The sequence below is a fragment of the Heteronotia binoei genome, chromosome 4 (genome assembly GCF_032191835.1).
Source record: "Heteronotia binoei isolate CCM8104 ecotype False Entrance Well chromosome 4, APGP_CSIRO_Hbin_v1, whole genome shotgun sequence".
NCBI lineage: Eukaryota > Metazoa > Chordata > Lepidosauria > Squamata > Gekkonidae > Heteronotia > Heteronotia binoei.
In genome coordinates this window covers 60,100,136-60,207,364 of record NC_083226.1, presented here as the reverse complement: position 1 = coordinate 60,207,364, position 107,229 = coordinate 60,100,136, and the positions used below count along the sequence as shown (strand labels likewise).

Genomic DNA, 107,229 nt, shown 5'->3' with positions numbered 1-107,229 from the left:
TTGAAAACTATTTAACACTTTGAATGTTTTTTCATATACTTTTGAAGCAGTTTCACATTTGTTTGCCAAGTCATAAGGATGCTGCCGTTTATTGATATGAACTCCCCACTCCATTAGAAGGGGTTACAACAAGTTACATAGACCCAGGCTTTTTGGTTGAAACCATGATGATTTAACATAGTGTAAACATATCTTAAGGAAGTAGTACGCTACTCGTGTTCTACATTTTTGCTGATGAATGTCACGAAATGTAATTATACAGGGTAGAGGAGGAAGAGGTTAATGGCCTCCTTTCACTGGAAGATTGTACCGGTTCCAGTACGTCAGTGCACAATGCTCTTGTAGAGCATATTTGTTTCCTTGGGTTATGTTGTGTCTAATTCAGAATAGGATCTGCCTGTAAACTGATGGGAAACGTTCCCAGCAACATTGGGAAGCAGAGGCAGTTCAAATTAATATAAAATCCTTTCAATCCGAATATATAAAATCGTTTATAACCTAAAATTCAAACAGATCATACAAAACCTACATTTTCTTGTTTCTTAGTATGGAACTTCACAAGGTAATGGCAGAATTTAGCTATCTGTCTAGAGATAGATGGACTTGCATCCACCAAAAGTTTCTCCAAACACTCCCAGTCCGCATCTGCTATTGGTTTGACTACAAACGGGGAAACAAACCTGTCCCTATATGCTTGGTGGAATGGGCATTGAAAAAACATATGAATCATCGACTCCACCTCTCCCATAGCACAAGAACAGCGTCGATCTTTGTACGGAACTTTTCTATATTTCCCTTCTAACACTTTTGAGGGCATGGCTGCGCATCGAGCCAACCAATGTAAAGGCTCTTCTGTGAGCTGATACCTCCAAATAAGAAAAGTACTTGGCCATCCTCATAACATATTTGGTCTCGGTAGACACCAAGAAAGAAGGGGCCTGTTCTAGATCCCTTTGTCTCTCTATATCACAGATTCGTTGTTTGATAATACTTTTTGCTTTGGCATTACTCTGCATCAAGAGGTTTTCAAGTGAGAATCCTATACTTTCCAAATTGCTTTCAACCAATTGCAGCCACCTTGGCCTATAGAGGTCTTGAATTATAAGAGGAAAGAGGCCTTTTTTGTTTGTATAGATTCTTAGCCATTGGTATGCCGAAGACAACATAATTCTGGCCTCAATTCTCATTTGCCCAGTTTCTAGTCGCGAAAGGGCATTTGGCACACCTGGCGGGAGCTGCAAGATGTTACGGAGAAATTTAGATTGCACTTTCTCAAGAGCCTGTAATTTTTTAGCTGAGATGCCCAGGTTAATACCATAGAGCAGTTGTGTTAAAACTTTATATTGGAACAGTTTCAGTGCTGCCGGAACATAAAAGCCCTCCTTAGAACAAAAAAATCTCAGGATACATACATTGTTTTCTCAGCTTTCTCCACCCTCATATTACAATGTTCAGTATAGGCGCCTGTATCCTGAATTACCATTCCCAAATAAGTAAATGTTGTTACTTGTTCTATTTTCTCCCCTTTCATAGTCCAATACCTCTTCTTGGCTTTTTTACCAAATGCCATCACTTTTGTTTTTTCAAAATTTATTACCAAACGTTCATTTTCACAATACTTAACAAAGCTGTCTAATGCCCTCTGCAACCCAATAGGTGTTCTAGATAACAGTACCACGTCATCTGCATATAGCAGTACTGAAAGGTGGCAAAGAGCCAGCTTTGGGGGGTGTAATTTAATATCAGTCATATGTTCCACATATCACTGATGTAATAATTAAATAAGATGGGGGCCAAAAGACAACCCTGCCTTACACCCTTCTTGATTTTTATTGGTTCTGTGAGTACTCCTTGCGTATTGCATCTCACCCTAAGAAATGATTCTTCATGGAGACCACGAATAAGAAATAGGAGCCTTTTATCAATCTTGAAGCCGCTAGTTTTTGCCACAATCGTTGCCTTGAGATGGAATCAAATGCTGCCTTTAAATCAATAAAAGCTGCATATAGAGCAGTTGTACCTTTGCCAGAGTACTTCTCAATTAGCTGTTGCAATTTCAGGCAATGCTCAGTTGTCGACCTTTCTTTCCTAAATCCAGCCTGTTCCAAGGGGATAATTTCTTCTTGTTCCATCCATATTTCTAATTTTTCTAAAAGATGTCTTGTATAAAACTTACTTATAATATTTAAAAGACTTACGGGCCTATAATTGGCAGGATTATTTCAATTGCCCTTCTTAAAAATAGGGACAACTATAGCTGTTCCCCACTGCTTTGGAATTCGACCTGTTTGATCAACAAAAGTAAAAAAAGATGCCAGAAACTGTGCCCACCAATTTGCATTCTCTTTAAGCACCTCAGCTGGTATGCCGTCTATACCGGGGGCTTTCCTATTTTCCAGTCGCATTATATGGGCTTTTATTTCTTGTGTACTAACTGGTGGCCACTGAGGGAGGTTCTCTATGTTACCTGAAAAAGGGGGTTGAACATTGTCATCATATAAATTCTGAAAGAAAGCAGTCCATGTTTCCACCGGGATATACATGTCCAGGGGAAAGGTTGTCTTAAATCCCCCAATCTTTGTTAGTTTCCAAAAAAGCATGGAGTTTTTTAGTTTAACAGCCTGTATAAGTTCCTCCCATAGTTTCCTAGTATGTTCTTTCTTCTTCTTTTGAATAATGTCTTTATAGGGGGTTTTATGGCTCACTAAGGCATTTTGTGTCTCTACCCTTTTTTCTATGCTACTTCTCATCTCAAGGTAATACAAACAATTTAGTTCTTTTTTTGCTTGAACACATTCAGAATCAAACCAAGATTTGGTTTTCCTATGATGCTGATGTAATCTATTCCCTATTGGTACAGTAATAATAGAGTAAATCTCCTGAATTATATCTTGGTAAACTATTAGCGGGTCTTGGTTTTTCTCTAAAGCTGTAAACACTGACACGTGCTTCAGCAAATTTTCTGGAGTTAAGATTTCTTTCACTTTTTTATCCAGTTCCCCACCCCACCATACTCTTCTCCCCCTAATTCCTATCCTTGTTGTATAACGTGCCTCTTTTTGGTTAGTATTTAATGGGAGCGCTATCTGCAGACATAGAGGTAAATGGTCACCCTCCAAGTATGGGAATACTTGGAAATTTTTAATCAGAGGTAATAGAGAATTGCATACCTCGGCTTTCTTTCTCGGCTTGGCTTCGCGAACGAAGATTTAAGAAGGGTGCAATAGTCCACGTTTGCTGCAGGCTCGCTGGTGGCTGACAAGACCAATGTGGGACAGGCAGGTCCGGCCACAGCGGCTGCAGGGAAAAGTCTGATTTAGGGTTGGTCCTGTAGCAGTGCGATTCTTCCTCAATCTCCTTTTGTCCTCAAGACCAGCTATGCGTGTGTTCTCAAAGGAAGAGACAGCCTGGTGGATGGTGTGCCTCCATGCTTTGCGATCTGAGGCTAGGTCAGACCACTGGTGATGGTTGATGTGACAGGTGCTAATACCAGCATATAATCAATAGTGCTCATTCTATTCCCAGACATAAAAGTGTATTCGCCTGGATAATCGCCATAGAATGCCCCATTTAAAATATGGAGCTCTCTTCTACCTGCTAATTTAGCTAAACATAGGCCAGCAAAGTTTGCCTTACAATCTTTAGAATCTCATGTGAAGGGGAGTCCATTCTGGCCTTGCTCCTGCTCATCTAGTAGGGAATTATATTTGTTTAGTAAAAAGGCATCATTCATTCCCATACGGGCATTAAAATCCCCTGCCACTAAAATTTGAGCTTCCGGATGTTCCAGGGCAAGATTTATTATAAATTGGTCTAGTAATGCCCAATTTTCTTCTATAGATGACTGTTTTATTAGAGGAGGGATGTATACATTTATGATAATCAGGCTTCCCCTGTCCCATCTCATCAATAGAGCCATAGCTAAATGGGACAGTGAGGGTTTCAACATGCATTGAACCTTAAGGGCATTAGAAATGAAGATACCCAGGCCTCCCCTTAACCTCCCTGGGCCCTTTCCTGGAACTGCCGATAAATTATAGGAGGAATAACCATCCAACCAAAGAGTTTCTGCCATCCACGTTTCCTGCAATATAATAATATCAAAATCTCTCTGAAAAAAAGGAACCACTATGTACGAATGGATACATCTTAGCCATCCCGCCACATTCCATGACAAAATTTCAATAGGTTTGTTAGTGATCCCCATTGAGGACAGTCATGAGCATTTTCCTCCATCCGTAGCATGGGTGACATCCCTTATTTCGCATATTTCAGGATCGTCAGCTGCAACAATCAGGTTGGAATTATGCTTTCCTTTGTTAATTATTACAGTTGGTTCCAGTGGGAAATCATGGGCCTCCTCTGCAGAGTGGATCCCTTCACCTTCACTCTTCCTCAGCTCACAGGCCTTAGTACTTCCCTCAATTTCCATTTCCCTGCAATCCGTAGAACCTCTGAGGCCCTTCAGGGTAGATGTTAGTTGTTCAAAATGGTCTATCAAGGACTCTTGCTTAGTCTTGTAACAACATAAATTTTGTAAGCAGCTGTTTCTTGAGTTCTTCCTCTGGCCAACTGGCATCCAGATTTTCCTGACCGATCCCAATATCTCCTGATGGGGGTACCTCTTTGTCTAAGTTAGTTGGGGCAATAATGGGCTTCAGCGCAGATTCCATCAATGGAGGGGATAAATTGGAAGGAGTTGGTTGATCTAAGATTAATACAGAGTTGGTAGGTTTCAGTTCTGCCACCAGCGACGGCTTTTTATGGTACTTCTTAGCGCCAACATCTTTTGTTTTTGAAACTATTTTTCAAGTTGTAGAATTATTAAAATGTCTTTGTAGTCTGATTCCTAGCGCCACATATCTGTTGGCATGAGCAAACAAGTACGAGGGAATTTTGTTTGTATTAAAATGAAGTAAAAAGCGTTCAAAGCCTATGGGACCTGGCAGTCTTTCCATTTGTACAAGGTCAACCAAAGGGGGAGCTATCCCAAGTAAGTTGGCTAGATGTCCTTTTGCCTTCCATTTGGGGCTCCAATCGATGAATCTCCCATGCAATGGGAAAATATTTATAACAATGCTTTTTGGGTTGTATACCAGTGAAAATAAGTTTTCTTTAACATCCTTTGGTTTCTTTAATGTCATAGTAGCTTTAGTCCCAGTACCTATTAGACCTCTTAGACCTCCTTTCTTAGCAGCATCTGCTTTATTCCCCTCCTGTGCCTGTTCTTTATTTTCTTTTGCATATTCTCCACCCTTCTCCTTTAATAAGGATACCATTTCTCGTAAGTAAGTAAAGATTGTCTGCAAGGCTTCTGCCACCAGAATTGTTTGTTGTGCTAGCAACTCCAACCCCTCTGCATGCCTATTTAATTGTTTCTCACTTAGTTGGCAAGGTACATTATCATTCTGGGCTTCATTAAAGTTACAAGAGGGCTGGCTCATATTATCATTCTGGGCTTCATTGAGGTTACAAGAGGGCTGGCTCACAGGGAAAGCTTCTCCTCCCTCTTCCTCTCCCAGTACTTTCAGAACTTCAAATCTATTTTGTAATTTAATTGGTGCAAAAAAGTCCTCCAACTTGAATTGCTTAGGTTGCTTGTGTGTTGGAGATACATTCTCTCCTTCAAAAGGGTATGGTCTTTTCTTCTGCCCCATTTATTACCCAAAGAGAATTGAAGCTCCTCTAATTTCCTTGCAAATCTTCCACATTCACTTCTGCCACTTTAAATCCTGCACTTGTCCTGTAGTTTCTATAGTATGTGCTTTTAGTAGAATAGCTTATAATGTTCTTTTGACACACCCCATACAACTTCAAATGCTGTCCAGGAATTAGAAACTTTTTTATCTCCGTGCCTTGTTGATTCAGCAGACCCCTGCTAATGATTACCGACTCAAGCAGGCTCCGGCAGACTCTGTTATTATAACTGCCCTGAAGATTGTGATGGCTAACAGTAATCTTAGCATGAAGACTATCTAACTGACTTATACAGACTGGATTTGATTTGCATTTACCCTTCTCTGTGTGTGTTGTTGTGGTGGAACCACAAGAAGTTTAAGGATTGGCAGGCGTATTGGGTTGAGAAGATTAGTTGCTGTATAGCCTTGGATCTAAAATAGCAATGATTTGAGGATACAAATTTTGAATAAAACTTTGCTGGTCTTAAAATTATAAAAAGATTTCCACAGCTGTACTGTAGGGAAGGCATTTATTCTGACCAAAGCTTGACTGTTCTCAATTATATATATGTGGAGTTATTTGGTGCCCTCAGTGGATTATAAAAATAGCAACTGGGCTGACTTTAAGAAGATCAAGTGTGAAGTTTCCAAATCTTTAAATAGATTACAAAAATATTTGATGGTCTATATGGTTTTTAGCATTTTTTTCTGTTTTTTAAACTTTTTAATGGATTATAAAGGCTGGTTGATTGAAGGGGATTCTTGCATCGTTCTCTATTTTTCTTTTGGGGGGGATTTCTGGTGTGTATTTTTTTTCTTTGGTATGGGGACTTTTTTCTTTTTTTCCCTTGCTTTTTCTTTAATATTATTTTTAGTTTTTGCATCTGGACACTATTTGAACTGGGTATCCAGCCCTGGATTAGAACATAAGAGAAGCCATGTTAGATCAGACCAATGGCCCATCCAGTCCAACATTCTGTGTCACACAGCGGCCAAATATATATATATATATATATATATATATATACACACACACACACACACACACACACACACACACACACACTGTGGCTAATAGCCACTGATGGACCTCTGCTCCATATTTTTATCTAACCCCTTCTTGAAGGTGGCTATGCTTGTGGACGCCACCACCTCCTGTGGCAGTGAATTCCACATGTTAATCACCCTTTGGGTGAAGAAGTACTTCCTTTTACCCGTTTTAACCTGTCTGCTCAGCAATTTCATCGAATGCCCACGAGTTCTTGTATTGTGAGAAAGGGAGAAAAGTACTTCTTTCTCTACTTTCTCCATCCCATGCATTATCTTGTAAACTTCTATCATGTCACCCCTCAGTCGACGTTTCTCCAAGCTAAAGAGCCCTAAGCGTTTCAACCTTTCTTCATAGGGAAGGTGTTCCAGCCCTTTAATCATTTTAGTTGCCCTTTTCTGAACTCTCTCCAATGCTATAATATCCTTTTTGAGGTGCGGCGACCAGAACTGCACACAGTACTCCAAATGAGACCGCACCATCGATTTATACAGAGGCATTATGATACTGGCTGATTTGTTTTCAATTCCCTTCCTAATAATTCCCAGCATGGCGTTGGCCTTTTTTATTGCAAACGCACACTGTCTTGACATTTTCAGTGAATTATCTACCATGACCCCAAGATCTCTCTCTTGGTCTGTCTCTGCCAGTTCACACCCCATCAACTTGTATTTGTAGCTGGGATTCTTGGCCCCAATGTGCATTACTTTGCACTTGGCCACATTGAACCACATCTGCCACGTTGACGCCCACTCACCCAGCCTCAACAGATCCCTTTGGAGTTCCTCACAATCCTCTCTGGTTCTCACCACCCTGAACAATTTAGTGTCATCCGCAAATTTGGCCACTTCACTGCTCACTCCCAACTCTAAATCATTTATGAACAAGTTAAAGAGGATGGGACCCAGTACCGAGCCCTGCGGCACCCCACTGCTTACCGTCCTCCACTGCGAAGACTGCCCATTTATACTCACTCTCTGCTTCCTATTACTCAGCCAGTTTTTGATCCACAAGAGGACCTGTCCTTTTACTCCATGACTCTCAAGCTTTCTAAGGAGCCTTTGATGAGGAACTTTATCAAAAGCTTTCTGGAAGTCAAGGTAAACAACATCTAGCCCTGGATTACAGTTGTCAGAACTTTCACACCTCTTCACATTTGAATGGATTCCTGAAGGACTAATCGGGTTCGACTTCTTTATGTAGAGAACGCCTTTTAGTGAACTTATTGTGAGCTAGACTGCTTGGTGTTTGAGACATTGAAGGGTTGGTTTTGGTAAAAAGGTTTTGTTTAATAAACTGCTCAGTATTGTTTGGGGTTGGTTAAATTCTTGCTTTAAGTGAGAAGGCTGTGTTCCTAAACAAACTACTACTCTCTCATAACACTGGAATTTTTTGTGGATCTTTGGGTTTGTTGATACAAAAAGGAACATTCTGTTCCAAAACAGGTTGGCTAAGTGAAAATATCCAAAGTGGTTTAGGTGTAAGGACAAATATATTATAGGAGATGGACAATAAAGCATCCATTGGGTTCAAGGAGCCACAAAGGAAAAGAGAGAAGAAAAAGGTAGACCTCTGACCCCTTCACCCAGCTTTTCATCTGGCCCAGGAAAGTTCATGCCTGCAGCTATGCAGGGTGACATGAAAGAAATGCAAACCACTCTTTTAACTGCCATAGCACAACTGATTGGTAAGGTAGATAATATAGGCGAACAGATAGCAAAGATTAAACAAGAACTTCAAGAGAAAAAAAATGGCAGAGACTAATAAAGCTTTGAAGATTTTAGATGCATAAGTGTCTGATAATACTCAAAAGGTGGAACAACTGGAAAAAGAGCAGAAAGTATATGATAGATGTCTTCAATTGGAAATGGATAGAGCAGCGTATATGCTGCGGTTCCAAAACGTACCAGAAGAAAATTCTGAAGACTTACAGAAAATATTAAGCAAAGCTCTTTCAGAAATCTTATAAGTGACACCTGATAAAATGGAAGAAGAGTTTGACCAGGTTAGGCAGGTACCATCAAGCTTCACAAGAAGAAATAAACTACCCAGTGAAATACATTTGGAGCTGACAAGAAAAGTGACCAGAGATAATATTTTGAAACAAATGAGAGACAAGCCAGTGACAATAGCAGGAAACATGGTGAAGATTTTGAGAGAGATACCATGGCCAGTTAGACAGAAGAGGAGAGAATATCAAGACTTGACAAACTTTTTGAGAGGAAGAGAAATACCGTATGCATGGCTAATGCCAGAAGGCCTTCTTTTTACATATGAAGAGAACAGGTACAGGATAAATTCTACCTTTAAAGCTAAAAACTTTTTAGAGAAAATTGAGAAGAAAGAAGGGAAGAAGAAGAAGGAAAATGAAGAGGAAGAGGAAATCTCAGATGAAGAAAATCCAAGTGGAACAAGGAAATATCCAACAAGACTTCAGACTAAAAAAGATAGTGATAAGAAAAACCCATAATGGTTTCAATAGTTTCTATCAATTTAAATAAACTTAACTCTCCTATAAAAAGGAGGAAAACTTATAAATATTTGACAAAATTGGGGATGGATATAATTTGTTTACAAGAAACTCACATTTTGACAAAAGATCAACATCTATTGAGAAATAAGAAACTGGGCAATCTATTTACAGCAACAGATTCAAATTTTTTAAAAGGGGGTTGGCAATTTATATAAAGGACAAATTTCATCCACAGTTACAGTATGCTTCAGAGGACGGAAGAATTTTATTAGTAGAAATTACTGTGGACAGTAAAAAAATCCTACTGGCAAAAATCTATGCACCGAATGAACATCAGGAAAAAAAAATTAAAGACCTGCATCTTAAGCTAGTAGACCTGGAATACACAGAATACTGTTTAGTTGGAGATTTCAACGCAGTCTGTGATAGACAATTGGATAAAAAAACATACACTTACTAAAGCCAAAGGATTTCAATTGCCATCAAATTTTTGGAAACTTGCTGAGGAACTGGATTTAGTGGATGCATGGAGAACAAGATATCCAAAATCCAGAGACTTTAAATACTATTCTGCTAGCCACCAGTCATGGTCAAGAATTTATATGTGTTGGCTGTCTACAGACCTGGTCAAAGATCTAGTGGAGACTGAAATTCAACCAAGAGTTATATCAGCCCATAATCCTGTAATGATAAAACTTAAGGGATCGCACCTCAATCCTGAAAGATAAAGATTTCTTACAAGAACTAAGACAGAAATGCAATCTTTTTTTCAAACAAAATACAACTCAAGATGTAAAGATACAAGTGGTTTGGGACACAACCAAAGCATACTTTAGGGGGCTTGCAATCAGATTTAGCACCAAGAAAAAGGAAAGAACTGAAAACTTCCAAAAACTAACGCTGAAGGCTGAGAAAGCTGAAAAAAGCTTAAAAGCACAACCTACAAAACAGGAGTTACAAAATAAGATTTAAAAAGTACAACATCAACCTACTCATGGAGGAAGTGGAGAAAAAAATAAGATTTGCCAGACAGAACTATTTTGAACATGCCAATAAGTCGGGAAGATGGTTAGTTTATAGACTGAGAAAAGAGAGCACAAAAAGAATAATTACGGTATTGAAAATAATAAAGAGAAATTCCAAAGACAGGAGATATGCCAAATTGTGGAGCAATTCTACAAAAGACTATATGAAGCTAAACAAGTCCAAAAAGAAGTTCTAGAAGAATACATTAAACAGAACAACCTTAATAAATTTACAGAGGAGCAACTGAGAACTTTATATGAGCCAATAACGATAAGGAAACTCTGAGAGGCAATTGCATCCCAAAAGAATGGTAAATCCCCAGGACCAGATGGTTTACCTGCAGAGTTCTATAAAGCTTTTGAAGATTGTTTGTTGGTACCATTTAAATTTCTCATTGGAAAGATTCAAATTGAAGCCCAAATTCTAGCCTCATGACAAGAAGCCACAATATCTTTAATTCCTAAATAGGGTACAAACTTTAAAGAAATAAAGAATTGTCAACCAATTTCTCTTCTAAATATAGATTATAATTTTTTTCCCTCGATACTGGCACAACGCCTAAAGAAAGTCTTACTGAGCACGATTCGTCAAGACCAGGCAGGATTTCTTCCCAGAAGATATCTGAAAGACAATGTCAGAACAATTTGTAATATATTGGAATACTATGAGAACCAGCCAGAGAAACAATTGGCATTAATCTGTTTGGATGAAGAGAAGGCCTTTGACAATGTTTGTTGGCAATTTATGTTATAACAACTGAAGGGTATGGAGTGTGGTGAGAACTTTTTGAGATCGATACAATCAATATATTCCTCACAAAGGGCAAAGGTGAATGGTGAATTAACAGAAGCAATTGCTATTCAAAAGGGTACAAGACAAGGCTGTCCACTGTCACCACTTTTGTTTATTTTGTGCTTAGAGATAGTGAATAATCAAATAAGAGAGGATCCAAGTATTAAGGGAGCATTGATCAAGGGTGAACAATACAAACTGAGGGCCTTTGCAGATGACTTGGTTTTCATACTAAAGCAACCAATAGATTCTATTGACCATTTGCTGAGCAAGATTAACCAATTTGGTCACTGGGCAGGATTGAAGATAAAATATCATAAAACAAAATTTCTAACTGAGAACATGACGACAGAACAAACTCTACTCCTCCAACAAAGATCAGGATTCTCTTGTGAGAAAAGAGTTAAATATCTGGGCATTCATATTACAAATAAATGCAGTAATTTAAAGGCAGACAATTATGATAAATTGCTTAAAGAGATTAAAAAAGACCTTGGGAAGTGGCAAGATTTGAACCTATCCTTAATGGAAAGAATAGCTTCCGTAAAAATGAATATTTTGCCAAGACTGCTATTCCTCTTTCAAACTATACCAGTGCTCTTAACTAATGTATTTTTTCAGGAATTGAACAGAATGGTCTCTGAATTCATTTGGCGAAAGAAAAAACCAAGAATTAAACTGAAGACATTACAAGATTCTAAAACAAGAGCGGGCTTGGGTCTTCTCGACTGGCAATTGTATTATAGAGCTGCAGTACTGACTTGGGTAAGAGACTGGGCCCTATTGAACGATAGTAGACAGCTGATGTTAGAGGGCCATAATCTTACTTTGGGTTGGCATGCATACCTATGGTTCCAAAGACTAGAAGGACACGCGTATTTTAAAAATCATTGGTTCCGGAAATCCCTGTACCAAACATGGACTTGGTTAACACCAAAAATTTATCAGAGAATTCCAAGATGGGTCTCTCCTGTGGAAGTATTTACACCTCCAAATCTTATAAAACCAAACCAGAGTTATAGATATGAAGAATTGCTGAAAAAAGACAATCAACTGAAAACTAAAGAAGAATTAGAAAACATGGATATTAAAATGAGTTGGTGGTTGAGAACACAAGTAGAATCCAGGTATGCCAAAGATAAGACAATATATTTTAATAGGGAACAATACCCATTTGATAAAATTTTCTTGGGCCCTCAAGAAAAGTTAATTTCCAATCTATATTTGTATTTACTACAGATGACGATGCAAAATGAGACTGTAAAAGAGTGTATGGTCCAATGGGCTAAGAATGTGGATCGTAATATTATGCTAGAGGAATGGGAGAAGTTATGGAAACTTAATATTAAATTAACTATCAGTAGCTTTTAAAGAAAATCTGTATAAGATGTTTTACAGATGGTATGCAACTCCACAAAAACTTTCTAAAATGTACGCTAATATGTCAAATAAGTGTTGGAAATGTATTAAGCATGTTGGGTCTTTTTACAATATGTGATGGACTTGCGAGGTGGTGAAAGACTATTGGAAGATGGTGCATAAGTTATTACAGAAAATCTTGAAGACACAGATTCAATTTAAACCAGAACTATTTTTATTGAATGTATATCCCAGTGACTATACGAAAGAAATGAGACATTTATTGGCGCATATTAATACAGCAGCCAGAATTCTTTTGGCGCAGAAATGGAAACTCCAAGAAATGCCCACGAAATCAGACTTGATGGAGAAAATATTGGAAACGGCTGAGACGGACTATTTATCCCAGTTGCTTGCCGGGAAATCTAAGGAAGAAGCAAGAAAACTTTGGGTGAAGCTATATGTGTAGTTAGATACTTAAGATCTTTTATTTATTTATTTATTTATTTATTTATATTGGGATTTATACCCCGCCCTTCGCACCGAAGTGTCTCAGGGCGGCTTACAACATGATAATACAAATACTACAATTTAAAACACTTACAAGTAAAATTAAAACCATAAATTAATAAAAGCAAGATAGATAAAAACCGGCGGTCTACAGATGCATTTTGTTCCATCCAAAAGATTTCCTTGTCAGTCAGTATTATAGGCCTGCCGGAAGAGGGCTGTCTTACAGGCCCTGCGGAACTGCCCTAGGTCCCGCAGGGCCCGCACCTCCTCCGGCAGCTGGTTCCACCAATAAGGTGCCGTTACTGAGAAGGCCCGATCCCTGGTGGATTTTAGACGGGCCTCCTTTGGCCCGGGGACTATCAGCAGGTTTTGTGAACCCGAGCGTAGTACTCTCTGGGGAACGTGTGGGGAAAGACGGTCCCTAAGGTAGACAGGTCCTAGGCCATATAGGGCTTTAAAGGTAATAACCAACACCTTGTACCGGACTCGGAATATTACTGGCAGCCAGTGCAGATCCCGGAGCCCCGGCCGAATGTGCTCCCGTCTTGGGAGCCCTAATAACAGCCGGGCAGCAGCGTTCTGCACCAACTGCAGTTTCCGGGTCCGGCACAAGGGTAGCCCCATGTAGAGGGCATTACAGTAGTCTAACCTCGAGGTGACCGTAGCATGAATCACTGTTGCCAGGTCGTCACGTTCCAGGAAGGGGGCCAACTGCTTCGCCCGCCGAAGGTGAAAAAACGCGGACTTGGCAGTGGCTGCTATCTGGGCCTCCATTGTCAGTGAAGGCTCCAACAGCACCCCCAGGCTCTTAACCCTGCCCGACGCTGTTAGTGGCGCGCCGTCAAAAACTGGCAGGGGGATTTCCCTTCCCGGGCCGCAGCGACCAAGGCACAGGACCTCTGTCTTTTGGTGTTAACTTTTACCTTCTTCTCCTATATTGTACATTATAAGGATACATATATTTGAAATGTGAAGCTAATTAGATAACTTAGCCAATGGCTTACAATCATTAAAATATTTTATTAAGAACATGATATCATAGAGAAAATGTGATATTAACATTTGATAAGAAGTGATCTTAAGGAAGTATTTCCATACAGTCTAAACTATATTGGCATTGATGTTTATTTCTAATTTTCTATTTCCCCTTTTCCCGTTCCCCTTATTTTCCTGGAAAACTAATAAAAAATTAAAACTGATAAATCTATGGTGTGGCTTTTGGCATACTGAGTACATTTCTAGGTCTCCGTACCTCAAAGATTATAACATTGGAAAAGATGCAGAAAAGGACAAGTAAAATGATTAAGTGGATGCATACCTTCCCTATGAAGAAAGGTTAAAGAAGTCTGAGCTTTAGTTTGAAGAAATAATGACTGTGGGGTGACATAACAAAGGCTTACAAAATCATGAATGGCACAGAGAAGGCAGAGAAATAAGTACTTTTTACCCTTTCTCACAATACAAGAACTTGTGGGCACTCAATGAAATTAATAAGCAGTAGGCTTAAAACAGATAAAAGGAAGTAAATTTAAAGAGTAATTAATTGCAAAGAATAGTTAACATGTGGAATTCACTGCCACAGGAACCAGTAGGCAGCTACAAGAATAGATAGCTGCAAGAGGAGACTGGATAAACATATGCAGCAAAGGTCCATCAGTAGGTGTTAGCCACAAGATCTAGATGGAACACTATATCTGGGGCAGTGATGCTCTGTATTGGTGCTTGGGGGGCAACAGTGGGAAGACTTTGTTGGTTAAAGAATCTATCTTGACCCAGGTTGACAGCTCTGTAATGACAGCTGGTGATCTAGCCGGCATGCTAGGTCACAGTGACCTTATCAACAGGCTGGTTTGAGCCGGCTGAAGACAAGAGAAGGAACCTGCTGAGTCAGCATGACGATGCACTGCCAGGATTGGCTGACTGGACTATAAGTAGACTGTGTCTGCAATGCACAGGTCTCTTTCTGAGAATTGACTTGCTGGCGGAGCATTCTGTTCCTGTGATCAATATATTGGACTGCACTAGTGAGCACGTATTGTATATTCTGTAAATACACTACTTTGGCACTAGCTGCAGGTGTCTGGCTGATTTCTTTCCTGGAGCTCTGTGTCGGGCTCATCACATCGCTCCCTCTGCTAGCGTCCGCACCGACAGACTTCTGGAGTTCTGGCTCTGCTGATGGACCTCCTAATGGCACCAGGGTTTTGGCCACCATCTGACACAGAGTGTTGGACAGGATGGGCCATTGGCCTGATCCAACATGACTTCTCTTATGTCCTAATCAAGGGAGACATACACTGCCTTCAGGCTTACAAACAAAAAAAGGAGAGGACACACAAGGGAAGGGGAGGAAACAGAAACAGCAAAGGAAGGAGACCAGTATGACAGTGGCAGAACAAAGGCAGAATTATATCTATCTGGGACCTGGCTGACCTCCTCTCACTTGTGGTTCTTATTGTGGTTGGGGTTCAACCATCCAGATGCCTTCTGGCCATACCAGAGACTAAAGGCTCTTTTTCTTAATTTCTACAGTCCCCAGGCAGACCACAGAGCAAATTAAGTTTTCTGCAGATACTTATTCTTGGATGCACAGCAGAAGGGGTAGGTTGCTCCTCCCCTTGAGACAGTCTTCTTCCTAAAAGGAATGCGCTGCAATCTCCTGTTAGTTTTCTAGATGCCATCCTTCCCCTCACACACATTGCAAAGGGCTCCATGTATGATGCATGCAATAATAGCATTGAAAAAAGTTGAATCAGAAATGCCTGATTCAGAATCAGAAGCACCCTCACTTAAGAGTAACCTAGATGAAACAGCATACTTAAAATTCTCAGATGATACAATACCTTTACTTTGTCAGAACTGGCAACGTTTCTACTGATAGAAATTCTGTTGGGTTTTTTTCTTTTGCTGCTGTGTGGTAAGCAACGATTCAACAGGGACAGTTGTCCCCCTCCCTCTTCCACAGAATAGCCTTTTGTGATATTTCAGTCCATTATGCAGCAGTAAAAGGCACAGATTCTCTATAAGAAAGAGACAGCCCTCTTTCTTTCTTCTATTTATTGAATGTGGCTCTTCAAAGAAGATTCCACAGAATCATAACTTACCAGAACGCACAAGAAACCAGATTTAATTGTGAACATACAAAGCTACCTTCTCATTCAACAGTCTGTCCTGATGAGCAGTGACTCTCCAGGGAGATGCTTTGGGTTGAAGCTGGGATTTTCTGTCTCAAAATCATACACTATCCTCCCTATCTGTCCTATGTGCATGCTGTCATGCAGTGCAAGGAATCCTCCTGCAAATAATTAGACCTGTATTCAGATTTTTATTTATTTTTCCTGCCCTTCCTCCATGGCTCACCTACCCTTCATTTTATCCTCACAACTATGTAGACCCTGTTTTTGCAGTTTTTATAAAGAAGGTTACATTGTGGTACATTCTGGTATCTGTCTGAGCATCCTGTCTATTTCACCCCTACATCTAATTGCCAAACTCCAGGGTTCTCCTTGAGGGCTATAAATATTTCCACATGATGGCGGCTGTATTGTTTATACACAGATGAGAAGGGGGAAAACCCTTGGTGAGCCTGTGCTGCCACTTTGGAATTTTCAGAAAAGGTACTGGGAATCATCACAAAATGGCTACTATGGTCAGTGGGGTAAATTATAAACTGGCTGTCATTAAAGTGTAGCCAGTCACAGAAAGTTGAGAGATTCAAAAAAATGATTCAGGGGTTCTGTTCCAAGGTAAAATTGTGATACCTCCTGAGCTTTTCTGAAACATCTCCTGCATTGCCAACCCAGTAAAAAGTCAGGATTGGCAACATACTGGCAACAGTTAACCTAGAGGATTTCTGGGCTAGACACTATACTATGACACAGTGTTGAAATACAAAAAGTAACTGCAACAAAAGCTCTGAAAATTCTGTACTTTGCAATTTAATCGTAACATATCCCCTCAGTAGGCCTTTAATTTTTGAAGCTGGGAATCTTCTTAACACACGAGAGACATTTTGATGGCATGCAGAATAACTCCCCCAGTTATTAGTAACTCCATTCTTTTCAAAACCCCTTCAGCTAAGCACGACCATAAGTCACTGATGGGGGGGGGACCTTATTGGCAAGAAAATTCCAATAAGTTTTTCAAAGAAAATACTTTCAGCAGCCAAAGCCCAAGGATGTATATGCATCAACATTATTATTGCTTCAATACTTAATAAACTGAGATGTCTGCATTCTGTAGAAAACATATAAATCAGTCATTTAATCAAGCACCCTTTTTTAGCACAACCACAAAACATTGAGATCAGTTTTCACACCAGTTTGGATATAACATCACACAAAAATAAATTCATCCATGAGTCTGTCTGGAATGGAGATTTGGCACCAGTAGGTCTTCTGTATTCCAAAGGTACTGCATTATCTCTGCAAAGCTGTTATATTACCTGTGAGCAAAACAATGGACAAAGTATTACAGTAAAATCATGCACTTAAACAATTTATTAGTTCTAATATGGGGGAGTGATGTTCTTGAAAGAGTACTTGCTGAACATTCAACCCATTATCTTCTAAAAAGATTTTTTTTTTCTGCAGCAGACTGCAAGCTCTGCTTTTCTGCTTTTATTTAAACATTCATATCTAACTCAGTTGGAGCCTGCCACCATATGTGTAAATGACAAAGGATTTGGAGACATGTCCAAGGGGAGTGGCTGTGGCTCAGTGGAAAGTCTCTGCTTTGCATGCAGAAGAACACAGGTTCAGTCTGTCGCAACTCCAGTTAAAAAGGACCAGGCAGTAATTGATATGAAAAATACAGTCTGAGTAGACAATGCTGACCTTGATGGACCACTGGTCTGATTCACTGTAAGGCAGCTTCATGTGTGTTCAAGGATGCCCCCTGCAGTTTGTGCTGGATGTTGGCCTTTTGGGTGTAGCTTCATACCCTAAAATGCCCCAGCTTGCCTCTCCAGCCACCTATGACTGCACTTTGGAAGAAAAGGTAGGCAGAGAGAAGCTTGTCTGCTGGTATCGATCTCCCCTCTGATGAACATCTGGGTTTCCTAGAACAGCCTGAAGGTCAGGGTTCTAGACAGTATAGAAAATTATCTATAGCAACAATTTTGATCTATTAGTGGGAGTCTTGTCATTAACTTCAAAAGGAATAGGATTAGGGTTGCCAATCCCCAGGTGGGGGCAGGGGATCCCCCGGTTTGGAGACCTTCCCCCCGCTTCAGGGTCATCAGAAAGCGGGGGGAGGGGAGGGAAATGTCTGCTGGGAACTCTATTATTCCCTATGGAGATTTATTCCCATAGAAAATCATGGATAATTGATCTGCAGGTATCTAGGGCTCTGGGGGGGCTGTTTTGGGGGGTAGAGGCACCAAATTTTCAGTATAGCATCTAGTGCCTCTCCCCAAAATACCCCCCAAGTTTCAAAAGGATTGGACCAGGGGATCCAATTCTATGAGCCCCCCAAAAAGGTGCCCCTATCCTTCATTATTTCCTATGGAAGGAATTGAAAAGGTGTGCCATCCCTTTAAATGTGATAGCCCGAACTCCCTTTGGAGTTCAATTATGCTTGTCACAGTCTTGATCTTGGCTCCACCCCTAATGTCTCCTGGCTCCACCCACAAAGTCTCCTGGCTCCACCCCCAAAGTCCCCAGATATTTCTTTAATTGGACTTGGCAACCCTAAATTGGATTAAACCATGCATATATAATGTTGCTGGGTAGTTTTCCTTTTTGGGAATCCCACAGTTAAGTAGATGCCCTTATACTTGCTCCATCATAATGGAAAGTCCAACAAACGAAAAAATATGCAAATTATTACTGCCATGCAGCAAATGGTATGAGATCAACAAATGGTATGAGATCTGAGAAATTCAAGAAGAAAACTCCTCTTTATATCTCCTGTGAAGAGTACATACGCCTGAAATACAATAGGGTTGTTTTGCACTCAATAAATTGTCTTTCTACTTGCTACTTAACCATCTATCACTTGCATAAAATGGGTTTATCCCCTTATTTCCTTATGAATTAAAATTAAATTCCAAGAATACATTTCAATATACATTTCAGTACCAAAAATATGGTCCCAAGTTGAGAAAATATCTTTGAAATAACCATTTCAAAGCTTAGCACCTGAAGAAAATGATCTATGTTCTTCCTGTATAAGTAGGGTTACTAGCTCTAGGTTGGAAAATTCCTGGAGATTTGGGGAAGGAGCCGAGGGAAGGGATGGAGAAGTGCAGCCAAGAGGTGATGTCACAGAGTCCACCCTCTGAACCTGCCATTTTCTGTAAGAGATCTGATCCCTATTGTCCAGAAATCAGAAATAATCTCAGGAGAACAAGGAATATTTTAGATATAGAAGTACTATGGGCATAATTCAGAAGTAATAACAAACAACAGTAATTATGAATAAGAAACCAAAACCATAGTGAATGAGATATTCAAAGGAAATCCTTTGACACAAGTACTCCCTCCTCAGTCTCTCCTGTTTTTGCACACGGCTGGATAAGTAAAAGCTTCTGCTTGTGTAGCAAACCAGTTTAGCAATGCATCCAAACAATAAATTATAGTTTGTTGTGTTCACTGCATACCAAGATTATACCAGAACTTGGAATCCTGGTTTGTGGGGAAGTGCACAGATCATACTAAAAAATGATTTACTGCAAAAGCAAAATTATTTCACGACTGAGCTGCATGAAAAGAGAGGAGGGAGGGAGGAGAGTGTCAGCCTGAGCACTGACCCCTGGCTCATGCACATAAAAACAAACCTGGGCCTGTTACACCTGGGTTGTGCTGCAGAGTGAGTCCATCTATGGCAGCAAATATTCATGAGGTTCTTGTTGCCACTAAAATGCGGAGGCATTTGCAGGTACAGTGCAGAACCCACACAGCAGTCCTCCCCCCCTTTCTTAACTCAGCCCCCTGTGGTCTCCAGTCCCTCCCTCCATGTGCACTGGAGGCCATTTTGCATGCTTTAAAAAAATGGAAATCACTATATTTTGTCATAGTGTTATGCTACAGTAATACAGAAATTAGTATGTTTTTTCAAAGCCCTCCAGTAGTGCATGTGGTGGGTGGTGTTGGCCATGGATATAAGAAAAATGGAGTCAGTATGGGCAGACCTTGCAAAAATGCCCACCTTCTTGTCCACATAGTATGCAAACATGTTTTGGCTATACTCTTTCCAAAACTACCATTAAACCAGGTTTGGGAAAGACTTGTAAAACCTGAATGGGATGATTAGGGGATATTATATGAATCCTCCCAAAATATCTGTTCCTATTTAGATACCAGATCAGAGTAAAACTTCTGTGCAGAAGCAACCTATGCAGAATCTTCATGGTGCTATGTCAGTTTTCAAAGGAATCCTCAGAACCTGCCTTGAGCAGCAGTTCTTCACTTTCTCTATTCCTTGTTTAGCTGGATCTGTATTGGTACCTCTCCCTCCACACATGCCTCTTTAAAAATCTCTGCTGTCAGCTGCCTATGAGCGCAGCTCTTTCTCTTTTTCCTTTCTTCTCTTGTTGAGAAAGAGGATGGAGAAGGGGTGGGTGGTAGGTTACATTGAGTTTGTTATTATATTTACTATTCTAAGAGCAGAAACAATTTAGAAACAAGAGAGTTCATTTAGCTCTTATGAATCCCGAAGTATTTCACTATGAGCTTTGCCAGGGGATCTTCTACAGAGATTTCTCAGCTCCCACTTGAGCATCTGAGCAGAATAAACTCTCTTCCTTACACCTCGTTTGTCTTTCCTGCCCCCTAGTGTGGCCATCATTTCCCAGAAAGAATTTACAAATTTAATAACAAAGAATTGAAGAACAAAATTATTTATGTACACAAATGGAGGGAGCATCTTTCTGCCCACAGGTATTCAAGGCATCACACAATAAAACTGCACATCTTATTGGTCAAATACACAGCTGCACCTCTGCATCCAGACAATGACTTGCAGAAGAAGACCATAGCTTTATACCTCACCCTTCTCTCTGAATCAGAGGGTGTTTTCGCACTGACCTTACTCCGGAGCGACGTCCCTCTTCACCGCGCAGCGTCTGCACGGATTTTGCACCAATTGCTCCACAGAACCCGGAAGAGCCACAAAGTCCCGCGGCTTTTGCGTCGCAAATGTAAACTGGTTTTTGGCGGTTTACATTTGCGATGCAAAAGCCGCGGGACTTTGCAGCTCTTCCGGGTTCTGCAGAGCAATTGGTGCGAAATCCGCGCAGACGCTGCGCGGTGAAGAGGGACATCGCTCCAGAGTAAGGTCAGTGCGAAAACGCCCAGAGTGTCAGAGTAGCAAGCACTAGTCGTTTCTGACTCTGGGATGACATCACATCATGACGTTTTCATGGCAGACTTTTTATGAGGTGATTTGCCATTGCCTTCCCCAGCCATCTACATTTTACCCCCAGCAAGCCTACAATCTCCTTTATCTTCTTCCCCCACAACAGACACCCTGTGACGTGGGTGGGGCTGAGAGTTCTCACAGAAGCTGCTCTTTCTAGGACAACTCTACCAGACCTATGGCAGACCCAAGGCCATTCTAGCAGCTGCAAGTAGAGGAGTGGGGAATCAAACCCAGTACTTGCTTTAAGGCTTTAGGGTGAGGCAGAAGCTTTGCAGGTCCAGTTTCCCCTGTTATTATACTACAGGACTAACATTAATCCTATTTGTTTGGAGTGAACTCAGTAGAACTTAATTGCTTGGAACAGCAACATACTTATTCAATAACCCAAGTTTGCCCTCTTACCCACCAAACTCAACTTGGACCTTTAAGATTCTATGCTGAAGTCCCAGAATTCAATCTGATATAATACTTAATCCTGTGCTTTCCAGGGATGAAAGCACCATAACAATCTAAAAAAAGCATCACTTGAATACTTTAATAATCCATAAAATCACCATCAACTGACTCTGAACCTTAGCTTGACCTTGAAGCATAAACATTCAAGAAATATGGCTGCCTAGAATATTTTTGTAACAGTTTCTCTTACAGGCATGTACTCAGATGTTTGTATCCTTCTTGGGCCTTTTTTTATTGTTACCTTCCTTTTTAATACCTTCCCTTACATTAAAAAAAAGGCTGTTAAAGCTGCATACCTTGCATATGACAGCTCTGAAGAGTATCTTTGTCCTAGTGAGTCACACAGTGGGGAAGACCTCAAAGAGACAGACCTTCTTTCAAGGACATCATCAATCTCAGAACTGGTGGCTCCCTGCAAAATACTTGTCCTGTTAGCTTGCTTGTTCATCGTCATCAGCACTGAAAAATGTGCTTAACTAAAAACAAATGCATCCAGTGTTCTAGGCTAATTAAAACAGCTTATCGCTACATGTTCAAGAAGAGCTGATGTATGATACTTCCTCTGTCCTTCGCAGCTTTGTCGGTCACAGCACACTTCTATTAAGGTTCATTAGAAGAATATCATTTTAGAGGGACAACAGCAAGTAGTGTCAGTTGGGTTAAGTCACATAGATCTGTGTCTCCTAGAATGTTCGAGTGAGTGAAAGAGGTTCTGATTCAAACAAAGCACAAAACTGACATTATAGAGGCAAACATAAAATTATCACAGGAATTTATGAGCAGAAAAAGGGTTCTTCAGGAGAGTTTAAGAGTTAGAAACAAAAAGCAAGCAGTGCACTCAGAAGCAAGGAAGAATTGCTTTCATGCAGTAAAAACCATCAGGTCCACAGTTTCTTAAAAGGGGCTATTCTCTTCACAATATATTGTCACATTATTTAAAAAAGTAAAGGTAGCCCCCTGTGCAAGCACCAGTCATTTCCGACTCTGGGTTGACATTGCATCACAACCTTTTCATGGCAGACCATTATTGCCTGTACTGAAATAACTTTTACTTATTTTTAATCAAGGAAATGGTACTTTAACATCTTTTTAATCTTTCTTATCAAAATTTTCCTCTAGCTGCTTTCTTTTCCACATGGTAAAAGATACAGTGAGGGATAAAAGCAGATGGAAATAACCTGAAAGAAAAGGATAGAACAGCTTGAAAGAAAAGGATAAAAGCATCTCCCCCGCCCCATGCTATGACCAAATTCACAGCCTCTGTGATTACTTTTTTGGGGTGAGGGGAATATGCTGTCAAGAATTCTAGACCTTATCCTGTATTCAAAATCTTCTCTTTACTCTGCAGGTTACCTGCTAAGGGAGGCAAGATACATCAGGGGCCAGTGGGAAGTAAGTGTAAGAAAGGTAGCTGCTAAAACTTAAGCAGCAACAGCAGCAATTCTTCTGAAAGTACATCATACTCACAAGGAACAGTCTTTGCTTGGCCCCCTCTGAGGTTAAAAGATTCCTCACTCTCTCATTAATCTCCTCCCAGGTGGGACTGGGGCTGGAGTACAACCTGGAAAATGTTAGACAATTGGCACTTTCACACATACTAAATGTGCTTTCAATGCATTTGACAACTAGATTTTGCTGCGTAAAATAGTAAAGTCCACTTGCAAACAGTTACTGAAGTGGATTGAAACGGCATTATTTAGCATGTGCGAAAGCGCCCAATGAGTCAAGACATGTTTTTAATTACCTTACAGATAGTCCCATAACCAGAGCTTTTTTGGTAGAAAGAGCCCAGCAGGAACTCAATTGCATATTAGGCCACACCCCCTGACATCACCATTGTTTCAACAAGAACGCATTTGCATATTAGGCCACACCCCCATCACCAAGCCATCCAGAACTGCTAAAAAAAAAGCTCTGCCCATAACATGACTCAAGTAATGTCAAGCACAGAAAAGAGTCTAGTAGCATCTTAAAGACTAACAAAATTTTTGTTTGGTTATGAGCTTTCACTTCTTCAGATATCAACATACCTAATAGTGTCAAGCACAGTTATTTAATCAGGTGTTGTAAACCTTTGCATTATAGGCAGAAAGGCAGAAACTGGTTTAAACCTCAATTATCAAATGAACATGAGATACATGGTAAGAACTGTGCTGAATGAAGGCCTTGTGTTACACTCAGATTCTGTTTATATTCTCAAAAAGACATACAGAAATACAAATGAACAGGCCAGGATCCAAACAGCATCGTGAATCTACCCAAGACCTACACACTACACATTCTCTCTTCCAGGGCTTTTTTGTAGCAAGAATCCTTTGCATATTAGACCACACCCCCTTGATGTAGCCAATCCTCCAAGAGCTTACAGGGCTTTTATAACAGAGCCTACTGTAAGCTCTTAGAGGATTGGCTACATCAGAGGGGTTTGGCCTAATATGAAAAGGAGTTCCTGCTACAAAAAAGGCCCCACTCTCTTCTATTTAGTAGATTCTTGTCTCCTCCTAAGGGTCTCATGACTAGGGATAGGCAAGGACTGGTCCACAGACCTAATTTCATCACAGACCAGGGGCGAATTCATTATCTGTTTACCTGGTCTGGGCATTCACAGTTTAGATGGACTGCCTGTGGTCTGCATTTTTTTTAGGCAGTCAGTTTGGTCCGTGGGAGGAATCCACGGGCCAGAAATGCTGGCATGCAGGGAACCATTTAAAACCGTGCTGCCCCTGCCTCTTGAAGTCTTTAAATGCCTCCTGAACTCACTTGTGTAATACAACAGTGGCATGACCCAGAAAGAGGCTCAGAAAACATTTAAATGCCTCCTGAGCTCATGTGTCACACTGCAGTGGCTGCGTGACCTGGTAGTGGGCTCAGAAGGCATTTAAATGCATCATGAGCCCACTTCTAGGTTGCACAGCTACTGCAGTGTGACACAGGTGGGTTCAGGAGGTATTTAAATGCCTCCTGAGCCTGCTTCTGAGTCACACCACATCATGGACCTCATAAACCACAAACTGGTTCATATACCAGGAAAGCCCATGGAAGTTCATGGTTAGTGAAATCATGAACTATGAACCTCCATGGAGCTCCATTCTTCCAGTCCATGCCCATCGCTACTCATTACCTTCTGAAGTGAACTCAGGGAGAGAGAAGGTGTTTGTGACTGCTATAGTAAAGAAGGTTCATGAGCTCAAGCACTCCCTTTTCTGCAGGAGTCTCATGTTTCTTTCTTTCCCCTGAAGCTTCTGGTCAAGAGCAATCCTTCATGTTTCACAAGAAGTAACAGAAGGGAGAGGAAATCTGTAGTGTTAGAACAATCCTGGCAGAAGCTCAGAGTCACAGAAAAAAAACTTCATTTCTAAATATTCAGACCCTACCTGCATTTGCTTGCCATTTGGCTGAGGCAAAATGAGCAACTTCAATATTTTCCTCTCCAAAATGCCAGAATGATGCCATTTTTTGTGAGACTGGATGATTCAAATCCTGTACACTATGTTAACTGTGGTGTGGATAAAGTGGCTGCTTATAAGAATCCTTCAGCAACAGCTCCTTGAAAGCCAGAAAGGTAATAGCCAAAAAGCTGTTTCATCCTCTGCCCTCTATGCTGTACAGTGTAGGACCAGGAGAAAACAACAAAATTACTCTTCCTGCAACAATGGACAACAAATGGCACCATTCTGCTCAAAAGGTCAACTTTTGCCAAAGTGCTGACCATGCATCTCAAACTGCCTCTTCTGCAAGACAATGACAAAGGGATTCAAATGTATGGAATTCTTTCTGATCTGTTGGGCTATTTATATCACAAGGTTAGAATTGTTTATGGGACCTGCCTAGATCTCAGCTCATCTGTGTAGTTATTTTTCTTAATCTCCCTCGATCAGCATCATTGCATTGCATCCAGTCAGCACAGGACAGAAGGAACAAGAGGAATTGTGGCTAGGAAGGAACTCTCAAAATTAGCAGTTCTCCACAGAGTCCCATCAAGCCTCACATAAAGTGATTTATGAGACAAATCTGCATCATCTGCAGAGTACCTGGCCCTCATATGTATGTATGCTACAGCCACAGCAGCTACCATTGCATTTCCTTGCCCACATCACCCCTCCCCAGAACCCATAATAAGTTTCTCTACTGGATGCTCCCTCATGTCCTTCAGGAGGAATGCACTGGTCTAGCTGCTCTAGAACTGGGCAGGTTTTCCTTCCATACAGACAGACAAGGCTATAGCAAAGAAGCACAGTCATCGTATAGCAGTGGGGAGGAAACCATCAGCCTGGATGTTGTAGCAACAGGATGGCACTTCCTCAACATGGCCAGATTCAGTGAAGCTGCAGTCTCTGGTCTCATTGGTGGGATAACAAGAGAATGCTGCTGTTGGCTCAAGTGAGGCAGCAGGTGGTCATCAGTTTGCTTCAGCCCATGGCAGTATGAAGCAACCATCCATTGTCCTGGCAACAGGTTCATCTGGCAACAGTGAGAGGATATCTGCCTGCTTCCAAAGAAATCAGGCCAGTGGTTTCCTCACTACTCTTGTACAGTGAGCACCACTTCCATCTTAGGTCAGCCTGCTCAATCTTCTCCATTTCCCCATGGGACCATTTGTCAATTCTGGTAATAATGAGGATGAGGAGCAGTAACAGCAGCAACCAGCAGCCATTTTGATGGGCCCCTCTTCACTACGGGTCACCTGCTGGTGTCAGCCAAGTACCAGCCAAGCCCTCCACTTAATGATCTACTAGAGATAACCTGTGTTGGGAGGATTCCCATCTCGCATTGGGACTTAGTGACCGATGATGGTTTGGGGATCTAAATAATGCTTTGTGATCAAATGTGGAACTTCTGCTTTCATAATTGAGAGGTCCCTCTGTTTCAAGAGATGATGAAACATGATTGGAACAACTGTAGTCATCCGGCTCTCTGATAACCTATGAAACAAGGAAGAATTTTCCACTAGTTAGAACGATGACACTGGAAGAATGGAACATGTCAGATGTAAGCTTCAAGTTTCCCAGAACAAGTTCTTCAGTCAGGCTACGTCTATAATACCCATTTGTATAAATATCCCTACTCTCAGACATCAGCAACCAGTGGCCCAACACTTATTTCAAATTCCTAGGCACTTTCAAAATCAGATGTGTGATAGGAGCTCCATGTTTGAAGCTCACAGTGAAAATACAGTGGAACTGACAAACTATTTAACATATCTGGAAGTAAAAGGATTTAAAAGAGCCTTCACTCTGGCAAAGTGCTCTGCCCTCCCTTCTGCTGTATTTGAAGGGAAATATAAGAATATTCCTTTCACAGAAAAGCTCTCTGCCTGCCCTTTAAGGGAGGGAGACTACAGAGCATGTATTTTTCTTATGCCTGTATTATAAAGTGGCATGTAATGAGATCATCAACCCACTCACAGAAAAAAATTCAGGCCTGCCAGAAAAAGCTAAATTTGAGTTCCTTCTACCTGATACCCCAAGATTACCTACCAAGCAGCCAGCTTCTTAATGCAATGCTCAGGTTACAGAAATTGCATGGTAGTTAGATAGTAGGTGGTTAGGGTAACTAGATATTAATTTTAAACTGTTTTTAATGTTTTTTAAGTATTTTAAAATCTTGGAATCTTGTATATTTGTACTTTTTTTCTGTGTAACCGGTCTAAGGACCACTATAATAATTGATGTCATGAAGCTCCCAATGATTCTCGAAACTTAATTCTCAGGCATGTTGAGGCTTGATTCAGATCAGGCCTGTGGTGTGAAGAGGGGCTTAATTCCTCCCCAACTCTGAGTTGTTGTCCCAACCTGTCACAGCCTCAGAAAGCTGCAATTTGCTTTGCTGAAAAAAGTGTATTTGTACCAACAGAACACAGAACTCTGCATATATGATTTTGACAGGTCCCAAGGCAAACCCAGGAACTCTGTAATGTGGGCCCTGAGTGCACAAAGATGGACCTCAAGAGGAAGAAAATATTTTCTAAGACAAGCTGAACCAGAGCCATTCAGGACTTTAAAGACAAAGCTTAATATAGCTCTTGAGAACTACTTGGGAGCTGCTTCAAATCTCTCAGCAAGTTTCTGTGCTCCTCACTTCTGCATTTTCTACTAATCAAAGTTTCCAAATATTCTTCTAAGGCAGAGCCCCATAGACAGTAGCCTAGCCTAAAGATTATTCCCTCCCCCTGCCATGCCGTTTCCGCAAAATGTAACAGCCCTAGGAAGACACAGCAAAGCAGGCATTGTATGAAGTCAATCACCTTTTTTTAGAGGAGATGGCAGCTGCCAAACCAATCCACCTTATTCAGAAAAAGGAACTCCTGGCCATAACTGCTACCAGAGCTAGAAGAGTGATTCCAGAAGAACACCAAAGCTCTGTGTTTGTCCATCTACAGAACAGACTTCCCAACATTAAAATCCCCATCTTGCTAAATTTCAGAAGCAGTAGGGATGGATTAAACCTTGTGGAGGCTCCTAGGCAGTCAAAATCTCAAGGGCCCCTCGCAAATTATCTTAGAGTTGGAGCAACTGCACGCTGCCTGTGGCTCCTGCTGCAGCCTGCAGGCACCTTCTCAAAAGTCCCTTTGACAAAGCTGTGGGGGAGAGGCAGAGGGAGAGAACTTGGCTATGATGCATCAGCTGCACCAGGCAAGTCAGGTAAAGAGCAGCTCAGTTGCTGGCTTTGCATGTAGGCTGGGAGGGCTGCAAGCAGGGGGGAAACCGGGGGGGGAGCCAGTCCAGGGCCCCTAAAGGGATGGGGGCCCATAGGCCAGTGTCTACTTGGCCTAATTGTTAATCCAACCCTGAGAAGCAGCCAGAAGCACGCATGAGGAATCTGAGTGCAGGAATGTCAACATAATTCCAAATGTTCTTTACAGCCAAGTCAGCAGAGAGATAAATTTACTGACCTAGATCTGGACCAATTATGTATATTTGTAATTGAACAATAAAGGGTCTTTTTCTGGAAAATTATGCAAACTGCATCCCTCTATCATTCACTTCCGAAGTTCTCATTCTTCTGTGTTCATTTGCTAACTTCATTCAGTATCATGACAGGCAACCAGTATCAGCCACTGCCCTACTGAAGAATTGCATGGATTTGAGCAATTTACTTACAAGCTATGATTTTACAGGTGCAGCTTCTTACATTACCTTAGCTGCAGGACATGATGCTTTCCAGCTATCAAAAGATAATGCTGAAAAAAATAAAATTCATATTAAAGTATTATAAATTTATTTTATAAATACAATATAAATGTATACATATACAGATGCAGACATATACAAATTTAGGATTATAAATGTGTGACAACAGATTATTTTGTGAGGATTACAGTTTTAATCTACAGAGTATTTTTCTAATGTGTTGTTTCACAAGATGGACAGAAATTAAAGTGATTAACTGAACCACTGTCCAATATCCTGAACACGCCATAGTGGACATTAACTGTTAAACTGAAGGATAACAGAATTAAATTCACAGATTATAAATAGAGATATGCATTTGGTATTTTTGTTGTTGTTCAGTTGCACAGTCGAGTCCAACTCTTTGCGACCCCAGGGACAAAGTCACACCAGGCCCTCCTGTCTTCCACCATCCTCCAAAGTCTGCTCAATTTCGTGTTTGTTACATTAGTAACTCTGTCCAGCATTTGGTATAAACTGAACCAAATAAATAGAGAATCTGATTCAGCTCCCAATATGACTGAACTCGAATAAAAGCCAAACAAATGGCTTTTATTTGGGCTCAGCTATACCTAATGGCTGGTGGGTTCCTCTTGCAACTTGTTACAAGAGGAACCAGCCCTAGCTGAGGCAGTGTGGAGCTCTCAGGTCCCACCACCCCAGCTGATCCTCTCAGGTATGCATGTGGTAGCAAGAGACATCCCCTCTGCACGCAGATCCTGGGAACAGCTTCTCCTGACCTCTTCAGAGTTGACTCACATATGGCATGGCTTGCAACAGCCATTTAAAGGGACTGCATTATCTTTAAATGGCTTTTCTCCCTCCATTGTAAATAATGCAGAATGGGGGCACCTTCTTTTGGAGCTCAAAGAATTGGACCCCCTGGTCCAAACTTTTTGAAACTTTGTGCTGCAAATTTGGTGTCTCTACCTCAAAACATGTCCCCCATGAAGCCTCAGGTACTCCCAGATCAATTCTCCATCATACCTTATGGATAATCTCCATATGATATAATGGAGCCAAATAAATCCAGGTTTTCCAAATATTTACTGAACACCAATACTATACCAATGTTGGAATTTGGGAATATCAGGGACTACTGATATTTTGGGAGTCCAATAGACCTGAGTAAAAACAAAAAACAAAAAAAACCCCACCTTTTTGTTGCACACCCCTAATTGTAAGAGGCAACAGAGTCCTGTGCTATCATCAGTACATTTCAGTCATCTTATTATTATCAGTAAATTTTAGTCATTTTATTATCAGTACATTTTAGGCATGTCTAGTAGATCATGAGATACCTCGTTTCAACTGCAATTTGTGAGAACTCCTTGTTAGACTCATGTTTTGTCTCGCATTTCGATATGATATTCGTGATGGAGTTTGTTCAGCAAATGATTTAGAAGGGTCTACCTGAAAGTTAAGAAATAATATAAAGGTAGAATCTTGACTGCAATAGAAATTACATTTGAATGAGAACCAGGGGCAAAATGGGGAGAGAATAGGCCCTGGAAATAGAGCCACACCTCAAATCCATCCTGTCACCACTCCCCAAAGGAGAGAAGAAGCACCTGCCCATCCCATCCCTTCCTGGATCAGGTGTGGCTGTACATGCCTGTCCTATTCCTTCGCTGGCTGGGCAGTTGTGTCCCATCTCTCACCATGGTATGGCTGGGCTAGGCAGGTGCATCCCTTTTTTCACCATGGTGAGGGTGGACTGGGAGGTGTGTGCCTTGTCATAGGGAGCCCTCCTTCCCTGTGCCTCTGGCTCATACCCACTAATTTCTTTAGACTGGAGCGTGGTCCTCAGGTTCCGATGGTCCCAGCAAGAAGGGGGCAGGCCTTTGGCCCACCAGCATGAAAACATCATATTTGTTATTTGTATTTTTTTATTTAAATTTTTCTTTGGCTTTTCTGCATTCCCTAATGTGTTTTCTTTGCCAGATTAGCAAAGATTAGCAATTTTGCTGCATCCTCACTGTATTGGGTGTCATTCCTGATACAGAGACACCACAGAACTATCTGTTCTTTGAGGCCACCTCTTGTATTTCTGCTATAGTCACTGCTCTGGGTTTACCTCCTTTCAACCAGGATGCCAGCACAAAACAAGGACTCAGTCAGGAATACACGAGCTTAATCTTATTCATTCTAAACCTTTTCTAGTGTGTGCTTTGAATTAAAATTCAATGAAGAAATGCAGATCAGGAAGCACTGTATTATGGAACTCAAATAAAGTCTAATAGTGGTTTATATCTTTCCATTTAAACAAGCAAGACAGAATAATGATGACTAATGTTTCAGTGGCCAAATATCCCATCTTCAAACAGTGAGTGCTGCACATGTTGAAATAGTGCCATATCCTCTGGCCATTTTATCTACTGATATGTCCTTTATGTGAGGAATATTAGCTTATTGTGATGTCTCATTCTATACCAAGTATAAGTCAAAACAGGTTCCAAGCATGGGTATGTGGAAGGGCATACAATGGCCCAGAAATCCTGGAGTCCTGGCTGTAACCCCAATACCATGAGGAAAGACTGAGGCTAGATAATTATTGAGGATACTTATGGAAAATTATTTATTTCCATGTGAGGGCTACCAGGTCAGTGAAGCAAATCAAGCCATTCCCCAGGCTATAGAAAATGCTGTGGAAAGAAGAAGCTGCACCAATTAGATAAACCAAAAGGCTGAGAGAACACACACACACACAAGTATAATGCAATATACAAATAATGACTTATTCGATTGTATGCACAAATCATTACACAAATAATTCAATGCAATAATGATGCAAACAGAATACAGACATCCATATGCAGTGAGTCAAAGCAAAGTGCCATACATACTTCAGTCTTCATCGGTGCCTTGCAGTAAAAGAAGAAGAAGCCGATTATATTGAATTTATATACTGCCCTCTGAATCTCAAAGTCTCAGAAAAGTTTGCAATCACCTTTACCTTCCTCCCCCACAACAGACACCCTGGGAGGTAGGTAGGGGTGAGAGAGCTTTCCCCAAAAGCTGCCCTTTCAAGGACAAGCTCTGCAAGAGCTAAGGCTAACCCATGGCCTATTAGCACAATCACATCCCACTCACACAGTGAAAAGTAAACCCCACAACAAAATGCCAATGAAGTATATAAAAACATATGGAAATGCACATTCAGACACCAATCAATTTCCTCACTCAAACCTTGGATGTTGTACTTTCAGAGCTTGGCAATCACTCATGGAGGGGGCCTTGTTTAACTGTTACTTCCAGGCATGAGCAATGCAATCTGAGACATGGTGTATGCATTTATCTTGTGGAACATATGATGTATTTCAACTATTTGCTATTGGTTTGGTCACAAATGTGTATTAGTACTGCTGTTTTGATAAGGTGAGATGGGACATATGGTTCCACATACTTTTTGGTTTTGCGTTTTTATGTCTTTTGGATAATATATGATACACAAATGTGAATGATAGTATTGAAGCCAGGTGTCTTTTTAAAATAAGGAGTTCATAATATATCCATGTATAAGTAATTTTAAAAATAAATTATGATTGTTATTTATTTGTTTATTGGTTTTAAAGTCCTTTTCTTTTTCGCAAGTTTTTAATTTGGCCATCTATCTGGTCTTTGCGGCTTATTATGATTTTTCACTGTGAATGGGATGTGATTGTAATGATTATGCTTACGTCTTCTTTGTGCACACAAGTTAGCTGGTCATTATTTGAATATTGCATCATACATTGAGTTTGTGTTTTCTCTGCCTTTTGGTTCATTGCATTTTCTTTGGGTTTTTTTTTCTTTTTTTCCCCTTACACCAATTTGGCCTATGCAGATAGGAAAAGAGAGATGGCACATTAAAATGTTTGGATACTCAGAAGGTTGAGTATAACAAACTTTAAAAATTAACAATTTATTAATTACACAGTTGAACAATTAACAATTAAAAACAAGATAGATACACAGAAATAATAAAATTCATCAAAACTGCACATCAACTGAACATGGATCATGTAACAGCATATCTCATAAAAAGCCACTAGACCAAGTGCATTTTGGCTCTGAGAGCCTTCTTCAGTGGCCGAAAACCAAATAGCACACATTTAAAACAAATTGCAAAAATTAAGGGCCTGGCAGTTTTGTATTATTTAAATATGAGGCAGGGCTCCATGTAAAAATCAGGCCTGTATATAATTCTGAGTCAACCCACACAGTGTCTCTGTCCGATTAGTCTGTTTCTGGACAAGCATCCATCATCTCTGTGTGTGCTAGCATCAAGAAAAAAGGTGAAAGGAAGCCACAGAAGTTGTTCCTCAATTCAAGGTAAATATTTTAAGGTTAGACCATCACAAGTGCCAACAAAGAAGTGAATACAGATTCCCAGTTTGTGCTGTCACTGTACCACAATGTAACTTTGGCCATTTCTTGTGCTATGATTACAAACTTGATAAAGCATTTTAAGTGCATATGTGAACATATGAAGCTGCCTTATACTGAATCAGACCTTTGGTCCATCAAAGTCAGTATTGTCTTCTCAGACTGGCAGCGGCTCTCCAGGGTCTCAAGCTGAGGTTTTTCACACCTATTTGCCTGGACCCTTTTTGGGGATGCCAGGGATTGAACCTGGGACCTTCTGCTTCCCAAGCAGATGCTCTACCACTGAGCCACCATCCCTCCCCAATGTGTTTCCTTTTGCTTCATGTGTACTGCAGAAATCTGCAGAGAGCTGGGACAACTCCCTTCAGAAATTTTACACAATGCACATGCTCACAAAAAGATACACATATACTTAAAATGTTGAAATACAGACACTATGTGGGTCTGTAGTATGAATTCATTAAAACTGTATTTTTAAAGGTACAAATAATGTCATTCTCAAGCTACTTATAAGAACTAGAACTGCATGCCAAAGCATTGTTCATAACAGTCATGGAACAATCTTTAAAAAAAAAATAGTACAGATCCTGCAGAGTGCCAGGGCCTGGAAACCTCTAAGCAGGCTGTGGCCTAAAAAGTAGCAATTGGTCCCTCCCCAGTACACAGAGAAGGAATACTTCTCAGTTCATGGAGCTATATTCCTCATGATACCAAAAGGCCTATACATATATGGTTGTATCCAGAGCCTCTGAGAAAGATTCAGTTTGTATGACTGGGATCTACCCTAGGGTTGCCAGCCAAGGACATAAGGTTTACAAGGATCTTGTAAACCTTCCAAGGCTGGCAACCTCCAGGAGCTTTGGGGGATGGGGATAGGGTTAGTTGTTACAAAGCATCACACAATGCTGCAATGTCACTTCTAGCAACATGTAACTGTGATGATCTAGCAATAACCCAAATGATTTGGGGGGGGGGGTATTTTGCTAAAGTCATGGCAATGTGTGATGTCACTTATGGTTAGCGACTGGAAATGGCATTGCAGCACTGCAGCTGCCCTCCCCCCACTCTCATTCTACTCTCATTCCTACACCAGGCAGCAGTTGAGGACCAGATGCCAGGAGCAGGAGATCTCCCACTACAGTGATACCCTGGATTCCCTACATCACATTGTTCCACCAAGATATTCCAATCACCTCTACTAGAAGAAAAAAATGTTGTATGCACAGTTTATTTTTCTGAATGATTCCTTTAAGTTTCTGTTACTCTCAGGACTTACATGTCTAACTACAAAAGGTGGCCTGGGATCTGATTCTGCTTTGAACTTCACAGACCTCAAGTTCAAAGGAGAGAGTTGCTGCTGAATATCTCTGCCAAACTCCTGGAAGTGTTTTGCTGGGCTTGGAGATGGAGAACAGGATCCTAAGGATCTTGCAAACCTCTTACAGATGCTATTCCTCTTTGTTGTTCTACATCGTATTGGTGAGATGCTCCTTCGCTGAGGTGATGCAGAGGTAACCCTTTGTAACTTGTTACTTCTGTCCTGGAAAATACAGTAATATTGACAATTGCCATTTGGAGACTTAGCTATGGAAGGCAACACAGATGCCTGAATAAATAAGTTGTACTTGAGCTCCACAACTCACACTTGAAAGAATGAGAAATATTTATTTCATTTTAAAGGTTTTCAGCATGCCTTACCACCAAAATATCTAAAGTGGCTAGCAATCATGAAATATAATACAGTAAAAATACAATGAATTCCCCTTATAAATATAAATTTATAAATATAAATATTTCATCTTGTAACATCTTCAGTGAGTGGCAACCTTATCTCAACAGATTGAAGCCAACTGTACAAACTGTATATCCCACAATTCTCCCTGTTAATCAATTGAACATAGTTGTGACTAGCACTGGCTAAAGCTTGTTCAAATGTCAACAAGTAGAGCATGATCATCAGAGCCTTTTAAAAACATTCCTACAGATGTGTCCACAGGATCAAACTTCTGGGGCCTTCATATACAACTGAGAACATTTTTTTTCTACAGGCAACCTTCACTTTAAATTGGGGAAACATTTGTTTGTATAAAAGAGAGACTGTATCCCAGAAGGAAATAAATAGAAAACCATTTCTCTCCTTTTGTACCCATTTTATTAAACATTGATAATCCCAATTCCTTGGCATTGTTCTCTATTCTTGAAAGTGGATTTAAATGAGCTAATTTTCCATGGAAGTTAAAAGCAAGAAATCTCCATGAAAGACACTCAGCAAACTGTAAGACTCCCAGGAGAAAGGTAATGAGGTCTGAATGCCCATGTTAGGACACCTACACTCCTCCTGAAATAGAAGTCTCTGAACTACAGACTATCATCAGAAGCTTATGTGTATCATCCTAAGAAGGATGCTATGTAAGAAACTACTTATTTTGGCCAGTTCTTTTAATGCAGATATATATTTGGAAAGTGTCAAATTTTCCAGACAGGTACAATGTTGAGATGATTCCTTACAATAAACAAATGCTACCACTCATAGTTAAGCCATGTTTAATTTCTATTCACACTTCAATGATTGACTCAGGGATAAAAGGGATTAATTAATCAGCTGACAATTCTAATAATTTTTGCCTCAGTCCAGAAAATGAGATTTGTGTCCATAAACTGTCCTTCTCACAGCTGTCTGTATTTGCATCATAATTCTCATCCAAGTCCTTAAACTGGTTGGATGCATGTTTGTTAAAACTGTATGATAAAACAATAAAGCTTTATGATAAAACAATAACGCTGTGAAACACAAAAAAACTGATTTAGGATACAAGCATCCCCTCAATGGAGCAGCACTCGTGCTTTTACAGGTGAGGAAAATGGTGTGGGGAAGACACTGAAGCTCCCCCCCGACCTGTGTCAAGGTCCTGATCCTAATCAGGTCCCATTGTTCTTGGAAATTTCACTCCCAGCACTGTCACTTGATTGCAAAGAGTATGTGAGTTGGCCAGAGGAACCCAGACTTTATTTCATAGAGATATGTCATGTCAAGTTGGCCCTTACAAACAAGGACAAAGGGGAATCAACCTTTTCATGTAAAAAGGCACACACATCTCTGCAGCCAGTTACTATGAATAATGTACTTGTCAACAGCTGGACTGGAGCCTTTGACTACATCAGTACAGATATGTGAAAACGTGGCTACTGGATCCTGGGGGGGCTGAATAATTTCAATTTAATTTTTTAATTTTTAGATTTATATTTCACCCTTTCCTGCAAGCAGGTTCATAATTAATAATTATTGTATGGCGATGTGTGTAGTATAGCCAAGAGATCCTAAGATTGACTGGGAGCCAGAAGTTCTAGCTCTTTTAGTACCACTAGGTGGCGAGCTAGACTTGTTTTTAAGGCAAGAGATGTTTCAGAGGTGGTTTCCATTGCCTGCCTCTGTGTCATGCCTCTGGCCTGAATGATGGATAGATGACTTCATGTTATTTCAGATAAATCTGGGAAAATGGCAGAACTGTATAGGAAAACTGCTAAACCAAATGCATGTAATACAGAACACTCATCAGAACAATACAAAAATCCTGGAAACCAAAACTCTTTTCTCATCAGATCTTTTTCTAAAGGTGCTAAATGTATGATAGTTTTTCTGATACGGAATTCTATTGGCGGTAGTTAATAAGCTGAGCAACATTTAACAAATCTGCCTGGATATTAGTATGAATGCTGTGATATACTAACTACACTGGTTTCATGAGGTACCGAGAGATTTGGATTTGGTCAAACACAGTTTCCCTTCATATCTGTGTCAAATAAGAAATACTTACACGGTACCACCTTCTGGGCTGAAGTGGAAGTTCAGTAATGGTTGTCCTTGTGGAAAATTCTAATTTTGGTGCAATGCCCTTAAAGATTACAAAAGAAGTAGAAATTAGTCAAAATACAGTGGAGATTAAAACCTACTAAATGAATTACACTGCAGTCTTAAACAGATAGGGTTGCCCAGGGCTTTTTTTGTAGAAAAAGCCCAGCAGGAACTCATTGCATATTAGGCCACACCCTCTGACACCAAGCCAGCCAGAACTGTGTTTCTGCTCAAAAAAAGCCCTGGGGTTCCAGGTCCAATTTAAGAAATATCTAGGGACTTTGGGGTGCAGCCAGGAGACATTGGGGGTAGAGCCAGGAGCAAGGTTGTGATAAGCACAAGTGAACTCCAAAGGGAGTTCTGGCTATCACATTTAAAGGGATCGCACACCTTTTAAATGCCTTCCCTCTATTATAAATAATGAAGGATAGGGCACCTTCTTTTGGGGCTTATAGAATAAGACCCCCTGGTCCAATCCTTTTGAATTTTGGAGGGTGTTTTGAGGAGGGGCATCGGATGCTATGCTGCAAATTTGGTGCCTCTATCTCAAAAAACAGCCCCCCTCCCGAGCCCCAGATACCTGTGGATTAATTCTCCATTATACCTATGGGAATCAGTCTCCATAATGGAGTACCCGGCATTTCCCTCCAAACTAGAAGATCTCTGGCCCCTAACTGGGGATTGGCAATCCTATAAACAGATGTATGTGTACCCCTCTGCCCACTGAAGTCAATAGGCTTAGAAGGCTTGTAATGTACTGGGAGACGAGACGTGGTAAAGGCATTGGTCTTTAATCGCTGGTACATTACAGAACTGGGGAACACGCGGCCGGGTCCGCTAATATATACATGCACCCCGGATCAACCCCCCTGCTGGCCAGCCCAATCCTGGCCAGTTAAACTTCCCGCGCTTGGTCTTGATTGGCGGTGACTTTTCCCGCGCTGCGCCAGGTAACCCGAGGACGTCCCGGCTTGCGCGGCGCGGGTGCAGAGTCCGATACTCAACACTCCTCCCCCCTTAGTTTAAACCACATAGTCCCGGAGGTACGCCGGTGCTCTCCGTTCCCGTGTCGATCTCCTCGGGGTCGCTCTTGGTGCGGAGGCTGGTTCCGTTGTGGGCGATGCTGCTTCTGGCTGCGGGATGTTGGGGTCTGTTTCAGGCTCCGGCTCTGGTTCGGTGTCTCTGGGGGCGTCATAAGTGGGTAGTTCCTGTATTGGCGAGCGCCCTTCCGGACCTTCGGTTGCCCGCGGATCCCTATTCCCTACCTCCTCTGTTTCTTCGGGTAGGGTGCGGCGGCGCAGCTGATCTATGTGCCGCCTTAGTACCTGGCCCCCCTCGGTGGTCACCTCGTATGACCTGGAACCTGTCACCCTAAGGACTCTGGAATATCCCCGGAGCCACACTGACCCCGAACTGCAGCCGTTTAACCCTGAACGCGCCCCTGTGGGTCACGATCGTCTGCGCCTCCGCTGTCTTAGCGTCGACCGGCAGTTGCTGGTATGCTTGTGCTAAGTCCAGCTTCCCAAAAACCTTCGCCCCGGCTAGCGCTGCTAGGACGTGGCTGACCACCGGGACTGGGTAGGGGTTGTCTTGTAGCGCCTTATTGATCGTGCACTTGTAGTCAGCGCAGATCCTCACCTCCCCATTGGGTTTGACGGGCGTTACTATGGGGGTTTCCCATTCCGCGTATGTTACCGGTTCTAGGACGCCCTGGGCCGTTAGGCGGTCCAGTTCTGCCTCTATTTTCGGCTTAAGGGCGAACGGGACGCGCCTCGCTTTAAGCCTTATGGGCCTGACCATTGGGTCAATCGGTAGGGTGATGGGCGGACCCTTATAGCTCCCCAAAGACCCATCAAAGACCTCGGGGAACTCTCGGCAGACCCCGTCGAAATTGCTTGCCTGCAAGTGGTCCACCCCCACCAGCTGGATCCCCAGGGGATTGAACCAAGCCAACCCTAGAAGTGTGGTCAGTTGGCGCTTGACCACTAGGATGTCCAGGGGCCCTCTGAAACCCCTTCTTTCCACATGCACCCGGGCCCACCCCACGATGTGTACTGGGTTCTTCTGAAAGTCCCTCAGTACGAAGTCCGCTGGCCTCGTTTGAAGGCGGCGGTGGGGGCATAGTTTCTTGAGGGTTTCCTCCGAAATGATGGAGATGGAGGAACCCGAGTCCACTTCCATGGTGCAGGGGGCGCCCTCGATTAGGACCGACATTTTGACCTTGTCTGGGGCCGATAGGGGCAAGTTCAATACCTGCAGAGTGGTGGATGCCGTCGTGTGGGTGTCCAGGGAGTCGTGATGCGCTGATGGTTGTCGGCGGCTGTTCTTGGCCCGGCAAGCCCGAGCGATGTGGCCCGTCTTTCCGCAGCTGCGGCAGTCCAGGTTGCGGTACGGGCAGTCCCGGCGCTCGTGGGGGTCGCCGCAGCTGGCGCACCTGGGACCGGTGGTGGCGGTGGCCCTCTCCGTCGCTCGCTGTCTAGTGGGGGCCCTTGTGTCCGTTCTTTGGGGCCGCCGGAGTTGAAACGCTTCTTCCTCTGTTCGGTCTTCTGGCTCCGTTTCCCCTTGGTGGACTGCTTCACCTCGTGGCTGGCCGAACGCCTTGGTGGCCCTCTCGAAGGCCGTTGCCTCGTTGAAGGCTTGTTGTAGCGTTAGCTCCTCCTTCGCGAAGAGCTTCTGCTGCAATCGCTCGTCGCGGAGGCCCCAGACGAAACGGTCCCGCAGGGCTTCGTCCCTTTTGTCAAAGTTGCAATTTCCGGCGATCTGCCGAAGGGCCGCCAGGTAGACCGCCGCTGTCTCCCCCGACTTTTGGTCCCTCTTGTGGAAGAGGAATCGGCGGGCGACGATGGACGGTTGGGGTGAAAAGTGGCCCGTGAGGAGCCTCACGACTTCCCGGTAGGTCCTCTCCGTCAGCTTAGCTGGAGCGGAGAGACCTCGTGCGATCTCGAAGGTCTCTTCGCCACAGACGCTCAGCAGGACGTCTCTCTTTCTCTCGTCATCGTCGATCAGGTTCGCCCGCAGGTAGCACTCGACCCTTTCGGTGTAGGTCTCCCATCTCTCGGGGTGCTCCGGGTTGAATTCCGCAAGATGGCCCGTCGTTACGCTCGAGTTCGCCATGGTGGCGGCGGGCTGCCCGATCCTGCGGTCTCTCGCCTTCCTCGTCTCCGGCCGGACCTATCTAGATCCCACCTTCGTCGCCAGTGTAATGTACTGGGAGACGAGACGTGGTAAAGGCATTGGTCTTTAATCGCTGGTACATTACAGAACTGGGGAACACGCGGCCGGGTCCGCTAATATATACATGCACCCCGGATCAACCCCCCTGCTGGCCAGCCCAATCCTGGCCAGTTAAACTTCCCGCGCTTGGTCTTGATTGGCGGTGACTTTTCCCGCGCTGCGCCAGGTAACCCGAGGACGTCCCGGCTTGCGCGGCGCGGGTGCAGAGTCCGATACTCAACAAGGCTATAACTCTGCTTAGGATAGCACTTACAGGCTGGTTCCACACCACCGGCTTAGGGCAGTAGTATGCTGACCCAGAAGTGAGCCAGTAGAAACTGGAATGCCCCAGACAGAACAGGGATGGGCCGCAGGTACACTGGGAGAGAGTCCAGAGTGCTCATGTGCCCTGTCCGCCACTCAGCGGACCACGGGTGCTTCACAGCTATTCAGACAGCTGGGGAGGTGCCTTGGAGATGCGCCAGTGATTAGGTACCACTTTGTAAATGGTACCTCTTTGGGCCAGCCCTATTGCAGTAGGGACGTGTTGAGGGCAGGAGTGGGATCGCAGGCAGATGTGCGCATTTGGATGCACTTTTTTTGTCCACTTGCCTGTCATTCCTGGGGCAGCTTAAACCACCAATCTGGCACTAGTCATAGATACCTCCAATTGAAAAATATTCATGCAATGGCTACACCACAGTAGGCATCCAAGCTATCATATCATTCCAACATCATAACAGGAAATGTGTACCTAATGAGTAAACATTTCAGTCATGTTAATCTAAGAAACTAAAAAACTATTTTAATTTTAGCAAACATGAGAATGCTTAACTAACACAGCAATGCTATGTAGAATTACTCCAGGCTAAGCTCATTGGCTTGCCAAGTAAAATGCATAGGATTGTACTGATAATGTACCACAAATAATTCTCTCAATTTAAATGTTTGCTATTTTGTGAGGAAGGGGCAACAAATATATTTTCCGTGCACATACAGGTTTGATACATGCAAATGAAAAACCAAATTTGTGAGGGAACATATTCACACATACAGAAGCTATACAAGCATACAATATATGCTTTGCACCTTCATACAAAATGACAACTGCACATACAGGTAACCTTATGTGTAGCTGGAGTGGTTACACATGGTAGGAATGCCAAAACTGAACATCTGAAAATGGCTATTATGTCTTGTGCTAGCCAGCAATTTTTCTGTGCATGTTTACTTGGTTTTCTGTAATTGGTCTGCTGCTGTTTTCTAGATTAATGTTATAGTTTTAATGGCCAGACTGCTTTTATTGTACATTTTAGCAATTTTTATATGCAAACAAGCAATTTTAATTAAAAATCAAAAAAAAAACCTTTAATGGCATAAAAGAGTGAAATAAAAGTACAGACAGGATCAGAATGGGAATTTTAATCTGAATACAGAAAAATTAAAAGACAAATGTTGATGTCTAAATATTAGCAATAGCTCTACCATGAATAAGAAAGACCAGGTCACCAAGACAACCTTGCAGTCTTGAAAACTGGAATGGCATTCTGCAACAACTTACTGGGAAAGTTGGATGTGTTTTCATCAGTAACTCCCTATCCACACCAGGATACACAGGAGTCAGCTTGGGTTCTGGAAACAGAAAATTTCGAGTATTCACTTCATAAAACGCTAGCTCTTCTTCCTCTAAAAGAAAAAAGGATGCAAGCTCTTTATATTTTCATATAAAAGAAAAGTTTAGGAGGATTAAACTTTTGTCCTCCAAGAAATAGTCTGTCAAACAGTGTACACCCTTGTTTAATCTTGTGATAACTAACATTAACCATCTTGGCATTCTTTGTCATAGAGGTGCACTTCAAGAAATTTGAACAGAGTTAGTGCATCATTATGCAAAAAGCTTTGTGGCACCTTAAGTTTTAAGGGCCATAAACTGCTCACAGTGATGAGTCTCAGTCCCATTTTGACCTGCTTTTGGTAAAAGGCAGCTTTGAATGGGAAGTAACAAAACTGAGCTAGCAAAATTCATCACAGCACTCATTCAAAGAATAAGGCTGAAAATGTGTCCTACCCACTTATATAGCATCCTGTGGGCCACAGGAACTTTAAGGACTAGTTCAAATGTGCCAGTGTGGTGCGGTGGTTAGGGGTGTGTAATATTTTTTTAATCAGTATTCTTCTGTTTCAGTCTATTGGACCCAGAAAAAAAGTGGGATTTCCAAAGAATCCTGCATCCCAATACCAGTATAATATTCAGATCTGGGATTTTTTGGAAATCCCAATTTTTTTCTGGTCCAATAGACCCAAGAAGAAAAATATCAATTAAAAAGGGGCTGGGTTGGCTTCTCCAACAGCCTCATTTAAACTGTGCTGGTAACAAACTTGCAAGATTCTGCTGTGCTGGTGAGTAGCAGACTGTTCCCGTCAGCTCAGCTTGGGAATTGGCTTTTCATGAAGCCCAGTTTAAGCTAAACTGCAGGAGAAATCAGCACAGCACATCTGTAGCACAGCAGATCCTGGAGCAGGCTTCTTCTGCAGCCTAGTTTAAACTGGGCTGCATACAAAGCCAACTCAACAGCACAGCTGATTCTTGGACTGTCTTCTGTTTAAGTTTAAAGGGACTGCGGTAGAAGCATAACAGACAGGTGAGAGGCAGGCGCAATCTGCTCTTGCCTCTCCTCTGTTTTTGGTTCTACCTAGTAATTCCCAAATATATCTGGGATTTTTTTCAGGAATTGTTTCGGTTTCCCAAATAAAACACAGATACATTTGAGATGATGAAATCTACCTGGAAAATACCAGAAAGGTATTTTTTTTTCAGGTAGATTTTCAGTTTGAGTAGATCCAAATATGCACTCCTAGTTAGAGTGTCAGACTAGGATTGGGATACTCAGATAATCCTACTCTGCTATGGATGCTGGCTGGGTGACCTTGGGCCAGCCACAGACATTATATGCCTGGACTATCAAGATAATTTTGACAAGGTACCTCACCAAAGACTCCTGAGTAAATGTAGCAGTCATGGGATAAGGGTACGGGTTCTCTTATGGATTCAAAACTGGTTAAATGAAAATAAACACAGAGCAGAAATAAATGGACAGTTCTCACAATGGAGGGAAGTAAGCAGTGGGATCTCACAAGGATTAGTATTGGGACTGCTACTGTTTAATTTATTCATAAATGATCTGGAACTAGGGGAGAGTAGTGCAATGGCCAAGTTTGCAGATGACACAAAATAATTCAGGATGGTGAAAGCCAAGGCTGACTGTGAAGAGTTCCTAAAAGACCTCCACAAACTGGGTGAGTGGGCAACAATGTGGCAAATGAAGGTCAGTGTTGGTATTTGCAAGGTGATGCGCACTAAGACAAAAAAAAAATCCCATCTTGAAGTATAGGCTAATGGGGTCTGAACTTGCTGAGACTGAAAGGAGAAAAGATCTTGGGATTGTAATGGTGAAAGTATCGACCCAATGTACTGCAGTGGTAAAAAGGGCAAACACTAAATTAGGGATTATTAGGAAATAGATTAAATGGCTAATATTGTAGTCCCGTTTAAATCTATGCTCATGCCTCATTCAGAATACTGAGTAGAGTTCTGATCACCATATCTCAAAAAGGACATTGCAGAGCTGGAAAAAGTACAGAGGAAGACAACCAAGGTGATTATGGGAGCACCTTCCCTATGAGGAAAGGCTGAAGTGTCTGGGACTTTTCAATTTAGAAAAGAGACAACTAAGAGGGGCATGATAGAGACTTATAAAATCATGCATGGGGTGGAATGAGTTGACAAAGAGAATTTTTTTCTCCCTTTCTCCAAATATTAGAATTCAAGGGCATCCAATGAAACTGATGGGCAGTGGGTTCAGGACAGGCAAAAGGAAATACTACTTTACACAGAGTGTGCTTAAAATGTGCAATTTGCTGCCAGAGGATGTAATGATGGCCACTAGAATAAACAGCTTTAAAGGGGGGTTAGACAGATTCAAGGAGAACTCTACCAATGGCTACCAGTCATGGTGGCTATCAGGAACCTCCCAGAGTCAGGGGGCAACATCAGGGGAAGGCCTTAGCCTCCATACCCTGTTATTGGCCATCCAGAGGAAATGGCTGGCCACTGTGTGAAACAGGACGCTGGACTAGATGAACTACAGGTCTAAATGAGAAGGGTTCTTCTTATGTTCGCAACTTTCAGTCTAACTTACCTCACAACATTGCTGTGAGGATAAAACAGAGGAGAGAAGAATGTTGTAAGCTGCTTTTGGTCCCCAAGGTGTGAAAGAAAGGGTATAAATGAAGTAAAATAAAACATAAATAATTTGTATAAATTATAGCTCCCTTGGTGGCCCCTGTAAAGGCAGAAAGGGAGGATACAAATGCTGTAAATAAATAAAATAACTGAAAGTAATGGAGACCACTGAGATCTCTAGGTAGCTTTATCTCATTCCCCAGGCACAGGATCATGCTTCAGATGTAGTAAGGAATGTCACTGCATTCACTAATGTAATTGAATGCAACCCTTGGGAAAAGATGGAGAAATAGGGTTGCCACGTCCAATTTAAGAAATATCTGGGGACTTTGGGGGGGGCTGTTTTTTGAGGTAGAGGCACCAAATTTTCAGTACAGCATCTAGTGCCTCTTCCCAAAATATCCCCCAAGTTTCAAAACGATTGGACCAGGGGGTCCAATTCTATGAGCCCCAAAAGAAGGTGCCCCTATCCTTCATTATTTCCTATGGAAGGAAGGCATTGAAAAGGTGTGCCGTCCCTTTAAATGTGATGGCCAGAACTCCCTTTGGAGTTCAATTATGCTTGTCACAGCCTTGATCTTGGCTCCACCCCTAATATCTCCTGGCCCCACCCCCAAAGTCTCCTGGCTCCACCCCCAAAGTCCCCAGATATTTCTTAAATTGGACTTGGCAACCCTATCAGCAGTCTTGAAAAATAACCACAGACAATTTGAAATGTGGGTGTGAAGGAAGTGGAACTAGGAGGATGAGCACTTGTGCCCTTACTAAAGGAGAGCTGCAATCAATGAGTTTAGAAGGATCTAACTTCTTAGGGCTATACTGCAAGTCCTAATCTGCAGCAATTATATCCCAGTCCTGGACATCTGTTAGTTAGTTCAACACTGTCCCAATACATAGGGACAGGTGCCTAGGGATAGGGACATAACTCTCCTTTCTATGGTTCAACATGAGAAAAACTCAAGAAAGAGATCCTCTACTTTGGTTTCTTTCACTGGTTTTATTGAGAAACAGAACACATGAAGAACTTCTAAACATGGAGCACCTAACTAAATCAAGCTCTGAAATAAACATCCCATAAAAATATTGATAATTACGGAGAGTCCACTTATTATGTGTTCCTTCCAGAATTTACCAGAAAGACTCCAGAACGGTCATTCTTATCCAGGATCAAAAGCCTAGAAAATGCCATGTAAACATGTGACTTGCTAAGCTTGTACCCATGGCTGCTGTAGTAGTGATTAATGTCTGCAATTTAAAAAGAGACATGAAGTAGAGCCCATTTATGTTTTCTTCAGCAGTAGAACACTTGATTTAGCATAGCAAAACTGGAACATGTTTCCATCTTTAGTTCTCAGTCAGTCCCCCATTCTATTTTGAGATAGGACTGACTCTAAAAGAATCAGTGCCAAATTGCCCAGCTGATTTGTGGGGAATTCCAAATTACGTGGCATCAGGGGATATGTAAGAGTAGCACCACATTTATCATTATAATAATCAGTTTATTCTCTGTTTCTTGAGAACAGTTTATGGGAACAAGATGTGTTGCCAGCACTATGAATGTCAAAGACTATATGCGTAGATGATACAGGGTTCCTTACTAAAAATTACATAAATTTCATAAACTGGAATCATTTTTATATTGATCTCCAACAAAACAATAATGCTTTAATCCCCTAATCCTGAAACAACCATCCAGACTCTTCTAGGTTAGACACCCTTCACAAAATCAATTGCATACTTTCAATCTGGGTACAGACAGGCAGCTTTGTGTACACTGGAGATGTCCCAAACTGTGCCTCCAAAATGGGGCAGCCAAATCCTGATCAGATGCTCTTGCACAATATGCCTGTATATCGGGAAGCAATTTGGAGCTTTCACACATTGCACAGTTTGGATTTCTTTTTCCCTCTTATATTTTTATTAGCATGCACTCATGTGCTCTGAGCAGTAATTTTTTAAAAAAAGAATACCAGTGAGTACCTAGAGTGGATTGGTGGGTTTACACCGCCAATCCACCTCGCTGCGTACTTCCGTGTTCAGATGCCTGGAAAGATGGATGGAGTGCACCAAAAGAATTTGCTACCACTTCCCAAGTGGTAACTATTTAATCAGTCTCAAAGATGTTGGAGGACGGGATGAGTGCAAGAGTGGGACAGGCGGCAGCTGTGCCTGTCTGACCTCAGTTTTTTAATCTGTTTGGGGGTCATGCCTAAATCGTCTCAAATTGGCAATCTGAATTTAGCCACAGATTTCTTAATATATCCATTAGGGATAAAAACACATTCTTTATTTTTAAAGAGCTACTTAGATGTTTGAGAAGAACTCCCTAGCAGGCCTGGTGCTAGCAGTTCTGCCCCTCCCAGCAGACTCCTGTGCCGCGTCCCCCCAGAAGCTCCCTTAATAATATTTGTTTCATGTGCACACAGCACGATTTCATTACTAGTGACATCATCATGCAGGGCAGCAAGTGGGGGGAGAGAGCAACGGGCAGTGCACAAGAGTGCTGACACACCACCGCTTTCTCCCTGCACCCCCCAGTCACTTTCAAGCTGAAAGTGGCCACCGCATGCTTCGGAGGCTTCCTTGGAAGCCACCAAATAGTGTTGTGTTTTAGCACGCCTGGTCACTTTTGGCTTGAAAATGGCTGAGTGGCACTTTCCTAGGCGCCGCTAAAACACCGCACTATTCGGAAGCTTCCAAGGAAGCCTCCGAAGTGCGTGGTGGCCACTTTCGGCTTGAAAGCGGCCGGGCAGCGCTAAAACACTGTGCTTTTAGAAGAGCGCAGTGGCCGAGTGGCACCTTCCTAGGAAGGAGCAAGGGGAGTAAGGGGGTGCCTCATGGCACCCCCAGGCAGGGTAGCGCCCTAGGCAGCTGCCTACCCCACCTACTCCCATGCACCGGCCCTGCTCCCTAGCTGGATTTCAGAAAGGCAAATTCTATGCTTTAAAGTACAACTCTAAACAAGTATCTCTGTACCCCCATTTATACCGATGATATCTGCATTAGCCAAACATCACTGTCCTACTACTAGATCAATTAATAGTTTGGAAACTTTAATAATCTTATGAGACATCATCAAGCAGACTAGCATCTAAATCAGAAGCACCTACCATGGAGCAAGGTAGCAATGCAAATTAATAAGAATATATTTGAATTTGACCTAGTTCAGTGAATTAAAAAAAAAATAACAGGGGAATTAAGACTGTTTACAATTAAGACTGACAAGAATCACAGAAGAGCTATTTTCCAGTTACCTGAAAGCTACTACTAACTGCAAATTCCTCTTGCACAGGCACTCTACAACTTTCCTAAGCAACTTTCTATTTCTGAACCGTTCTTAATATTTGGAATATTCTGTTCATTATTTTATATCTACCTATATTTAAGCCTGATTGATAAGGAGCCCAGCATACCAGTGCAGCGCAGGGAATAGAATACTGGACTTTGACCAACGAAACCCAGGTTCAAATCCCCACTCACCCATGAAACTCACTGGATGATTTCAGGTCTACCTAATTCACAGGACTGTTGTGAAAATAAAATGTGTGTGAGGGACACCTGATGAACACTGATGAGATACTAGCAGAAAGGCATAGTAAAAATGTATGCCTTGAAAAATCTGTGCCTTATATAGAATTCTGGTAAATGTTTTTGGCATACAAAGACATTTCACACAGACATTCACCCATGCCACATCATTCCTTTGAATGAATTATGAATACAGTGTGCACACTAGGACATACCAATAGCAATGGGCACAGACTGGGAAAATATGGTTTAGTTTGGTTTGTGGTGTGCTTGGTTTGCAAACCATGAACCATCACAAACTTTTAGGTGCTAAAAAAAAACAGTGCAGTTCATGAGGTTCAGGACATGGTAGTGTTAGGGATTTCTGTTTGAAATTCTATTTCTTTATCTCAAACAGTGCGATGGATCACTGGATCAAATAATCATTGAGAGGCATTTAACATGACAAAGCAAAAAAAACCATTTATTTCTACAGGAAAGGGTACTGGGAGGTGAAACAACAAACACTATAGAACAGGGGTGGCCAATGGTAGCTCTCCAGATGTTTTTTGCCTTCAACTCCCATCAGCCCCAGCCATTGGTCCTGCTATAGAACTACATGCTTACACTAGAAGATCATGTGCTTAATGGAGGCTACTTCCTCCTTTTTCTTGACCTCTCTGCCTGAACAAAGGAAGTCACCTGACTGACCAAACAAACAAAACAGGTTTTCCCGCTTCTAGACCTTGATTGACAGCAGTCAGTATCTTCTTCCTAGGTCATGCAGACAATAGGGAATCAGGTTAATGACTGGAACTTTAGAACATTGCAAAGGACATACAGAACAGATACATATTTCCAACACCCCTTCTCAATGCCTAATGTGCAAGTCATTATACATTCCATAGTCATTACTCATTATTCACTGTAACATTCACATCAACTAGATTCATCACTTCACGTAAACATTCAAATCTAGCACAAGGTAATGGCTTTGTAAGTATAGCAGCTACCATAGCTTCTGTACAACAATATTCTATTTTTATCAGTCCCTTCTGGTGTAGATCTTTCACTAGCTCACATTTAATAACAATAGATCTATTTCTAGCTGTTCTACTTTCTCCTTTACGTATAGCAATACAAACTTGATTATCTTCAAACATTACAATAGGTACAGGTTCTTTTCAGCAGATGAAAAATCCACTCAAATTCACTGCTGCTGACACACACTCAGCTTCTGCTGTAAATTGTGTCACTATTTTTGTTTTCTGCTAGTCCATTCTACAAGTCCATTTCCATAGAAGAACAAGTATCCGCTGGTTGATCTGTAATTGCACGATTCTTTGGCATAGTTGGCATCCATGTATCCAACTAGTCTGGGATTCTCTAAAGGTTCAATGATCAGTCTTAACTCCATAGTCCCTTTTAAGTATCTGGCAAGTTTCTTTATCACTGCATTCCAATCATGGTGATTAGGTGAACTTACTTTTCTGCTCAATATTCCAACAGCAGCTGTAATATCAGGTCTGGAAGTTTTACTCAGGTACAGGAGTTTTCCTATAGCTTCTCTGTACTCTCCAATGTCTTTGAGTGGTTGATCACCCTGAGCTCTCAGGTATGCAGGTTCAAGAGGTATCTTAGATTCTTTACAGTTTCTCATGCCAAGAAATTCTATAAAGTCCATAATCTTTCATCTTTGGCACAGTTGAAAGGTTCCATCCTCAAGTCCCTCAATCTGTATTCCTAGATAGTGTTTAATATCTCCAAGTCTTTTGACTTCAACCTCTTTGTTCAGCTTTTCAACAATGTCTTTAATGTCCTTTTTGTTCTTGCAGCTCACAACCAAATCGGCAACATAAACCAGAATGTATTGATATTCTCCATCTTTAAGTCTGGTGTACATGCAGAGTTCAGCTTTCCCTTGCTCAAATCCTCGTTGCAGTAGTCAGTTATTTTGTCATACCAGCTTTTTGCAGGCTGTTTCAAACCATACAGTCCTTTGTTGAGTTTGAAAACATAGTTCTCTTTGCCAGGGACTTGAAAACCTTCAGGTATTTCCATATAGATTTCCTCTGATAGCTCACCATTAAGAAACACTGTCTTAATGTCTAGGTGCTCTACGAGCATATTTCTAGATGATGCCACACTCAGTAGCATTTTAAGTGTAGCACTATCGATAACCGGTGCAAAAGTCTCTGAATAATCAGTTCCAAATTCTTGTGCATAGCCTTTGGCTACTAGCCTTGCTTTGTACAAGTCTATAGTTCCATCATGTTTGTATTTTATTTTGTAGACCCATTTGTATCCAACAGGCTTTCTTCCTGCAGGTAGCTTTGTAAGAGTCCATACGTCTTTTTCATAAATGAATAGTATCTCTTGTTCCATTGTTTGAATCCATTTCCCCTTTTCTTCATTTGGTAGATCACACACTTGTTTCCAGTTCTTGGGTTCCTCTTTAGGTTTCACAGTCTCTATGAATCTCACAGTATCACAGTATCCATATTTCTGTAGAGGTTGCCCTTTTGTGCTTCTTTCTGATTGTCTTAAAATGAATGGAGGTTCTGTTGCTTCCTGCGGTGCGGTCCCCATTTTCCCTTCTGGTTCAGTAGAATCTTCAGAAGGTAGACCTGCCGGTTCACCGGTGGTCACTAGAGGTAACCAGTTACACCAGTCTTCAGAAGCATCATCATTAACCTCAGGATCAGATTCAGGTACACAGGGTGCTCTAAGCAAATTACTGTCATTCACAAACACAACATTACAATGTTTGGTCTTATTCAGCTTTGTATCATAGACTCTCTAGCCTTTTCCCACTGAGGGATATCCTACTATGAACCCAATCTCAGTCCTTGCATCAAGCTTCCCTCTGTTTTTTCTATGAACATATGCATAGGCTTTCGCTTCAAAAGTTTTAGTATGCTTAAGTCCTGACTTCTTGCCAAACCAAGCCTGGAACGGAGTAATTCCTGTTACTTTTGAAGGTATTCTATTGTGAATATACACTGCTGTATTTACAGCTTCGGCCCACAGGCCTTTAGGTAATCCAGAATGCATGAGCATTGCTCTGGTCATTTCCTGTAACACATGATTAAGTCTGTCTGCACTCCCATTCTGCTGTGGAGTGTATGGGACAGTTACTTTGTGTTCAATCCCTTCTGCTTTCAGAAACTTCTTAAACTCAGTATTGCAATATTCACCACCTCCATCTGTCAGCAAACTTTGAGGTGCACACCCAAATCTGCTTTTAACCATGGCAACATATTCTTTAAATTTATCAAGAGTCTCATCTTTTGATTTAGATAGATAGATAGATAGATAGATAGATAGATAGATAGATAGATAGATAGATAGATAGATAGATAGATTTATTGTCATTGTTCTCAACAAAAAGAGAGCAACGAAATGAGGTGCTCTTCCACAAAACATACCAACACATCAAACACACATATTCATATTCATACCATTTAAATACATCTAAAACCATTTAAACCATTTAAACCATTTAAATACATCTAAAACAGATAAACATTCATAAAACCATTTAAACCATTTAAATATATCTAAAACAGATAATCCTTCATAACCCTGCATTTAGCCTAACCACAGCACTTGGATAGAAACTGTCCTTAAATCTGTTTGTCCTAGCCTTCAACACTCTATATCGTCTACCTGACGGTAAGATCTCAAATAGCAAATGGCCCAGATGTGAAGGGTCCCTTAGGATCATTTGTATCTTCCTTTTACATCTCATATTATACAGATCCACCAATGAGGGGAGAGAACATCCACAAATCTTTTGTGCTCTTCTCGTCACTCTTTGGAGCACCCTTCTCTCTGCTTCCGTGCAGCTCCCAAACCACGCGCAGAGGCAATAAGATAAAATGCTCTCAATGGAACTACGATAAAAGGCAACCAGCAGACTCCCTGACAGTTGTAGTGATCTTAAGAGTCTTAAGTAGTATAGTTGTTGCTGGGCCTTTTTCTCTAGAGCTAAAGTATTTGCCCCCCATGTTAGATCCTGTTTTATGGTAATTCCCAGAAACTTCCATTCTGTCACCTGTTCTACCATAACACCATCAATAAACAACGGCTGGATGTCCAAACTATTCTTCCTGTAATCCACTATAATTTCCTTTGTCTTATTTATATTAAAAATAAGATTATTTACTTTACACCAAAGGGACAGCTGTTGAACTTCCCTCCTATATGCCGACTCATCATCCTCAGAGATGAGCCCTACCAACGTTGTATCATCTGCATACTTAATGATTTTGTTACTCAGACTGCTAGAAACACAATCAGACGTGTAAATAGTGAAAAGAAGTGGACTCAAGACACATCCCTGAGGGGTGCCAGTATTTAAGATCTTCACGGAGGAAATATATCCATCCATTTTAACCCTTTGTGAACGACCTGACAAAAAATTCAAAATCCACTCACATATAGAGTCCGACAGCTTCAAATCTTTAAGCTTAAACAACAATCTATGGGGTGATATTGTATTAAAAGCAGAACTAAAATCTACAAACAACATTCTAACATACGTCCCCTTTTTATCCAAATGCGATAAAGCAGTATAAAGAACAGTATTAACAGCATCCTCGGTAGATCTATTTTTCCTGTAAGCAAACTGATATTCATCAAAAATAACAGGAAGGCAGGAAATGATATATTTTCGAACTAATTGTTCAAAACACTTCATTATAACAGAAGTCAAGGCCACTGGCCTATAGTCATTTAAAACCTTTGCTGGTGTCCTCTTTGGTATTGGGACAATAAGGGAAGCCTTCAAACAAGTGGGAACAATGGATTGTGACAAAGAACGATTGAAAATCTCAGTCCACACCCCGGCTAACTGCCCTGCACATTCCTTTACTACACAACCAGGGATATTATCGGGACCTGCAGCCTTTCTAGAATTTACTGCCTTCATTATACACCTAACATCGTGCTCCCTCACAACGAAAGGAGCACCTCGCTTGGTCCCCAACGATGATGTTACTGGTAATTCTGCTTTCTTTTGATCCACTTCAAACCGGGCATAAAAAGTATTTAACTCCTCTGCCAGCTCCTGCTTTCCATTCGTACTAGCCTTTAGCGCCTTGAAATTAGTTAACTGCTAAATCCCCTGCCAGGCTTGTCTCAAATTATTCTGAGAAAGCCATTCTTCTATCCTGCCCTTATATGCAACTTTGGCCTGTTTAATACCCCGCATTTGAGCATATAGACAGTATTTTATTTTGTCTTTGCTTCTGCGGATACCGAAAAATATTTATTTTTCCCAATCAAGGCTGTTTTAGGTCCAACAATATCAACTGAATATTGTTTCCAAAAACCTTTCATTGTGCACACTGCTTTCTCCACTGAAGCAAGGTGCGGTTCCATTTGCTCCCAGACAAACATCATATCTTTCCTTGGATTTATCACAATGCACAACATCAAGTCCACAATTCTTTAGCAACTTCTCAACAATCTGCATGCTTCTGTGTGCCAACTTTACATGCCAAGCATAAACACATCTTCTATGGTCACACTTTCTGCCTTCAGTCTGGCAAACAGTCTTTTCCAAAACATCAACAGCATCTGACCTTTCACTTAAGTCCATAATATAATGAGCTCCATTTCTTTCATCTAGTTTAAAACTAATTCCAGAATTCTTCTGAATAATTTCACCATCATCTCCTTCATCAAGATATACAGCATAATTATTTCTTATAAGCACTTGGCTTGAAAGTAAATTCTCAATTGATTCAGGTGCATAAGCTACATTTTCCAGTCTTACTGGCATTAAATCTCCATCAATGGTAAGCATTGATTTTATTTTGATCTCACTCACATCACAAACTTGTAAGGGTTTCTGGTTGGCACCTATCATTTCAGGTCTCTGACTTTCATCCAACTCTGAAAAAGTGCCTTTATATCAACAAATATGCATAGAAGATCCACTATCAATCAAAAATCTTCCTCTTTCACCAATAAAATTCACATTATTAACAAAAATGGTGCTTTCTCTGTTCCTTTCTTTGTTCCCACCTGGGCCACGTGGCTTGGAAAATTTCTGCTTTAAAAATTTCTGGCTGCTATTATTTCTATGGCCACGAGATGGCGCCCGTGTTCCCTCGTTTGAAACATGTGCTTTAAAATTGCTATTCCTTTGTTCAGTGTCCTTGTCCCCAGATCTGGAGGCTGCTTCCTCCTCGATAGCATTTAACAGGCCTTCCAGACTCAAATCTTTTTGCAGTCTCAAAATCATCTTAATTGACTTGTAAGTACTCGGTAGAGCTTTCAATATAGTTGAGATTAAGTCTCATTCTACAATAGCCTCACCATGCTCCTGTAGTCTGGATTGCATGCACATAAGTTCCTTCAGTTGTTTAGTCACTCTCCCCTTCTTGTACTTGAAAACCAAATATTTTGCCCTTTAAATCATGAATAGTGCTTATGGGAGATTTGTTATATTTATTTTTAAGGCATTTAAGCATTTCTTTTGCAGTTTTAAGATTATGCAATTCAGGAATTTCGTATGGCTCAATAGATTCTAAAATGAGAGTTTTTGCAAAACCATCTAGCCGTTTAAAATTTGATTTTTCTTGGTCATTGTCAGGGGGATTTTCAGACAAAACTCGTTCAGCTCCATAAACCTCAAGTCTTTGCGTTAGGAGCGAGAGCCAGAATGAGAAATTATTCTTAGTTAACATCAGGGTATTAAATCCTATCACTGGTAGGTTACTCATGGTACCAAAACCGAGATTTGTAGTGGCTGTTCCTGAAGATGTGGACAACAGAAGGTCCAGCGGCTTCTCTCTCTGAGTTTTTCACAGCAATCAGGCAGGGCAGGGTTAAAGATTCTTCCTTCCTCACTGGAGAGAAAAGGCGGCTGAATGTGAGCACACGGTTGCAGCAAAGCTCTTCCAAGGTCTCTGACGTAATCCACAGAAAAAGGGTTAAAAAGCTCCAAAAATTCTCTTTCTAGCACACCTGAGGCTTTTAAACAAAAGTAGCAGCATTTCCAGATCAAGACAATCTGAATTCAAAGCTAATTTAAGTCAGAACGCTCTCAGTAATGGCAAGAGAAAAAAAAGGCGTTGTTTTAAAATTGAGGCTTGTCTGCACAGCATAGCAGCTTTTTGTCTATTGCTTTCTAAATGCTCTCAAAGGCGATCCAGATTTTAAATAATCGTTTAGAGTTCAAAAAACAACCCATGCTATAAGCTACCAGCTTGATGGCAAAAACCAAGAATCATGTGCTCTGCTATCAATTTTGTTAGGGATTTCTGTTTGAAATTCTATTTCTTTCTCAAACAGTGCAATGGATCACTGGATCAAATAATCATTGAGTGGCATTTAACATGAAAAAGCAAAAACGTATTTATTTCTACCTGCAGAGGGTCTCCAGCTGACTCTACTCTGCCTGCCCTCCAAGTTTGATGAGGATTGGATTTACAGGGTCCAACTTACATTCCCCCCCCCCAAGAAGGTGCCCCCAGGAAAGTGGGGTTTTGGGGGGAAATGACAGGCACAGATTGAGGAAGTTCAGGAGTGTATAGAAAGAATCCTGTGCGAGCTAAAGACATCAAAGTTCCATGGAACCTCCACTGGATGCTTCTCTACATGTCCTACTTTAAAGTTTGATAAATATTAAGATTGAGCAGAAATGTATTCATTCACAAACTGCCACAAACAGCTTGAAAGGCCATGGGAAGTTTGTGCCAGCTGATTTCCCATTTTATAAACCATGAACTGGCCAAAAATTGTCACAAACTTTTGTTCATGAACCAGTTCATTCCCATCCCTACATACCAACACTCTCCTTTGAGTGCCCATTACAGAGGAAGTTCAGTAGTGTACAAAAGGGGTAGGGAGGTTTGTCCACCATTACTTACCTTTTTACTGAAGTTTCCAACAAATCTTTGAGTTCTCCAAAAACTAATTTAAAAACCACCAGAGTAAACTTCACTTCTTGCAGATTTCCTTTTAAATGCCTGACAACGGTAAATATGTCCTATTCTTTTCCTCATAACTAAGCTTGGCTTTGCTATCTCTTTTTCACTTTTCTTCCCAGGTCTATCTAGAGGAACTTTCCACAACACCTTTCTTGCACTGTAATATGTTGCACAACACTTATCAAATGGCCGAAAGAAGGCTTATTCTGCCACCCTGTGTTCAGTTATCAGAAAGCCACATACACATAAACACCAAAAAAAAAACCCTTTACACATAGCAGGAAGACTATGCAAGGAGACCAACAATCCTATTTTGTCCAATAAATGACTACCCAATTTTGTCTAGAATCTCCTCTTCCTCATATCTGGTAACTAATATTGATGGGAAATAGGAATATCAGAGGTGGTATAGGGGGGAGAGTAAAGTTTCAGCAGCATCTTAAGATAGTCACTCCTTCATGATCAAGTTTGTGGCAGTTTTAAATAACATTTCCTTCCCTATTTACCTGTAGGTATCAGTTCAGATAACCGAAATTTCGTCACATTTTCTAAAAAAAGATGAATGGAAAATGTTATTCATGACAGCTGAAGAGGTATTTTGCATTTAAAATAAATTTTAAACATGTGGCCAGGTTTCCAGAACCAATAACACAATCACAATTTTAATTTGGCTGAGAGCCACAAATAAAGAATCTCATTACTTTCATCTCCCCCTTCTGCATACCCTATATTTCCTTTTATTAAGACCCAGGGTTTTAAAAGAAATTTTAAAGAAAACTGTCAGGTCATTTTGGTGGGGGAAGTGAATAAAGGTACCTAAGCTATTCCAACTAAGCTGGATCCCTTGTCTTTTCCTATGTGATTGCATATTCCTAACTTATTGTAGGGGAACAGAAGATGGACTCTGAAATAATCCACAAACCACACACAACACTGGAACTTTTCTCTAAGCAACTCAGAAAGCTGATGAGCAGAAATCCACATGATACGCCAATACATATCTGGGATAACAACAGACCCAAGAATACTTTTCAGAGACTTACTTTCTAGCTGTTCTACCACATCAACAGGATCTGTAGCTTTTTCAAACACCTACATAAGAAAGGCAAAATAAAGACTGTAATATTAAAACCATTACCTCAACCAATTAAAGACTTCTTCATTGAGTAACTGCTCTTCCTTTACTTGATTAATAAACAGTTGTAATTTTGAGTGATCTCCAGCCCACACCTGGAGATTGGCAACAGTGATTCCCCAGGAGGAAATTGCTGGTTTGGAGGATGAAGTGTACAGCATTGTACCTGTCTGAGGACCCACCCCTCCTCAAACCCCACCCTCTCCAGGCCCCACTCCTTAAATCTTCAGGAATTTTCTAACTTGGAGTTGGCAACCCTACCTCCTTCCCTTTATCTGCCCATCTGACTTCAGCTTTCTTTTACTTCCCCTCTCCTTGCAGCCTCTGTTAATATCTGGTTCTTGCCATGATATTATGTACCTTGTATTCTCATGCACCTGCTTTAGCTATGTCTGTATATTCACATTCTTTGTAACATTGTTAGAAAGTAATCTCTCTGCCCTAGCCAGCAACATGTATTCCTTTCACTAGCAGTGAAGGTCACTTGTTATCTGGCTGGAATCTGTTTTGATTTTAAAGAAAACTGTCTGAACTGTGGGGGAAGAGGGAGAGTGTCTATCTTTGAATTATTGCATTTGCCCGCCAGAATTTGTGCACCCAAATGCCTGTGTAATTAATGGTCCCAGTAAAGTATAAAGGTATAACTTGACTGTTGGGGGCCAGTTTTAGCAAGACCAGTCCTTGCTGTGAACACACTTATCATCACATAATTTGATCATCAGCCTAATTTGATTTACATCAAAGAGATGTACTTGATGAATTCTGCTGGACTCATTGCCTCTACCTAGGAAAAGGGCAATCTTTCTTCACAGTGTGGGGTGGGGGACCAAAGCATCTTACATCATTCTTCTCTCCCCCATTTGATCTGCACAACAATCCTGTGAGGTAGGTTACAGTGAAAATGTGTGACTGGTCCAAAATCACCCAGTCAGCTTTCACAGCAAGAACTTGGGTCTGGCAGACCCCGCTCTGAAACCCTAACTTCTATGCCCTCCTCAAAGTCCACCACAGAATCTCCAGGAATTTTCCACCAGCCTGGAACTGGCAGCCATAGTCAGGACTAGCCCCAATGAGTTCTGCCTCAGAGGCTAGTGATAGCTTTCAGACCAATACTCTCTCTATGGTAACATTGTTGGTCTTAAGCACAGGACTTCAGTCTCTCTCTGCCTTTCACTTTCCTTCCCTATCTCTCTCTCTCTGTATTTGAACACCATTTCCCCCCATCTCTGGCTTTGTCCCTTCCAGAGGAGGATAGGGAGGAGCCCTCAGCCAATCAAAGCAGGGCTTTCTCTGGCTTTTTCCCTCCTCCTCCCTACCTCAGCTAATTATGGGAAGGCTTTATTTCTCTCTGCTGCAAAGCAGTGTGACAGGAGGCTCAGCCAATGGGAGAGTAGGGAGAGCCAGAAACGGCCAGAATCAAGGCTGGTTGCCATTTACTGACAGAATCAGCTTGGCTGGCAGGTAACAGCCACTCAAGTGGGAAAGAAAAGTGGACTCAGCCAATGCCACGCAATACACACACACACAGGGCTCTACACCCTCCCCTCCTTCACTGCCTCTCTCACCACATGGATTGTGTATGTATGTGTGTGTGTGTGTGTGTGTATATACACACAGAGTTTTTTTCCTAGAAAAAGCCCAGCAGGAACTCATTTGTATATTAGGCCACACCCCCTGATGTCACCATTGTTTTACACAGGGGTTTTCTGTAGGAAAAGCCCAGCAGGAATTCATTTGCATATTAGGCAACACCCACTGATGCGAAGCCAGCCGGAACTGCGTTCCTGTGCGTTCCTGCTCAAAAAAAGGGGGGGCCTGTATACACATACACACACTCACACAGAGGGCTTTTTGGGTAGAAAAAGCCCAGCAGGAACTCATTTGCATATTAGGCAACACACCCCATGATGTCACCACTGTTTCACATAGGGTTTTTTGTAGAAAAAGGCCAGCAGGAACTCATTTGCAAATTAGACCACACTGCTTGATGCCAAGCCAGCCGGAACTGTGTTCCTGTGCGTTCCTGCTCAAAAAAAAACACCCCTGTGTGTGTGCATACATATATTAATGTAAACACACACATATACACACACACTGATGAATTGTAACTTGCTGTTCAAGAAATAAGACCTGTTAGAAGGAAATGCTCTCTTTAATATTTTCTTTCTCTATCCCACCAGCACAGCAGAAGTAATTGGCCTCAGATTTATTTTTATTTTTACTATGTTCACTTGTCACTTAAAATTTGCCCTCTTCAGTTGATGGCTCTGACTAAAGCAAATAAAGGCTGTCATCCTAAAAAAACAATAGTAGCAATCCTCATGCTACCATCAAGAAATGACTACTCAACATGGTCATGTTTGAATCTCAGCATATCAAGCCAAAATGGGGAGCCTCAATCAGATAAATCCACCACATTAAATCATCCATGGTACAATCCAAAATAGAATCACACTCTTTTAAGTCCACTGAAGTCAGTGGGTTAAGAAGGGTATAACTCTATTTATGATTGTAAAATTAATGTATTTTATAAGCTTAGAGCATCATCTGAGTGGGTGATAAGAATAACTCTTGAGCTGAAATATTTAGCATGACTTTCAGCAAAGTTCATAGTAAATGTAAAGAAAATATTCAAAACCCTCCCTTCTTTTCCCATCTATTCTATGCAGGGCGTTTTTTTGAGCAGGAACACACAAGAATGCAGTTCTGGCTGGCTTGGTGTCAGGGGGTGTGGCCTAATATGTAAATGAGTCCCTGCTGGGCTTTTTCTACAAAAAGCCCTGTGCAAAACAATGGTTATGTCAGGGGGTGTGGCCTAATATGCAAATGAGTTCCCACTGGGTTCCCCCCCCCCTACAAGAGGAGTCCTGATTCTATGCAAATATGCATTGTCTACACAAGACCCTTATGTCTTTCTTGTCAATTGCTCAAGTGGAATCTGGCAGGCCATTGGTGCAAACAGAACTCTGTGGTGTGTCCCTGTTGAATAGTGGCTGCGTCCAAATAAAAAATCAGGATTACCTTCTCAAACCACATTTTCTCATGAAACAAGAGAGGAAAGTTGGGAGGAAGGCTATCAGACTCCTTGCTCTGACCCAGGAGGCAAACAGTAAGATAAACATCATTCTTCTCTGTCAAATGTACTCCAGGACAGGAGATCTATGAAGACAGGAAGAGAAGGATCACAGCAATTAGAAATAGGGGGTGGAGTCACATAATTTTTGGGCAACCAGACATCTACCTCTGCTCACAGCATCAATGCAGGTCTTATGAGACAATGCATATCTTCAGAGATCCAATTGTGTGATCAAAGGCTGCCTTTGCCAGTTGCAATTGGTTTTCAGGGACAGGTTGGGATAAGCAAACTTCCAGGGTTAAAAGGGACAGTAATACAGAAGAGAGCGCCTCTAGGTATATGCAGAGCACCAAGAACCATCTGCAGATCTGGTCTGGAGAAAAGCAGGGATTCCAGTTCTCTCCAGATGCTGCTTTGGGGCAGTTTAGAGCCCTGGCATGTCTCCTTTTGGAAACAGCATACACACATCCAAGTTCTCCCCCTGCGATCTGTGGTGGAGGCATTACAAGCCTAGCGCTGGAAAGACACTTGGAGAGAAGCGTGTGTTAAGCAACAGGCATTCCGGCTACCTGCTCGGGATTCTCTCCCCAGGGGTCTACACCCTCCCCTCCCTGGCTGCCTCTCTCACCGCACGGATCTGCAGCTCCACCACTACCTTCAGCGGCATCCCCGCCGTCGGCCAGGCTCAGGGAGCTCGGAGTGTGGCAGAGGACTCTCCCGCTTCGCTCGCCCGGCCGCCCCAGCGTACCTGCTCCAGGGGAAAGCGTCGGGTTGCCGGGGAAACGCCAGCGTTCGAACGCTCCTAGCGTGGAGGAGGGCTGAGGGGAGGGGCGTCCTCAAAGACTGAGCAATTAGCGCCGATCCCTACGCAAGCCCCCCCCCCCCCCCCCCCCCCCCGCAGATAGGAAGGCCGGAATTGCGCGCAGTGCTGTTGGGAACGTTCGTTTTCATGAGAAGGAAGGGGACGAGGGAGCACACAAGGGTTCGCGTGCAAGTGAGTTCTTGCATCGTCAGGGGAGATTTGGTGTGGCAATTTACTTAGATTTAGCTAGGTTGCCAAGTCTGGGTTGGGAACTACCTGGGGACTTTGGGAGTGGATCCGGGAGAGGGTGGGGTTTGGGGATGGGAGGGGCCTCAGCATGGTACAATGCCATAGAGTCCACCCTTCAAAGCAGCTATTTCTCCAGGGAAGCCAATCTCTGTCAGCTGCAGATCAGTTGTAAAAGCGGGAGATCTCTAGGCTCCACCTGGAGGCTGACAACTGAAGCTTAGCCTTCATGGCCACAGGCTGCACAACAAAAATTATGCATCCACTGCTTTGTGGCACTGTCATGTCACAAAAAATTGGCTCCAAAGCACAGATTCTCATGGATCTTCAGGATTTTTGTTTGTTCACAACAGATTCATTATCCAGTTACATACCGGGTCCATGGCCACAGGTTGCACCACAAAAATCACACATACATTGCTATGTGGCAATGACAGAGCAAAAACTACAGTTCCAAGGCATGAATCCTAATGTTTTTTTGTGTTGAGTCACCTCAAACTCACCACCACATCAATATCATAGTGGCACCACTATGGCACAAGAACAGATCCTCATAGATCCCAAGGCTTTTTGCATTTGATCACCCCAAACTCACTATCCAATCACATAGCATACCCAAAACCACAGTTTTCACCACAAAAAACATGAATGCACTGCTTTGTGGCATAACCATGGCACAAAACCTTGGTTCTGAAGTATGAATTCTCATGATTTGTGCTTTTGATCACTCCAAGATCACCACCAAATCGTATATATATGCCCACAGACTGCACCACAAAAATAACATAGTACAAAAATGCTCTTTGTGGCATTGCTATGGCACAAAAACATGAATCCAAGGCATCGATCCTAATAAATCCCCAGGATTTTAAAGTCAGGTCATGCAAAACTCACCATCAAATCACTTATCACACCCATGGCCACAGAACTGCACCACAAAATTCACAAATCCATTACTTCATGGCACTAAAAGGTAAAGGTGCACGCACCAGTCGTTTTCAACTCTGGGTGACATTGCTTTCACAACGTTTTCACAGCAGACTTTTTATGGGGTGGTTGACCATTGCCTTCCCCAGTCATCTACACTTTCCCCCCAGCAAGCCGGGTACTCATTTTACTGACCTCGGAAGGATGGAAGGTTGAGTCAATCTGGAGCCAGCTACCTGAACCAGCTTCCGCTTGAATCGAACTCAAGTCGTGAGCAGAGGGCTCTGACTGCAGTACTGTAGCTTTACCATTCTGCACCACAGGGCTCTTTTTCATGGCACTGCCATAGTACAAAAACATGGATCCAAAGAATGGATCCTCACACGTTTAATGTGGAGTCACCAACAAACTATATATCACATCTGTGGCAACCTATTGCATCACAAAAAGCATGGGTCCACCTTTTCATGGCACCACCATGGATCAAGAACATAGATCTAAAGTACTGGATCCTCATGGATCCGTAGGGATTCTACCTTGGCTAACTGAAAACTCATTAGAAAATCACATATCATGTCCATGTCCACAGAATGAATGACAAAGAACGCAAATTCTAGTCTTTGTGACACTCCCATGGTGCAACACTGCATTAAATACTTGAATCCTTAAGACTGTTAAATGGAGTTCTAATTGCACAGTGCATTTTGGAATATTCTACATAGAAATTTTGAGGACTAATAGGTTTTCTATAAGTTTTCATGCCATGGTAATACCGTAACATTTTGGATGGAAAAATTGGTGAAATAAGTGGAAACAAATATGACCTGTAATCTGATAGTGATTTTTCAAGAACTTTATGTACAACTGGTAGACATCCATGTTTCATGCCAAGAGCTATTGTCATAATAGCACTTTTAAAATGGTGCACTCTAATGTTGATGTCCATGTTGTGCCATGGCAGTACCATGAATTGGTGGATCAGATGTATGATTTTTATGGTGCTGCCTATAGACTAAGGCATGATCTACAATATGGCCGCAATTTTATTTTATTTCAATGTAAAATTCATATGAATCCATCCAGGAGGTGGTGGCGGCTACAGGCATAGCCAGCTTCAAGAGGAGATTGGATAAAAATATGGAGCAGAGGTCCATCAGTAGCTATTAGCCACAGTGTGTGTGTGTGTATATATATATGGGGGCTCCCCCCCCCCAATCCCCTGGGGAAGGAAATAAAATCAGAACTTCCTTTGCTCAGTTCCCTGGATCCCATGGGAGAAATACAAAGAAACCATCTGTAAGACCAATGAGTGCTAACATTTTAAGCATGTTTTTTAAAAAATCTGTGTATACCTGCAGTCTTTAAAAATTTATATCTCTGCTGCTACCTAATCTTAAATATGGCCCAGCCTGACATGGTCCAGCCCAACAAGGTCTCATTTATGTCAGACTCGTCCCTCATAACAAATGAGTTGGACACCCCTGGCATAGAGTATAAGAGAATGCTGAATAAGATAGGAGGTATTGGAACATCAAGATTCATGCCTGGAGTTACTAAGTGGGATTTGGGGGGGGGGGAGGGGAATCAGAGTTCCTATGCATTTCCTAGTTTGGTAGGAACAAATTCAGCAGGTGAAATTTTTCTTTGAACTGCATTAGCATGCTGTGAAAGGATTCCTCTACAGATTTTGTGATTACCGTATCAGCTGTTAAAGGCACAGTCAAGAAAAAAAAAGTTGTCAACCTTATTCAAAGTATGCGATGTTTTGTACAGTGCCTAATAACCGAGTTGCTTCTGTATGACTCAACACTAGCAAATTTACTTAAAAGTTTTTAACTTTAATAAACCACCATTCCAGTCAATAATCGGATTGTTAAAAATTTCCCGATATCTGCTCTCTCGAAATTTATGTCTACGGTGAACTTCAGCTATTCAGAGGAGTCACGTCCGTCTACCGCGCAGCCACACTAGAGCCTTCCAGTCTCCTAGCGACCCAGGTCTGCGCTGTTATAGTCACGTGGCAAGTCCAGGAAGCAGCGCCTCTCGATGAAGTCATAAGCACAGGACGCTTTGTTGTTGGTGGAAGTAGTTTGGCCAATTTCCGGTGGGATCCATAACGGTCTCGGGTACCAGCGCGAATCAGAGCAGGGAGATCCTATTTTTATCTGTCGCAACAGAGTGGGGGGATGGCGTTGTGGCCGCCGCGCTCCCATAGTTTATGCCCGAGTCGAGAAGAGGAGCTGCAGCCGCCTGACTCGCAGGTACTGCCTCTCTCTGTGTAGAAGCCCCACTTCTTTCCCAAAAGGCGCACTGACTCAATGCCCCTGAAATACTGACTCCTCTCTGTTGGGGAGGCCTGAGGGAAAAGGGGGGAGGGGGCGTCGGCCCTGGCACCGTTCCCAATGGGATCCCGTCTCCTTTACCGGCTTCTGGACAGTCCTACCATAAAGAGATTGCTTCGGCAGCGCATGGATTTGTCTCTTGAGTCAGCGAACTGGGCTGATCGTTTGCTTTCCCTTTAATTTTAGCCCTTTACTCGCTTGAAATGCTTTGCTTCACTCCAACGTTGCTGTCCAAATGGCTAAAAAAAATCCTTCAAAACAGCAGATTTGCAACGCGCAGCAGACCGGGGTTGGCTTAGTGTCTTCTCCCCAATTCTCCAACATTTCGGGGCCCTCGTTCCTCCTTGCAGGATCTGAACCGCAAATCTCTCCCCGCCCCCGTTGGAAGCAGCCAGAGATTTTTGTTTTCAATCTCTGTGGAGCGTGCCGCTTCCTCTGTATAGGCATGGTGGACGGGAGGGGGCTCTGGCCATCTCCCTTCCTCCGATGGTACCGGTATTGGCTTTTGGAAGTTGAAAAGACGCTCTGTGTGTCACAGTGTTAAACAGGAGGCTGGTCTGATCCAGCATGCCACTTCTTTTGTTAAGTTTTTCTCAGCGAAAGGTGGGTCAAGGCCCCATGGAGGAGTCACCGCTTGCTCCCCCCACCCTCCGCCTTGGCCTTCTTCCTTTGCATCTTGGGCACTCTTAAGGAAAAGAGCCCAAGGGCCAAAGTCTGTCCTATTGTTCTTATTACTTCACCATCAGCACACATTCACTGTTAAAGGCTTGGCTTTTTATTTTTGTTATTTATAGACCACTTTTCTCTCAGAGATTGAAGGCGGATTGCACAGTGTAAGTGAGTACTGTCAACAGGATGGGTCATCCAACAGATGATACAAAAGATCAGAATTGCAGAAATCTGAAAACAGTGCTGAAACAAAGTATAAATATTGACATGATATGTTAAAGCAGAAATTACAGAGTAAGACTTTATATGCAACAATAGATAGTATATAATATACACAATAATACAGTCCACAATCTCTATCTCTTTATTAAAGCATCTTTTTAAACAATTTTATTATAGTTACCTGTGCAAAAATGCCTTACTGAGTAAATCAGTTTTATATAATTTGCAGAGCAGCAGCAGTGCTTGCCAGAAGTGGCTGGCTGTGTTTGTGACATAGAAAGACACAGGAGGACTGTTAAGAGATGGAAATCCTACCTTTCTTCTTTTTTCATAATTTCTTAGAGCAGGAGTGTCAAACTCATTTGTTTTGAGGGCTAGATCTGACCTCTGAGACCTTGTCGGGCTGGGCCATGTATCTCACAAAATGTAATGCAAGGTAGCAGAGATATAAACTTTATAAAGGACACAGACAAACAAGATTAAAGATTTTTTTAAAAAAACCTTAAAATAAAACGTGCTTAAAACATTAACACTTGTTGGTCTTAAAAGGGCTTTCTTTGTATTTCTTCCATGGGTTCCAGGGAACTGGGCAAAGGAAGCTCTGGCTCTTTCCCGCCCTCCTCAGGGGACCAGGAGGGGAAGGAGCCTCAACAGTGGAGAAAATCAAGGTTTTGCTCTGCAGCTCCTGTGTGACTGAGCAAGCCTTGCCAAGCAAGCTGAGATGCAGAAGGAAGCAAGAGAGAGGGAGAAGGAAGCAGACAAGAGACAGTTACCATACCAAACCTTTAATGGCATAACAGTTGCAAATAAAAATACACAGAATATAAAAATTGGAGTTAAAATCAAAATGAAACTGAGCTTACAGATGCATTCATACATGGTCAGATTTAAATTTAAGGCTGTCAGCCAAAAATTTTGCCACAGCCTCGCTAACCTCCCCCTCAGTATCATTCAATAAATAATAACAGGGTGGCAGAATAGACAGATCTGGGGATAAAGAAAGCTTGCAAAATAAATCTTTATGGAGATTATGATAAAAGGAACAATCAAGCAATATATGCTGAATTGAGTCGGGAATATTCGCTTCACAAGAACAGAGTCTGTCGCCTAAAGGGACTCGATGATACCTCCCTTGTAAAACTTTGGAGGGAAACTCATTTAGTCTAGCCAGCATAAATGCCCTGTGATGACTTGGCATGGTTAAGTCTGATAGATAATGGGGCATTTTGCCGCAGAAAGCATAAAGACCTAAGGAAGCTGGAGAGCAGATATAAGGGTCTGTTGGACGTAGTTTCGTTTCCTCCAACTTCAACAGTGACAAGAGACAGTTGCTCAGGGGCCTGATAGGAGCCCTCCAGGAGCCTGATTCAGCCCCTGGGCCACATGTTTGACATCCCTGTCTTAGAGTTTGCCTCTTTGCCACCTTTTGTTTTCAATGCATTGCTGTCATGTTTCTATTTCTGTAAGAGACACTTACCCCCATGTAACTGAAGGTTGCAAGCATGTTAGTATGTTGGCTATTTAAAAACAAAATGTAACTGTTCTTGTTTACTACCATCATTGTGTTGGCCTGCTAGGATTTTTATTGTTTTGTTTTGTCTGTTAATGAAAAAATACTTATCCCAGGGCTCTTTTTCTATCAGGAGCTCCTCTGCATATTAGGCCATACACCCCCTGATTTAGCCAGTCCTCCTGAAGCTTACAGTTGGCACTGTACTAAGAACTCTGTAAACTCTTGGAGGATTGGCTACATCAGGGGGTGTGGCCTAATATGCAGAGAAGCTCCTGATAGAAAAAGAGCCCTGCAAGCCACCATTTTTTCGGGGGGGGGGGGAGAGGAAGATGACAGCAAATTCTCTGTCTGAGCATATTGAATGGACACAGAATAAGAAATTTTAAAGTAATTATTGAATATAGAGCATCCCGCAGCCTGTGTATGTGAATTTGTGTTACGTAAAATCAGGGCTTTTTTTGAGCAGGAACGCACAGGAATGCAGTTCTGGCTAGCTTGGCATCAGGGGGTATGGCCCAATATGCAAATGAGCTTCTACTGGACGTCTTCTATAAAAATCCCCTATGCTAAACAATGATGTCGGGGTGTGTGGCCTAATATGAAAATGAGTTCCTGCTGGCTTTTTCTACAAAAAAGGCCCTGCATAAAATACTGAAATACAAGTAAACCCAATCCTGCAGATTTACTTGGAAGGAATCCCTTTTATTTAATAGGATCTGCTTCCATGATACTATGTATAGAATTTCAGCCGTGCAGAATGAGTTCATGTATGTTACTGAGAAAAAAGCCCTTTGTATTCAGTGGGACATACTGCCAGGTAAATGTGCATGACATCACATACTTAGTCACATACAAAACTCTGGATAATTGAGCAGAGTTTAGTTAACCTTACCTAGATAGCCCAGGCTAGCCCAATCTTGTCAGCTCTCAGAAGCTAAGCTGCCCCTGGCTAGTATTTGGATGGGAGATCTCCAAGAAATACCAGGGTCATTATGTGTAGGCAGGCAATGGCAAACCAACTCTGAACGTCTCCTCCCTTAAAAACCCTACCAGGTTGCTATGTCAGCTGTTACTTGACAGCACACACAAACATAGGTTAACATTTTGTTGTACTCACCAACTATGTATGCTCACCAATTAAATCGGGATTCTGATTCTGTTGTCTGCTGAAGGAGTATGGAGTTGCTAGGTGATATTTATTCCATATTAGTTAACATGATTTACAAAGATGTGGTCTTTGATGTGTAGTGAAGAGGTTGTTTTCTGTCTTTGGTGCTACATTCTTAGAATAAATATTTTATAGGAAAAGTGGCAGTATATTTCAGAAGAATAGCGCTGAGTTGTAGCAGCCAGTAACACCTTTCCTTGTGTGTACAAAATGATGTTTTTGTACTCCAACTTCAGAAAAGACAGTCATGCAGAATTTTTATTCTGAAATGATGGTGATCTGGAGACAAGCTTTGCAAAAATTAATAATTGTGATCTGAGCAAGGTGTTGGATTGGATCATTTTTAGCATTTGATATATCTGTATCATATTTTGAATTAACCTTTACCTGACTGAGAATAGGCTCATTCTCATGAGATAGGCTCATGAGAATAGGCCAGTTTGCCCAGGCAAAGTTACCTTTGCGAAAACATCCTGAAAGGGTCCATGCCACCTCTGCTACACTCCTGTTATTTTTTTACTCAAAAGATTGCTCATGCTGACCACCTTAGAGGGCTCTTGTAGTCTCTCATAGTCAAAAATTAAAGGGATCATAATATTAAACTATTAGAACAAAAAAAAAAAGCTAAGCAGAGCACAGCTACAAGTTCATGTGTGATAGCCATAATCCACTAAGACACCTTACTGCATTGATGACCAAATGTCAGGCCGTTCTTGTAAGTGTCTGTCTAGGCAGAAAAGGAGTACATGAGAGATATTCTAAGCAAAACACGTCTGTAAGTTTTCCCTTGTGATTTCATAACCACAAATCACTAATCTTATGTAACTGCTTAGTATACAATCTCTTATGCAAGACTGTTTTTAAAGGAGCTGTTCTGTTTGCTGTTGCTATATAAAATAGTTTGTCTTATTCAGAAATAATTAAAACGGGGGTTTTAACATGCAGATATATAATGATGGGATTGAAATGGCCTGCCAGCAACAAAAAGCATTTGTGAAGAGTTCTGTGGAATGCAAATGGAATTTAGCAGAAGCCCAGCAGAAACTTGGCAATCTAGCCTTGCACAATTCAGAGTCCCTCGATCAAGAACACGCCAAAGCACAGGCAGCAGCTGCAGAGTTGAGGTATAGTGAAGAAGAGTGGCGCCGGAAAGAAGAAGTGTTAAGGCAACGGGAAAGGCAGGATCTGTGGAGCACAGATTTCATTAGCAAGGAAGTATTTAATAAGGTATGAACTAATCCCATTTCTAAACAGTAGAAACACAGGCATAAATTAAGCATATACTGCAGAGCATTTTAAAGTGGGCATATAGAACCTATAACTATGTTGAACCTATGTTGAATCTTTGTGCATCCTCTTCCTGTATTTCTGACAGTAAATGTGTGGTTTGGAAGGGGCTGGGATTAAATTACCAGAAATGTGATATGTGGTAAATATTTCATTCTTTTCAGTTATGCTTATCCAAATCTTAGAAGCAAGAGGTGGGCTTTTTCTCCAAGTGATGGCTTTTGCCTGTCTGTATTGTCATCTGTGATCTTGAGCAGAGCTGATCAAATGCTAATTGCATAACTACCAAGTTTTTATATCTCAGTCCAGTACTTGGTTATGTGCACATAAATTTTTTGCTTTCAGTTGGCTTGGGTGCATATAGGTTTGGGCTGTTGAAGTTTTTTGCCGTTCTGCTTCCCAGAAATAATCTTATGGAGTGCTTGTATGGAGAATGGACTTAATACAATAAGCACAAGAGTGGACATGAAATACGATCCATGAGCCATTTTAGCGAGTGTGGTAGTACAGATTAATTTTCTATGACTTGGATCTACTGGAGTGTTTACATAGAGTGTTTCCACCCAGGGAGCAGAACTTTCTCACCTCCCCTCTCTTGCTATAACCCAGAGCCCCATGAATTGCTGCTCCATGCTACAGCAGGTGGAAGAGGGAAGAAAGTTGTGCTCTTCATATGGAAATTCTTTGTCTATACAGTTAAACTAGTTAATGGATTGGATTGCTAGGTCCTTAATATATAACTACATACAGGGCTTTTTTTTTTAGCAGGAACTCCTTTGCATATTAGGCCACACACTCCCCTGATATAGCCAATTTTCTGGAGCTTACAGTAGGCCCTGTACTAAGAATCTTGTAAGCTCTTGGAGGATTAGCTACATCAGGGGGTTGTGGCCTAATCTGCAAAGGAGTTCCGGCTACAAAAAAAAGCCCTGACTACATGGGTATGAATGTATGACTTCAGTGTAAATTCAGGACCTGAAAGGGTTAGCAAAGGGGATAGTCTGTTTTCTCCAGTCCCTTGACCTCAACAGCAACTCCTAGAAAGGAATTATTTGGGAAATTGCTCTTTAACTTCTCAAGTCTGTTCAGTTTTTTTGGGGGGGAGATGTGCTTTGCATAGTTTCTATTGAGAGGTGGTTGTTGTATGATTAGAGCTTTCCAATGTAAGAGTTACTAAAATATTGTGATACATTGGGTGTTTCATGAGTGTTGAAATTTTGTTTACTAGAGTTTCATTAATCAACAAGAAAGGAAAGAAATGGAAGAAGGTGCATCTGAATCTTTCATTCAAAAGCATGAGCAGAAGATTAGGCATTTTGGTAAGTACGGGTAGCTTGATGGTGACCTTGGTTACCATAATCTTTAATTAAATCACTCAGGTGTTTGTTAAATGCATACTGGTTTTGTACGTAAGAAAGAGTATAGTGAAGTAGTTACTTCCATATCATAACAGTTGGATAACCAACATTGGACTCAATTTGCATCAAAACATTTCTTCAAAATATTCAGCTCACTTCTGATTGTTTTCCCAGGCATGTTAAGCAGATGGTTTGATAGTCAACGATATCTCTCTGAACATCCCTACCTTGTCTGTGAAGAAACTGCTAAATATCTCCTTTTATGGTGTTTCCATCTACAAGCCGAGCAGGTATTACTTAAATGGTCTTCTTCTTTGATATAGAGGAAACTTGTTCTTCTACATCACTCTGTCTATTCTAAACCAAGGGTGTCCTTATAGATAACCTCAGCTGTCCCCTGTTTTTGATCAGCTTCTGGACTTCTTGATATCTTAATGTACTGAGGGAAAAACATAGTACATCTAGAGAGTGCTCTGAAGTTGCTAGCAGCCTGTCATCATGTGATAATTGTGGTCAGTTTGTCTGTTGAACTTCTTCACCATGAAATTGATGGAGGATAACATTAAGATGAGATTTTGAAGGAGCTAATCCGGTACTTACTAAAATATGAACCTAGCAGCTTACTTGCATCATACTGTCTTCCTCCCTGTTCAGCTAGTCTTTGAAAGGGTGATACTGTTAGAGTATAAACCATAAATTTTGTGCAAGCTGCCATTTAAGAAATGGTGCATTCAATTTAAAATGGCAGTGTTAGTTCTTGGTCAACAGTTAGTTTACCTAATATCTTCTTGCAGGCTTTGCAGCATCCTTACTGAGCTGCAATTTGAACGTATTCTAGCTTTGCTGCAGCTGTTTCTTCTTTGGTCTTGTTTTGATTCTGCTTTGTGGTCATGACTTTTTTTAGAAAGGAGCTCTGATGGAGCAAGTCGCCCACCAAGCAGTTGTGATGCAGTTCATTATTGAAATGGCCAAAAGCTGTAATGTGGATCCACGAGGCTGTTTCCGCCTGTTTTTCCAAAGAGCTACAGTGAGTTGTGCTTTCTTTTTAATGGGGGGAGGGTGTGTGCTTTGAGTAGTTTTGAACAATTTGTGCTTATGAACGTAAGAACATAAGAGAAGCCATGTTGGATCAGGCCAACGGCCCATCCAGTCCAACACTCTGTGTCACACAGTGGCAACAAATTTTATATATACACACACACTGTGGCTAATAGCCACTGATGGGCCTGTGCTCTATATTTTTATCTAAACCCCTCTTGAAGGTGGCTATACTTGTGGCCGCCACCACCTCCTGTGGCAGTGAATTCCACATGTTAATCACCCTTTGGGTGAAGAAGTACTTCCTTTTATCCGTTTTAACCTGTCTGCTCAGCAATTTCCTCGAATGCCCACGAGTTCTTGTATTGTGAGAAAGGGAGAAAAGTACTTCTTTCTCTACTTTCTCCATCCCATGCATTATCTTGTAAACCTCTATCATGTCACCCCGCAGTCGACATTTCTCCAAGCTAAAGAGCTCCAAGCGTTTCAACCTTTCTTCATAGGGAAAGTGCTCCAGCCCTTTAATCATTCTAGTTGCCCTTTTCTGGACTTTCTCCAATGCTATAATATCTTTTTTGAGGTGCGGCGACCAGAACTGCACACAGTACTCCAAATGAGACCGCACCATCGATTTATACAGGGGCATTATGATACTGGCTGATTTGTTTTCAGTTCCCTTCCTAATAATTCCCAGCATGGCCTAACAGAACATGTCCGTTATCACACCTCATACAAGTGTCTTAGTTTTCAAACTTTCAGCAGATTCTGAATAAGCAAGTGTTTTGTAGCAAAACCAAATGTTCTGATTCTATTTTCTCTTTGGCTCCTTTCCTGTCTTTGATTCTGGACCACCCTTTCCACTTCTCTTTGAATTTTCACCTGCTTTTCATGTTGATTTTGCCCTAATAGAAATGATCACTTGTGGCGACTTCCGGGGCAGGAAAATGCCGAGCTGAACTGCTTCTCATAAAGGGAGCAGGCTGGAACTTCTGTTCGGGGTAGTGGAAGGCAAATTAATTCAAGTTCAAGTTTATTTATATCCTGCCCTTCCCACCGAAGTGGCTCAGGGCGGCTCACAACACATAAAAATCTAACATAATTTGAATTTAAAACATCTTACACAGTTAAAACAGTAGAATAATAAAACATATAACGGCGGTCTATCAGAAATACACTCAGCTTCTAATGCCAGTTAAGCCAGCCGGAAGAGGGCTGTCTTACAGGCCCTGCGGAACTGGCCAAGGTCCCGCAGGGCCCTCACCTCTTCCAGCGGTTGGTTCCACCAGAAAGGAGCCGTTATGGAGAAGGCCCTGTCCCTGGTGGATTGCAGGCGGGCCTCCTTTGGCCTGGGGATAACAAGCAGATTTTGAGATCCTGATCTCAGTACTCTCTGGGGAACATGTGGGGAGAGACGGTCCCTAAAGTAGGCAGGTCCTAGGCTACCTCTTTGGAGAAAATGCAGGAACAATTAGAGGCAATGGAGGTTAGAATGATGAAAGGTATGAAAGACATGATAACTGCCTCTAAGAAAGAAATTATAGAAGAGATTAAAAGAGATATTGAAGATCTCAGCAATGAGACTGAGGTAACATATAAGAAAGTGCAGGAGGTTGAAGGCAAAATGAAAGTACATGATTCCACTTTGTTGAAATTCTATGCCAAAAAAAATAATCTACCAAGAGATGTGGTCATAAGATATATGACAAAAGAAATGGTGAGAAAGATTATGAACAAAAAGTTTGAAAAGACATTGATTGTGGCAGATAGCGGAGTAAGAATCATGAAGGAATTACCAAGGCAAGTGATAAATGACAGAAGAACTTACAAAAAACTCACAGAGAAATTACGGGACAATGAAATGAGGCATAGATGGATAATACCTGAAGGTTTGAGCTTTGAACTTCAGGGAAAAAGAACCACAATTACAAATGAACAGGAACTGCGTAGATTTTATGAAGAACATAAAGAATTTGCACCATGATGGATTACAAATTATCTTGGAATGTAAATGTACTAAATTCACCACAAAAAAGAAGGGCAACATTTCATTGGATTAAAAAGCAAAATTGTAATATAGTTTGTTTACAAGAAGTACACATAAAACAGAAGGATTATAAATTTTTATGGAATAAACAATTGGGATTAGAATTTTATTCCCTGGCTGAGCAGAAGAAAAGGGGAGTGATTTTTTATGTTAAACAGGAATTAGATCCGAAATGAATATTTAAAGATAAAAATGGAATATTTGTAGCAGTAGAAACAAATTTGAATGGGAAAAAAACATTTTTATTGGGAGTGGATGCCCCAAATGGAGCGAAAGATGTATTTTTTAAGGATATTACACAACAACTTGATGAATTGACGTATGATCAAGTTTTGATAATGGGGGACTTTAATGGAACAATTCAGAATGATTTGGATAGATATGGACAAAAAAATAATAAAGAAGGAAAATTGCCAAAATCTTTTTTTTTTTAACTGGTTAAACAAGAAAATCTGGAAGATATATGGAGGAAATTTAATCCTGATGTACAGGATTATACATTCTTTTCAGCAAGACATAACTCTTTTTCTAGAATTGACATGTGGGGCACTAAGGATTTGGGCCTTATAACAAAGAAAATTGAGATTTTGCCTAAAATAGGAGCTGATCATAACCCAATATTGTGGATTACAAATTTGTTGAAAGAATCAAGAAGATGGAGATTATATGAGGATTTACTACAGAATAACGAAATAGTGACATCTCTAGAAAACGAGACCAAAGCTTTCTTCCAAATAAACGATAGAGAAGATATTGAATTCCAGACGGTGTGGGATGCCTATAAGGCAGTAATGAGAGGAATATTGATAACATTGAACAACAAAGATAAGAGGGCAAAGGATAAACAGATGTTGGACATTCAAAATGAAATAAAGAAAAAAGAAGGTGAATTAAAGAAAAGGCCAGAGAAAAAGAAAATTATGAGGGAGATCACAATATTACAAACACAAATGAGACATTTGTTAAATAATTGGAATGGAATTTGAAAAAATTACAGCAAAAGTCATTTGAAGGAGCAAATAAACCTGGAAAATACCTGGCCTGGCAATTGAAAAAAAAGAGAGAAAGTTAAATTATTAGTAAGATTGTGGTGGAAGGAAGAGAGATGGTGGATCAAGAAGGAATGAAAAGAGAATTTTTTTAAATATTATGCTAAATTATTTAAGGGTATTAAAATAAAGAAAGAAAAGATGGAACTATATTTACAAAATATTGAAATAGCACCCTTAGAAAATATGAAAAAGGTTTTGAATGCGCCAATTAAAAGAATAGAGATTGAAGCAGCGATCAATGCAATGAAAATTGGAAAAGCTCCTGGACCAGATGGATATACAGCTAAATTTTTTAAAACATTTAAAGAGGAATTAATACCAAAGCTCCAAAAATTGATGACCATGATAAGATTAAAAGGTAGAATACCAAATACATGGAAGGAAGCAGTAATTTTGTTAATTCCGAAAGAAGATAGAGATGTCAGAAATGTAAAAAATTATAAACCGATTTCATTATCGAACAATGACTATAAAATATATACAAGAATACTGGCAGAACAACTTAAGCAATATTTGATAAACTTTATAAAGGAAGATCAAGTAGGATTTCTCGCCAAAAGACAGATAAGAGACAATATTAGGACTGTTGTAAATATTGTATATTACGAAAGACATCCAGAAAAGGAAGTAGCATTACTCTTTGCGGATGCAGAGAGTACTTGACAATCTAAACTGGGACTTTATGTTGCAGTAATGGAGAAAATGGAGTTGGGAGAAGAATTTATAAGGATGATAAAAGCAATATATACTGAACAACGTGCAAGGCTATGTATAAATGCAGACCTTACAGAAGATATGATAATTAGTAAAGGTACAAGACAAGGATGTCCACTCTCTCCTCTGTTGTTCATAATGACACTTGAAATTTTGTTGATTCAAATTCAAGAAGACAAAGAAATAGAATGATTAAAAATAAAAGGATTTATTTATAAATATAGAGTATTTGCAGATGATATAATGTTTATAAATGAAAATCCAACTAAAGTAACACCCTTACTGTTAGCTAAAATACAAGAATATGGAAAATTGGCGGGATTTTATATAAATAAAGAAAAATCCAAAATTTTATGTAAGAATATGCAAGTAAGTAAGCAAAAGGAGTTACAAAAGCTAATGTGTTGTGAAGTTACCTCGAAGGTAAAATATTTGAATGTGGAGATAACTATGAAGTATATTGATTTGTTTAAAAATAATGAGAAGCTATGGCGTAAATTATGAGAAGCTATGGCGTAAAATGGATGAAGACATGATAAAATGGAATAAACTTCATTTGTCATTGCTGGGAAGAATAGCTGCAATTAAAATGAACATTTTACCAAGAATAATGTATTTATTTCAATCTATTCCGATTGTGAAGGACAGCAAACAGTTTAACAGATGGCAGAGGAAGATCTCAGAATTTGTGTGGGCGGGGAAGAAACCAAGGATCAAAATGAAGATTTTAACAGATGCAAAAGAGAGAGGGGGATTCCAATCACCAGATTTAAAACTATATCATGAAGCAGTCTGCTTAGTGTGGATAAAAGAATGGGTGATGCTACTATGGCGTTGGAAGGTCATGGAAATAAATTCGGCTGGCACGCTTATATGTACTATGGAAAAAAGAAGATGGATGGTTTTTTCTCTCACCAAATAATTTGTTGAATACATGGATGAAATATAAGAAATATGGTGATGAAAGGAAACCGTTATGGATAGTGCCAGCAGAAGTGATAAAAATAACGGCTGAAGTGGGTGAAGAAAAGTGGCTGTCATATAATCAGATATTAAAAATACAAAGCGGTAAAATAGAGATGAAAACTGCGGAAGAGTTGAACAATAAATGGAGTTTGGTGGAAAAAGACATTAAAACGGGAGGAATAAGAAAAGAAACAGAAATGGAAATAGTTCTGCTTGGAGATAATGAAAGATTAATTTTAAAATTATATAAACTGCTTTTGAAATGCTCTACAGAAGATGAAGTAGTGAAATCTCAAATGATTAAGTGGGCAATTAATGTAAATAAAGAAATACAGATGGAAACTTGGGAATATCTTTGGAAGAATTCTATAAAGCTTTCAACATGTCAAAGTATTAAAGAGAACTGTTTTAAAATGATGTACAGATGGTATATAACTCCAAAAAAGTTGGCAAAGATGAACTATAAGATGCCAGATAGATGTTGGAAGTGTAAAAAACATAAAGGTTCTTTTTACCATATGTGGTGGACTTGTGAAAGAGCAAAAAAAGTATTAGCAGATAATTCAACAAGAAATATCTAGAATTTTGGGATACGAAATTAAGAAAGTTGCAGAGAATTTTCTGCTGGGATTATATATGGAAAAATTTCCAACAGAAGATAGAACTATAATTTGGTACTTGCTCTCAGCTACTAGGACATTATATGCGCAGTTGTGGAAGCAAGAAAGAATACCAGAGAAATGGGATTGGATTATAAAAGTTATAACAAGGAGTGAAATGGACAAATTGACAAGAATTTTAAGAGACTATGATCTAGAAACTTTTAAGTTGGAGTGGAAGAAGTTTAGAAGTAATATAGAAAAAGAGTGGAAAATAAAAGGACATTGGACAATTTTTGATAATTATTAAGTCTTAAAAGAAAGAAAAATAGAAATTTTTGTTTTGTTAGTTAAGGGTACCTTTAAATATTAGAAGTTTAAGTATATAACACCGGCGGGGGTCAAGTAACGGGAGGAGGAGGAGTTAGAAAAGTAATATATGGGATAGTTAAAAAGAAATAAATAATAATGCAAGAATTGATTGTTACTATATGTTACTGGAATAAAATTGTTTTTTAAAAAAAAAAAGAAAAAGAAATGATCACTTGTGAAATTATTGGGCAGGGTACACAACATAACCATTAATTCATTGACTTATATATATGTACCTTGCTTATCACGTGTGCATACCAATGCATCACTCCCCATGGACATACACACATATCTGCAAATATTTCATTGGAAATTATAACACATGGCTCATATCATTATGATACACAAGCACCGTATGTCCATAAAATTGGCTATATTGCTGTACTCTTAGCAGAACTCTGGAGAGATGAACACGGATATGCAGATGTGGAGGGGCACTTCTGGAGTTCTTTAAGGAAGTGAACAAGCATGTATACAATGGTGACCTGATATACATTATACACTTGGAATTTCAAATAGCTTGACAAGATACCTCACCAAAGACTCCTTAGAAAACTTTGCAGTCATGGGATAAGAGGACAGGTTATCTTATGGATTCAAAACTGGTTAAATGACAGGAAGCAAAGAGTAGGGATAAATGGGTAGTTCTCACAATGGAGGGATGTAAGCACTGGGGTCCCACAAGGATCAGTATGGGGCCTGTACTATTTAATTTATTCATAAATGATCAAGAACTAGGGAGAGTAGCATAGTGACCAAGTTTGCAGATGACACAAAATGATTCAGGATGATGAAAACCAAGGCTGTCTTTGAAGCTCTCCAGGAGGACCTCCACAAACTGGTTGAGTGGGCAACAATGTGGCAAATAAAATTCAGTGTTGGTAAATGTAAGGTGATGCACACTAGGAAACCAAATCCCAGCTTCAAGTATAGGTTAATTGTATCTGACTTTGCTGAGTCTGAGAGGGAAAAGACCTGAGAAGGTCGTAGGGGACAACTCAATGAAAGTGTCAACCCAGTATGCCGCAGTAGTAAAAAGGGCAAACTCTATGTTAGGGATTTTTAGGAAAGGGATTGAGAATAAAACAGCCAATATTATTTATTTATTTCAACTATCAACTTGTTGTGTCCCTGTAATATTGTAGTCCTCCCATATAGATCTGTGGTGCAGTCTCATTTGGAATACTAAGTACAGTTCTGATCACCATATCTCAAAAAAGGCATTGCAAAGGATGAAAAAACTTCAGAGGTACTTAGGGGGTTGGAGCACTTTTCCTATAACGAAAGGCTGAAGAGTCTGGGACTTTTTCAGTTTGGAAAAGAGATGACTAAGAGGGGACATGATTGAGGTTTATAAAATTATGTATCAGGTGGAGAGAGTTGACAAAGATATTTATTTTCCCTTTCCCAAAATAGTAGGACAGCAGATGAAAAGCTGATGGGCAGTAAGTTCAGGACAGACAAAAGGAAATACTACTTTACACAGAGAGTGATTAAAATGTGGAATTTGCTGCCAGAGGAGGTAGTGAAGTCCACAGAAAGAAACAATTTTAAAAGATTAATGGAGGATAATTCTATCAGTGGCTACTAGCACTAAACCTCTGGAGGCAACATCATGGGAAGGCCTCAGCTTATGTGTCTTGCTGTTGGCCATCCAGAGAAACTGGTTGGTCACTGCATGAGACAGGATGCTGGACTACATGGACCGCTGGTCTAATCCAGCAAGGTTATTTTTATGTTCTTATGCTGAGAAGATCTGAGTTTTTTGGCAGTAGTGGATCTTCTGTTTTCTGATTTCCTCTTTGTGTTCCTGTACATTGGCACAAAGCTGCTGTTGAGGTTAGGAGAATCTCACATGAGGAGCTGCTTCAATAAACAGGAATTAAATATATAGTCTGTCTCTTATATTAAGGAGGAGGCTCCAAAAGCAGAGTGAAAGCTTGTGCCAGAGCGGGCAATTTGACCTCATTTGTTCTTTGTTGCTGCAGCACCTATGCCCATAACATGCTGGTCTCTGGATTCTCCCCAGCTCTCGGTGGCTTTTGGGGAGGGTGCAGGTGGAGTTGGACTAAGGGAAATGGAGAAAGATCTATTTCTACAGATTCCATCTATTCACAAGAGCTTGGATCCAGCACACAAAGCTGAGGCAGCACATGTGACTACCCTACTGTCCCTCTAAAGGGCTTAGCAGGGAGGTTGGCAAGCTTCAGAAGGTTCAAAGGTTACAGTCACTGTCTCAACTTTTTAAAAAATGAGCTAATAATTTAAGAATATGTCTGTTTTTGAATGAATGTGGTGTAGTGAATGTGAGATTGGGCTCTGAAGGCCCAAGTTCAAATCCCCACTTTGCCATAGAAGTTTGCTGGGGGACCCTGGATGAGTCACAGTCTCTCAGCCTAACCTACCTCACAGGCTTGTTGTGAGGATGGAATGGTGGAGAAAACAACAGAAGCCTCCTGGTCTCCAGTGGGCAAAAAAGGTGAGGTATAAATGGAGTAAATAAATACCAGACGATGATAGTTCTTGAGATGGAATTATATTTTTAAAGAGTTCTGCATTCCATTGCTCTAAATAGACTTGTGGAACCTGGACTGCACTTGGCCTAAGCACAGGAAAGCAAACTGTGTAAAAATATTCACAGGTCACTGGCTGTGTTTTGTGGATAGCTTTGGGGAAAAATCTGCTTCCATTTCAAGCACTGCATCTTGCTGTCAAATGTCCTTGCAAAGGAATGCCATCAGCTTTAGAGAGGGACACTGCGGGAGTCTCTGCAATGTACTTTTGTCTTTTAGTACCCAGTTTCATTCTTTGGCATTCAAGAAGACACTGGCCATGTTATCAAGTTACAGATTTACCCTTTAGGTTGTTCTTATATTTAAATTCTCACTGTAGGAAAGATTTAGGCACACAATTTACATAGTTTCGTATGTGAGTAGTCTGTGAGAGGGCCACTCCTTCATGTTTAGTTTCTTTTTATAGGCTGTCTGCAACAGTAGCTAGCAACAAGGCTGGGTGCATGGTGAGATTCAATAATGGTACTGAATTCAGCTTTGTTCTCATTTTGAAAAGGGAAGACAGTTTCTAGTTCTAGTGTTTGCAGCAATACTTCAATATGTGAGCAATGCTTATAGAAGTTTCGGAAGTCAGCAGAGTGGTAGAATGAGATTTCCATATGTTACTGGTAGGCTGTGCTATTTAGCATAGCTATTGACTGATGGTTATGACCCGGAGAAGTAGAAGAGCTTGGGGAGAGGGGCAAATTCTACAAAATAAAGATGAGTGACATGAAGTTATTGCATTCAGCTATTGGACATGGAGTGCAGATTACGTGGGCAGAGAATTTTTATTTTCTTTGTAAGTACAGAGTATTTGCAGCCATGAGAATGAAATCTGAAAACCACATAACTGCTTGTGACTCATTACTTTCTTTTTGACAGATGGGAGAAGAAGGCTATTTGGAAGCTTTTAAAAATGAACTTGAAGCATTCAAATCAAGAGTGAGAATTTGTTCACAGTCCCAAAATTTTCAAGCAATGTCTGTTCAGAATCCTTCAGTTCATACCAGCCTGAATTCTATAGGAGGGTTTGCATCTTTTCTGCAGGTAGGTCTTGTTATAAATGTAGTTTTCTACCACACGTAATGACTAGCCATATCTTCTCTTCACTCCTTTGTCAGTATTGTGCCAGCTTGGTAAGGCTGTGTTTCTGTGGATATCAGGTTATAGTAGGAACTAGTACTTGTGTATTAAAGGCCCTTAACACCACAAAGGGGGGAATTAATGTGTATCATGATTGCTTCCATTCTTCCCAGCTGTAAGTAAAGCCAGGCATATATCCAGCATCCCATTGATTCATTTATTAAACATTCAGCCTTAATACACACAGCTTCATCTGATACTGCACCAAACAATCATAAAAAACAAAGCTAAATAAATTGTAATTAACATGTAATTCATGAAGAAATAGCGGACTAACTTCAATCCACTGGGCCTCAGCTATGCACAGTGAAGTCAGCCAAAACCTGAGAAGAGATACAGAGCTTGAACTAAACATCTTATACCTTAAATTCTGGCTATGAGTAATAGCATCATTAAAGCTACATTCTAGACACTGAGACACCTGGTACCTGGTACTCAGTGGTGGAGGGAAGCAAGTCAGCTTTCTAGATAAGAGCTTGGGAGAGTGCAAACAAAACCATTCTCTGGGGACTGGCTTGTCAAACATCCTTCCAAGCACATAGAAGTCAGGAGCTAACAGAACTCCAAGATGGAGTAACAAAAGCTGTACATCCCTTCTTTGCAATTACTCACCTGGTGCTGGATCTGATGTGTTTCTGGCACCAGGCACATATTTGGTTGTTTGAGTTTTTGTTAAATGTTGTGTTGTCAGTTTATTTGTTTTTTTGTCATGCTTTGTGGATTCACTATCTTTTATGTTCATTATTTAGGTTTGTTTTGTTGCTCATTTGCCCTGCTCTGCTGTTTTATGTCTTGATGGATCTTAATTTTGGTCTTAATTGCTTTTAATATGCTTGTAATGCTGCTTTAAGATTGTTTCCACTGTGCTTTTTGGAGTGAGCTTTTTGAAACTGTAGTGTGTTTTTCTATTTGATTTGTTACAAACTGCCTCAAGGGCCAGGATACTTTTGAAATAATGCTAAAATGTTAACCAAAGTTAACATAAATCTTAAAAATGTATAAAATATACAGAACAATACAAGAGCCTGTGACAAGAATTGACTTGGAATATACATGAATAAGAAAAGCAAGTTTAACTTCGCAGTTGTAACAAACAGAAAAGTTTTCACCAGAGTGATGTAGTGGTTAGAGTTCAGGACTTAAAATCTCAGAGTTCCAGGGTCAAATCCCCAAATTTCCCTGGAAGCTTGCAGGGTGACTTTGGGACAGCCATACATAGTCTGCCTAACCTATCTCATATGGTGGTTATTAGGATAAAATGGAGATGAGGAGAATGATGTAACCCACTTTAGGACCGTATTGGGGAGGAAAATGGGAATTAAAATAAGCAAGGCTTTTTTTAGCATGAATGCAGTCACAGATGGCTTGGCATCAGGGGTGTGGCCTAATATGCAAATTAGTTCCCACTGGGCTTTTTCTACAAAAAAAAGCCCTGTGTGAAACACTGGTGACATCAGGGGTGTGGCTTAATATGCAAATGTGTTCCTGCTGGGCTTTTTCTACAAAAAAGCCCTGAAAAGTAAATTTAAAAATCTATATATCCCCAGAGAGGAACCTAGGTAAACAACTGCTGAAAGGGAGTTGTAGTTCTCAACAATGGCTAATAGTAGTTCATATGTGCAAAACGACCGTACTGAATGTTTCTAGAATACCAATAGGATGGCTGACAAATTAATTTGGGGGATGCTATTAAAGCCTTGGATAGGTAAGAGGGAGGCAGGAAGTTTGCTTCAGCACTGTCTTGACATCTGAGCTTTAAATGAGACATTCGCCCAGAAGTGACTTCCTGGTCTTTATGCTCTTTGTTACAGAATGCAGAGTCTCTTCAAGGCTGCAGTGGAAACTTGGTGGTACACAGGGATGAGGAAGAACCCAAAATGATGGATACTGTATAGTACTTCTGAGCCCAGCTGCTCTTATTGCAAAAAGAACATGCTGACTTTATTGAGACTTATTTTTAAGGGTGCTGCACTTTAGTTTGGCTGTTTTTTGGAGAGAGGGTAATCCAGAAACACACTTGTCCTGCGTTGGAAAATGTGCTGCTAGGATTTTTGTTTTGTTTTGTGTTTTAAGAGAGGGATTCTCATCTGTTGCTGAATGTGAAACTGATGATTTCTTCTGCTACTACTAAATTCTGCCTTTTTAAATTTTAGGAATCAAAGTATGGGGGGAAATCTGCACAGTTGCAGTGTTTACAAGTGGTTGATCCTAGGAGGAATCTGCTTTAACCGTATTAGACATACCCATGTCTCACTCTGGATGTTGAGATCATTGTTATACATTCTGTTGCTTGCATTGTGAGCGCTCAGATCTGATTTTTATCATGAATAGCAATAAATCAGTGGTTGCTAGCAACATTGCTGATCTGGATGGCCAAGGGGGGAAAAGCACTGGCCTTTGAACTCTGTTGCAAGGATGACATTTTAATTTTCGGCTTTGGGCCAAAGGCTTTGTTTTGACATTAACCTGACTTGATGGACATGTGGCAACCATTGCCCAGACCTGAATGTGAAAACATTGTTTTCTAGAGGTGTTGTTGCAGGAAAGCTAACTTTTCTAGAACAAGGGAATGATTTAACACGCATCTGCCAGTGGGCATTTAGAAGGGAAAAGAAATCAGCATTAGCTGGTTACTTTTGTGCCCAGAGAGTGATTATGATCATTTTTTGAAGTTAAGATGAGTATTTAAGGGAACTTAAGTGCCAAATCGAAACAGAACTGTGTTTGTTTTAAAAAGCAAACTGTAATGTGTATGAAGCTTAAGGCTTGCCTCAGCAAGGCAAGTCTTCAGTTGAAAACATCTCCAGTACCCAAAGAACTGGTCTTTCAGCTCCTGGTCATAGAGTATTTTCTGTATACATCAAACTCTTGTCATCTTTACATGAAAATTATTCTCATTATTTCAACAGAAAGTCACTACCATCTTCCACCCTTCTGCTCCTTGGGCAATCATCCATCTGTCATGTTGCAGCTTTTGCTGCCTCTGCTTAATCACCCTTGATGTAGAGACAGGCTGAAGACATGAATGGGCTTTTGCTAAGTAACAGTGCAGTTTCATCTCTTGCAAGTGCAGGGGTGAAAGCAATCCCAGAATTAGGAAGATATGCTACATTTTAATCTGAAACTTATTTTGCTCAGTTCCCTTGTTCCTTACTTCAGCTGGTAGGAATGACTACCCATAGGGAAACCTACGATTGGATTCCAGTGGAGTTATAAGTGCATGGAGTAGAACTGTGTGTACAAATGAGCCTTTATATGTAGTCTTCCTGGTGCCAGGAAGTCAGGCTTTTAAAAAAATGGAAGAGTGGCATGCATATTTAGCAGTAGGAGCAGCTATAGAAGAAGGTATAACTAAGAATCAGGGTATGGACATTATTTTCTCAGTCATTACATAATTGTTTTATATTCTGGTCTATGCAGAAAACAGTATTCCAGCTAAACAAATAGAACCTAGTTGAGGAGGGGCACATTCCAGTAGACATTACCTACTGTTTATAAGTAACAGGCACTATTGCTTGATAAACTGTCCTTTCTTCTGTACCCTGAATGTAAATGAGGTTCCAGGTATGAAGCAAAAGCCAACCCTAGCATGTGTCCTTGGAGTTTCAGTCCAGTCCACATTCTTTAGCTCTAACGGTTTTTTTACAGAAGAGTTCCAAAAGGAGGAGATAATCCATTCACATAGATGGAAATGTTTTTACTTCAAGGGATCAGACACTGAAGGACAAGAGAGCGGCCTAATGACACCACTTCAGCATATAGTTTCTAATCATTAGAACCCTCTTGGTTTCCACCTTCATATATTAAATGCTATAGATCTAGGGCAGTATGTTCTTGTGTAGAATTGGAACTGAAACAGTTTCCCTTTATGTTCAATATGTAAGATTGAGTGGCTTTGCCTTTAACTTCTCAGGCAAGGAAACAAGGGGTTTTTTACTGCTTATTGTCACTAAACTGTAGGAAAAACTTTCAGGTTTTTGTAACTGTATTACAAAAAAAAGTTAAAATACTGGGAGATGGAATGACACCTTGACTAGGTTCTGCAACTCTTTGCTTACTTGGGGCTTATATGAGATCCTGTTTTGAAATTAATGCATTTTTTTTCCATTCCTGTATGCATGTTACAGAGATATGTACCACTGAAATCATTGCCACATAAGCATGAATAGGTTGGACTACATTTGTCCCTAAATGGAATTTCAAAGAAAAGGTGCATGAAAACATTAACTTTATGGGTTTTAGGAGAATATCAGATGAGATTCATTGGCAATAGTTTTAAAACAAAGCAACTTCCCTTTTTTAAAAAAATAGACTGATTTTTAGACTTGATTTTTTTAAAATGAGGACAATTAACAGATCTTCTGTGATGATTAATCAACTTCCTTGTCAGGCTGTCTGGAAACGTTTAACTACTAAATGGATGACAAGTCAATGACCTCTATTACATGTTCTGTGATGATTTACTGACATTTCTGGGATTGTTTCTTCAACAAAGATATGGTGTTATGCTGACTATTGCCCAGGCCATAAAAACTGTTTAATGTTCTGCAGTGGACTCCTGTGGATGGATTGATATCACTCATGTGTCTGTGAATATAAAACTTACATATGAGACCTTTTCTCATATGCAAGTGGAACACAGTTTTTTTTTTTCTTTTTCTTTTTTTTTGCAGCCAACCCATGGCAAACCCTATAGGGTTTTCAAGACAAGAGATATTTAGATATGGGGAACTTAATGATATGAACAAGTAGCATGAAACCCCCTATATGTTCTCCTTTACATACATTATTCCAGTATCTCATTTCCTAAACTTTTATTTCATCACACATGGTCAAAATTAGCCTGATGCTTTCTGGAGTTGCTAGTAGCATTGTAACTCAAATGTTTCGGGACTCCCAGGAGAAATTGATTGGTTTATATGCTGGTTCTGAACTTGGCCATTAAATTCACTGAAATCATTGAGCTTCCATGTAAATGTGCTTAGGATTGTTAGGCATATTTCACACCTTATGCAGAGGGAAACTTCAGTTTGCTATTGAGTGTACATTCTGCTGCAGCCACTGGTCTGAAACATGGGCCTTGCAAACATGTTTGTTCTGTTCAAGCTTTCTGTTTTAAGTATACTTGTAAAATATGTAACGTATAATGTAATTTGTGATATGGCCTTTAGCCACCTAAATTAATACTATAATGGTGTTCTCCCACCAGAATTGAGAGAGCTCTATTTTCACAATATTATTACTGCAGGGATTGTAGATCTTTTGGGACAGAAAACTGCCAAAATTCCTCAGACCCACACTACCAGCCTTCTGGAGGGTGGGAATCAAAACTTCTGTAATAAATTTTCTTTAGGTAGTGGGAAGAGCAAATGGCTTATCAGTTGATAGCACCATTTTTTTTGTTTTTAATCACTCCATTTTGTCTTTTTTAAAAGCTGGAATATACTGGAATATACAATATTTGTCTGCTATTGCTGTATTTAGGCTGTTACCTTATTTACCAGACTACTTTTTAGAAGTTGTTCAAGGGTTTGACTGCATTCTACTGTATCAAACATGTTTTGTTAGTGATCATTTCTTTGAATTGGTTTTCTAGAGTGGTAACTTAGCCTATGAGAACCTTAGTGAGACACCCTTGTTTTGTAACTTCATTTAAAATACAAATACTTATAAAGCCTTAATGTGACTTAAGCTTCACAGCCTGGAAAAGAGACCTGTAAAAACTGTCCCTTCTGACTTTTGGATCTGTCACCATCTGTTAATAAAATGAACTTTTATTGTAACAAAGATTGATTTTAAACAGACTTTAAGCCTTTGTCAAGGACCAAGACTGTTTAAAACCAGGGGCTAGTGTTATTTCTGCTCAGAACTAGGTCATGCAGATTTGAGATGTGTACTTCCAGGGAAGCAAGTAGCTAAGGCAAACTGTTTGATGCAAAGCTGTTTACTAGGCTCTGAAAATCAAAAGGCTTGAAGGTATCATGTTTTAATCACTTTTTCCCTTACGGCCCAGAATTCCTAATACTACACATAAAATGTGCAACCTTTTTGTATCAGCACCCCCTTCCTAGCAATGTCCAGATACATTTTTCTACCTACAGTTTTTGTTTTTTTGTTTTTTTAAAAAACAGTTTATTAAATTAGTTTTACAAAAATCAAGGACATCTAATTTAAAAATACTACTTTAAAATTGATATCAGAAATATGAGATGATTGCAGAGTTAAAAAGTGGCATTTTTACAGATTTAACATGGCTGTTGATCAGTTGTGACACATTACTTCATAATACAACCCATCTAGTCTCCATGATTTAAATACTTGAGAGATTTGTTTTTTTTCAAAGTGCAGCTGTCTCTTGATACTTCCATGTAATAGTACTGAGACAGATCTGCTTCAGTCAGGTGCAGCAGTTTCCTTCTGGCTTACATCAGGCAGCTTGGTTTGAAGAAAATGATGGACATGGGGCCAGATTTTGTTCGTCTCTGTTCCAGAGAAAGATTCTAACACGCCTTTCCTTCTGTAGGAAAGATACATTAAAAGTTTGGCTTACTTAGAGATTCTATTCTTTCAGAATGCCTCCCTTCCCTATTCCATCAAGAACAAAACTCTGAGCTGCTGTAAGGATTTCAGAAGAATGACAGCTTTGTGTCCATATATATATTTGGATATACAGGTTGTATCCAAACATAACGAATCTTGGGGAGGGACAGTGGCTCAGTGGTAGAGCATCTGCTTGGGAAGCAGAAGGTCCCAGTTTCAATCCCTGGCATCTCCAAAAAAGGGTCCAGGCAAATAGGTGTGAAAAACCTCAGCTTGCGACCCTGGAGAGCCGCTGCCGGTCTGAGAAGACAATACTGACTTTGATGGACCCAAGGGTCTGATTCAGTATAAGGCAGCTTCATATGTTCATATACTGCTTTTCTCCCCAAAGCAGTTATAGACATTTCCAATTTAAATAATACAATTTAAGAAACAACACCCCCACCCACACATTCATTCAGGGTGGGTCCTGATTTGCTACATCTTCACCTAATTAAAAAATAAGGATCTTACCGGTAATATTCCAAGACAGGCCTGGTTTCTGCTTCATAAGATTTCAGTCTCTTCATAATAGTTTCTGGTTTGTCGTCATCACGTTGAACAAGAGGCTCTCCAGTAATATCATCAGTGCCCTAGTTATAGTAAAGGATAAAGGGAGGTGTGTATGTTTATTGTGAAATTAAAATTGATGCAGAAGGAATGTCTAGATTCTACATAGCCAGCAGCTTAGTGCAGTTAAATTAAGGCACCTACTCATAAAAAAGATGCTGTGATCAAAAGCAAAGGACTGATACAGACTTGTTTTCAAGTAGTACAGATCACAAATAAGCTTACCAACTTTCCCACTGCTAGTAAGGATGAGTCTGTTCCAGTTTGGATCAAAACTAGCAAAAAAAGAACTCTAAATGTAGTATCTGCAACTGTGGAACAACTGCATTCATAGTAATCAGCAGGAATTGGCAGTAGATACAGGGCAGTTCAAATGTTTAGTACATTGTTTGAGTAAAAGAGGTAGTGACATCCAATTGCAACCATGAAGAAAAATGTGTTATCACTTACAGGCACTTTGGGAGGATTGAACTCCAGGTTGTAGACCCTGCCACTTGCAGGATGGATCCATCGTGCTGTCAGGCGTTGCTGGATTGTCTCAAAAGGCACATCTAAGTCAATCACAGTATCAATTGGACACCTTTTTTCCAGAGCTTCAGCCTGTGGAACAGTCCTTGGGAAACCTGTGAATTGCCAAATGCCACTAAAAGTCTAAGAGCATATGGGTGAGCTCTTGAAGAAATAGAAGCCTGACGTAGGGTTGCCAACCTCCAAGTGGAACTCCTTGAACTACAGCTGATCTCTAGAGGATAGAGATTAGTTTCCCAGGAGAAAATGGCTGCTTTGGAGGGTGGACTCAGGCATACCCTACTGAGCTTCCTTCCTTCCCCTGAATGTACCCCCAAGTCTCCAGGAATCCCCAACCTGGAGTTGGCAATCATGACAACCAATCACACAGTTGCATTTCTCTGTAGTACAGGGCTTGGCTCACTTGCCTGAGTCAGCTGCAGATACCTGCATGTGTGTACCTATTTCTGAAAGCGAAACACTCTCCTTGGATCACATGGATTTATTTGGAGGCTGCTGGTGGGACAATTGGCCCTGCCTTGCCCCAGGGACCTCTTGGCAATGTGCCCTTGCTGCAATTCTGCCACCTATGCTCAGTCTACAAATTAACAGAAACAACACACCAAGCTTTATGCCTGATTAAACTGTATGCTGGTCTAAAGATGGTAATAATGGCTATTACTATATACCAAGCTCAATTATACTCAACTATAGCTCAAGGAGAAAAAAAAAACCAGACCCAATTTCAGAGACAACCTGGTAAGAAAATCCAGACTAAGCCATCAGACTATAGTAAAATGACTTGCCTGTGCCAAGGGAGTTGTTTTGGATTATTTTCCTATGACTACATTTTATTCTGCCTCTTAAAAGACAATACAGCAATTAGATTAACCTGGCTACAAATAAAGTTATTCATTTGTAATATAATTATGGAGCAAAAAGAAAATATTTAATCTCAGCTGTTACTGTGAAGAAGCAGTTTATTCTTAGAAATGAACTTGATAGCTTGATTTTCTTAGCTTATTTTCTGATTCTCTTATGCAAATGTGTGGCAAAAGGGGCATCTCAAGTCTGTATTAAAACATTTTAAAATATTCCCCCCCCCAAAAAAGCGAAGGTTCCTGGGAAACTTCTTAGGGGCTCCTCATTAGAAAAGGCAGCCTTTCCTCCACTCCTCAGCTTCCCCTGAAATGCACAGCTGCAGAGATTTAAGGATTCATCCAAGTGTTCATTCACACAGTTCACACAACACTGTGTGCAATCCAACAGGGCTGATAAGAGCCTCATGCTGGAAAGATTCCAGAATCTTTTGCAAAGGGCAGAACTTCGGTGCCAGATGTGCTCAGGTTCTTTGGAAGACTTAGTTGGCATGAAAACAATCCCCTGAAGGTAGCAAGTTTGAAAGCTCCTGAAGGTAGCGAGTTTGAAAGCTCCTGTTTCAAACTGATGAGATGCCTGTCAGTATGACAGATGGGCAAGCAGGAAAACCAGGTGTTGAATGGTGGCACAGTGCATGCACCACCTCCCCCTTCACACAAGCAAACTTGTTTCCTTACTGCATGGGAAAAAGGCAGGACTGAGGTTGGCCCAGCTGCTTATGACACAGAGACCCCCAGACTCAGGTTCCCTCCTCATTTGGGAATCTCTAATTGCTTTCTTTAGCTCAACAAATCCTGTGAGTTCCTAAAGCTGTTTAATGTAAGCCCATCTTTGTATATTCACTGTCCCTTCCTCTCTCCTAGGAGAGGTGCTAAATGGGTTTTGCAAGTGCTTATGGCCCATACGAAACAGACTTCCACCCTGTGGAATCACAGCTACAAACTTAGTCCAAATGCCTGCAAAATATTTAATCACACTTTATTAAAGGAGATCAGGGAATCGGTAGAAATGTTCCTGTTCCTGGGATCTCTATTCTGCCTGATACAGAACGTGGCAATACTAAAAGCCATGTCCTCAAATCTTGGAAAAATTCCTTAAGTAAAAATATCACATAAGTTCAGGAAATTGTTCAGGGTCAGATTTTCATTAGCTTCTAAAAGGCACTGGGGTGAGGGAAAGAGAAATCTCACTGTTTTTCTGCACAGCCTCAGTGCTTAATGCATTATCCAGGGGCCAATTTCAGTTTTTCAGAGGGCTGCAACAAGACTCTTACCATCCAGCAGCAAGTGGTGCTGCTCTATTGTTTGCAGTTCACTTAACATCAGCTGGGTCATAATATCATCGGGAATAAGTTGCCCCTGATCAATGTAGGCCTTAGCAATGACACCAATTTCTGTGGAAACCAGAAAACAAACAAACCTCATTATAATCCAGCAGCAGTATAGAACTATATAGCTTCCCCCACTATAGTTTTGAATTCTCTGCTTTTCATTCAATATTTTTGCCTTTTTGTGATGAAAGACCAAGGACAAACTGTCTCTTCTTTAAGGATGTGGGAGTTTTGTTATATGACTAGGCCAGATGTCCACTGTAGCTAACTTATGTCATGTTCTGCAGGGAATCAGTTGCCAAGCAATGGAATACAGGTCTAAGAATTTTTTCTTGCAAAACAAAATTTTGCATGCTGTAAGTATTCCACAGACAACTAACTCTTCTTTGGGAAAGGGTTTTTTATATTACATGTTTATAATTGTTTATTATTATAGTGGTCTTTAGTCCAATCATACAGAAAAGGTTTCTAATTAGTCTCGTTGGAATTTGCCAACTGTTACGCCATATCTTAGGGAGAAGATGAGGAAATGCTCCTCAGCTCTCAAGGCAGGCATTGAGTAAATATCTCCTATATCCTCATTTGCCACCCTTAAGCAAATGGCACACACCACAACAACCACTCTTCTTTTCGATTGTGTTACCTCCCTCCCTGGATATGATCCTCCTTTAATTTTAGTGGCAAACTAGGTGAATTTAAGTGAATATTTAACTTGCATGAACTTGTGTCTGCTGCAATGTATATTTAAACTGGCTAAATGCCTCTGATTCAACAGTGTAGGAGAGACAAAAAAAGGTAGAAATAGAAGAAAACTGAGGATAACAAAGACAACACTGAGCATTCTTTAGTGCAAGTTACAAAGCTATCCATCTGGACATTGTGTTCACTGATCTATATAAATAAGAAATATATGTAACAGATCGTAGAATTGTAACATCTGAGTACTACACACAAACCACTTTAGGTATTTTTTTAATTTACGCTTTTCAGGGGTGTCAAACATGCAGCCCAGGGCTGAATCAGGCCCCCGGACGGCTCCTATCAGGCCCTCAAGCAACTCATTATTGTCTGATTCCTTCTCCCTCTCTTGCCTCTGCATCATAACTTGCTTTGCCAGGCTTGTTTAATTACACAGGAGGTACAGAGCAAAGCAATTCCCTTGGGGAGGAAGTGGGGGAAGGAAAGCTAGCTTTGCCAAGCTCTCTCAATTGCACAGCAGGGCTACTGAGCTAAGCCTCTCTTCCTTCTGTTGGCTGAGGCTCAACAAGCCAGTGAGGTGGATTAGGCTGAGTGTGTGTATCTGTGTTCTTTATACAGTTTATAACTTGCCTGCCTGGCATTACATTTATGACACATGTGGCCCTGCCTGACAATGTGAAGATCCAGCCCTCATAACAAATGAATCTGACACCTCAGCTTTTCATTCTCAGATGAATCATTCTGTTAATTCCAGTAGGGTAGCTGTTTCACTCTTTAAGGTGTCACAGGACTTCTGCTTTGTTTTGCCACAATAAACTAACATTTATTACAGAATGAACTTTCATGAGTCAGAACTGATTTCATTCTAATGCCCCTGGCAGTGTCACCCATCTCATGGACAGAAAAAAAATAGTATCTACTACCATTAAACAATTAAGAAACTCCTCAAGATTATTTTTGATGTTGCAAGGAACTAGAGAAGAAACAAGCTAGGGACCTGAAATGGATTACAGTGAGTAGGAAATCCTCACTATCTCCAGGATTCTTGGGTTTTATGGGCTTAAGAGGGCTCATTTTTCCCTCTTCTTCCCAACTCTGTTGTTTCCTTTAATGAAGCACAGTGGTTCTTACTACTCTTCCCATTGGAAATATTTGCAGACCTTACCTAACTGTATTTTGTTTTTTAAGAACCTTCTTTTTGGTTAATTTACACACAATATTTTTGAGGGCTTTTTTCTGGAAAAAGAGGCACTGGAACTCTCAAGAGGGAAATGGAAAAACACATGGCTGCCCCTCATAACTTTTAAACTTTTTTTTTTTTTTTAGAATTCTGTTTCCACAAAGCTTGTCATATTAAAGAGGATCATCAAGAATGGCTTGCTCTGCCAAGGTCTCCCAGTCATAAAAGTGAAACAATCCTTAAGTAGTAGTATCAAGATGAATGGTACATGTAGGAAACAATCACAGCTATCATCTTCATGTGTGAAAGCTTCCAGGGGCATTGGGGTTTGGCTGTTATTAGAAATAGAAAGGAAAATGCCCATTTATTAAAATGTCTACTCTATGCTATAACTCTGCCACCAGGCCCTCCAAGCAACTTGCAACAAATGTAAGTGTAAAAATATCTTTGAAACTTAGTTATATATACCACAAAGATAGCAAGAGCTCAGCAGCCACATTCCAGTTTGAGCTACAAAAAGCAGCAGTTGAGTATACATGAAGCTGCCTAATCACTCCATCAAGCCCAGTATTGTCTACTCAGACTGGCAGTGGCTCTCCAGAGTCTCAGGAAGAGGTCTCTTGTGTCATACTACCTGGTCCTCTTTAACTGGAAATTGGAACTCCTGCATGCAAAGCAGTGGCTTTTCACAGAGCCACAACCCCTCCCCAGTGCTCAAAAGTATCAGCAGAACTTAAAAGCCTAAATGTCTCAATGGTCCGACCAAAAGGACACCTCTAAGTTTATTAGTACGCTTCCAATTATTAGTACGCTTCCAAGTCAAGCCCACAATGCTGGATAATGCTACCATATATGTAGCATTTCACACTAGACTTTTAATCATAGAATCATAGAGTTGCAAGGGACTTCCAGGGTCATCTAGTCCAATCCCCTGAACAATGCAAACTGACATTCTACACTAGAATCAACTCTATGATTCTATGATTTTAGTGTATAATGTCACCTTGGGGACAGGCCTAAACTAGGATTAAAAGCCTACTGCAAAATTGGTCTGAGAGTACAGGATTGTCCCTGTTACAAAAATGTCTCACATTTCCACATCTACCACCACCATTACAAGTTGGTTACCCTCTCCTGAGGGTGTTTCAGCAAGCCAAAAGAAAGAGTTGAATGCACAATAGCCATACAACAGAACTGATACATTCAGAACCCCAATTCATTCTGGAGTGGTTAGGTTACCCATTTTCAGCTTCCCAGAAAGGCTGCTGCCACAAGGATGCATTCTGCCATCACTTCAGTGCTGTATCAGATAAAACCTGCTCTGCTGAATTTCTGCTTCTTGTCTACCTGTTAAGAGCACAAGAACGCTGCGGCGGAGTGGGGGAGGCAGCAAGCATAAACTCCTGGGGCTGCCCAGGTGGATCTTCTAGACTTCTCGCCTGCACAGCCACCGACTCCAGAGGGTTGCAACCTCTGCAATGTGGTCTACTGAGCAATATTATGCGGGTACGCGCTCGACGAACTCCCACGCCCGCCCCCCCAACCTCAAAGCGCGCCCCCTTTCTCCATACCTGTCCTCTTGTTCATGTTGTCCCTGAGCAAATCGCCGCTGGAGAGGTGCTTCAGGGCAAAGTGTTTAACGATGCGGGAGGAAATGGTGCCTTTCCCGGACCCAGGGGGCCCCATGATGAGGGCCCGCAGCAGCAGCGGCCGCACCACCATGCCGGAACCGTTTTGTGGAGCTGGCAGTGCCAAAGCCCAAGAAGAGAGGTTGCAAAAGATTCCAAGCCGGGCAGACTCAGCAGTGGCTTTGGATAACCCAGAGCATCGTCCTCTCAACACGACCCGGGAGTAAACTCAATCTCCCCCCTTCCGCGGAGAGCAGACTACAAGAACAACCCGCAGCAGCGGCGCAGGAAATAGAAGCAACAGCCTAAAGGCCTGCCAAGCTCCTCCCTCGGTTTTAGCCCAGAGCAGACCGCAGCTTTCTTTTTGGCTCCTGCTGCCGCTTCTCAGACTTTCCTTGCGTCCAAGCGCTCTTTTGCCTTCTCTTTCCCTTCCTATCGTTGCTTTCCCACTTGCCTGAGAGGACCCGCCGCCGGCACTCCTCTTTACTGCTGATCAGTCGAGAATAAATATCACCTCCCCCGCGCCCCAGATCGGGCGCTCAGGATCTACCAATGCCACATACCTAGGGACGCCCGTCGCTAACCCTAGGTGGGGCCTGGAGATCTCAGCGGATTTCTAGGGAACAGAGATCAGTTCCCCCGGAGAAGATGGCAACATCGGAATCTCTGCTGAGGTCCCCGTCTCCTCAAACCCTGCCACACACACACACACACACACACACACACACACCGAATTCCACCCCACAAATATCTAGGAATTTCCCAATTGGTAATTAGCAACCCAAGTTGAGTCCTGGTAGGGATTCCAGCCTCCAGGTAGGACCTGAGGATCCCCTGGAATTACAGGCTCATCTCTAGATTACAGAGATCAGTTCCCCTGAAGAAAATGGATGCTTTGGAGGGTAGACTCTATGGCATTGTACTTCACTGAGGTTCCTGTCCTTCCCATGCTCTATCCCCCAAATCTCCAGGAGTTTCCCAACGTGGATCTGGCAATCTTTAAGACCAATAAAGTTGTAGCCAAGATATAAGCATTCCTGTTCATGCACACTTCTTCAGATTAATTGAAATTGAAGTTGTCAGTCCATACATATGGGCAGAGAATGAGCAGCAAATTAGCATACCTTTTGAAATCAAATTAGCATACTGTTTGAAAGATGCAGGCACCAAACTCAGATAACAAGCATGGAAGCAATTTTACAGAATCCTCTTCTTTGGGACAAGGCCGTGCCGTGTGTCTCCTCTGTCCCCATTAAAGACATGCCAGTTTCTAAGCAGGACTTGGGTTGCTAATTACCAGTTGGGAAATTCCTAGATATTTGGGGGGTGGAGCTGGGTTTTCTACATAGGGCGAACAAGTCAAACCCCACATCAAAGGATAAATGGAAACAAATCTGACATCAAGAATCATAAGAGTAGGAGACCTGGAGAACATTTCAGCCTTCCATGACATTCAATGGTTGACCTCAAAGCAGCTGTTTGATTTCAAAGGAACTTCAGGAACAAACTTGAATGGGAAATTGCTGAATTAGAAGGCATTACAACATTCAGAGCACTGGAATCCCCAGGATTTAACAGAGATATTGGTTTCTTATCTCATTCAGACTTTACATCTGTATTTCCACCATTCCTCAGGAATGGCTGTACATCCCCTTTATTTCATTTCTTATTTGGAATAGTAGATTGTAATGTAACATAATGAATAGTAGAATGTAATGTGATGTGGAATGGTAGATTGTAATGTATTTCCCTTGTCAGGGGACAGAGGAGACACACTGCACGGCCTTGTCCCAAAGAAGAGGATTCTGTAAAATTGCTTCCATGCTTAAGAGGAGATGGATGAAGCATGATAGTAGGGTCTCAGTTAATTATTCTTACCATTCCACCGTCAGTCTCCAATTCTGATGTATTTATTTCCTTCACTATGTTTCTCCTGGAATTAGATCCAAACAAATGGTGACCATATAAACCAAGCCAAATGCAACGCCATGCCCTCTGCCATTCTTTATGGCAGATTTAACAAGACAGTCTACTCAGTCAGATACTGTCTCTCTAAGCAAAAATGCGTGGAGTCAGTTACTCATATTCTTCTTTATTGTAATTTGTATACAGATCTTCGTCACAAGTATTTACATCCTCTTTTAGCTAGCATGGTTGATTGTTCTGATGCACTTAAGGTCTATAATCTTTTGAATGATACTTCATCTAGTGTCACTGAGAAAGTGGCTAAGTTTCTTTATTGTTTTAAAGGCACACCAGAGGATCTCATAGAAATAGTTTATGTTTATGCTCTTCCTGATGTATATGTAACAAACACGAATTTGAGTTCCATTTTATCTTTTTTTAACCAATTTGCTCTGATATATATATCTATATATTTTATGCCAATAAAGGCTAACTTAACTTGACTTGACTACTAATTTATGTATATGTACAAAAAAGATCATGTGGGAAATTTCCTGCTACATCTTGCTAATACATGGGAATCTCTGTTCTCTCTTTCTGCAGCAAACAGCATCCTGTCCTGCTCCTGGTGCTGAATGTGTCTCTTGTTACTGTGTATGATGGACTCCATGAACCTCAATAGAAGGGGCAAAAGTTTTGTACATTTGGCAGCTGTCTGGCATGCAAACATTTAGCAGGTGAAACATTCCTCCTCATTGCATCTTCATGTCAGGGAGAGATTCACCCACTAACTTTCTGCATATTCCTCACTGTCAACAGCAGAGCCCTTCTGAGAATGAAGTGTTGGCAGCCTCAAGGACTTGGCTGCCATTGCTGTGAAGCTGAGTGAGACAGCACATTGCTAAACATTCAGCCAATCCTCCATGGGACCAAAATAGGTGATTAGATGACTAGGAAACACGGAGTTGGATCTAGTGATGCATAAATGGAAACACAAATGCACTTAGTGCAGTTCTGCCAGTGCAGGCAATAGCTGTAGCTGTGCCGAAACACTTGCAATTAATTCTGCAACATCTTGTGCAAGTAGAAATGCAAGCTGGGATAAAGTAAGTTTAAATTAGTGCAAGCTATTGGTGTGGTCTTTTTAGTATATTTCTGCTTGAACAAGGAACTCTAGCATAAGGAGAAATCTTCCACTGTATCCATCCCAAGGTCCTAGAGAGAGATAATTTTCTGTAGGATCCCGATGAAGCACAAGGGTAGATTGCACAAACTGTTTGATTAGACCTTGTTGGGTCCCCCCCCCCCCCTTATCTGGAAAGCTGAATTAACCATTAACTAAAACCTGCCAAATAGTCCACTTATAGTTTTTGGGCCTCATCTTTCAACCATGTATAATTTCTCATAGTGGTCTTACTGTTCAGCAAACCAATCAGCTGGTCCTGAAGACGGTTATTTTTATTTAAGATGTGCACACACAACTTTTAATGTTTGTTTGGGAATACAATTGAAGTATTACAGCTTAACTTGGGAATTTTTAAACCAGTCTGGCTTGCTTTTTTTTACTTGCCAGACTGAATTCTAATCAATGCACAGTTTGACGCATGTATATTTTGCATGCATGGTGACCAATGATTTTGATTTTTCATCCTCTAGGAGACATAACAGCCTTATAACAAAGCAGTAGACAAGTACACCTTTAAGACTAAGTTTTATTCAGAATGTAAGCTTTCGTATGCTCTAAGCAGAGTTCATCAGACAAAATTGGAATGGCAAGCAGCGGTTCTTAATATAAGTGGCAGTGAGTTGGTATGTAGAATCATGGGAATGTTTTTAGCAGATTAAAAGAATCACAAATTGAGGCTGTGTTTGTTAGTTAATGTTAACTGGGCTGAAAAAACATTGGAGGGTGATAAAAAGCAGATTGGTGTCGTAGGTATGAAGTGCCATAAATCTGGGTAACATTCTAGCTTTGTTAGTTTTGGGTTTAAATAAAGGGCATAGTTACTCAAGAGGTTATAACATCATTATAGTTTGCCATTAGAAAAAAAGGAATGCATTAAAATACAGTGGAGAATGGGTTAGTATATGTAATAAGATAAACAGCCAATATCCCTTAATTGAATACAAACCCCCCCCCCCCCCCAATATTCTGATACACTGTTCTAAAAGAACAGCCTTATGATAAGGTTTCAGATTATTTACAGAACCGATGACATAACACTGTATTAATGGTATCTAGATGTGTTCAAATCTGTTTTGATATCATTGGGTTGTGATTTGGACTATGAGGTTGCAATTGCAATCAATAAATCTTTCATGCCAATCAAATTTAATTTAGTGTTATGCTATAGTCCTGTTGTTATAATTTTACATATTCCAAGACTTGGCACAGGTAGTGAAAACTGATTCTCAGAATCAGCCTTGGCAAAATTCATCCCTGAAGGAGAAAAACAGAAAAAGAGCAAAAGAAGGGGACGTCAAAAGATGAGATGGCTGGACAATGTTACTAATGTAACAAACACAAATCTGAGTAGACTTCAGAGGATGGTGGAAGACAAGAGGGCCTGGCGTGACTTTGGCCATTGGGGTCGCAAAGAGTCAGACTGACTGTGTGACAAAACAACAAAAAATACCACCTCTGGCCCATAGATGTCACCAATTCTTCATATAGGAAACCTGTTTTGAGGATTTTGATACAATCTTTCCCCCGTGAGAGCCAAATAACATGCAGTTCATGCATGTGCTTGTTAAAAAGGCATTTCACTATTAAACTTTATTTACTTTTTGTTTTGAGCTCATCTCAGAAAGGACTCAAGTTAGGAAACATCTTCAGAAGCTTTTAAAAGGTAAATAAAGAGCACACCAAAAACAGTATACTGCACAATTAAACAAAAATCCCGTGCTGGTAAATCTTTTAAATCATAATAATCTGTGAGTCTTAAAAGTATTGTGTTGGTTTTATTGAAACAGTCTAACGGAACATGTCTCTGGAATGAGTTTAAGTCTGAAACAGGAAGCCAACTGAAACCAAAACATTTCACAGTGCTTTTGAAAAGCACTGAGGCTTTGGCAGATTTTCAGGGTGAGGAAATTGTAAAACAGCACTCAGAAACAAGGAAACTCTCTTTGCTTTTTTTATGAACTGGGGCACAGCAGATGAGTCATGAAGGTATTCAGTCTTAGCTGAGCTTAGCATGGCAGATCATATGTATTAACTTTCAAGGGTTATTTTTTATTTCAAGAATATTTCAAAAAGAAAGATTTATTATACAATACAGTATTAAATCATATTCTTTTTTCCTTTAGTTTATCATACTTTTTCTGTAATGATTTCAACAGTCACTTGTTGTCAGTTCTTTGCAAAATTATATTTTCTGTCTCTGACATGGGAGATATATGCCTCCCTTCTGTAATTTATTATATACTATATCCTCAAACTTTTTAAAACATAAATGTATATTGTTTTCCAACCGTTTTACCATAATAAAACTACATATTTGGAAAAAAAACATTAAAACCATTTTGTTGTTTTTTTTTATTCTTTTTTCTGAATAAGGGAAACAGTTCATGTTGAGGGCTACATCCAATAGCCTGGTACAATTTGTTATAATCCAATCAGACCATGGCTCCATGATTCTAAAACCTGCATTAAAAATGAAGGACTGCAATCATGAACCATCTGGGCTTAAAATCCTTCTAAAAGATGTCCAGACATCAATTACAGCCTCAGTCGATGGGTTGCTATGCTTAATACAGTCTCTCCTGATAGCTTTTGTGGGATATATTGGAATTTATATTGATGGTCCCTTGAAAAACAAGATCAAGACCTTTTATGGTTTTGAACAGTCAGTGACAGCTAAATATTTAGGAAAATTTAGGGATATACAGTCTCTCCTGATAGCATACCATGGGATATAAGGCAATGGAGCTGAACTACATTTTTGATCTAACTTAACCAAGGTTCTTCTTCACTTGGCTATATCCACTTGCGATTAGTCTTTATTGCTTCGTGATAGTAATTTGCTGTATTTTGACATACCAATCCACCTAATTTTCCTCGTTATAACATTTATAAGGCTACCCTTGATTTTTTATTAGTCCATATAAATGTTGTGAACTCTTTTTGCCAAGAATTTAATATTTGTTGTCATTTTTATTGGTATATTTTTTTAAAAAAGAAAAGAGGTCTGGGTATAATATTTATTTTAAAGGTTAAAAGGTTATTTTTCCAAACCAAGAAAGTTGTAATGCTGACCACATCCTCAGATCTACTTTAATTGGTTCCTATATTCTAATATAATTTTCTCTATATAGTTCTTTAATGTTTGAAGACAACCATTTCCCTAAATATCTAGCTGTCATTGACTGTTCAAAACCATAAAAGGTCTTAATCTTGTTTTTCAAGGGACCATCAATATAAATTCCAATTAAATCTGTTTTATGATTATTTATGCAGTGTCCAGATATGGTGCTAAAATTCTCAAATTATTCTAAATGCCCCAACCTGGATAGCCCAGGTAAAACAAATCTCATCAGATCTTGGAAGCTAAGCAGAGTCAAATTTGGCAAGTACTTAGATGGGAGACCTCCATGGAATACCAGGAGTCAGGAGAACAGGGGCAGGCTTTATCAGCCACCTCTCTGAATATCCCCAGTCCACAATAGGGGTCAGTCACTAGAAGTCACCATGATTTCCAGGTGCAGACATACACACACACCCCAAAACAAACAAACAAACCCACCTCCAAAACATTATAAACTAGCTTTTATTGAATTTTCCAGTTCAGCTAAAGACAATAAAACATCATCTGTATACAGACATTTTGAAATCATTTCCAGCAGGATCTAGACCTTTCATATCCTGATTGTCCCTTATCATGTGAGCTAAAGGCCCAATACTTAAAGCAAACAGAACTTCTGAAAAAGGGCAATGTTGTCCAGTGCCACAGTTTGAATACAAGATGATAGTATATTGTTTCCTCTACTAGCTTCCCCAGCCCAAAAGAGAAGGCACTGCAGCATTGGTCCAAGAGACAAAGTGGGTGGGGTCTTCTTCCTCTCTGCTGCTGCTGACTCTGCTGTCAAATGCTTTTGTTGAGAACCTGAGCAACCCCCAGGTTCTCTGACTGCTCGAGAAATCAAGAACTTACCCTCAGTATTCATGCATCAAAGCAGCACATATGGCACCTTTGAGGCAAAACCTGTGGCTCAATTGTTTGATAAGGACTGGCCCTTTGACAGTCCACTGCCTGAGGAAAAGCTGGGAAGCAGTCTTGAGCCAGGGGTGGGGAAGCAAAAGAGATGAGTCACAGCTGTAATGGTAGGTAGCAACAGCTTCCCATGGGAATTGCTCAGATCCTATGGAAGTTCCAGGAGGGATGAGCCAGGCCCTTCATAAGCATAAGCCAGAGAGGTTCAAAGAAGAGGTTCAAAGAGAGGTTCAAAGAACTGGCTCTGGATACTGAGGTTCAAAGAAGCAGAGTCAGGAGACTGATGAAGGATGAGGGTGAAGGAAATGTCCTTCCTTCTTAGTTTGAGCCCTAGTTGAGGGTACACAAGTGACCCCGTTGGCAAGGAACTGCCGGACCCAGATAGATCTCCTATAACAGGGGTGGCCAAACTTGCTTAATGTAAGAGCCACATAGAATAAACATCTTTGAGAGCTGCAAGACATGAACATCAAAGGAAGGAAGGAAGGAAGGAAGGAAGGAAGGAAGGAAGGAAGGAAGGAAGGAAGGAAGGAAGGAAGGAAGGAAGGAAGGAAGGAAGGAAGGAAGGAAGGAAGGAAGGAAGGAAGGAAGGAAGGAAGGAAGGAAGGAAGGAAGGAAATAGATTGGGGGTGGAGAGCTGGAAAGAAAGCAGCTTTAAATGCATTCTCCAAGCTGCCAGCTGGCTTGGCTTTGTTTAGTGGTTTACAGACAAATGCCTTCTCCAAGCTGGCCACAGGACTGTGGGGGCTTTGAGAGTCACACAATGTGTGTGAAAGAGACACATGAGCTTCTGAGCCACACTTTGGCCACCTCTGTCCTAAAGCATCCTTCTCAGCTGTTACAATGGCTGAATAAGTCCTTGAAACAGCGCCAGTCCTAGAGTTTTTGGTGTCCTAGGTGAGCTGCTCACTAGTGCCCCCCTTAGAATTAGCACCCCACTAGCCTAGAATTGTAGGAGAAATGAAGAAACTTGAAGCTATTTACAGTTTTTTTATTTTTTTTAATTGTGAGATTAAGCAATAAAAATTGTGAGACTACTACTTGAACCTTTTAGCTGGAGGTGCCAGGGACAAGATCTTTACATGACCATTTCAATTTGCTCATTTTAGTTGAAGGTGCCAGTGACAAAACCTTGTGTATGCGAGAAAGATGCTCTACCACTGAGCTATGGCTCCCACCCCATGGCTCTGTTAAAGTGGACTAGGAAGGATGAGTGGCAGCATATAACTTCAACAGGAGCCAATTTTTAGAAACTGTAATTGGCTTTTCTTCAGCTTTTACAATTGGAGTGCACTGTGCAGGTGCCATCAGCTTTCATGTTTCATGGGTCTGTAAGACCCAGGGAGCGCAAAACCAGCCAGGCAGTGTCTATGGAGCCTGCTTTCCTTTGAGGAAGGCAGGCTCCATGGAGCACACATTCTGCACACATTCTGCACATGGGGAGAGGCTAGGTGGTGCCCTAGGTCCTAGGTGGCTGCCTACTTGGCCTACTCCCATGCACTGGCCATGCCTTGAAAGCAGTTCTCGTTCCATTGTTCTTTCCTGTCTTCAAAGTCTCTCTACCACTGCAAATGGTAACAATTGTTGTTAATGGAGCTAGATGAAGGCATGACAGGGGCATGATGCAGCTACTGACAGCCTCCCTCCCTTTCACTGGTTGTCAATTCTAGTTTATGTGTGAAAAGCACCCAAAAGATGTAGGAAGGGGTAAAAAAGCAAGGGCTGAATTACTGAGAGGCTTCTTTTGTTTAAAACAATTTTATTGGTAACATATGGTAATAAATCTATTTCTTACATCTTTAATAACTTCTTTTATCTATCCCATATATTACTTTCTACCCACCCCTCCCCCCGTTACTTGACCCCCGCCTGTATTATTTACTTAAAATGCTAATATTTAAAACAAAAATTTATATTCTTCTTCTTTCTAAAACTTAATCATTATCAAAAATTGTCCAATGTTCTTTTATTTTCCACTCTTTTTCTACATATCTTCTAAACTTTTTCCACTCCGTCTTAAAAATTTCTAAATCATAGTCTCTTAATATTCTTGTTAATTTGTCCATTTCACTCCATGTCATAACTTTTATAATCCAATCCAATTTCTCTGGTATTTTTTCTTGCTTCCGCAACTGCGCATATAATGTCCTAGCAGCTGAAAGCAAGTACCAAATTACAGTTCTATCTTCTTTTGGAAATTTTTCCATTTGTAATCCCAACAGAAAAGTCTCTGCAACTTTCTTAAATTAATACCCCAAGATCTTAGAAATTTCTTGCTGAATAATCTGCCAATACTTTTTTGCTCTTTCACAAGTCCACCACATTTGGTAGAAAGAACCTTCATGTTTTTTACATTTCCAACATCTATCTGGCATCTTATTGTTCATCTTTGCCAATTTTTTAGGAGTCATATACCATATATACATCATTTTAAAACAGGTCTCTTTAATACTATGACACGTCGAAAGCTTCATAGAATTCTTTCCACAAGTCTTCCCAAGTTTCCATTTGTATTTCTTTATTTACATTAATTGCCCATTTAATCATTTGAGATTTCACTACTTCATCCTCCGTAGACCATTTTAAAAATAATTTATATATTTTTGAAATTAATTTTTCATTGTCTCCAAGCAGAACTTTTTCCATTTCTGTTTGCTCTTTTCTTATTCCTTCAGCTTTAATATCATTTTCCACCAAGCTCTTTATTTGTTGCATTTCGAACCAATCATATTTATTATTCAGCTCTTCAGCATTATTCAGCTTTTCAGCTCTTGTTGCATTTCAAACCAATCATATTTATTATTCAGCTCTTCAGCAGTTTTCAGTTAAGAACATAAGAACATAAGAGAATGTCGGTGCGGACGCTAGCAGAGGGAGCGGTGTGATGAGGCCGACACTGAGCTCCAGGAAAAAAATCAGCCAGACACCTGCAGCTAGTGCCAAAGTAGTGTATTTACACTATATACAACTTGGGCTCACTAGTGCAGTCCAATATATTGATCACAGGAACAAAACGCTTCACCAGCATGTCCACTCTCAAAGAGAGACCTGTGCATTACAGACACAGTCTACTTATAGTTCAGTCAGCCAATCCTGGCAGTCCACTCTCATGCTGACTCAGCAGGTTCCTTCACTTGTCTTCAGCCGGCTCAAACCAGCCTGTTGATAAGGTCACTGTGACCTAGCATGCCGGCTAGATCACCAGCTGTCATTACAGAGCTGTCAGCCTGGGTTAAGATAGATTCCTTAACCAACACACCTCCTAATCTATCGAACCCAGTGCACCCAACCACAGTGAATTTTAACATTGGATACAGTTTACATTCATATTTGAGAACTGTACATCACTCACAATGTTCTGCATTGTTATGCACACATGCCTTCACATTGGTTCACAGACAGCAGTATTACACATTTATCATATTTACAAGTTTACAACTTCCACTCCAGGAACTCATTATCACTGTCCTGGTCAGCCAGTTCCCTCTGGCGTTTGGCTTCAGCCTCCCTGTTCTGTGCCTCGCACTCTGCCACCCAGACCTTCCACGCCTCAGCCTTTTTCCTGAGCGTTTCTTGGAACCCTGGTGGGTCTGGTTTGACTACCAGTGTAATATAAGGCACCTTGTATCTGGCAGGAGGGATGCCCTTTGTGGCTCTAGCAGATACTCGTGGCCCTGTGCTCGGACCGGGCTCGACTCCTTCGAGCTCATTGGTTGCCACCTCCTGGGCTGGTTCTGCTACTTGATTCAGAGGTTGCACCTCCTGACTCTGTGCCTGTGGCTCTGTGCCAACATTGGGCTCACCTTCTCCTGGCCTACTGCTTGCCACCTCCTGGGCTGGAGGTCTGGGCTTTGTTCCAGTACTCTTATCAATGCTTGGCAGCAGTACAAGTTCTCTTTCTGTAGAATGTAATCTCGGCCAGCTGGAATGCTCGTTAAATTTGGCAGTTCTACTGAACGTTAGCTTAGCTCTCTTATCGCAAAAGCGATAACACCTAGCTTCTGGCTTGTAGCCCAGAAAAGTTAGGCTCACTGCCCAGCCCCCTCCTTCCCTCCTGTTCTCGGAGGGGATGCCAACCCAGGCTTTTGTCCCAAAGACTCTCAGAAACCTTAAGTTTGGAACCTTATTGTATAGCCTTCTGTAAGGCAAGTCATTCACAGCTTTGGACCAAATTCGATTATGCACGTACACAGCTGAATACATGGCCTCTGCCCAATAAGATATTGGCAACTTTGCATCTTCTAGCATACAGTACATCAAAGTTTGCAGTGTAGCTCCGTGCCGTTCCGCTAACCCATTTTCTTGGGGCGTGGCCGGGTTCGCTAAACGGTGGGCAATGCCCTTGTTTTCCAGCCAACGTTTTAATTCATTAGACAAGAATTGCCCCCCGCGGTCACTCTGAATGGCTCTGAGGTGCAAGCCTAATTCCCTCTCGACCGCTTTGACCCATTTAGTGAACACCTTGTACACTTCGGATTTATGCACCATGGCAAAGACCCAAGAATACCTGGTATGGTCGTCGGTAGCCACTAGGCAGTACCGCCTCCCCGACAGACTCTTTGGCAATGGGCCAATAACATCTAAGTGGATGAGTTCTAGGGCACTCTTACTCTCTCTGTTGCTCTGCTTAGCAACTGCACAAGCCCTGCTCCTAGTCTTCTTGCAGACCTGGTAGTCTAAGTAACACCGGCAGGGCTTTACCTTTAGACTTGGCACCAACTGTAAGGTCTTTTTTAACACGCTAAACCCACAGTGCCCAAGTCTCCTGTGGAGCAGATGTATACATTGATTGTGCACTGGCACATTTGACACCTGTGCCACCTGGGCACAATGACTCTGAACCACATATATATTTCCCTCTCTTTTCCCAGTTGCAAGCAGCTTCCCCCCACCTCCTAAGATTTTACAGCAGGCTTTTTCAAACTTTACCTGATATCCATGGTCAATTAACATGCTCACACTTAGCAAGTTCGACCTTAGGGAGGGGACACACAAAACATGCTGCAAAGTGCAATCTAACACAGGAAATTCAATACAGCCAGAACAAGTAACAGCTGTGGAGGTACCGTCAGCTAATCTGACATGACTGTGCTCAGGAATGTCAACATTCCTCAGCAGCTCCTTGTCGCAGCAGAGATGGCTCGTTGCACCAGAGTCTAATATCCAGGCAGACCCTGTGCTCTCTCCTGCAGACGTGACCAGCCGGGCTCCTTCCTCACATCGGCTGGTGGTCCTCTGCCCTCGCTACCTCCGTCCACGCCGCTTCCCTTTCTCCGGGCAGACGCGTAACAGGTGCGAAGATGATCCACAGCCATAGCACCGTCGGACAGACAGTGCAGTCGACTTCACTTCAGCTTTTGGTTGCCTGCCAGCAGCAGAAGCCGGCTCGCTCTTGGACGCCTTCCCAGACGAGCCGATAGCCACACTCTCCTCAGCCGACACCCCCGGACAGCTCACTGCTGCAATCCTCTCTTGGAAATCAAGCAGGTGGGCACACACGTACTCCATT

At 41.1% G+C, this 107,229-nt stretch overlaps 3 protein-coding genes across 3 annotated transcripts; 1 reads left to right on the top strand and 2 right to left on the bottom strand.

The window, feature by feature from the left end:
• Positions 1 to 17,132: 17,132 nt before the first annotated feature.
• On the bottom strand, positions 17,133 to 60,946 carry SPATA6L (spermatogenesis associated 6 like). Its single transcript, XM_060236402.1, has 13 exons — positions 60,842 to 60,946; positions 60,159 to 60,296; positions 57,046 to 57,094; positions 56,509 to 56,550; positions 41,871 to 41,995; positions 37,059 to 37,136; positions 34,520 to 34,783; positions 30,177 to 30,288; positions 28,843 to 28,886; positions 26,450 to 26,628; positions 23,174 to 23,267; positions 22,003 to 22,118; positions 17,133 to 17,333 (listed from the first exon to the last, which is right to left on the bottom strand). The coding sequence occupies exons 1-13, from the start codon at positions 60,878 to 60,880 to the stop codon at positions 17,330 to 17,332; spliced, it is 1,284 nt and encodes a 427-aa protein (XP_060092385.1). The 5' UTR covers positions 60,881 to 60,946; the 3' UTR covers positions 17,133 to 17,329.
• Positions 60,947 to 64,224: 3,278 nt separating this feature from the next.
• CDC37L1 (cell division cycle 37 like 1, HSP90 cochaperone) lies at positions 64,225 to 87,017 on the top strand. The gene is made up of 7 exons (XM_060237380.1): positions 64,225 to 64,449; positions 69,048 to 69,329; positions 70,618 to 70,708; positions 70,922 to 71,037; positions 71,652 to 71,774; positions 80,970 to 81,134; positions 83,042 to 87,017. Exons 1-7 carry the CDS (start codon positions 64,375 to 64,377, stop codon positions 83,123 to 83,125), a joined length of 936 nt encoding a protein of 311 aa, XP_060093363.1. The 5' UTR covers positions 64,225 to 64,374; the 3' UTR covers positions 83,126 to 87,017.
• A 314-nt stretch (positions 87,018 to 87,331) lies between these two features.
• On the bottom strand, positions 87,332 to 95,121 carry AK3 (adenylate kinase 3). Its single transcript, XM_060237381.1, has 5 exons — positions 94,546 to 95,121; positions 91,039 to 91,158; positions 88,830 to 89,002; positions 88,284 to 88,402; positions 87,332 to 87,747 (listed from the first exon to the last, which is right to left on the bottom strand). Exons 1-5 carry the CDS (start codon positions 94,694 to 94,696, stop codon positions 87,624 to 87,626), a joined length of 687 nt encoding a protein of 228 aa, XP_060093364.1. The 5' UTR covers positions 94,697 to 95,121; the 3' UTR covers positions 87,332 to 87,623.
• Positions 95,122 to 107,229: the final 12,108 nt, after the last annotated feature.

Coding starts and splice junctions, on each gene's coding strand:
- AK3 (XM_060237381.1), bottom strand. CDS start 94,696: ATGGTGGTGCGGCCGCTGCTGCTGCGGGCCCTCATCATGGGGCCCCCT. Junction 88,403..88,829: donor TCAATCCTCCCAAAGTGCCT/GTAAGTGATAAC, acceptor TACTATAACTAG/GGCACTGATGATATTACTGG. Junction 87,748..88,283: donor CCTGTCTTGGAATATTACCG/GTAAGATCCTTA, acceptor TCTTTCCTACAG/AAGGAAAGGCGTGTTAGAAT.
- CDC37L1 (XM_060237380.1), top strand. CDS start 64,375: ATGGCGTTGTGGCCGCCGCGCTCCCATAGTTTATGCCCGAGTCGAGAA. Junction 64,450..69,047: donor TGCAGCCGCCTGACTCGCAG/GTACTGCCTCTC, acceptor TTTAACATGCAG/ATATATAATGATGGGATTGA. Junction 81,135..83,041: donor GGTTTGCATCTTTTCTGCAG/GTAGGTCTTGTT, acceptor TCTTTGTTACAG/AATGCAGAGTCTCTTCAAGG.
- SPATA6L (XM_060236402.1), bottom strand. CDS start 60,880: ATGCCGCTGAAGGTAGTGGTGGAGCTGCAGATCCGTGCG. Junction 56,551..57,045: donor TGTGGTAGAACAGCTAGAAA/GTAAGTCTCTGA, acceptor ATCTTTTTTTAG/AAAATGTGACGAAATTTCGG. Junction 22,119..23,173: donor CCAAGCAAAGACTGTTCCTT/GTGAGTATGATG, acceptor AGTATTTTGCAG/GGAGCCACCAGTTCTGAGAT.